The sequence below is a fragment of the Oncorhynchus keta genome, chromosome 17, assembly GCF_023373465.1.
Source record: "Oncorhynchus keta strain PuntledgeMale-10-30-2019 chromosome 17, Oket_V2, whole genome shotgun sequence".
In the NCBI taxonomy this organism is placed as follows: domain Eukaryota; kingdom Metazoa; phylum Chordata; class Actinopteri; order Salmoniformes; family Salmonidae; genus Oncorhynchus; species Oncorhynchus keta.
In genome coordinates, this window is record NC_068437.1 from 42,730,318 (window position 1) to 42,873,534 (window position 143,217).

Consider the following 143,217-nt stretch of genomic DNA (forward strand, 5'->3'; position numbering starts at 1 on the left):
TAAGAGCAGGACCAACCTCTACTTCCAGTTACCATGGCTCTGGAATTCCCTGGGCATTTTCAATTTCCTCCAGAGGACCTGGCCCAACAGAGTGAATTACACTGGGATCACTTTGGGACAATCAGGTTAATTGAGGTTGTGCGGGTAATTGTGAAATATCCTCGTCCATTTTAGGAAAGCACTGCCTCGACACAGGAGCCAAATTCAGAGCAGGCTGCGACACTGTCATCCCCCTCAGATGACAATGTAATCAGACATTGCAGACAAGCATGAAAACCGGACTCCCTGCTTTTAATGGATTCTGGGGAAATAAGCCCCTCTCAGGCAGAAGGCACTGACACTTATCTTACAAACAGGAGGGAGGGACCAAGCGAAATGTAGATGCCCTGATCTTTTCCTTCTCAGGGAGTGTGGGTGGATGTCAAGAAGTAAGCGTTTTACCTTCTGCAATTAATTATATTTCAATAATGATTGAATGGTGTTCGAAGGAATTTACTTACTCAACTGTATGGTAGAACTACAGCAGTCAGCTTCATACAAATCAGGGCTCTTCATTTCATTAGGTTCCTGACAGTTCACTTTACTTTCAACTGATTATTGCTTTGGCAAAGGCACAGTACAGTTTGACTGAAATTTAGTACTTTTCTAGAAAGGCTTGCAATTTTACAAAGTTAATCTGTCATCACTTTTGATAAGATTGGTTTTGCATTCAAAGAGACTTCATAAATGTTTTTTCAATCTGAAGTGCAGACACTGAAAATGACAAAGATTGTATTGTGATCAAAGTAATTGCTGCTCAGTAAATAATTATACTCTATATATTATCATGTAGCCCCAATGTTTCAATAGAGACATTTTATTTCAAAGACATAACTTGAGTTTGAAAGAGCTTATTTTGTGATTGGGCAATGAATGTTGTTGGGTGAGCTTCATGACCTCTGTGACAACTGGCCTGCATAATTAATACATACAGTAAATTGAATGATGGTTTCACAGTATACTGTATGTCCCCTTGCTTGAGTGCGAAGGTCATTGTAAGATCTGTCCTTGCCACTTGGCTCATCTCAAGATATACTTGAAGTGACTGAAATACAAAGGAGGAGGCTAAACACATTTTCTATCCTTCAACACTGCAGGTCAGAGCACTTCTGAAGGGTAAAGAAACAATTACTTATTTCCTCATGAAATAGCCTAATTTCAAGTTGCATGCCTAACATTGCATGAGGCAATCTCATGCTCAAGAGTCAAATGGTTTCTGTGTACATTTGGGGCACCTTTTTCCCTGGATACTCCAGTGTTAAAGGTAGCATAGCTATGATGATTTCCTGACGTCAACAGCAGCCCATTTCAGCAGTTTCAATTAATTTTCTGATGATAGGAGTGTCATTGCATCGAGGGAGCCTTTTGCTTGACTCATCCCTGACCAGTGGCCTTCTATAGTCTGTCTACATCATCAATGCTTGTTGATTATGTGATTAGATTCCTGAGCAGTGCCAGGCTGATGCTTCGCTCTGAGTAAACACGTACCAAGACAGAGGGATTTTCAATTGATTCACTCAGGGCTTGATTTAAGGAAGGCAGAGCATGACCCAACATAGTCATCTGATATTGTCTGACAGCGGGTAAGCCCCTGCAGGTTGGAGATATTAAATCCATTTGAGTGAAATGAGTCAACCTTGTTTCCCCAGAGATTATTTTCAATTTTGGAGCTTTGTTGATTCCACAATCGTTTACACCTAATTCATAACATAGTGATGATACAGGGTGATGACAGACACAGTGATAGAGAAGGTAAAGCTATTGCTATTCTGGCTGCTATCAAGTTTAAAAAACATGTATTTAACTAGGCAAGTCAGTTATGAACAAATTCTTATTTACAATGACAGCCTACCCCAGCCAAACCCGGACAATTGTGCACTGCCCTATGGGACTCCCAATCATGGTCAGATATGATGCAGCCTGGATTTGAACCGGGGACCAGGGAGCCCAATTATGGAGCAGAGCAAGGTACCTCAGACAGGTGTAACTCTAGCCAGTTACTTACTCCACACTAGAACTGAATTAGATAGCTCAGATACTGTACAGGCACATAATATTAGTAAATCACATCAAGTTTATGTTCCTTCAATGATGCTGTCTTGTGGCTTGTTGTTTTAGTTAAATCTATTCTGTTCTGCCAAGAGACAAACCCTTGACTTTGTATTGCATTTAGACATCAACTGGCATAATCTTGCCTCCTTAAAATATATTAAAATGTCCCTCCTTTCTCAAAATAGATGACAGCCCACTATCTCTTCCCTCAGAGGAGAAGTTTAGCATAGATCCCATGGGCCTGTAGCAGCTTAGCCAACTGCTCGTTTTTACACTTTATTATCACGAGGGATTTTTTTTTAAGCCTTGAAATAAAATAAAAAACGTAATTTGCAGTATCCATGCGGTTTCAAGACATGCTGTTCCAATGCTAACTATATTTCATACTTCCGACCCATGAGAAAGTCATGACAAAGTTTTTCAATTGGTTTCATGGGCCCAGTGTTCTAAGCAGAGCCCACTACCAGCGCTTAATATTTCAGTGCTCATGCATTTTTCATCCATCAACTGCATCCTTCCAGGCGCTCCTCTTGGAGAATGAGGTTTATGGTGGAGACGTAAAGGGGAAGAAGTAATTTAGTGAATCGGGTGCATGAAAGACAACAATCAAAGCTGTTGCCTAAAGGCACTATCTGTGCAATCCATCTGTTTGTGCAGTTGCTCAGATTTGATTTTAGAGCTCAAGCTCTGATGGGGAGACTCCTGGTACTTCTGTCTGTCTCATCAGCTGTCATAAAAATGACTTGGACCTTGAACCTGCCTCTGCTGTTGGCTAAAGTTCTCAGCTCACTGTATGGTGGTGGTAGGCTATTCTGTATAGTGATTAGAGGTCGACCGATTATGATTTTTCAACGCCGATACCGATTATTGGAGGACCAAAAAAAAGCCCATACCGATTTAATCGGACGATTTCTTTTATTTATTTGTAATAATGACAATTGCAACAATACTGAATTAATACTTTTAACTTAATATATATATAATACATCAATAAAAATCAATTTAGCCTCAAATAAACAATGAAACATGTTCAATTTGGTTTAAATAATGCAAAAAGAAAGTGTTGGAGAAGAAAGTAAAAGTGCAATATGTGCCATGTAAAAAAGCTAACGTTTTAGTTCCTTGCTCAGAACATGAGAACCTATGAAAGCTGGTGGTTCCTTTTAACATGAGACTTCAATATTCCATGGTAAGAGGTTTTAGGTTGTAGTTAATATAGTATTTATAGGACTATTTCTCTCTCTACCATTTGTATTCCATATACCTTTTGACTATTGGATGTTCTTATAGGCACTTTAGTATTGCCAGTGTAACAGTATAGCTTCCGTCCCTCTCCTCGCTCCTACCTGGGCTCGAACGAGGAACACATCGACAACAGCCACCCTCGAAGCAGCATTACCCATGCAGAGCAAGGGGAACAACCACGCCAAGTCTCAGAGCGAGTGACGTTTGAAACGCTATTAGCGCTCACCCCGCTAACTAGCTAGCCATTTCACATCGGTCACACCAGCCTAATCTCGGGAGTTGATAGGCTTGAAGTCATAAACAGCTGCTGGCAAACGCACGAACACAGTGCTGTTTGAATGAATGCTTATGAGCCTGCTGGTGCCTACCATCGCTCAGTGAGACTGCTCTATCAAATCATAGACTCAATTATAACATAACACACAGAAATACGAGCCTTTGGTCATTCATATGGTATAATCCGGAAACTATCATTTAGAAAACAAAATGTTTATTATTATCGCAAATACCCTGACTCTGTGTGCAATGAACGCAAGAGAAGTGACACAATTTCACCTGGTTAATATTTCCTACTAACCTGGATTTCTTTTAGCTAAATATGCAGGTTTAAAAATATATAATTCTGTGTATTGATTTTAAGAAAGGCATTGATGTTTATGGTTAGGTACACGTTGGAGAAACTATGGTCCTTTTTTGCGAATGTGCACTGCATCGATTATATGCAACGCAGGACACGCTAGATAAACTAGTAATATCATCAACCATGTGTAGTTAACTAGTGATTATGATTGATTGTTTTTTATAAGATAAGTTTAATGCCAGCTAGCAACTTACCTTGGCTTCTTACTGCATTCGCGTAAAAGGTAGGCTCCTCATTGAGTGCAATGAGAGGCAGGTGGTTAGAGCATTGGACTAGTTAAGTGTAAGGTTGCAAGATTGAATCCCTGAGCTGACAAGGTAAAAATCTGTCGTTCTGCCCCTGAACAAGGCAGGTAACCCACCGTTTTTAGGCAGTCATTGTAAATAAGAACATGTTCTTAACTGATTTGCCTAGTTAAATAAAGGTGTAAAAAAATATATATATTAAATAAAAAAATTGTCCAAATCGGTGTCCGAAAATATCGATTTCTGATTGTTATGAAAACTTGAAATTGCCCTAATTAATCGACCATTCCGATTAATTGGTCGACCTCTAATAGTGATGGTAGGCTATTCTGCATAGTGGTGGTAGGCTATTCTGCATAGTGGTGGTAGGCTATTCTGTATAGTGGTGGTAGGCTATTCACTATAGTGGTGGTGTCACGCCCTGATCTCTTTCACCTGTCCTTGTGCTTGTCTCCACCCCCTCCAGGTGTCACTTATTTTCCCCAGTGTATTTATCCCTGTGTTTCCTGTCTCTCTATGCCAGTTCGTCTTGTTTGTCAAGTCAACCAGTGTTTGTGTCTCAGCTCCTGCTTTTCCCAGTCTCTCTTTTGCTGCCCTCCTGGTTTTGAACCTTGCCTGTCCTGATTCTGAGCCCGCCTGCCTGACCACTCTGCGTGTGTGTAACTGATAGATGCGCACACACACTACATGTTAATGTTTTTAAATGTATGTATGTCCTTGTTTTTAAAGAAAAGCAACATTTTTGGTCCATTTAAAATGACATCAAATTGATCAGAAATACAGTGTAGACATTGTTAATGTTGTAGATGACTATTGTAGCTGGAAACGGCAGATTTTTACTGGAATATCTACATAGGCGTACAGAGGCCCATTATCAGCAACCATCACTCATGTGTTCCAATGGCACATTGTGTTAGCTAATCCAAGTTTATAATTTTAAAGGCTAATTGTTCATTAGAAATCCCTTTTGCAATTATGTTAGCACTGCTGAAAACTGATTAAAAGAAGCAATACAACTGGCCTTCCTTAGACTCGTTGAGTATCTGGGACATCAGCATTTATATGTTCCATTACAAGCTCAAAATGGCCAGAAACAGAACTTTCTTCTGAAACTCATCAGTCTATTTTTGTTCTGAGAAATAAAGACTCCATGCAAGAAATTGCCAAGAAACTGAAGATCTCGTACAGCGCTGTGTACTACTCTGTAACGATGTGCGCTGAGAGTCGGGAAGCAAGTTCAGGGAGTGAGTGCTTTAAATCAAATCAAATCAAATCCAAATTTATTTGTCACATACACATGGTTAGCAGATGTTAATGCGAGTGTAGCGACATGCTTGTGTTTCTAGTTCCGACAATGCAGTAATAACCAACAAGTAATCAACAAGTAATCTAACTAACAATTCCAAAACTATTCCAAAACTTATACACAGTGTAAGGGGATAAAGAATATGTACATAAAGATATATGAATGAGTGATGGTACAGAGCAGCATAGGCAAGATACAGTAGATGGTATCGAGTACAGTATATACATATGAGATGAACATGTAAACAAAGTGGCATAGTTAAAGTGGCTTAATTTAATAAATTAATGCAACATAATACAAAACAAGAACCACGAACACACAGACCAGAAACAATAATGCCTGGGGAAGGAACCAAAGGGAGTCAAAGGTAATCAGGGAAGTGATGGAGACCAGGTGAGTCTGATGATGCGCAGGTGCACGTAATTATGGTAACAGGTGTGCGCCATAATGAGAAGCCTGGTGACCTAGAGGCTGGAGAGGGATCACATGTGACATACTCCTTTCATAGAACAGCACAAACTGGCGCTAACCAGAATAGAAAGAGGAGTGGGAGGCCCCGGTGTACAACTGAGCAAGGGGACAAGTACATTAGTGTCTAGTTTGAGAAAGAGGCACCACACAAGTCCTCAACTGGCAGCTTCATTAAATACTACCCGCTAAACACCAGTCTCAACGTCAACAGTGAAAATGCGACTCCGTCACGCTGGCCTTCTAGGTAGAGTTGCAAAGAAAAAGCCATATGTCAGACTGGCCAATAAAAAGAAAATATTAAGATGGGAAAAAGAACACAGACACTGTACAAAGGAACTCTGCCTAGAAGGCCAGCATCCCGGAGTTGCCTCTTCACTGTTGACGTTGAGACTGGTGTTTTGCGGGTACTATTTAATGAAGCTGCCAGTTGAGGACTTTTGAGGCGTCTGTTTCTCAAACTAGAAACTCTAATGTACTTGTCCTCTTGCTCATTTGTGCACCGGTGCCTCCCACTCCTCTTTCTATTCTGGTTAGAGGCAGTTTGCGCTGTTCTGTGAAGGTAGTACACAGATCTTCAGTTTCTTGGCAATTTCTCGCATGAAATAGCTTTCATTTCTCACAACAAGAATAGGACTGATGAGTTTCATTAGAAAGTACTTTTTCTGGACATTTTGAGCCTGTAATCGAACACAAAAATGCTGATGCTGCAGATACTCAACTCGTCTAAAGAAGGCAAGTTTAATTGCTTCTTTAATCAGGACAACAGTTTTCAGCTGTACTAACATAGTTGCAAAGGGGTTTTCTAATGATCAATTAGCCTTTTAAAATGATACACTTGGATTAGCTAACACAACGTGCCATTGGAACACAGGAATGATGGTTGCTGATAATGGGCCTCTCTCTGTATGCCTATGTAGATATTCCATAACAAACATGCTGTTTCCAGCTACAATACTCATGTACCATATTAACAATGTCTACACTGTATTTCTGATCAATTTGATGTTATTTTAATGGACAATTCATTTTTTTTCTTTTAAAAACAAGGACATTTCTATGTGACCCCAAACTTTTGAACAGTAGTGTAAATTGTAAAGAATTTTGTCCATAATGTATTTTTCGTTATGTGTCGAACCCCAGTAAGACTAGCTGTCGCCATTGGTGTCGGCTAATGGGGATCCGAATTAATCAAATAAAAAATTGTGACAGTCTTAATACTCTGAAGGTCTATACAGTATGCTTACTGGATGTGAAGGTCTATAGTCTTAATACTCTGTGACGGTCTATACAGTATGCTTAATGGATGTGAAGGGGGGACTGATGTTAGATGACTAATTACTTGGGTACCAATAAAGTCTTTAAAATGAGGCCTCGTGTGGCCTCAAAGTAATACATCATAATGTACCATATTATTGATGAGGATAAAGACAAGAACCTTTACAAAAATCGCAGTCAATTATTGATGAAATTGTATTATTACGGTATTGAGATATTATCTTTACCCACACACCAGACAGACACGCGCGCACACACACCTGTTCCACACTTCAATAGAATTACAACGGGTCGATGTGCTTGACTCAGGTGATCTATAAAGCTCACGGCACCTTCCCTATTTGAAGGACGAGAGAATTGTGGAGAACACGCGTCCCACGCTCCAATTGGATTGTGTAATGATCGGATATGCAGTATACATTTCCAGAGGATTTCATTGGCCGCCTGCGCTGTGCCTCAGATTAATTTGTAGCAGCGGCTTTCAGGTGGTGCCCAGTATATGCAGTACTGAACATTGCATCTACTAATTTACGTTTATGTGTTAGCGTTGCTGTCAGTCTCAGCAGCTGGAAGGCTTTAGCCCTTTGCTGCAATGTTATAATCCTGCACTGAAGCTACCGTTTTGTCATTGAGTTTTGTAAGCATTTTCTATTGTGGTTGTATGCGCACTGGACCGTATGGAGGGATGTCGCGATGATGGTCTGCTCTAGGAGAACCAAAACTTTGGTGTCGACATGCGTTATTTTGAGTGGCATGACCAATATTGTCTGTCTTCTTTACGTCGGCTGGATCACTAATTATGTGAACACCAAAGTCCCAGAGCCCGAACTGGAGAGGAAGTTTGAAGATGACAAGGGAGAAACTCTGAAGATTATAGAGCGACTGGACCGACTGGAAAATGTGGTCAACCAACATATCCAAGGTTAGCCTATTCATAGACACGAACTTCATTTAGTGCATATGGACGATGGTATATTTTGGCAGGGGAGTTTTGTTAAAATCTCCGACGCTTGTTCTAGACTAAATGTTAACATGCATCGCTTGCGGGAAGGTTTTGGAAACACAAGGAAATTTCATTTCAGCGATAAATAATTTCCAAAAAAACAAAGGTTAAATTATAACACACAGGGCCATAACCAGGGTTTGCGTTTTAGTGAGATCCAAAGGGGTGGGGGTACTGCTACTAATAATATATATATATATTTTTTTAGTTGAAGCTCATTTACTGCAATTCTATAAAATATATATATTTAATGTTATTTGGACGAGCAAAAACAAGAGAAAATTACCCTAGCCATCATCACCTTGGCTGATGTAGGTTCATTCACCTCAGTCGTTCTACAAACACAGGACTAAATTGTCATACTTGAGTAAAAGTCACCCAGGAAAAAAAGTGTTTGAGAAAAAAACGAACTATTTGGTTTTAAATATACTTAAGTATCAAAAGTAAAAATGTAATTTCTACTTCCATATATTAAGCAAACCAGACAGCATAATTGTTTTACTTATGTTTGGATAGCCAGGAACACACTCCTGGCATCATTTACAAACTCAGCATTTGTGTCTAGTGAGTCTGCCAGGGATGTTCTCTTGATACGTGGTGAATTGGACCATTTTTCTGTCCTATGAAACATTCAAAATTAAATGAGTACTTTTGGGTGTCAGGGAAAATGTACGGAGTGAATAGTAGATGATTTCCTTTAGGAATGTAAGTGAAGTAAAAGTCAACAAAATATAAATGGTAAAGTACAGAAACCCCCCCAAAAAAAAAAATATTTAAGTAGTACTTTAACGTTTTTTTACTTAAGTTCTCCACCCCACTGGTTATAACACTGAAAGGGGGGAAATCTGAGAAATTATTCACATTTACACGTAGCATTGGTGATTTTTAGAACTGTATTGATTGCATTTTAATGTAGGCTTATAGGGAATATAGGCCATGTGGAGATGTTCATATTGAAACATGGCTGCTTTTTTAAAGGTCCTAGCTTGTTTGATAAGATTAGTACACATTTTCTCAGGGGATCCCACATGGTACACCGACTCCAAGTTTAGGAACCACTGTACTAACCTCTCTGTGCTTGCTTCCTCTCTCTGTTTACTCTGCTTCCTCCTGCATGCATTTCAGCCTGCCTCAGCCTCACCACTGAGCGCCTCATTACTGTCTGTCTCAGTAGCCTACTGTCTGTAAAGCAAAGTTATTATGAGAACTTGCTAGGCAATATTTTATTTGTTTGTAATTTTTACCCCCTTTTTCTCCCCAATTTCGTGACTACGATCTTGTCTCATTGCTGCACCTCCCCAACGGGCACGGGAGAGGCGACGGTCGAGTCATGCGTCCTCTGAAACATGACCCACAAAGCCCCACTTCTTAACACCCGCTCGCTTAACCTGGAAGCCAGACAGCTGCACCAATGTGTCGGAGGAAACCCCGTTCAACTGACGACCAAAATCAGCCTACAGGCGCCTGGCTCGCCACAAGGAGTCACTAGAGCATGATGAGCCAATTAAAGCCCCCCGTGGCCAAACCCTCCCCTAACCCGGACAGTTGTACAGTGTTTCCCCCAACACATACATGCGGCTGGCTTCCAGGTTAAGCGGGCAGTGTGTTAAGAAGCAGTGCGGCTTGGCAGGGTCGTGTTTTGTGCTACTGATAGTGTGCGAAGTAATGTGTGCACAAGAATAAACGTAAGTCGTTTGTCAGCGCCACATGGGGCAGCTTGACAAATTTCTCAAATGACAGAGGCACCTGAAAAGGAGGAATGTTTACAACCTGTACAACTTATTGTATGCATTTGTACTGTAAGGATGGCATGCATCTGATGGATGAGAGCAACGACGTCTTTCTTGAGAGTTTGAGAGCTGGTCTCTCTACCTTTCGCACTACTACACGTCACACTCCCTGTTTCTTGCCACTTGACAATGCCCAACAAACCCAAAGGTGTCACGCCTTGGTCTTAGTATTTTGTGTTTTCTTTATTTATTTGGTCAGGCCAGGGTGTGACATGGGTTATTGTGGTGTGTTTTTTGTCTTGGGGTCTTGTGGGGTGTCTAATTAGTCTATGGCTGCCTGAGGCGGTTCTCAATCAGAGTCAGGTGATTATCGTTGTCTCTGATTGGGAGCCATATTTAGGCAGCCATATTCTGTGAGTGTTTTCGTGGGTGATTGTTCCTGTCTTAGTGTTTGCACCAGATAGGGCTGTTTCGGTTTTCACTTTTCTTTATTTTGTAGTTTCCGCTTGTATTGTTTTTTCCTTCATTAAAATTATATCATGAATCATCATCACGCTGCATTTTGGTCCGATCCTTGTTCTGCCTCTTCATCAGAGGAGGAGATAGAAGAAAGCCGTTACAAAAGGCTCTTTTAAGAGTCACCTAATTTAATGAAAATAAAATGGTGCGCCTGTCTGTCGGGAAAGGGAGGGTGGTGTAAAATAAAAATACGAAAAAGAATGGTCGAAATATCCACTTCAGTAGGCGAACCCAGAGCAGTGACGCTAACCGTGACGCTACGACCCCTGTTATAGATACGTCAACTTGACACTACTTAAATGGACAGTCTGGTGATGACAGCATGTGTTTGTTGCAAAAAATGTTTTTGTTAATTAACTCAGTACTGGGGGAACGTTTTTATCTTGCTTGGTAAGAAATGTAAAGTCTAAAACAGTTGATGGGTTAAGTGGTTTAATTCATCACATAGCTAACCAAGTTAGCAAGCATGACATTTTCTTTTGACTGCGCACAGGTCTCGCAAGCAATGATCCTCATGTTGTTTTACCTGGATGCTTGTGTGCAATCCGCACCCCTGCTACTTTATTTATACTTGTGGATGAAAAATTCAGGTTTTCGGTAACACATTGAAAAGTAACTTGTGTTCTAATGACAAGAAGAAAATGTAATTGACAGAGGGAGCGAGCGTACTGAATTAATGCATAAGGTAAGGGCTAGAATTTGCGCTGGATCTTCTAACCACGATGTATCTGTTCTGGTGTGCGTGTATTATAAATTAGCAACGTGACCGTTTTTCCAAACCTCCCGAAATTTGGTGTATCTAACTGGCTATAATAGCAAACATGGACTTTTGCTATCTTATTTGTTTTAGCACCGATTTACAGCAGTTTACACAGCTGACTTCAGACCTATGAAAATACTTCCATGGCAAAATATACCTAGCTAGCTAGTTACCTACCTTTTGCTTCTAGTGTTGCACGGTATATCGAAGCTTCGTTACTTTTTCGAATACTAGTACATGAAGATGGTTTGGTACTAGAATGTGTTACTTTCGGCACTTCTGTCTAATGTGTCTCACGGATCAAGCCTGTCTATTAGCTCAGCCGACCCCTCCACTTACTCGTTGCCATCCTGCACTGGGAGTCTGGGATGCATCATGTTAGCTCCCCACTCACGATGCAGTGAAGTTAAAACACTTTAATGTGACACTGCATGTAGAAATGTTAAAACTGTTAATTGCTGTTTGCAAAACAATGTCCATAGACTTTACAGTGGATGAAAATACAGGTAGCTTCCAGCTTTGTAGGCAAACTTTCCTTGCTAGCTGACAGATAAAGCTAACATCAATTCACTACCCTAGTACTTTGTTTGTTATAAACCATAATGCAAAATGTGCTGATTTCAAAGCTGATTGCCTTCAAAAACTTTATTCATTCACTTATTTGGTCTCTCTCCCCCATTGCCTCCATTAACTGACTGCCTCGTGAATGAGAGCGCACATTTTTCTTTTGTTGATCAGTACAATAATATAAGTCCCAAATCGAAGGGAAATGGATTGCTTGACATTTGTAGCTCTGTGAAATTAGCTAAAACAAGCGAAATAATGCAATGCATGCGCACACCTATTGAATATGCATTCACCTGTATTGTGGTTAGGCCTATGTTACGTCTTGATTTATCCACTATATCAATAGAGATTTACCTTTTCAAATAAGTTATTACCATTATGTAGTTAACTTGGTAAAAACAAATTCAAATTGTTTGTATAATTGAGTCCTTAATGCATACATGGCTGTTGGAAAAATAAAAAAATATATAGAAATGTAATGATATTGAACTCAAAAGATGCCTAATAATTGAACAGAGCAGTAGCTTATCTGTCTGGATCAAATGGCATTCTGTGACTGGCCAATATGCCTTCTTATTTTGCCCTGGTATCATGTTGGTATCAAGTATTGCGATACTTAACCTGGTATCAAAGTCAAAATTCTGGTATCGTGAAAACTGTTCCACTGGATGTCATAAGGTGAATGCACCAATTTGTAAGTGGTCCTTCTGTAGCTCAGTTGGTAGAGCATGGCGCTTGTAACGCCAGGGTAGTGGGTTCGATTCCCGGGACCACCCAGACGTAGAATGTATGCACACATGACTGTAAGTCGCTTTGGATAAAAGCGTCTGCTAAATGGCTTATTATTATTATTATTAAGTCGCTCTGGATAAGAGCGTCTGCTAAATGACTTAAATGTAAATGTAAAACACTATTTGCTTCTCATCTAACTGGTGTAAGCTAGCTAGCTACAGCTGCTAGCCTTCTACTAGCTAGCTGCTACTGTTGCGCAGCACCCGAGTTGCACGTGGTGTTAGAACTCCGAGATTTGGCTGAAAAGATGTTAGCATTGTCAGAAATGCTACAAAAAGGTAGCACATGTTTAAAAAAAAATATTGGGCAGAAATGTGCATGTGAGACAGGTGAATTTTAATAAAAATCTGTTGTACCTACAAGCTTATTCAGTCCACATGGATCTAAGTCTAATGGTCACCTTATGGACACTGTAGCCTTGTTTAATCCGACGTCTAGATTTTGAGAGGTTTGGGCCAAAATCATTCTGACCACCCTAATGCTTATGACCCTGTCAAAAAATCTGGAATAGTGGTTCTTGTTAACGTTTAGACGGTTCATGACGAGGGGAGTGTGTTGTGTACCTCCACGTTGATTAGCACATTTTCATAGACATCTGTGTCATATTGGCTTACAGATGATGGCAGGGAGATTTAAATGTAACATTGAGCTCTAACCAATGCATACTATACCGGAGCAACTATAATTCAGGAAATAATGTACTCAGGGATTTCTGGATCAAATATGGGCTTAGGTGGTGGGCATGGCATGGAGTGCGGTCTGTGCGGCTAAATTTGAAAGAATTGTTTTGGACCTCATCTTGGCGGTGTAGAGAAATTGTTGCATTATTCAGCCAATTTCCTGCAATCCTTCTAATTTCTCCATGGAGCTGAGAGACATCTTTGCTGTTTTGATGCAAATTTCCTGCAATTCAATGCATTTTGGCATGGCTAGTGCCATGGTCATTTGCTCAAACATAATAACAAATTCATTGTTTTTTGGGAATTTTCAATTCTCCCTCACTGTCTAGCTTTTATTTTAGGTGATTTGTTAGTTCTCAAAGATTTTAAAATCTGTAGGTCCATTATCTTTTCTACATACTTTATCTGGTTTTAGTCGTTTTAAAGTTTACACTGAACGGTTTTCCATCCTGAAAATGTGTTTAAATTTAGGTGACCTACTATAAAATATAATCAAAACTATTCCATGTAACATGATTATCAATCTTAACCACATCGTGTTAAATTCAAAGTATTTGATATTGTCCTGTCCAAGTACAGTTAGAGTTAAGCAATGCTTTAAGCACCATGCTAAAAGAGGATTAATAGTTTTCACTAATACAACGTGATGGACATGTACAAATAGCTAGGAACTAGTGCACTTCACACTGGAGGTCAGAGTGCTGAGTGACTCAAATGATGGTGGTGAGCTGATGAGTAAATTTAGCACTTGGAGCATTTGGCAAGAACTCCCATAGATGCACCCCTGTAGCTGGTGCCATGTTATATTCTTGTGAATGGGTCTGTTTATGTTTTCAATGATATCTGTTAGCAGGGAGCTGAGGAGATCACTTGACAAACTGTGGGACCTTAAAAGACCTTTAATCCCCAAAATGTGTAGGTCTATGTCCAATTTTGCCCTTTATGATAAAACGAGAGATGCCATGGAGTTTCACATCTTTGCAGTAGACTATAGGGTGTGTTGGCTCTTGTGTGAGTGCCTGTTCATCAAACATTCAGTACATGACTGCAGTTGTGCTTTATGTGTACAGTAGAAGAAATGTCAGGTCTTGCATTAGAAGGTTAAGAATGTTTCCTATTAGATACCACCCAACCCTGTTCCCAAGGCAAGCTGACAGGGAACGTTGAGGCCCGCGCCAAATGATTAAAATGCAGAAGGGTCCTCTCAGCTTCTGGATTGGCCCTCACTAGACCTATAACGCTCATCTTTTTAATTAAAGATAAGAGGGACTGCCACTGCAGTTGATCCAGAACCCCCCCCTGGGAGGTTCATAATAGACTCACCCTCCATAGGAGACAGTCAGTAGCATTTTAGAGTTATGACCCACTCCACACCCACCTCCTCCAGAGTAGGGGGGAGGATTCCTCGTGCATAAAGTATGCATGTCTCACTCTTACCTAAGCAGTGTGTCACCAAGTTTGTAGAACAAATAGTATGTAAAAAAAAAAAAAACATCAACAATAACCTTCAGTCATTGCATTTTCATCTCTTATCAAAATGAGTAAATACATTTTCTCATTAATATTGTATTTTTCAAATTATCATTCTCAACTTTTGTATATTGTCCCATAAAATAATCTGTACTCTTAATTGTTTGTTTCCCCACGACCCCACTAGCAGTCACAACCTCAACTTTGAATACCACTGCTGTGGAACATACAGTGCCATGCGAAAGTATTCGGCCCCCTTGAACTTTGCGACCTTTTGCCACATTTCAGGCTTCAAACATAAAGATATAAAACTGTATTTTTTGGTGAAGAATCAACAACAAGTGGGACACAATCATGAAGTGGAACGACATTTATTGGATATTTCAAACTTTTTTAACAAATCAAAAACTGAAAAATTGGGCGTGCAAAATTATTCAGCCCCTTTACTTTCAGTGCAGCAAACTCTCTCCAGAAGTTCAGTGAGGATCTCTGAATGATCCAATGTTGACCTAAATGACTAATGATGATAAATACAATCCACCTGTGTGTAATCAAGTCTCCGTATAAATGCACCTGCACTGTGATAGTCTCAGAGGTCCGTTAAAAGCGCAGAGAGCATCATGAAGAACAAGGAACACACCAGGCAGGGCCGAGATACTGTTGTGAAGAAGTTTAAAGCCGGATTTGGATACAAAGTTTTCCCAAGTTTTAAACATCCCAAGGAGCACTGTGCAAGCGATAATATTAAAATGGAAGGAGTATCAGACCACTGCAAATCTACCAAGACCTGGCCGTCCCTCTAAACTTTCAGCTCATACAAGGAGAATACTGATCAGAAATGCAGCCAGGCCCATGATCACTCTGGATGAACTGCAGAGATCTAACAATCAGTCGTGTATTGCACAAATCTGGCCTTTATGGAAGAGTGGCAAGAAGAAAGACATTTCTTAAAGATATCCATAAAAAGTGTTGTTTAAAGTTTGCCACAAGCCACCTGGGAGACACACCAAACATGTGGAAGAAGGTGCTCTGGTCAGATGAAACCAAAATTGAACTTTTTGGCAACAATGCAAAACGTTATGTTTGGCGTAAAAGCAACACCCTGAACACACCATCCCCACTGTCAAACATGGTGGTGGCAGCATCATGGTTTGGGCCTGCTTTTCTTCAGCAGGGACAGGGAAGATGGTTAAAATTGATGGGAAGATGGATGGAGCCAAATACAGGACCATTCTGGAAGAACCTGATGGAGTCTGCAAAAGACCTGAGACTGGGACGGAGATTTGTCTTCCAACAAGACAATGATCCAAAACCATAAAGCAAAATCTACAATGGAATGGTTCGAAAATAAACATATCCAGGTGTTAGAATGGCCAACTCAAAGTCCAGACCTGAATCCAATCGAGAATCCGTGGAAAGAACTGAAAACTGCTGTTCACAAATGCTCTCCATCCAACCTCACTGAGCTCGAGCTGTTTTGCAAGGAAGAATGGGAAAAAATTTCAGTCTCTCGATGTGCAAAACTGATAGAGACATACCCCAAGCGACTTACAGCTGTAATCACAGCAAAAGGTGGCGCTACAAAGTATTAACTTAAGGGGACTGAATAATTTTGCACGCCCAATTTTTCAGTTTTTGATTTGTTAAAAAAGTTTGAAATATCCAATAAATGTCGTTCCACTTCATGATTGTGTCCCACTTGTTGTTGTTTCTTCACAAAAAAATACAGTTTTATATCTTTATGTTTGAAGCCTGAAATGTGGCAAAAGGTCGCAAAGTTCAAGGGGGCCGAATACTTTAGCAAGGCACTGTACATCAGAGCAGACTGCATATTTTTTTCATACGTGCTGTATCTAGGAACTATTTGTTTTTTTACCAGTGTAATAGTGCAAAGTAAAACATTTTGGTGCTATATATACAATTTTGGGGATACAGTTAATGTAACAGCTTTCATAAAGTAATCATAAACTTAACAAAGTACTCATTGCGTAAGGCGAAAGCACACTTTTTATGAAACCAGACCACACAGATCAGGGCATCTACATTTCGCTTGGTCCCTTCCTCCAGTTTGCAAGATAAGTGTCAGTGCCTTCTGCCTGAGAGGGGCTTATTTCCTCAGAATCCATTAAAAGCAGGGAGTCTGGTTTTCACGCTTGTCTGAAATGTCTGATTACATTGTCATTTGAGAAGAATGACATGGTGTGGCAGCCTGCTCCGAGTTTCTATCCTGTGACGAGGCAGTGCTTTACTTTATTTTATTCATTTTTTAAATATTTAACAAGGCAAGTCATTAAGAACAAATTCTTTATTTACAATGACGGCCTACCTCGACCAAACCCTCCCCTAACCAATTGTGCCAATTGTTTGCCGCCCTATGGGACTCCCGATCACATCCGGTTGTGATACAGCCAGGGATTGAACCAGGGTCTGTTGTGACACCTCTAACACTGAGATGCAGTGCCTTGGACCGCTGCACCACTCGGGCTTAAAGTGGATGAGGACATTTCAATAACCAGCACATCCTCCCTTATTGAGTCTGACATAAACTGATCTTAGTTCAATTCACTCTGTTGGTCCAGATTTAGCAGAGGTCGCCCTGGAAACGCTCTGGCCATAGTTACCACACTGATGACTCGCTCTTGCAGCACACATTATTCCTCAGGTTTCAAGTGCCACTTGCAAACATTCCATTCAATTGCTACCGCAATATGCCCAGAATTAACTATCTAGAATATGACCGTCTCTCACCAACATTTTAGTTGCCCATGGATTCATTACAACAGTAGTGAGAGCTTCAAAATGAAATGGGAGATTGAGTATTATAAACTGTAGGTAAAAGTGACTGAGGAAAAAGGGGGGAGCAACAGGAAAGTAGCTGATCGTTTGTTGTCTTCATGGAGAATAATGCTGCATCGAACAGAAATGACGTATTCTTTTTCATTCCATTTCCTCACTCCTACTCCTAGAAGGGATCAGCATGGTGTTGGAATACTATGACAATGTTATCAGGGATTTTTACATTCACCACTTTCAAGTGCGCTGCAGTGCCAGTAATTTATTTTGGGTCAGCTCATTATGTCTCTTTTGCTTGACTTGTGTAATTTGAATGTGCCTGAGGAAGATCTTTGCATTTGTATGGTTGCTTTAAGATGACACACAACACCCTTTCACATCATTTCATTCTCCTGGAGCCTTTTATTGGAAACTGAAAAGAAGTCATAATCACAAAGGAGATGGAATCTGTAGAATGTGAATGCTGTGGTACTTGAAATAGAAGGCCTATGTTTTGAAAGACAATGTCATTTTCTTCAATCAGCTGTTTGAAAAGGTCTTGATTTGGCTGTACAGAGAGCATTTTTCAAAAGAAAATAAGTACCATCTTTATATCGGTGCTGTGAAATTATTTTGTATTATTTATCGACCCTGCCAAAGTTCTATCAAAACCCTTTTCCAGCCACCACAGTCGTAGACTGTTCTCTCTGCTACCACACGACGAGCGGTACCAAAGCACCAAGTCTAGGTCCAAGAGGCTTCTAAAAAGGTCCTACCCCCAAGCCATGAGACTCCTGAGCATCTAATCAAATGGCTACCTAGACTATTTGCATTGCCCCCCTCCCCCTACGCTGCTGCTCTCTGTTTATCATCTATGCATAGTCACTTTAATAACTCTACCTACGTATACATTTTACCTGGACTAACCGCTGCCCCCGCACATTGACTCTGTACCGGTACCCTTGTATGTAGCCTCGCTACTGTTAGTTTACTGCTGCTCTTGAATTGTTTCTTTTATTTCTTATTTTTGTAGGTATTTTTACTGAACTGCATTGTTGGTTAAGGGCTTGTAAGTAAGAATTTCACTAAGGTCTATCTATACATGTCTACACTTGTTGTATTATGTGACAAAAAAATATTATTTGGTACTTTTAATGATATGACCAATTTTTATACATGTACATAGAAATCCTTTAGGATTGCACATTCAGCAAGTCACAAGCAGAGGATGCTCCTTTTGATTCCATTTTCCCTTTCACTGTGTTGGTGGTGCTCATAAAATGCATCATACCTTCAGAATTAGCAGATAGCCCATTTGATATCCATGTGGAGTTTATTGCATACTTATTCCATATTTTATAGCATACTAAGGAGTATAATGATATCAAGTTGTTTTCTGTATCATTTACGTTTCACAGATCATAGGTAGGTCACAAAAGCTATGTATAGGTCGTGATTTTCTCATAGTTTGATACAAATGTAAAAAAATATTTCAAACATTGTTCCTCCCTTTTTAAGTTTCGATGTGAGAATTGCCAGAACATTCTGAGATACCAGAAGGAGCAGAAAATATTTTTGGTGTGGTATTGCCCATGAATAGATAGATCTGTATTTCCTATTGAGCTGGGATTTAGATTACCTCATTCCCAGCTGTTAATGAGGAGAGGGGGTTTGTTAGATTGTGAGACCAGATGATACGATATGTTTTCCCACTTGTAGGCAACAGGAAAGACAAAGGAAGAGTGGGATATCAAGGCTGTTTCATCTCGCTTGATTGGTCTATGAATATATAGATTATGATGCGAGTGCATCCCTCCACATTAAGGTTGACGCCGACCCGACTGAATCCAGTGATTTACAAGCAGCTAGGAAAAATGTAAAGTTCAATCTTGTTTCTAGCAAAGTTATTCTCTCATTACAAATATGAAATGCCTTGTGATGGGATTTGAGAAGTAAAGGTTATAAGGGAACTGTTAATTTCCTCCATTGATGTGTACATTAAAATTCTGTTCTCCTTTAGAGGTCAGTGATCAAATTAGGCTCTCACAGCTGGATATACTGCTGAATATGCACAATCAAAAGGTCATAAAACACGTGTAATTTTTGACTAGATGGATTTCACAGTAGATTATGTTGGGGTAATCTGGCTGTGAGATGCAGATGTGCTCAGCAATGGAGGCTTTGCTATAGATGCCCCCAGCCTGTCAACTGTGAATGTTGCTTGATTTGAAAGAGAACTAGGTTGTGAACCATTTGATTCCATTGAAGCTGTTTTTAGTCGTTAGTGCTAGTAACTCCCCATGGTTTTATTAGATTCTAACCGTGAATGGCAAATAAACCAGGAGGAGGTTTTTAATGGTTGTTATGCTTCTGCTCTAAGCTCTCACATGCTCTGTAGCTGAAGCTAAGGCTTTTCTCTTTGCAGTGTACTGGATAAATCTGCCTGTCCACCCATCTATGCTGCACTGCACTGATTATTGACATTAATCCCCATAGTTAAAAAATACATTTTAAAAGCAACTTGATGTTTCACAGCCAGAGACAGTAGATGATTGTTTTGTCCAAATTTCTTTCTGCATCCTTTGACTCTCTATGTCCCCTATCTTCCAGGCCGGCTCGGTCCTCCCCTCCCGCTCCGTGGCTCGACGACTCATTGCGAGCTCACAGAACAGGGCTCCGGGCAGCCGAGCGGAAATGGAGGAAAACTCGCCTCCCTGCGGACCTGGCATCCTTTCGCTCCCTCCTCTCTACATTTTCCTCCTCTGTCTCTGCTGCTAAAGCCACTTTCTACCACTCTAAATTCCAAGCATCTGCCTCTAACCCTAGGAAGCTCTTTGCCACCTTCTCCTCCCTCCTGAATCCTCCTCCCCTCCCCCTCCTCCCTCTCTGCAGATGACTTCGTCAACCATTTTGAAAAGAAGGTCGACGACATCCGATCCTCGTTTGCTAAGTCAAACGACACCGCTGGTTCTGCTCACACTGCCCTACCCGGTGCTCTGACCTCTTTCTCCCCTCTCTCTCCAGATGAAATCTCGCGTCTTGTGACGGCCGGCCGCCCAACAACCTGCCCGCTCGACCCTATCCCCTACCTACAGACCCTATCCCCTCCTCTCTTCTCCAGACCATTTCCGGAGACCTTCTCCCTTACCTCACCTCGCTCATCAACTCATCCCTGACCGCTGGCTACGTCCCTTCCGTCTTCAAGAGAGCGAGAGTTGCACCCCTTCTGAAAAAACCTACACTCGATCCCTCCGATGTCAACAACTACAGACCAGTATCCCTTCTTTCTTTTCTCTCCAAAACTCTTGAACGTGCCGTCCTTGGCCAGCTCTCCCGCTATCTCTCTCAGAATGACCTTCTTGATCCAAATCAGTCAGGTTTCAAGACTAGTCATTCAACTGAGACTGCTCTTCTCTGTATCACGGAGGCGCTCCGCACCGCTAAAGCTAACTCTCTCTCCTCTGCTCTCATCCTTCTAGACCTATCGGCTGCCTTCGATACTGTGAACCATCAGATCCTCCTCTCCACCCTCTCCGAGTTGGGCATCTCCGGCGCGGCCCACGCTTGGTTGCGTCCTACCTGACAGGTCGCTCCTACCAGGTGGCGTGGCGAGAATCTGTCTCCTCACCACGCGCTCTCACCACTGGTGTCCCCAGGGCTCTGTTCTAGGCCCTCTCCTATTCTCGCTATACACCAAGTCACTTGGCTCTGTCATAACCTCACATGGTCTCTCCTATCATTGCTATGCAGACGACACACAATTAATCTTCTCCTTTCCTCCTTCTGATGACCAGGTGGTGAATCGCATCTCTGCATGTCTGGCAGACATATCAGTGTGGATGACGGATCACCACCTCAAGCTGAACCTCGGCAAGACGGAGCTGCTCTTCCTCCCGGGAAGGACTGCCCGTTCCATGATCTCGCCATCACGGTTGACAACTCCATTGTGTCCTCCTCCCAGAGCGCTAAGAACCTTGGCGTGATCCTGGACAACACCCTGTCGTTCTCAACTAACATCAAGGCGGTAGCCCGTTCCTGTAGGTTCATGCTCTACAACATCCGCAGAGTACGACCCTGCCTCACACAGGAAGCGGCGCAGGTCCTAATCCAGGCACTTGTCATCTCCCGTCTGGATTACTGCAACTCGCTGTTGGCTGGGCTCCCTGCCTGTGCCATTAAACCCCTACAACTCATCCAGAACGCCGCAGCCCGTCTGGTGTTCAACCTTCCCAAGTTCTCTCACGTCACCCCGCTCCTCCGCTCTCTCCACTGGCTTCCAGTTGAAGCTCGCATCCGCTACAAGACCATGGTGCTTGCCTACGGAGCTGTGAGGGGAACGGCACCTCAGTACCTCCAGGCTCTGATCAGTCCCTACACCCAAACAAGGGCACTGCGTTCATCCACCTCTGGCCTGCTCGCCTCCCTACCACTGAGGAAGTACAGTTCCCGCTCAGCCCAGTCAAAACTGTTCGCTGCTCTGGCTCCCCAATGGTGGAACACACTCCCTCACGACGCCAGGACAGCGGAGTCAATCACCACCTTCCGGAGACACCTGAAACCCCACCTCTTTAAGGAATACCTAGGATAGGATAAAGTAATCCCCCCCCCCTTAAAAGATTTAGATGCACTATTGTAAAGTGGCTGTTCCACTGGATGTCATAAGGTGAATGCACCAATTTGTAAGTCGCTCTGGATAAGAGCGTCTGCTAAATGACTTAAATGTAAATGTAAATATATGGAGCATTTTCTGAGAAGTCATTCTGTAAATCGTGAAGAATCCAAGTTCCCAGCTCAACAGACTATGTTAATAGAAGTCTCTCTCGCTGCTAAATGAAATAGTTTCTAATTTTCCATTGGCAATGAAGTATTTTTCTATGCCCACAAACTACCCAGGACCACCAGAGGAATGATTTGATAATTCACTGTGTAAGGCAGCATATAAAATACAAGGCACAATTCTATAAATTAGAATCTCTGACCTACAGTGGGGCAAACAAGTATTTAGTCAGCCACCAATTGTGCAAGTTCTCCCACTTAAAAAGATGAGGCCTGTAATTTATCATAGGTACATTTCAACTATGACAGACAAAATGAGGGGAAAAAATCCAGAAAATCACATTTTTAAATTAATTTATTTGCAAATTATGGTGGAAAATAAGTATTTGGTCACCTACAAACAAGCAAGATTTCTGGCTCTCACAGACCTTCTTTAAGAGGCTCCTCTGTCCTCCACTCGTTACCTGTATTAATGGCACCTGTTTGAACTTGTTATCAGTATAAAAGACACCTGCCCACAACCTCAAACAGTCACACTCCAAACTCCACTATGGCCAAGACCAAAGAGCTGTCAAAGGACACCAGAAACACAATTATAGACCTGCACCAGGCTGGGAAGACTGAATCTGCAATAGGTAAGCAGCTTGGTTTGTGTGTGGGAGCAATTATTAGGAAATGGAAGACATACAAGACCACTGATCATCTCCCTCGATCTGGGGCTCCACGCAAGATCTCACCCCGTGGGGTCAAAATTATCACAAGAACGGTGAGCAAAACTCCCAGAACCACACGGGGGGACCTAGTGAATGACCTGCAGAGAGCTAGGTACCAAAGTAACAAAGCCTACCATCAGCAAGGGCATTGAAGATGAAATGTGGCTGGGTCTTTCAGCATGACAATGATCCCAAACACACAACCCGAAGGAGTGGCTTCGTAAGAAGCATTTCAATGTCCGGGAGTGGCCTAGCCAGTTTCCAGATCTCAACCCCATAGAAAATCTTTGGAGGGAGTTGAAAGTCCGTGTTGTCCAGCAACAGCCCCGAAACATCACTCCTCTAGAGGAGATCTGCATGGAGGAATCGGCCAAAATACCAGCAACAGTGTGTGAAAACCTTGTGAAGACTTACAGAAAACGTTTGACCTCTGTCATTGCCAACAAAGGGTATACAACAAAGTATTGAGAAACTTTTGTTATTGACCAAATACTTATTCCACCATAATTTGCAAATAAATGCATTTAAAAATCATACAATGTGATTTTCTGGTTTTTTTTCTTCTATTTTTTTCTGTCATAGTTGAAGTGTATCTATGATGATACATTTACAGGCCTCTCATCTTTAAGTGGGAGAACTTTCACAATTGGTGGCTGACTAAATACATTTTTGCCCCACTGTATAGGGCAAGCAGAGGATTACTTATTTTTATACTGCCAGTATACCAAAATACTACATTTTAAAATGTTTCTATGAGAACATTTGTTCAACAGAAAAGTAATTGCAGAGAAGTGTTCACTGGCTGGAACTTGCATTCTAGGGAAGTTAATTGTGGTCAATGAGAGTCTGTCTAGAGGGAGAGTTCAAAGCCACATGCCCAGAGTGTGAATGAGTACCATGGGGACTGGATGGTCAGATTATCTATTGACCCATGGCAGCTCCTTGATGATGACAACCTTTCCTTGTTCTGAGCCTCTCCTTGGGGGTTGGGCTCCAATGTCCCTGCTGTGGTAGACTGTGCTGTGTGGAATTAGTAGATTATGATGTTAGATCTGCCACACAAACTGACATTGTGTATAGTTCATGGTTTCTTTGAATGGTATTGTTTAAGATGTAAATATCCATCTGTTAAGATTTAACTTAATTGATTAGTTAGTTCATTGATCTTAGGTGTTCAATTGTGCCTTCCATTTGTCATGAGCTATGTATGTATGTATGTATGTATGTATGTATGTATGTATGTATGTATGTATGTATGTATGTATGTAATGTAATGTAATGTAATGTAATGTCTCTTCTGAGCTCAGACAAACCAGCCTGTGACTGTCAAGCTGTCACAATAAGCACATTGACAATAGGAGGGGGAGAGGTCTGTTTTGGCTCACTCAGCATCCCACCATAAGTCAAGTTCAGCGTGGTTGAAAAAGAGTAATTTCTATGTATGAAAAGAAAAATCCACTTATTCTGAGAGAGCCAGATGAATCATCTGAGTCTCATGAACACACTGTCCTGCTCCTCCTGCTGTCATGACTTCTACCACAGATTGTGAGGGTGAAACTGCTATTATATATGGTTCACAGATGAAGCCCAAACAGCACAGAGCTATAATAATTACCATATTCTCTCCTGGATTATAGGATTAACCTTGTAATTGGAAGCAATGGGATGTAACTCCAGATTAATTAGGCAAACAGAGAGAGCCTGTGTGGAGTGCTAGATAAACCAGTGAGAAGTGCGAGAGTTCTCATCTCTAAGACTCATCAGGGATAAGTAGCAAGCGTACAGACCGGGATAAAGTCGAGAGGAACAAAGCAAACGACTAAACAAACACGCACACACCCACATGCCTACCTACTCTCGCCCACACCAGTCTTAACATCAACAGTGAAGAGGTGACTCCTGGATGCTGGCCTTCTCGGCAGTTGCAAAGAAAAAGCCATATCTCAGACTGGCCAATCAAAATAAAATATTAAGATTGGCAAAAGAATACACACTGGACAGAGGAACTCTGCCTAGAAGGCCAGAATCCCGGAGTCGCCTCTTCACTGTTGATGTTGAGAATGGTGTTTTGCGGGTACAATTTAATGAAGATGCCAGTTGAGGACTTGTGAGGCGTCTGTTTCTCAAACTAGACACACAAATGTACTTGTCCTCTTGGTCAGTTGTGCACCGGGGCCTCCCACTCCTCTTCTGGTTAGAGCCAGTTTGCACTGTTCTGTGAAGGTAGTACAGTCTTGTACAAGATCTTCAGTTTCTTGGCAATTTCTCGCATGGAATAGCTTTCATTTCTCAGAACAAGAATAGACTGAGTTTCATTAGAAAGTTCTTTGTCTCTAGCCATTTTGAGCCTGTAATCGAACCCGCAAATACTGATGCTCCAGATACTCAACTAGTCTAAAGAAAGCCAGTTTTATTGCTTTTTTTAATCAGTACAACAGTTTTCAGCTGTGCTAACGTAATTTCAAAAGGGTTTTCTATGATCAATTAGCCCTTTAAAATGATAAACTTGGATTAGCTAACACAACATGCCATTGGAACACTGGAGTGGTGGTTGCTGATAATGGGCCTCTGTATGCCTATGTAGATATTCCATTACAAATCAGCCATTTCCAGCTACAATAGTCTTTTACAACATTAACAATGTCTACACTGTATTTCTGACCAATTTGATGTTGTTTTTAATGGACAAAAATGTGTTTTTCTTCGTGTAAATTCTCCCCGTAATTCTCCTTTGTTGTAACGGCGCAACAAGCAACCTTGTTTCAGAGAAAGCTGTATAATACTATACATCCTCCATTATGTATAATCAGTTACATCACCCAATTAATATGCTATTGTACGACTGGGTTAGATGTATGACACTATGCATCCTATAATTCGTCTCATTTTGTACGACTGCTATTCCATTCATAATGTAACGTAATATGTCATACTAAATGTAGGGTCACAGATTTACATACAGAATAATACGAATGGCTCTGAGAACACATTGCAATATATTACGAGGTAGCTTTGACAGCTTATTTTCCTGTAACGGATGGAAATGGGACCAGGTTCGTAGAGCCGTCGGTGAATAGATGAGTTCGAGAGCTACTCTGTTCTACACTGGATATAGCACAGAGAGAATGAGATGTCCTTGGTCAAGTAGGAGTGCCTACTATAGGCTAATAGCCAAAGAAGGATTATTTTCCATTACATTTTCAGACATGTTTTTGTGGATTGTTTTGTTTTCCAGGAGCTTCTAATGAGACATGGCTCATAGCATCACAAGATTGTGCGGTTTGATTTCCTACCGAGAGAATCCCAAAGGCGCTATCATTATTCTATGTATACAGTAGTGATAGCGCGCCTTAAGAGCAACATCCAGAATATTGTATTATATGCTGTGTACTGCTCCCATGAATGCATAGTGTATTTGGACAAGATAATGAGTAAAAAAAATATATTGGACATTTATGCTAATCTAATTTGCCTTACTGGAATCAAAAACAACTCTGCCGATGCCTTCAAGAGACCCTTTTTGCCCTCCACAAATGAAGAAATAATTGCCTGTGACATGTTTTGAATTGCTGCAGAATTGTATTTGTCCCTGGAGTGGCTTGAGTCAGCCTTTACCCTGTTAAGGAAAATATTCCTCTAACCACAAGAAAATGCATAGAAAGTACACACCCCCTTGAACTTTTTTCACATTTTGCTGCCTTGAAGAAACGGGAAGTGTGCAGCGATCCCTACAGATCTACACAACCTACTCCATATTTTCAAAGTGAAAGAAAGTTACAGAACATTGGTGAAATTAAGAGAAACGGAAGACAAGTCTCTACCACCCTGAGCTTAATACTTTGGTGGAAGCACCATTTGGCAGCCATTACAGCTGTGAATCATTTTTATTATGATTCTACCAACTTTGCACAACATACACTGAGTACACTGAGTACACAGTACACTGAGTGTACAAAACATTAGGAACAGCTTCCTAATATTGAGTTGCACCTAATTTTGTCCTCAGAACAGCTTGAATTTGTTGGGGCATGGACTCTACAAGGTGTCGAATGTGGGAAGCATGTTCACACCACTCTTAATACACACAGGAAACTGTTGAGCATGAAAAACACAGCAGCTTTGCAGTTCTTCAATCAATCACATTTATTTTTAAGTCCCTTTTACATTAGCAGATGTCACTAAGTGCTTATATAGACATCCAGCCTAAAACCCCAAACAGCAAGCAATGCAGATGTAGAAGCACTTTCTTGACACACTCAAACTGGTGTACCCTGCCACCTACTACCATACACAGTTCAAAGGCACATAAATATGTTGTCTTCACCCTCTGAATGGCACACATGTCTCAAGGCTTTAAAAAAACTTTTTTAGCCTGTCTCCTCCACTTCATCTACACTGATTTTGAAGTGGATTTAACAGGTGACATCAATAAGGGATCATAGACTGACCAGGTGAACCCAAGTGAAAGCTACGTAATGGAAAGAGCAGTTCCTAATGTTTTGTACACACACTGTATATGCCTATTTTTTGTCAAAATTGATAAGGCTCAGTACATTTGGTTGGGAGTCATTGATGGACAGCAATATTCAAACCTTGTCTCCGATTTTCAAGCAAATTTCAGTTAAGACAGACTAGTGTACTCAGGAACTTTTAACACCTCTTGGAAACCCATTCTGGTGAGTCTTTGGCATACATTGTTTTTGCAATTGTCTTGCTGAAAAATACAACTTTATTCCAGGGTTAGGTTTTCAGAAGACTTGAGCTTTGCTCTTTTCATATTTATTTGGATCCTGACAAGCTCACGAGTCCCTGCCGACAACAAGCATACCCGTAACATGATGCTTGCACCACAATACTTGAAAATACAAAGTATCCCTATCCATCAATGATCCCCAACCCAATTCACTGAGCCTGAGCAATTTTGACAACAATGATGGATATATGTTGCCCTAAGAGGTGCAAAGTCAGTAGAATCTTAACAAAAATTATTCACAGCTATAATGGGTGCCAAAGGTGCTTCCACCAAGTATTAACTTGAGGTTGGACACTTATCCAATTATGATATTTCAGCATACATTTTTTTTTTTTGGAAAATGTTCTATAACATATAAGGGGTACAAATATATTGTTCAAAACAAGCTGTTCACGTACTACACTGCCCCTCAGTGACTGCTACAGCGGGTGTATAGGCCGTGTGAACAATGCTTGGATTGTTTTGCCAGCTATTTGCTATGAGGGAGAACTGCCCCAATGAAATTTATGCAATAAAATCCTGTGAATAAAACAGCAAAAAGTAAATGGACCGTCCTGCAGCATTCAAATGTGCTTTCAGAACTTCTCTCGCACCAGGCAGCTTACTTCTGCACATGAGACTAGATCTGTTCTATCAGGTACAGATGGAGCTAAAGCAAATTGTAATTGAATAATCACAACAGTCATGGGAGCATGGGAGCATGGGACATGATAAATCGGATATCTACATCCAACAAGAGTCGAAAGACAGAGGGATACGCGAGCTAGACCCTTCTCATTGCGGCTCTGGTAGGACAAAAAAAATGACGGTGGCTGGCCAATTGGATTGTTTCCCCCCATGTTGTTCATCGGTTTTTACTGTAGGTGGTGGGGTTCTGTGGACTAACACCTGGTTTTATGCTGTTTATCATAAAGCATGATACAATTAATTAGCCAGCTACAGTAATTTTGATAAATAGTTTTGTAGATTTTTTTGGGGGGGTGGGGGTTCAAATTAACAAGTTATCTACCTTTTTGATAGCTATAGCTAGCTGTTAGTTTGCTAGCTAATTAGCTCCCATGTCAATTTTAAGTCTTTCTAAACTAATATCTGACTAACTTAGAAATATGAAGCAATTTCAGAATGAAAGTTAACTGGTTAGCGCATCATGCTTTGTGACATTATGTTAGCTAGCTAGCCCAGTTAGATCATGTGTGTTCACTTGTTTCAGCATGCTTGTTGCATTGTCCCTGGTGCGTTCTTTCATGAGCTGGCTGCTCGATCTAAATAGCAGTGGTTGAAAAAGTACCCAATTGTCATACTTAAGTAAAAGTAAAGATACCCTTTTTAATAGAAAATGACTCAAGTAAAAGTGAGTCACCTAGTAAAATACTACATGAGTAGAAATCTAAAAGTATTTGGTTTTAAATATAGAACCACCCGAGCCACTGCCTGTTCACCGCCCCTATCATCTAGAAGGCGAGGTCAGTTCAGGTGCATCAAAGCTGGGACCGAGAGACAGAAGCTGTTTTTATCTCAAGGCCATCAGACTGTTAAATAGCCATCACTAACATTGAGTGGCTGCTGCCAACATACTGACTCATCTCTAGCCACTTTAATAATAAAAAATTGGATGTAATAAATGTATCACTAACCACTTTAAACAATGCCACTTTATATAATGTTTACATATCCTACATTACTCATCTCATATGTATATTCTGTACTCTATATCATCTACTGCATCTTGCCTATGCCGTTCGGCCATCGCTCATCCATATATTTTTATGTACATATTCTTATTCATTCCTTTACGTGTAAGGTAGCTGTTGTGAAATTGTTAGATTACTTGTTAGATATTACTGCACGGTCGGAACTAGAAGCACAAGCATTTCGCTACACTCACATTAACATCTGCTAACCATGTATATGTGACCAATAACATTTGATTTGATGATTTGATTAATCTGTTCAAAACAGTGGCAGCATGTGTAGCAGTGGTCATTTTGGTTTTTGACATGCAAATGTGAAATAGGTGTATTTATGCTGTTGTTCAAAATGCACAGATTGCTATATACACACACACACACACACACACACACACACACACACACACAAGCATGTGGACACCCCTTCAAATCAGTGACTTTGGTTATTTTAGCCACACCCGTTGCTGATGGAAACGTCTAGGAGCAACAACAGCTCAGGCGCGAAGTGGTAGACCACACAAGCTCACAGAATGAGACCGCCTCGTGCTGAAGTGCATAGCGTGTAAAAATTGTCTGTCCTCGGTTGCAACACTCACTACAGAGTTTCAAACTGTCTCAGGACAAGACCTATTCGTTGGGAGCTTTAGGAAATGGGTATCCATGGCCGAGCAGCGGCACACAAGCCTAAGATCACCATACGCAATGCAAAGCGTTGGCTGAAGTAGTGTAAAGCTCCCCACCTGTGGACTCTGGAGCTGTGGAAATGCGTTCTCTGAAGTGATGAATCACGTTTCACCATCTGGCAGTCCGCCAGCGAATCTGGGTTTGGCCGATTCCCGGAGAATGCTACCTGCCCAAATGTATAGATCACACTGTAAAGTTTTGTGGATGAGGAACAATGGTTTGGGGCTGTTTTCCATGGTGTGCTAGGCCCCTTAGTTCCAGTGAAGGGAAATCTTAACGCTACAGCATGCAATAACATTCTAGACAATTCTGTGCTTCCAACTTCGTGGCATCAGGTTGGGGATTATTATTATTTATTTTTTGCTTAACCTTTATTTAACAATTCCCCATGCATAAAGCGAGGTCCATACAGAAATTGTTTGTCGATCGGTGTAGAAGAACTTGCCTGGCCGGTACAGAGCCCTGACCTCAACCCCATCTAACACTGTTGGGATGAATTGGAACTCCGACTGCCTAATCGCCCAACATCAGTGCCCAACCTCACTAATGCTCTTGTGGCTGAATGGAAGCAAGTCCCCACAGCAATGTTCCAATATCAAATGAAGATCCTTTCCAGAAGAGTGGAGGCTGTTATAGCAGCAAACGGGGGACCAACTCCATATTAATGCCCATGATTTTGGAATGAGATGTTTGACAAGCAGGTGTCCACATACTTTTGGTCATGTAGTGTATATTCTCAAAGAAACTAGTTCAAAAAATTGGCATCATATTTCTGTCATGCTGCTTTGTTGACAACTCCAACCACCTCGTGCCTCGAGTATTCAGCCAATCAGTGGCCGCCACTGCCACAGACATCCGCCTAAGTAAACCACCAGGGTTGTGATTGATTATATTCCAGTAACCTACTGATGCAACCATATGCACTAATTTGATTAATCACCCTAAGCCCCACATTGATCCACTGATCCACCGATATACTGTCCTCGTTGTCCCAACTGTCCTGGGGCATGACTGGGAAATGGGCATAGAAGAAGCGGTGGGCATCTGAGTATGTCTCTGAGAGTTGGAGTGCCCATGAGTTTTGCCAGATACCTCATGTTGTGGGCTAGGTGGAGTTAGCTCATGGTTGAGAGTTGGTGAGTGACACTATATATTTGAAATTTTGCAGATGATTGAGGGAATGGGAGCTTTTGGGGATTTTTAACCTTTATTTAACTTCAAGTTAATTAAGAACAAATGTATTATTTACGATGACGGCCTACCCTGGCCAAACCCGGACGATGCTGGGGAAATTGTGCGCAGCCCTATGGGACTCCCAATCATGGCCAGATGTGATAAAGCCTGGATTACAACCAGGGACTGTAGTGATACCTCTTGCACTGAGATGCAGTGCCTTAGACCGGTGCGCCACTCTGACGCCTCTTGTTATTTTTCTGTTTGTCACATAGAGGAGTGGAGCACGCTCACTAGTGTGAAGTTCAGAAGTGTTTCCGTTTCTTTTTGGTGTGTGGGGGTTTTACATTTTGATAACAGTGGCATCTGCACATACGATCTCCCTGGGTTACAGGAACCTCCTGAATATTCCACTGTAGTTTATGGTTTATCAAACAGCTTGCAAACATTCGGAGGACTATGGAGGTCAAGAACTCAAGGGACGATGTGATCAACTGCTCTGGCATTCAAATTTTATATATATTCTATATATACACTGCTCAAAAAAATAAAGGGAACACTTAAACAACACAATGTAACTCCAAGTCAATCACACTTCTGTGAAATCAAACTGTCCACTTAGGAAGCAACACTGATTGACAATAAATTTCACATGCTATTGTGCAAATGGAATAGACAACAGGTGAAAATTCTAGGCATTTAGCAAGACACCCCCAATAAAGGAGTGGTTCTGCAGGTGGGGACCACAGACCACTTCTCAGTTCCTATGCTTCCTGGCTGATGTTTTGGTCACTTTTGAATGCTGGCGGTGCTTTCACGCTAGTGGTAGCATGAGACTGAGTCTACAACCCACACAAGTGGCTCAGGTAGTGCAGCTCATCCAGGATGGCACATCAATGTGAGATGTGGCAAGAAGGTTTGCTGTGTCTGTCAGCGTAGTGTCCAGAGCATGGAGGCGCTACCAGGAGACAGGCCGGTACATCAGGAGACGTGGAGGAGGCCGTAGGATGGCAACAACCCAGTAGCAGGACCGCTACCTCCGCCTTTGAAAGGAGGAGCACTGCCAGAGCCCTGCAAAATTACCTCCAGCAGGCCACAAATGTGCATGTGTCTGCTCAAACGGTCAGAAACAGACTCCATGAGGGTGGTATGAGGGTCCGACGTCCACAGGTGGGGGTTGTGCTTACAGCCCAACACCGTGCAGGACGTTTGGCATTTGCCAGAGAACACCAAGATTGGCAAATTGGCCACTGGCGCCCTGTGCTCTTCACAGATGAAACCAGGTTCACACTGAGCACATGTGACAGACGTGACAGTCTGGAGACGCCGTGGAGAACGTTCTGCTGCCTGCAACATCCTCTAGCATGACCGCTTTGGCGGTGGGTCAGTCATGGTGTGGGGTGGCATTTCTTTGGGGGGCCGCACAGCCCTCCATGTGCTCGCCAGAGGTAGCCTGACTACCATTAGGTACCGAGATGAGATCCTCAGACCCCTTGTGAGACCATATGCTGGTATGGTTGGCCCTGGGTTCCTCCTACTGCAAGACAATGCTAGAACTCATGTGGCTGGAGTGTGTCAGCAGTTCCTGCAAGAGGAAGGCATTGATGCTATGGACTGGCCCGCCCGTTCCCCAGACCTGAATCCAATTGAGCACATCTGGGACATCATGTCTCGCTCCATCCACCAACGCCACGTTGCACCACAGACTGTCCAGGAGTTGGCGGATGCTTTAGTCCAGGTCTGGGAGGAGATCCCTCAGGAGACCATCCGCCACCTCATCAGGAGCATTCCCAGGCGTTGTAGGGAGGTCATACAGGCACGTGGAGGCCACACACACTACTGAGCCTCATTTTGACTTGTTTTAAGGACATTACATCAAAGTTGGATCAGCCAGTAGTGTGGTTTTCCACTTTAATTTTGAGTGTGACTCCAAATCCAGACTTCCATGGGTTGATAAATTTGATTTCTATTGATAATTTTTGTGATTTTGTTGTCAGCACATTCAACTATGTAAAGAAAAAAGTATTTAATAAGAATATTTAATTCATTCAGATCTAGGATGTGTTATTTTAGTGTTCCCTTTATTTTTTTGAGCAGTGCATATAGAGAGAGAAACCCTTACACTACACACCTGCATTATTTCTATGCTTTTTTATTGTGTCGGGGATTTGGGAAAGGTTCAAAATAAAACCTTGTTTTCCTCCGAACACTTAAAGTTAAAGCTGTCCCCAACAGTAAGTAATGGTGCAAGGCAGATTTCCACCAGTCTGTCAGCTGTCCCCGATTGTCTCTTTAAACGAGGTTACTGAAAGTGATGGCTGGGACGTGTTCCCGCCCACTCCTGTGGGTGGCACCACCCGGAGGTCAGGGACAGCAGGCAGACACTTGCATAACGCCTGGTGACTGAGCTGATTGGCTCTCTCTCCTCACTGTCAGATTAGAATCCTACACATCTAACCAGACTGGTACTGAGGGATGTGCAGAGCAGACACTCCAGGGTGACACGCATCTGTGACCGGGATGAGGAGGACACTCTCTGGGAGTATTAGCACTTAAAGTTCTTAAAGGTAAAGGACTCAACGAGATGACATAGAATGTGCAAAGTCAACAGCAGTAGTAGGTCAACATCTGCAACAACCACCTTTTTTAAAGAGATTGTTTTAAAGTAGCTAATAACCTCTTGTGGTACATTTTGAATTCCTGGTCTCCATTTATGTAAATGCTTCCATACATGTATGGTATACAGATTGGTAATTGTAGGGCTTAGAGGGCACAGAGAATTACAATTGCCCTCCCGTCCCAGAGAGGTGGCACTCTGCCACACCTCCCCTGGCTGGTCAGGCACATGGTCAGCCAGAACTGGGCACGTCTCATTCAGCCCTAGGTCTAAATCTCCTGTGCATAGTCCTCCAGCCCAGCATATGACAGCACATCCCAGCCCATCTCAGCCTCTCAGTGAAGGGCCCTCTTCCCCTGTGAGGGCTTCAGTAAATGTGCGTATGCAAGAAATTAATAAAATATATTTCCCAGGATATGTGAGTGGGCTGTCTGTTCCCATAAGCCTCTCTGGCAGGGAGGTGGTAGGGCGAATATGTGCAAATGTTGTATTTAGTCTGTCAGGGCACGTTCTCCGTTTCCGTCGACTGGCTTCCCTCAGGTTGTCATATTATTTAATATCATTGCAGTGTTTTTGACCTTAGTGTCATTACATTACAAAGGTAAACATAACATCCATACTGTGCTGCATGCCCATAAACTCAACATGGAGCTTGTGTAGCCCTGGTATTCATGATGTATTCACTAACAAAAGTTCTTAGCGCTCTTACTATTCCCCCAGTCAACCTTTGTCCCAGGTGTGACGGATGGGACTTGAGCGAGGCCGTTTTCTTCTTTCAATCGGTTTACCTTCAAGCCCATGGTGCCTTGAGAGACACTGTCTGTTTCAGTGGGAGGAAGCACATTTAGGATTATGATTCATTTCATTCACACTGTCTGAGATATGGGGAACTGGACCTGTAAAGGGGGGAAATTATACAAACTCTACAACACACGATAACACTTAAATAATAATGTTGCTCATTTGTCCTATTTCAGGACGATGTATTATACATCGTGCATTATATACATTTGTGATTTGAAATGGTTTTTTTTTGTTTTTTTGCATATCCCAACTCCCCCTGAGACCCTCAGAGAGTGGGGTCACAGCCATGGTCTGCCATTTATTAATGGCGAGCCTGGAGCATTTAGGGTTAAGTGCCTTGTTCAAGGGCACATCGACATATTTTTCACCTTGTCGGCTCGGGGCTTAAAACTAGCATCTAGATACTGGCCCAACACTTTAACCATAAGGCTACCTATCTTGAGGTCTAAAGAAAAAACATCTTAATTCATGTATACTGGCTGGTTGTGTTACGTAATGAATGTTTATTTCATTTGAAATAAAATTCAGACCCGACCTTGCTTTCAAACCAAGCCAAACTAAGTGCTTGATATTTTAATAGTAAATATTTAAATGATTGTTTCTAGCTCACTTGGCTGTGTTAAATGCAGTGGTTGTAATTGTACAGTAGGAGATGCGAGCAGGTGCAACTTTGACTGGGAGTGGTTTGAACAAAGGCATCAGCGAAGCACTTTACTCACATTGCTCGCCAGCTGTGGGGTAATTGGTCTTGTGAGGGGGCCATATGTTTCCTAAACTTGTGCCCTGTTTTCCTGATTAGTAGCAGAAGTCAAGCATATTGTGAGCAGAAGTTTGACTGCAAATGTCTTGTTCTCAGGAAAACATTTCAATCTGTTTCACTGAGTATTCAATCTCCAACACACAGATTAATATTTAATTGAAAGGATATAGGTTTGCATAGACTCAGACAATCAGAATGACCGTAATGAAAGGTCATGTGATGACATGCATTAATTAGTCCTAGTGTTTTATAAGACCTCTCAACTTGATTGTCTCTTGATATATCACAGCAGATTCATCTGTGCAGTCAGGTCTATATCATCAAGATCATTTGGAATCATTTTCATGTTTTAAAGGACGTTTGTACAGAACTAGTAACAATTCTTAATTATGACCCAGAACACCTTAGACCATGTGTCAAACCATGTACGGCCCATTCAATCCGGCCCGCAGGTGGTTTGAGTACAAAAAATATGTACTTTGAAATTACTTAACCCAAATCGAAACTGTGGAGAAATGATAATGGAACTACATTTCTAGTCTTTTCGCTGTATCCATCTAGCTAACAGTCATTTCTAGTCTCCTCACTACATCCAGCTTGCTAACAGTCATTTTAGCGAGGAAATATAATCAATTTTGAGTGCAGTACTCCGAACCAGTGAAGACCGGCTGCGGCCTGTGGGGAAAAATAAGTTTGACACTCCTGCCTTAGACATATGTACCCCCTTATCCAGGTAACACCCAAGGTCCAGATTATATACAATAATGCTTCAAATTAAACAAAATGACCAGAATTGGACAATGAAGATAATTCATAATAAGGGGGAAATTGTTACAATGAACTTAAAAGTTCAAAGTCCTGACTGTGAGAGAATGTATTATGTGTCAGATAATTGCAGCAAAGTAGTACTGTCTCGCTCTACCACAGCTTTCCAGGAAGTCACTCTCTGAGCAATTACATTTTCCTGATCTCTTTTAGAAGAGAAATTAAATCGTATCAGCAATGCTGTAACTTGATTAGCTCATAAATCGTATCTTGTGTTTCAATCAAGCAGTATGAACTTGCAGGAAGAAATATCTATTTGAAGTGCATAATATTGATTTCAGGATGTAGCTAGTATACTCAAGGCTTTAGTTAGAGATAAATTCTGACTCACTAGCCAGTCATGTTTCCTGCTTGTCAAATTACGTGTGTGTGTGTGTGTGTGTGTGTGTGTGTGTGTGTGTGTGTGTGTGTGTGTGTGTGTGTGTGTGTGAGCCTCCTGACAGGCCTTGTGGGTAATCCTCAGACATGATGGATAATGATGGTGTCCTGACTGCAGAGGGAGGTGATCCATACCCCACAGAGGGGGATTTAGTACAGATGAACAGAGTGAAATACGATGACCATTTGGAAAGATGCAGTAGGCTGTCACACCATGTGAGCACATCAGGATGAGCTACAAATGGTGTCTAATAGTTGAAAATAACAGTTTGTTAAAGCTTTAGTTGTTTTCCAGTCTCTGAATGGCTTAACACTTGAATGAGTTTCACTTGCTTTCCTAGGTGAGAACCTTATACTTTTCGAGGTGCACTGCAAATGGTTCATCATTATTCACACTTGAGAAAATAGGTGGGAAGACCATCTGTTCCAATTATGATGAAATTAATAATTTCAGAGCTGAGGCACAAGACTGCAAGCACAGCAGTACTTCAACAACACTGGTCCACAATAATTATTGTACAAGAGGGAACGTTCTCTGATTTTTGAAGTTCTGTACACAAACAGATAAAACAAAGGCTTTGGCGAGAGCATTTTCAGAGCTCTGAGAACTTTCCTTTAAATCCTCTCATTTGAGTGGGAGTGTTTGCTTTAAAGTGCAAAGCCTGCTGGGATACACTCTACGAAGCCTTAAAGGACCCATCCAGAGGAATTTGCTGCCACTATTTCGACGTAATTGCTGGCCAAATGCGGAAATGCTTGTTTAGTTTCCAAACTCAGAAAACCAATGTTTTTCTCCTTATTAATCTGCCGTGGACATCGCAATCTTCCACCGTGTGCACAGCCCATATGGTCTCTGGCAGCCTACACTCCATGATTTGTAAACAAACCAAAAAGCCAGGGATGTATCCATTACGTCTTGCAATGGATAACATTTATCTTTTAAGAACCAAACGAGAGAAACGAACGGGGAGGGACCTACCTGAATTTGTCCAATAAACTCTGTTTTAATTGCAAAACGGTTTCTGTTTGGAGTAAACGCTTTCTGTTGCAAAATGTTTTGCAACTCACAACGTTTTGTAATAATCGTGTAATGAATACACCCCTGGATCAGGGTAGCTTCGCAAATCGCTATGGGGCACAGCTAACGACTAGGCAGAGGACCATCCAATCTCTTTCTCCCTCTTCTGCAACATAATTACATGATCAAGGATGAATACAGAGTTTAGCATTAATACTAGTTAAACTAGCTGCTGTACTTGAAATGTAGCTTGTTAGCCATCCTACAGCAGCTAGCTAACGAAACAACAGCTAGAACGACCTAGCTGTAATGTTTACAAGTATCCCCACTAGCTGGCTACTAGACAACCAATGTAACAGTTGGCCCTAAAGCTTTTTGTAAGTTGCCAAGAAATGCAACTATTGCCTGAATCAGCGATGGACACTATCTGGAATGTGGACAAATATTTTTATAGCTAGATAAATAAATGTTTTTTTTAACTAGGCAAGTCAGTTAAGAACAAATTCTTATTTTCAATGACGTCCTAGGAACAGTGGGTTAACTGCCTATTCAGGGGCAGAACGACAGATTTGAACCTTGTCAGCTCGGGGATTTGAATTTGCAACCTTCTGGTTACTAGTCCAACGCTCTAACCACTAGGCTACCCTGCCGCCAACTTCTTACACATTTGTCTTTGATGAGCCGGTTGGGATAAGGCTGTTACTTGGTCAAATCATGAATCAGACTCTGTACCAGAGGCATTGCCTATCAATAAACATGTTACAAGGTATGTTCCTTATTGTCACGTTCGTTATAAGGACTGAACAAACTAACAAAACGAAACTTGAAGCTATACAAACGAGTGCTGACCGGCAACTACACATAGACAAACACTCTACACATAGAGTCCACAAACACCAAAGGGAAAATGGCTACCTAAATATGATCCCCAATCAGAGACAACGATAAACAGTTGTCTCTGATTGGGAACCATATCAGGCCAACAGAATTACAAAAAACCCTAGACCTACAAAACCCCTAGACAATACAAAAACTAACGTACCCACCCTAGTCACACCCTGACCTAACCAAAATATAAAGAAAACTGAGATATCTCAGGTCAGGGCGTGATACTTATTATTTACTTCATCCAGATATTACACTATTGATGTTTATGGAGTACAAAATGACTAGTTAGCTTGTATTCTCCAAATAATAACACAAGTGTTCCTGTAACAACAGAATGTGTATACTGTAATATAGGTTATATCTAAAAACACATTTACTTGCAAACTTTGTCTAAATTGTTCATCTGCACTTTTCTTCAAGTAAATTTGTTTTTAACATTTTCTGTAGAAATTAAGTAGTCCTAGTGCATACAGTTGTATGGTTTGTTTTACTTTGCAATCGTTGGTTTTGATTTGACATTTTAAAGTGAAAAATCTGAGTCTCAGCATTACGCTCTTACTGTGGAATTGCCTGTATCTATCTGGCCGTGGTTTAACTTCTGTGGTCCACAGAGTTTCCTCTTGGATCACTGAGATTAGCATTTGTATTTATCTATTTTATCATGTTTTTTAAATCAGCTATTATGTATTTTACCACAATTTCTACAAAATTCTCATTACTGCAACAGTCCATAAAAGTTGTTTTATGTTTTAACATTGCTCCCCTAATGAAAATGTCTGAGTTAAACATGACACTGAAAATACAAATATAAAATAGGAAATTATTAAAACATTTAAATGTTTAGCAGTTAGCACCGAATATTTTTAGAAACGCCAAGTTTTTAAAGGTCCAAAGAGTTTTGACTGCTTTGTGTTTTCCTTTTTGACATGGAAAAAATATTGCGATACTTGTATGGTCCTGGCCCTATAGATGACCACATCCTTCCACACTGTTGTATCCTACACACTATTCTGTCACTGCGCATGTCCTCTCCTCTCTGAACAGACACACACACGCACACGCACACAGAGGAGTCTGGAGAGCATGTCAGCCAGTGTTGCGTTCTAATGGGAGAGTGACTTCTTAAAATGACCAACCAAGAACTCACAACCTCTGCAGCTTTCTGGCCACTAAACTGCATGTGACCATCTGCATGATGTAGTTTTCTTGTGCTGGCTACTGGATCAAGATATTACCATGCGTCAGGGTAAAAAGATTCAACCATGCTTGCTAATTGTGCACAGAATTTAACCATCTGATGATAATCTAAGTTCTTGTGCTGTGTTCTCATGAATGGATAACAAAACATTTTTGTTTATGTTTTTTGAGGTTCATGATGATGTAGCTATAAATTCTACCAATGCTGATAATATTCCTGTTCATCATTGCCGCTCTCTTTGTGATGAAGCTCTATAGACTGTGAGGGTATCTATATTGTCCTACTACAGCTGAGCAGACATTGAAAACAAGCCAGCATGTTCTCAGCAAGGTCACTTCAGCCTGCTGTTTGCCATGATGACATCAGTGTTTGGTGGCAGTTGCTCTCAGGGGTGACAGTGACATGCTTTTTTGGTCTGTACCTTGGCGCTCACAAGACCCAACCACCTCCCCTACCCTATCAAGCACACTAGGCTCTCAGGGATCTAAGGGGGTAGGGGTACTGTACAGGTTGAGGGAAAATACATACCCCCCCAAGGCATGCCTGTAATCAGACACATGCGTAGAAGGCCTCAGACAACCTATACCCTCATAAATGTAATGGCACAGGAAGGGATGGCTGCTGTTTTTATGGGCTCTTAACCAAACGTGCTGTTTTTGTTTTTTTGCATTGTTGGTAACTTATTTTCTACAGAATGTTGCTGCTACCATCTCTTATGACCGAAAAGAGCTTCTGGGCATCAGAACAGCGATTACCCACAAAACAATGGCAAGAAATTTTAGTCGAACGAGAGGGATTTACTCTAGCCACACGACGAGGCCATCATCCCCGTCATTCGCAGGAGAAAAAGACTGCGATATCGCAGAAGGAGATCGGGGTGCCTTGTAAGGATCTGGCGACAAGTGGCTAATCAGCCTTTGCCATCGTTACTATTGGCCAATGTACAATTGCTGGATAATAAAGTGGGCAATCTACAAGCACTTATATCCTACCAACGGGACATTAAAAACTGTAATATCTTTTGTTTCACTGAGTCGTGGCTGAACAACGACATGAATAACATACAGCTGGTGGGTTACACACTGTATCGGCAGGATGAAACAGCAGCCTCTGGTAAGTTTATGTATATTTGTAAACAGCAGCTGGTGCCTATTATCTAGGAAAGTCTTGCGGTTTTGCTCGCCTGAGGTAGTGTGGTCTACAGCTTGTCATGAGCCTGGTTTGCTAACTACCTTTCTCAAGGAGTGCAGTGTATAAAGTCCGAAAATCTGTCTCAGCCACTCCCTGTCACCAAGGGAGTACACCAAGGCTCAATCCTAGGCCCCACGCTCTTCTCAATTTACATCAACAACATAGCTCAGGCAGTAGGACGCTCTCTCATCCATTTTTATGTGCAGATGATAGTCTTATACTCAGCTGGCCCCTCCCCGGATCTCGCGCTAAATGCTCTACAACAAACCTTTCTTAGTGTCCAACAAGCTTTCTCTACCCTTAACCTTGTTCTGATCACCTCCAAAACAAAGGTCATGTGGTTTGGTAAGAAGAATGCCCCTCTTCCCACAGATGTTATTACTACCTCTGAGGGTTTAGAGTATGGCTAGACGGTACACTCTCCTTCTCTCACCACATACCAAAGCTGCAGGCTAAAGTTACATCTAGACTTGGTTTCCTCTCGTAATCGCTCATCTTTCACCCTAGCTTCCAAACTAACCCTGATTCAGATGATCATGCCAGATGACGAAGACCAATGCTCCTTACAGGACATATCACTGCACTCTATACTCCGCTGTAAACTGGTCATCTCTGTATACCCGTCGCAAGACCCACTGGTTGATGCTTATTTATAAAAACTCTCTTAGGCCTCACTCCCCCCTATCTGAGAGATCTACTGCAGCCCTCATTCTCTACATACAACACCCATTCTGCCAGTCACATTTTGTTAAAGGTTCCCAAAGCACATACATCCCTGGGTCGCTCCTCCTTTCAGTTCACTGCAGCTAGTAACTGGAACGAGCTGCAACAAACACTCAAACTGGACAATTTTATCTCAATCTCTTCATTCAAAGACCCAATCATGGACACTCTTACTTAAAGTTGTGGCTGCTTTGCATGATGTATTGTTGTCTCTACCTTCACCTTTGCGCTGTTGACTTTGCCCAATAATGTTTGTAACATGTTTTTGTGCTGCTACCATGCTGTGTTGCTGCCTTGTTATGTTGTTGTCTTAGGTCTCTCTTTATGTACTGTTGTGTGTTTTGTCATATATTTATATTGTATAATTAAAAAATAATAATTGAATCCCAGGCCCCTGTCCATGCAGGAGGGCTTTGGCCTTTTGGTAGGCCGTCATTGTAAATAGGAATTTGTTCTTAAGTTCTTAACTGACTTGCCTAGTTAAATAAAAGTAAAATTTAAAAAAATGAGATACTCTATCGACCAAGAGTTTTCATCTATATTCTTCGTAGCTGTCCATTTACCACCACCACCACTAAGACCGCATTCAGAGATATAGTTGTGTGTCCTGTCTGAAGTCACCAAATGAAACACACTAGTCATACCCATCCCTTAAGTGTCCACGGACAATTCCCACCTTCTCACAAGTGGACATTTTGGATCAAATACCCATTTTGGGGATTCAGGAGCTTGCCATGTGAAAGCCTTCGTTCTATCTATGTGTCTGTACAATTCTCAATTAAGGGGTTTGCGTCTAATTCTTGTATAAAATAAAAGAGTAAAGATTAAACTATTTGTGAAGTTATGTAACTTGATGTTAAACCTTTTTTAATGTGAGAGAATTGTATTTCCTTTCAAGATTAACTAAGTCATTGGCCCGCCCCCGTTAGCAGACATGATCTGGTGTCTTAGAACCTCCTTTTCTATTGTTACGAATAAAACCCCCTCCTTAGGAAATACTCTTCAGACCACACGTACCTCGATGGACACCGAGGGGGCACAGGTTTGAGTTTAGACTCACAGCGTGAGCTGTGATTGCGAATAGTTATTGAACTCCTAACCATACCACGTGGAACATTGGCTACATGGCTGGAAATTGTTAAACACTGAGACTATTGATCCCTACAGAATAAGAGCAAATCTTCGATACTAAATACTAGTCTGCAGCTAGAAATTATGTCAACCTGGGATGTGAAGACCGACAACCGCCGAAACATCTATTCTATGACAACATTTCTGAATACTTTGATCTTCAGGGAAGCAGAGGGAGAGGCGCTGCTGAACAGAAATCACGACGACACACTGGGTGTCAATATATATTGATTGCAATTATTCCCGAAGGAGTGAGCGTTCATGTGCAAAGGATTAGCATTTTAATTAATGTAATTATAAACTGTGTAGTGGTTAGAGAGTTGGACTAGTAACCGCAAGGTTGCAAGTTCAAACCCCTGAGCTGACAAGGTACAAATCTGCCGTTCTGCCCCTGAACAGGCAGTTAACCCACTGTTCCTAGGCCGTCATTGAAAATAAGAATGTATTCTTAACTTACTTGCCTAGTTAAATAAAGGTAAAACATATATTTTTTAATGTTCTCAGTCCACGCTCCACTTCCTTTTGTCCACCAAGCCATCATATCAGCTTAGCCCACTAGGGAACCTCCACTATCATTTCCTTGTAATCATATCTACTGTTTTTTTGGTTTATGCATTTCTGTGATTATTTAGTTAGTAAATAAGTGATTAAGCCAATTGGTGTATGGATGATTCATAGTAAAGGCTGGGTTCATGCAAATAACCAACAATTTGCGACGTTTGGAATCATTCATTAATAAGAAGACTAATTGATCAGATATTAAAATATCCGAAGAGTTGTATTAGGAAAATTATAACTTTAATCTCAAGATTTTTCTTGGTGCCCCGACTTCCTAGTTAATTACATTTACATGATTAGTTTGACTTGCACTCCACACTGCCCTTCCACACCTGGACAAAAGAAACACCTATGTGAGAATGCTATTCGTTGACTACAGCTCAGCATTCAACACCGTAGTGCCCTCAAAGCTCATCAATAAGCTAAGGACCCTGGGACTAAACACCTCCCTCTACAACTGGATCCTGGACGAGACAGGCTATGGGGAGGAGATCAGAGACCTGGCCGTGTGATACCAGGACAACAACCTCTCCCTCAACGTGATCAAGACAAAGGAGATGATTGTGGACTACAGAAAAAGGAGGACTGAGCACGCCCCCATTCTCATAGACAGGGCTGGAGTGGAGCAGGTGGAGAGTTTCAAGCTCCTTGGTGTCCACATCACCAATAAACTGTTATGGTCCAAGCACACCAAGACAGTCGTAAAGAGGGCACGACAAAACCTATTCCCCCTCAGGTGACTGTAAAGATTTGGCATGGGTCCTCAGATCCTCAAAAGGTTCTACAGCTGCACCATCGAGAGCATGACTGGTTGCATCCCTTCCTGGTATGGCAACTGCTCGGCCTCCGACCGTAAGGCACTACAGTGGGCAGTGCGTACGGCCCAGTACATCACTGGGGCAAAGCTTCCTGCAATCCAGGACCTCTATACTAGGCGGTGTCAGAGGAAGGCCCTAAAATTGTCCAGGACTCTAGCCACCCTAGTCATAGACTGTTCTCTCTGCTACCGCACGGCAAGATTTACCGGAGCGCCAAGTCTAGGTCCAAGAGGCTTCTGAACAGCTTCTACCCCCAAGCCATAAGACTCCTAAACATATAATAAAATGGCTACTCAGACTATTTGCATTGTCCCCCCCTCCCTTTACACCGCTGCTATTCTCTGTTTATTATCTATGCATAGTCACTTTAATAACTCTACCTACATGTACATATTACCTCGACTCACCAGTGCCCCCACAAACTGACTCTGTACCTGTACCCCCTGTATATAGCCTCAATATTATTATTTTACTGTTGCTTTTTAATGATTTGTTACTTTTATTTCTTATTTTTCTTAACTGCATTGCTGGTTAAGGGCTTGTAAGTAAGCATTTCACTAAGGTTGTATAAAGTGCATGTGACAAATAACATTTGATTTGACTATGTTAACTTCATGACTGAAGTCATTTACAAACTCATGCACTACTTGTGTAATTGGTAGCTTTTGGCATCAAGACAACAGCAAAGTGTTCCATTCCCATGTGGCTACTTTTTCCAGTCCAAAACACTACTGTCCATTGAAGCCTTCATAAATGCCTGCACGGCTCACCTCTTTTCCACATGATTAGCCACAGAGGTCCACTATGGCTCAGATGTGTGTTGGGGGCCTGGGCCAGGCCAAATATGTTACATACAGAACTATACAGCCTGCCTAGAGCACATGGTAAACATTTACCCGGCTCTTACGGCTGCTCATGAATTTGAGGTGGGAAAAAGACACAACAATTTTTTTATTTTTTATTTTGTATATTTTTTTCCAACTACACTATGAATGCCATTACCAAGCTGAAAATTACAAGCCATACATCAGAGCCAGTGTGCGGAAGAAGCAATTACCTGCTCTCAGCGTTACATATTTACAATAATTTACTGGAAATAGGATTGTGTAGAATTATTTCATCTCATAGATTTTGCAGATTGTATGAAATATAATGTAATAGTTACTCAACAGACGGAATGCACACATCTCCTTCATTGAGCTTGGAAAACTATGTAATATTGTCCATTTCCTATAGGGATACTGTATTGTTGACAGTTTGGAGAAAAATACTTCAGATAGCTAGCATCAACGACACGAAACTGCCATGTGGGGAATCGTAAGTGCCTCGTTTCATCTAATTTCATCTTGTTCTTGATACCATGTCTTATTTTGACTGATTTCATGTGGGAAGTTTACATACACTTAGGTTGGAGTCATTAAAACTTTACATACACTTAGGTTGGAGTCATTAAAACTAGTTTACATACACTTAGGTTGGAGTCATTAAAACTTGTTTTAACCACTCCACAAATTTCTTGTTAACAAACTATAGTTTTGGCAAGTCGGTTAGGACATCTACTTTGTGCATGACACAAGTCATTTTTCCAACAATTGTTAATAGACAGATTATTTCACTTATAATTCACTGTATTATTATTATTATTATTATTATATTATTATTATTATTATTATTATTATACTGTATCACAATTCCAGTGGGTTAGAAGTTTACACGAACTGAGTTGACTGTGCCTTTTAATCAGCTTGGAAATTCTTAATGCTACAGCATACAATGACATTCTAGACGATTCTGTGCTTCCAACTTTGTGGCAAAAGTTTGGGGAGGCTCTTTCCTGTTTCAGCATGACAATTCTCCCGTGCACAAAGCGAGGTCCATACAGAAATGTTTTTTTTTCGAGATTGGTGTGCGAGAACTTCACTTGCCTGCATAGAGCCATAACCTCAACCCTATCAAACACCTTTTGGGATTAATTGGAATGCTGACTGTGAGCCAGGCCTATTCGCCCAACATCAGTAGCCAACCTCACTAATGCTATTGTGGCTGAATGAAGGCAAGTCCCCGCAGCAATGTTCCAACATCAATTGGAAAGCCTTCCCAGAAGAGTGGAGGCTGTTATAGAAGCAAAGGGGGGACCAAATCCATATTAATTCCCATGATTTTGGAACGAGGTGTTTGACACGCAGATGTCCCTATTCTTTTGGTCATGTAGTGTATATTTAATCAGAGTATTATTGTGCTATCAGGAGACCCTGCGTACTGAACCCTTCATGTCAACATCCTCCTCAGATATAGTTGTGCCCTTAGTAGCAAATGTGGCAGAGATGGATGACTTAGTACTGAAAGAGAGTGCAATGTAGTGGCTATAATTAAATAACCTCGGACGATAATTAGCATTCAGTAATTACCTGCGCCAAGCCCTTCATCACTCGCTGTGCTTTGTGAAGTCATTTCATCACTCGCTGTAAATACCTCTAACTTTCCACTGGGTTGCGTTCTTTTAGCTCACAATACTGGTGTTGAGTGACAGAGATTATCGTATTGTCCAGACAATGTGATATAGTAGGACTAACCTGTTTGGTATTGCTGCTTCAGTAGACGACCAGAAAAGTTGAAATATGCAGGTGTATTATCATTAGTCCGAGGCCTCAGTAACACATAGCAACGTTTCACATGATGGATCAATTCAAATGCTAATGTTTTCCAGGAAGTGTGCCTGTTATCATGCTGAATACAATGACTTTTCACCACCTGGTATACATCTCTTTAATGTAAGCTATGTAGTAGTATGTGTATGTGGCAACGTCATGAATGTAAACAATGTTCGTTCTACTGCCCAGCCACACATTTTATCTCTCCTCTTCCTCTCTCCTACAGAGGTGCCCCAAAAGGATAAGGACAGTGAAGAAAAAGCAGGGGAGTCCCTCTCAGACTCCTCCCTGTTCGTCCGCTGGGGTCATGACCTTGGTCCTGAGAGTCGCCGGGTGGCGCTGAAGAAGTTCCAGTACTACGGCTACAATGGCTACCTCAGTGACCGCCTCTCTCTGACCAGACCCATCCCAGACCTCAGGCCTGATGGGTCAGTGACCTTTGACCCTTATGTTGGTTCCTTTTTATCATCCATTTAAAACAAATATTTATACAAGTTATTTTTTCATATCTTGTCTGTTTGCGGTTTCTCCTCAGGTGCAGAAACATGTCGTACCCCTCCAATCTCCCCCAAGTCAGTATCATCTTTATCTTTGTGAACGAGGCCCTGTCGGTCATCCTGCGCTCCATCCACACAGCCATGAACAGAACTCCCTCCCACCTCCTCAAGGAGATCATCCTGGTTGATGACAACAGCAACAATGGTACCTCCTATATTCCAAATGTAGCCTACAAAATATACAAACTGCATTGCAAACAGGAAGCCATTCAGGCTGCTTACTAGCAAGCATAAATGCATGCCTACACACTATGTATTTACATCATCATACATAGATCAATTCACACTTGACATGCTTGAGGACGGAGAGTACATCAGAATTTTCTCTTTAATGTTCTTTAAAAAATGTATCTACCCCTATAAACATTTACAATATCAAAAACAAAATTGCTGGTGTTGCTTGCCAATTTAATGGATTACTTTCACACAGCTCCTAATTAACTTATTTGTTATCCTAGTTATTTCAGCAGGACAGGCCTGCATACTGATCAGCTATAGAGCCAGAGGGAAGTGAGAAGATTTAAAGGCTCTGTTTTACCTAGACTGATCAAGGTGTTTGAGCTGCATACTTGACTGAACATGTATCATATTATGGTGACAAATGAGGGTCAAACGAGTCCAGCAGAGGGATAAAAAAGAAACAGGCTGCTTCTTTTGAATTAATCTTTTTATTAAGGCCTCCTATTTCAGGATATGAACATTGAATCATTGGATTAAATAGAGAGGAGCATCCGTAATGCAAATGAATTGGAAAACGGAACTGTAGCCCAGAGGCAGAGTATTACTGAGAGTGGAAATGAAGCTATAAAATGTTCCTTTGTGGCCGTTGATATTCTAATTAATTCCTTGGCAGTTGGCTCACTTTGAACAATGAGACACTTCCCGTTCTGTACAGTTTCAGTCTGGCTAACAGCTCGCCATCCTTAGTGGGGTTCCTCATAGAGTCAGCTGGGGTTAATTCCCATGACAATCCCATTAATCTAATTGACCTTAGTCCTCTTATTTGTACTCTTAATTTCTAAATGAGTTAAATTACTGTATATTCACCACTAACTATCGCTGTATATTACTTGGTTAATCCTAATCAGTTCATGCTTGTATGATGAATACTGTCATACATAACATGTCTGAAGGATATTGTCCCCTAAAGTGTATCAGCTTACTCCCAAACACTGCTGGAATGAAAACGGACAGTGATGTCTGATCCTTGCCCATAATGACCCAATCACTCCCTCTCGTTGCCATGGTAAGCCACTGCCATGACCACCTAACAAATTAAACAAGCAGGTGGCAGATGGTGCTTGTGGGAAAGCAGAATGGACTTGCCTCAACCAGACGATGCTGAGGGCTGCTCAATAATAGGATATTTCCAGGACTTTTCACAACCCCAATATTATTCCTTTGAAATACCCTTTACACCATGGAATGTGGAATAGATGGCACTTCGGGCTGTAAAGCACATTTCAAAAGTGTGTTTAGTTGATGGACCCAGGTAGTCTACAATGTACATACCTTCAGCAGATTTCACAGGTGTAGGCTTTTATAAGACATAATGAGAAATACCTACACACTGTTTCAAAGCTTCCCAGTGTTTCATGCAGCAATGTCACTTCTTTGTAAAGGTCAGACAGACTCTGTGTTGCTTATACAAATCCATATAGCTGAGCTGAAGGAGAACCTTCAACACTTTGTGAAGGAGACCAACTCCCAGCGGCCAGACTTCATCAAACTGGTCCGTCACGACAAGCAGGAGGGACTGATCCGCTCCCGGGTCAGTGGGTGGAGGGCCGCCAGCGCACCCATCGTGGCCCTGTTCGATGCCCACGTGGAGTTCAACATTGGATGGTAAGGGACTGGGATGCCATATGTGTATGTGCCCATCTGTCCAACAGCTAAAAACATTGTCTGCCCATTTATGATATTTGATGCAAGTGCGGTAGAATTGATATGTGCTGCATTTTCTCAGTCATTACCTAAGAGATTTTACCTAAAAGAGCTAGTTTGGTAGATGAGGTAGAGGGTTTTCAGTCAGAATAATATGTGACTGCCCTCAGCTCTTAAAGGCATTAGGGCTCAAAGGGTTGACATGCTGCTGACTGGAGTTGAGATATGAGATGTGTTGTCCATGGCAACCGAGTGTATCAGGGCTTCCTGTTGTCTGACAGAGTTGATGTGCCTGTTAATCATTCTCTCCACAGCTTGACAGGCCGACCGACGCACATATCTCTGAAGAGCCTGGGCTCAATTCAAAATAACCCCACTTATTCCTGAAGTGCTTTGGCACAGATCTCAGAACACACAGGTCTCCTCACTTCTCAGAGCTACCAGATTTAATGTCTTCGACCAATAAAGTAATTTGCCTCAATGCGATGACAGTACTTGAAAAGCAGAGTACATGAGGCTCTCGGCTTGTCTTTTATGCACAGAAACATGTTGATATAATTACAGGTTGGCTGTTCATATTAACATTGATCTGAGGCCTTTTGTACAAAAAACAACTTTGATGCTATTTGTGTGTCTGCCGAGGATCCTTTTCCAAATGTAATTACACACATATGCAAGCCTTGTGGAGATCTAACATGGTTATTTTTAATGATTGATTGAATAATGTCTGTCATTTTAAATGATAGAGGGCGACTGACTGCTATATTTAGCACCTCTGCTACTGTACATTACAATCATCAGGAGCTGTGGACATGTTGTCTAGTGCCAGTCGACAACAGATTTTCTGTCTATCTTGACGTGTTTTATCTAGTCTAAAATTGAAAACTTAAACTCCCACGAACAAGACTTCAAGTTACCTTTTAGTGAGGAGGACTACATTGAGTGTCCAAAACATTAAGGACACCTTCCTAATATTGAGTTGCATCCCCCTCTTTTGCCCTTAGAACAGCCTCAGTTCGTCAAGGCATGGAATCTACAAGGTGTCGAAAGCGTTCCACAGGGATGTCCTTTGGGTGGAGGACCATTCTTGATACACACGGGAAACTGCTGTATAAATGTGTTAAGATGTGTATTTCCTTGACTGTGGCTTTGACTCTGAGCTCCAGAGTTCCTCTGTGGAGATGGGAGAACCTTCCAGAAGGCCAACCATCTCTGCAGCACTCTACCAGTCAGGCCTTTATGGTAGAGTGGCCAGACAGAAGCCACTCCTCAGTAAAAGGCACATGACAGCCCACTTGGAGTTTGCCAAAAGGCACCCAAAGGACTTTCAGACCATGAGAAACAAGATTCTCTGGTTTGATGAAAACAAGATTGAACACTTTGGCCTGAATGCCAAGTGTCACATCTAGAGGAAACCTGGCACCATCACAACAGTGAAACATGGTGGTGGTAGCTGTGGTGATGTTTTTTAGCGGCAGGGACTGGGAGATTTGTCAGGATCTTGGGAAAGATGAACGGAGCAAAGTACAGAGATCCTTATTTTTTATTTTTTTACTCACTTTTTCACCCCAATTTCTTGGTATCCAATTGGTAGTTAGTCTTTTCCCATCGCTGCAACTCCCTTACGGACTCGAGAGGCTAAGGTCAAGAGCCGTGCCTCCTCTGAAACACAACACAGCCAAGCCACACTGCTTCTTGACACAATGCCCGCGTAACCCGGAAGCCAGCCGCAACAATGTGTCGGAGGAAACGCCGTACACCTGGCGACCTTGTCAGCGTGCATTGCGCACGGCCTGCAACAGGAGTTGCTAGTGCGCGATGGGACAAGAACATCCCTGCTGCCAAACCCTCCCCTATCCCGGATGACGCTGGGCCAATTGTGTGCCACTCCATGGTTCTCCCGGTCGCGGCTGGCTGCGATAGAGCTTGGACTCGAACCAGGATCTGTAGTGGCACAGCTAGCACTGCGATGCAGTTCCTTAGACCACTGTGCCACTCAGGAGGCCCACAGAGAGATCCTTGACGAAATCTTACTCCAGATTTAAACGTGTTAACCCTCGCAAGGCTGCAGGCCCAGACGGCATCCCCAGCCGCGCCCTCAGAGCATGCGCAGACCAGCTGGCCGGTGTGTTTACGGACATATTCAATCAATCCCTATACCAATCAGCTGTTCCCACATGCTTCAAGAGGGCCACCATTGTTCCGGTTCCCAAGAAAGCTAAGGTAACTGAGCTAAACGACTACCGCCCCGTAGCACTCACTTCCGTCATCATGAAGTGCTTTGAGAGACTAGTCAAGGACCATATCACCTCCACCCTACCTGACACCCTAGACCCACTCCAATTTGCTTACCGCCCAAATAGGTCCACAGACGATGCAATCTCAACCACACTGCACACTGCCCTAATCCATCTGGACAAGAGGAATACCTACGTGAGAATGCTGTTCATCAACTACAGCTCGGCATTCAACACCATAGTACCCTCCAAGCTCGTCATCAAGCTCGAGACCCTGGGTCTCGACCCCGCCTTGTGCAACTGGGTACTGGACTTCCTGACGGGCCGCCCCCAGGTGGTGAGGGTAGGCAACAACATCACCACCCTGCTGATCCTCAACACTGGGGCCCCACAAGGGTGCGTTCTGAGCCCTCTCCTGTACTCCCTGTTCACCCACGACTGCGTGGCCACGCACGCCTCCAACTCAATCATCAAGTTTGCGGACGACACAACAGCGGTAGGCTTGATTACCAACAACGACGAGACGGCCTACAGGGAGGAGGTGAGGGCCCTCGGAGTGTGGTGTCAGGAAAATAACCTCACACTCAACGTCAACAAAACTAAGGAGATGATTGTGGACTTCAGGAAACAGCAGAGGGAACACCCCCTATCCACATCGATGGAACAGTAGTGGAGAGGGTAGCAAGTTTTAAGTTCTTCGGCATACACATCACAGACAAACTGAATTGTTCCACTCACACAGACAGCATCGTGAAGAAGGCGCAGCAGCGCCTCTTCAACCTCAGGAGGCTGAAGAAATTTGGCTTGTCACCAAAAGCACTCACAAACTTCTACAGATGCACAATCGAGAGCATCCTGGCGGGCTGTATCACCGCCTGGTATGGCAACTGCTCCGCCCACAACCGTAAGGCTCTCCAGAGGGTAGTGAGGTCTGCACAACGCATCACCGGGGGCAAACTACCTGCCCTCCAGGACACCTACACCACCCGATTTACAGGAAGGCCGTAAAGATCATCGAGGAAAACAACCACCCGAGCCACTGCCTGTTCACCCCGCTATCATCCAGAAGGAGAGGTCAGTACAGGTGCATTAAAGCTGGGACCGAGAGACTGAAAAACAGCTTCTATCTCAAGGCCATCAGACTGTTAAACAGCCACCAACATTGAGTGGCTGCTGCCAACACACTGACACTGACACTGACTCAACTCCAGCCACTTAAATAATGGGAATTGATGGAAAATGTAAAATATATCACTAGCCACTTTAAACAATGCTACCTAATATAATGTTACATACCCTACATTATTCATCTCATATGCATACGTATATACTGTACTCGATACCATCTACTGTATCTTGCCTATGCTGCTCTGTACCATCACTCATTCATATATCTTTATGTACATATTCTTTATCCCCTTACACTGTGTATAAGACAGTAGTTTTGGAATTGTTAATTAGATTACTTGTTGGTTATTACTGCATTGTCAGAACTAGAAGCACAAGCATTTCGCTACACTCACATTAACATCTGCTAACCATGTGTATGTGACAAATAACATTTGATTTGATGTTCGGGAAGTGATGAAAAATGTATGGTGAAAGGTGTTGTCCCTCATATCGGTTTCATTGGAAAAAGACACAATGTATCTCAAAGCTTCAGAACGTCCCACCATGCCTTGTCTTCCCAACAGGGCCGAGCCCATCCTGCTCAGGATCAAGGAGGACAGAACGCGCATCATCTCACCGTCGTTTGACAACATCAAGTATGACACGTTTGAGATCGAGGAGTATCCACTGTCTGCTCAGGGCTTTGACTGGGAGCTGTGGTGTCGCTACCTGAATCCGCCCAAAACCTGGTGGACCCAGCACAACACCACCGCCCCTATCAGGTTGCTGTCAGCTAAGACTTTAACACTCAACTGTTGTCTTCTGCTATTTCACTGGCACTGTTTCTGTTGGCATTGAGAAACCCACATGTTGTTTAGTATTTGATTTTGATAACAGAACAATGTCAGAACTATGTGTGTGAACCTGTTGCATCAGTTTGATGTAGATGAAAGCTCTTTGTTTCTGGACAGCCATTACAGAAAATCATGCTTATTCTTTACAGAAAAAAGGAATAGGCAAACAACCTTGTAGGGTTATTATTGAAAACAAATGTTTATCATGAAATCAAATGTGCATAATCTTCAGCTGAGCACTTAGTGTTACAAATAAATGAGCAAGTACTAGGAAGTAGTTCACAGAACTAAAGCGCATAAATTACTGTTTCTCTCTCTTTTGCCATCTTTGTACCAGGAGCCCAGCTCTAATTGGCTGTTTTGTGGTGGACAGGAAGTACTTTGAGAAGATTGGTCTATTGGATGAGGGAATGGAGGTCTATGGTGGAGAGAATGTGGAACTTGGCATCAGGGTGAGTGGAGTCCAAATTATAATCAGCTCAATAATATGTTTAAATAGAGCCAAATCCTAACTTGAGATCGGTCCCCCATTGACATCGATGAGTAATTTACACAAGTCCATTACGTACATGCCCAGATTTCAAGTTAGGATTTGAGGACTCTTAAACTCATTAGTGTGTGTAATAATCCACTGCTGCACTACTGTATGTTGCTGGCAGACACAACCAGTCAGCTCAGCACTCCTCCAGATGGACCTTCCCCCATGGTGTGCTGAAACTCGACCAGCTCAGCGACCTGCACACTTACATATAGCCATTGATCTGAAAGTATATAAAAAATACACTTCGACGAACCCTAATTACTATGGGACATGCATGCACACTGCACATAGAATAGATACGGGCTTGCAAGCTCAAACCTGGCAATTTGATTGGTTCTCATGCGGACACTCGCAATGGCTGCCTGGTAGTGTGATACAACAATTTCCATTGTTATTTAGAATGTTCTATTACTGATTCTGGATTGCCATGGTAATGTAGAATGTTTATTCCAGTGGAGGCTGGTGGGAGGAGATGTAGGAGGACGGGCTCATTGTACTGGCTGGAACGGTATCAAACACATCACATCTATGGAAACCCCGTTTGACTCTGTTCCATTCATTCCATTCCAGACATTACAATGAGCCTGTCCTCCTATAGCTCCTTCCACTGATTTGTTTAAATGATGCAAACTGAAGGGGCTCATGCAAAGGAATGTAGTTTTTCTAATGTCAGTTGAGTTGACTCAACAAATCACAGCACAGATTGAATGGTACACTTCCTGCTTTTACTTCCTGGCATGGGCACCCTCAATGGCTGCCAGTCCACCCATTATTCCATCATTGACTTGAATGGGGAATCCTGTTATATTCATTCTATTTCTATAGTGGGTCCTGTGGATGTTTGTGCATCCTTTCCCTTTGCAGCTTTGTGGTCCTGCAGTATCAGGAGAGAAGGGAACAGCCAACTTTTTGGTAGGCGTAAATCCCGTCCTTCACTCTGAAGACCGGGTGTTATAATAATTGATCAGAGCAGCTGTGTTTCCAGCTGTCACTCCCTAGACTGCATCTTACAGTAGCTTCTCTAAATGGCTAACTTCATCATTCTGAAGGGAGAAATGTGCTCTCTAGAAACTGTATTGCTTTATGTATTACATTATGGATCTGGCAAGTGGAGGTTGATGTTTATTGGGATGGGTCTGGTCCTGGAGGCAGAACTGAGCGATTTTAGATGGGCCAGTTCTAAATTCTAAATGGTCTGTATTGTAAAAATGTATGTAAACAAAAAATTGCTTTTTGGTCTTTAATTTAAGGCTAGGATTAGGCATTCGGTTTAACAGTGTGGTTAGGTTTAAAATCACATTTTATGACTTTGTGGTTGTGCCAGCTAGTGACCATTCTGCAGAGCTGCCTCCAGAACAAGATTCATGACAAAAAACTCTAACCTGCTGGCTAAATGGGAAATTCTTATTGTGTGGAAATATGGAAAAAGTGCCAGGACTGTCCATACACTACATGGTCAAAGGTATGTGGATATCCCTTCAAATTAGTGGATTAGGCTGACCGGCATATAAAATCGAGCACAGCCATGCAATCTCCAGACAAACATTGGCAGTAGAATGGCCCGTACTGAAGAGCTCAGTTACTTTCAACCTGGCACCGTCATAGGATGCCACCTTTCCAACAAGTTAGTTCATCATATATCTGCCCTGGTCAAATGTAAGTGCTGTTATTGTGACGTGGAAACGTCTAAGAGCAGCAATGTCTCAGCTGCGAAGTGGTAGACCGTTATGGTCTGATAGACGCTCACAGAATGGGACCACCGAGTGCTGAAAATCATCTGTCCTCGGTTATAACACACTAACATTAGGCTACATGTCATATAAAACAGCATATAAAAAGTCTAAATAGGTCAGGAGCCAGACAGGAAGCCTAATAAGGAACAAAAATGAAATATTTAGGTGATATTATTTGAAGACTATAGCCTAAAAAGAAATGCATTTGTGAGTGCGTCACAATAGGCTAGTAGGGACATAAAGCGCTCAGCATTTAAACAACATTTAGTTCTATTCAGTCTTTATAGTCTGTAAATTGCGCATGTAGGCTGTGACTTACTTAGAATTAAATGCACATTAAACAAAGAATTACTTAGTGCCTTTTTGAAATTATTTTTGGAATGCATTTTTAGAAACACGAGTCTGGCCAGTCTGTCTTCAAGTTCATGTGATGGTGCCTGGAGAACAGGCCAGAAGTGGAGAATATCCTCTCCACATTTGCAAAGCCACTGGGGATGATAAACACCCTTTTGGCCACTCTCTTGCCAGTTAAAAAAAAAAATGCTCTTTGAATGTAGGAATATGCCAGGCCTATATGGCCAAAATCAATTATGGCCCATTGTATAGATAATTGTACGAAAATGAACGAAACGTTTAAGAGATCAGATTTTTTGTTTATAATACTTTGCTACAATGACTACAGCATACAATGACTTTCTAGACAATTCTGTGCTTCGAACTTTGTGGCAACAGTTTGGGGAAGGCCCTTTCATGTTTCAGCATGACAATTCCCCCGTGTACAAAGTAAGGTCCATACAGAATTGGTTTGTTGAGATTGGTGTGGAAGAACTTGACTGGCCTGCACAGAGCCCTGACATCAACCCCATCGAGCACCTTTAGGATGAATTGGAACGCCGACTGCGAGCCTAATCGCCCGACATCAGTGGCCGACCTAACTAATGCTATTGTGGCTGAATGAAGGCAAGTCCCCGCAGCAATGTTCCAACATATTGTGGAAAGCCTTCCCAGAAGAGTGGAGGCTGTTTATAGTAGCAAAGGGGGACCAACTTCATATTAATGCCCATGATTACGGAATGAGATGTTCGACGAGCAGGTGTCCACATACTTTTAGCCATGTAGTGTATAACCCGATTGAGACCAGATGTTGGTATAAAGATCCATTGAATCTGTGGAGAATCACGATTACCAGGGTGCTGGAGTTTATTTTCAGTACAGTACAGGAAAAGCATAGCCTGTCTTAACAGGCTCTGTGTGCGAGTGCATACGTAATCCCCTCTATCTTTGCAGATAACAGAAACTCAAGTCATGGATAATCAGTGTTGTCAATGTAAATGAGGAATTTTGTTAACGGAATCCGGAATTACACTTCTTTCCACAGGGCATAACATCTCCCGTAGTGAATAGTTTGATTTAGGCCTGCCAAAACAAGGGGAATCATCAGTAATGTGATTTGTGTGTTTTTCTACCAATGCTTCCTCCCTGGTACCCCATAAACACATGTTATGCTTTAATAAAGACTTTATTTATAGGTCTTTATTATGTCTGTTTTCCCACTGTATATTTACTGCAGATTTTTTCCCAATTAGATTACTTTAGAATCTTATCTCAGCAGGCAGTCATTTTCTGATTAAATCGCGGTTAGCTAACTTTTCCTTTGAGTTCCTGACCAAGTTGTGTGTTTAATTTATGACCATGAACAGGTGGGTGAAACAATTCAGCACTCATAATAACTGATATTTCTAGTCCTGGACACTTCCTTATACCTTCCACACCCATGTACAGCCAGGTGTAATGTTGTCTGGCGATACAGTTGTCTCCAGTCCAAAACAGTAGGCACATGCTCCGTATAATCCCCATGAGAAGGATTTTCCTCTGAGAGAAAGTAAAGGAAGAGCTCTTGGGGCTCTACCCAGCAGGAGAATATTGGAGGATGAAAGAAGATTCTTGCACACACCATCTCTCACTCTCTTTGATTTTCTCTCTCTCATACACACAGGCTACATTATATGCGAAATAATAGCTCCTCATAACCCTTCACAGTAAGTTCCTTTACAAAATATGGTGATTCGTAAAAGATGTTTGGAGAAGTGGTAGCTCTACAGTAGTCAAAAAGTTTGTGTGAGATGTGGCAGACCGTCTTTATATGACAGATAATTTACTGACGCTGACTTCTTTACATCTAACCCTGTGTTCACTACTGAGCTCTGTACACTTCCAAGGCTATACTCAACTTCCTACCTCTTTTGAAATATGTTATTTGGACTCTGTATGTAACTCCAGGTATGGCAATGTGGGGGCAGTGTGGAGGTTTTGCCCTGTTCTCGGATAGCGCATATCGAGCGTGCTCACAAGCCCTACACTCAAGACCTGACTGCTCATGTGCGGCGGAATGCACTTAGGGTGGCCGAGGTGTGGATGGACGAATACAAGAACCATGTTTACATGGCCTGGAACGTTCCCCTACAGGTAAAGACCACAGCCTCCTTAGAGTGGGTCATTATCCAACCCTCCTGACCATGTGACCTGAGCAGAAAATAATCCAGGCCCTAGTCAATTCAGTCTAAACTTGGATTCCATAAATGTTTTATTTAATGATAGGTTATGACATGTGGGTATCCATCACAGGAGACTGGTGAGGGGAGGCTGGCTCATGATAATGGCTGGAATGGAGTGAATAGAACGCTATTAAACATTTACATTTACATTTAAGTCATTTAGCAGACGCTAAACACCTGTTTGATACCGTTCCATTTACTCTGTTCCAGTCCTTACTATGAACCACCCAATTAAGGTGCCACCAACCACCTGTGGTATCCATGTGTTGGTGTATCTATTTCTAGAACTCAGGGATTGACATAGGGGACCTCTCGGAGAGGAAGGCTTTGAGAAACAGACTGCTGTGTAAATCTTTCAGCTGGTTCTTGGCCAACATCTACTCTGAGATGAGAACCTACAGTGACACAGTTGCCTATGGAGTGGTGAGTATGTTATGATATCTGTACATCTCAGCCTTTGTTTCTTTTCCAAAATAGCACAAGATGGCTGTACCATACATGTGCAGTGTATCACCTCGTATGACAATGTCACTTATCATAGAAAGTCATGCTATATTGTGCTGATAATGTGAGGTAAGAATGTGCATGAGTCATTTCATGAAGAGTGCCTTTTGTGTCCCTTTGATATTTTAAGTAGACATTGTGGACCAATACTGAATTTTAAAGCCTGTTATATTAAGTGCCCTTTTTAATATAGACCACATGGAGAATTCAATCAATCAGATTTTTTATTTTTATGAAATGGCTTACTGAAGTGCCGAAATTCAGCAACCCTGTGTCACTTCTAGGAAGATTTCAACCCACTTAACCCCTAAATGTCTCCAAGTTTCACCATCATTGTAAAGCCCTAGTTATTTTGTTCCTTTGACAGTCATTTCTGGAGATTATTATTTATTTCATGTGATTAGTTCTTAATCTACGTCTGACCCTCATTTTAAGGTCAACCCTGTTACTAGAACTGAACTCTCTTTTTAATATGGTGCAACTTCCTTTTTAAATACCTTTTTCGAAAGAAACATTGAACATCGAATAGTCAAATCATATTGTAGAAGGAAGTAAACTGGTTATACTCTTGGCCATATTCAAGTGTGTTTTGCACTGGAAAACGGAGCGAGTCAAGCATATAACACGTAAACCCTGTATCCCATAGATAGACAGGCTAGAAATGTATTAGCAATTGAAAAAATATTGTTCACTTGCATTCAATTGCCACTCCCTGTTCCACAAAACAAGTTTTCATTCCCCCTGTCTCGAGGGGATTTGTAGCTGATTTAAGATGAAATTGTCAACCTTGTTACAGTCTACCCTGTTACTTTATTTGTCGCTTAATAGCCATGGGGAAACGTGTTTTTTTCATGAAGTCGAACATGTCCTCTTCATGACAGAATGTTAAAATGAGGTGAAATCGAACGTTTTTGGGACAAATCTACACTTCTTAAAAGGCACCGAATTGGTGGAACGACCCACATACTGTTCATGCTGAAACAGTCTTTTGAAATATCTTAGCAAGAACATTACTGTCATAGGAGTCCATTTCAAGCCACAGCTTGAGGACATACCTCCACTGAAGCAATGAAAGGTTGAAGGTCAGTTGTATTTAAACATGAGTAATAAAACGGTCCAAAAATAAATTGACGAACCCTCTAGTGCTTTGCTTGGTTGTTTGATGAGCACATCACAACTGTGTTAGAAATGTTTGATGTGTGATCATGACACTACTCAGCATGTGTGGGAGTCAAGCTGGGAATATGATTATGAAGGCATTGCTATCAAAACAACTTCTTGAAACACATTTGAAGAATACATATTTGACCAATGATAGTTATCTTAAAGCTGAACTGAATAATAGTGCATTGAGAGTGATATTATCATAACAATAACATTTATTACACAATATCATATTAAACAGTGTGATTATTTATTTTTGTAGATGTCGCTCTAAAATGTGACTCAATTTGTTGTCAAACAGATTCCGCAGGACTAATGGCATCCCATTTATTTAGTTGCAAAACATATTTCTTCCCTTGTTGATGTGAGGATAATGAAAAACAATTGTTTCAACTATTGTGTTCTCGGTATTTAGCCTAAAGTGCTTCCATTTGTCAAACTCTTCGTCACACAGACCAGTTGTGTGCTGTGTCATTCTATCATTAACAGACTAATTAACCGTTGTCGTTGGCCAGACAGAAGAAGGCACAGTTTAAGTGCTTTTACGAAACAGATTGTCTGTTATCGCATGGAGAGCGATAACTTCTGCATCCTTAATCCGTCTCCATCCCTGCCCCATGGTTATGTGGTTGGAACAGCCTTGATTTTCCTCCTCTGTCTCCTCCAGTTGAAGAATGCTCTGAGGAGCGACCTGTGTCTAGACCAGGGGCCTGACTCGGACAACATCCCCATCCTGTATGTCTGTCATGGGATGACGCCACAGGTGAGTGCTCTCTGACCCCTCCATCTGTAAGGTCACTACCAATTTTGTCCTGGTCCTAACGTATATGCCACAGCAATTACTGAATTACTAGGTCTTTCCCCCACTTAAAATAAGATCCTTGCTCTAACTATGACTCAGGATATTCATCCTTATTTCCTTGTCTTGTTCAATATAAAAGCTTTTGGAAAAGGTATTAATGTTTTTAAATGCCTAGTGCTTTTATACTACTTGTCCCTTTTTACTACTATGTAATGTGCTGGATTTTACAGCAAAAAATAACAATTTGGTTTGTCCGTCTACATATTCACATTGAATAATTTATAATTGCAACAAGACAGCCTAGTACTGCATCTCTGTTGTCAGAAGTCAATATAATCGATTGGTGCCTGAAATGTTAAACCTTTGGCTTCTCTCTGGGTCATACCCAGCTACTGGATCTCTCCGAACTGCTGCGTGAACACTTTTCTCTCTCACTGTCACAATAAATGTTCATTTTATCCCTGAGACATTTAGCTCATGTAAGAACATGTACTTATTATGCATAACTTTTTATATATTTTTGCTGAAACCCAAGATATGAGATTATCAATTGTTAAGCTGCTGGGTCCAAAATGCAGTTTAGTTCTAGACAGTAACCCTACAGGATTTACTGTAGAATACAAACTGAGAGAAGATAATGTATTACGTTGGGTATGCAGGCTGAAGCCAAGCCAAATAGCAGCACATGTCCTCTGCATCTGTACTACAATCAATCAAATTTTATTTATATAGCCCTTCGTACATCAGCTGATATCTCAAAGTGCTGTACAGAAACCCAGCCTAAAACCCCAAACAGCAAGCAATGCAGGTGTAGAAGCACGGTGGCTAGGAAAAACTCCCTAGAAAGGCCAAAACCTAGGAAGAAACCTAGAGAGGAACCAGGCTATGTGGGGTGGCCAGTCCTCTTCTGGCTGTGCCGGGTGGAGATTATAACAGAACATGGCCAAGATGTTCAAATGTTCATAAATGACCAGCATGGTCAAATAATAGTAAGGCAGAACAGTTGAAACTGGAGCAGCAGCATGGCCAGGTGGACTGGGGACAGCAAGGAGCCATCATGTCAGGTAGTCCTGGGGCATGGTCCTAGGGCTCAGGTCAGTTGAAACTGGAGCAGCAGCATGGCCAGGTGGACTGGGGACAGCAAGGAGCCATCATGTCAGGTAGTCCTGGGGCATGGTCCTAGGGCTCAGGTCCTCAGAGAGAGAGAAAGAAAGAAAGAAGGAGAGAATTAGAGAACGCACACTTAGATTCACACAGGACACCGAATAGGACAGGAGAATTACTCCAGATATAACAAACTGACCCTAGCCCCCCGACACAAATTACTGCAGCATAAATACTGGAGGCTGAGACAGGAGGGGTCAGGAGACACTGTGGCCCCATCCGAGGACACCCCCGGACAGGGCCAAACCGGAAGGATATAACCCCACCCACTTTGCCAAAGCACAGCCCCCACACCACTAGAGGGATATCTTCAACCACCAACTTACCATCCTGAGACAATTCTGAGTATAGCCCACAAAGATCTCCGCCACGGCACAACCCAAGGGGGGGCGCCAGCCCAGACAGGATGACCACAACAGTGAATCAACCCACTCAGGTGACGCACCCCCTGCAGGGACGGCATGAGAGAGCCCCAGTAAGCCAGTGACTCAGCCCCTGTAATAGGGTTAGAGGCAGAGAATCCCAGTGGAAAGAGGGGAACTGGCCAGGCAGAGACAGCAAGGGCGGTTCGTTGCTCCAGAGCCTTTCCGTTCACCTTCCCACTCCTGGGCCAGACTACACTCAATCATATGACCCACTGAAGAGATGAGTCTTCAGTAAAGACTTAAAGGTTGAGACCGAGTTTGCGTCTCTGACATGGGTAGGCAGACTGTTCCATAAAAATGGAGCTCTATAGGAGAAAGCCCTGCCTCCAGCTGTTTGCTTAGAAATTCTAGGGACAATTAGGAGGCCTGCGTCTTGTGACCGTAGCGTACGTGTAGGTATGTACGGCAGGACCACTAACTGAAGTTTATTTAGTGCTTTATCCGGGTAGCCGGAAAGTAGAGCATTGCAGTAGTCTAACCTAGAAGTGACAAAAGCATGGATTAATTTTTCTGCATCATTTTTGGACAGAAAGTTTCTGATTTTTGCAATATTACGTAGATGGAAAAAAGCTGTCCTCGAAATGGTCTTGATATGTTCTTCAAAAGAGAGATCAGGGTCCAGAGTAACGCTGAGGTCCTTCACAGTTTTATTTGAGACGACTGTACAACCATTAAGATTAATTGTCAGATTCAACAGAAGATCTCTTTGTTTCTTGGGACCTAGAACAAGCATCTCTGTTTTGTCCGAGTTTAATAGTAGAAATTTTGCAGCCATCCACTTCCCTATGTCTGAAACACATGCTTCTAGCGAGGGCAATTTTGGGGCTTCACCATGTTTCATTGAAATGTACAGCTGTGTGTCATCCGCATAGCAGTGAAAGTTAACATTATGTTTTCGAATAACATCCCCAAGAGGTAAAATGTATAGTGAAAACAATAGTGGTCCTAAAACAGAACCTTGAGGAACACCGAAATGTACAGTTGATTTGTCAGAGGACAAACCATTCACAGAGATAAACTGATATCTTTCCGACAGATAAGATCTAAACCAGGCCATAACATGTCCGTGTAGACCAATTTGGGTTTCCAATCTCTCCAAAAGAATGTGGTGATCGATGGTATCAAAAGCAGCACTAAGGTCTAGGAGCACGAGGACAGATGCAGAGCCTCGGTCCGATGCCATTAAAATGTCATTTACCACCTTCACAAGTGCCGTCTCAGTGCTATGATGGGGTCTAAAACCAGACTGAAGCATTTCGTATACATTGTTTGTCTTCAGGAAGGCAGTGAGTTGCTGCGCAACAGCCTTTTCTAAAATCTTTGAGAGGAATGGAAGATTCGATATAGGCCGATAGTTTTTTATATTTTCTGAGTCAAGGTTTGGCTTTTTCAAGAGAGGCTTTATTACTGCCACTTTTAGTGAGTTTGGTACACATCCAGTGGATAGAGAGCCGTTTATTATGTTCAACATAGGAGGGCCAAGCACAGCTCTTTCAGTAGTTTAGTTGGAATAGGGTCCAGTATGCAGCTTGAAGGTTTAGAGGCCATGATTATTTTCATCATTGTGTCAAGAGATATAGTACTAAAACACTTGAGCGTCTCTCTTGATCCTAGGTCTTGGCAGAGTTGTGCAGACTCAGGACAACTGAGGTTTGGAGGAATACGCAGGTTTAAAGAGGAGTCCGTAATTTGCTTTCTAATAATCATAATCTTTTCCTCAAAGAAGTTCATGAATTTATCACTGCTAAAGTGAAAGTCATCCTCTCTTGGGGAATGCTGCTTTTTAGTTAGATTTGCGACAGTATCAAATAGGAATTTCGGATTGTTCTTATTTTCCTCAATTAAGTTAGAAAAATAGGATGATCGAGCAGCAGTAAGGGCTCTTCGGTACTGCACGGTACCGTCTTTCCAAGCTAGTCGGAAGACTTCCAGTTTGGTGTGGCGCCATTTCCGTTCCAATTTTCTGGAAGCCTGCTTCAGAGCTCGGGTATTTTCTGTGTACCAGGGAGCTAGTTTCTTATGAGAAATGTTTTTAGTTTTTAGGGGTGCAACTGCATCTAGGGTATTGCACAAGGTTAAATCGAGATCCTCAGTTAGGTGGTTAACTGATTTTTGTCCTCGTCCTTGGGTAGGCAGAGGGAGTCTGGAAGGGCATCAAGGAATCTTTGTGTTGTCTGTGAATTTATAGCACGACTTTTGATGGTCCTTGGTTGGGGTCTGAGCAGATTATTTGTTGCAATTGCAAACGTAATAAAATGGTGGTCCGATAGTCCAGGATTATGAGGAAAAACATTAAGATCGACAACATTTATTCCATGGGACAAAACTAGGTCCAGCGTATGACTGTGACAGTGAGTGGGTCCAGAGACATGTTGGACAAAACCCACTGAGTCGATGATGGCTCCGAAAGCCTTTTGGAGTGGGTCTGTGGACTTTTCCATGTGAATATTAAAGTCACCAAAGATTAGAATATTATCTGCTATGACTACAAGGTCCGATAGGAATTCAGGGAACTCAGTGAGAAACGCTGTATATGGCCCAGGAGGCCTGTAAAGAGTAGCTATAAAAAGTGATTGAGTCGGCTGCATAGATTTCATGACTAGAAGCTCAAAAGACGAAAACGTCTTTTTTTTTTTTTTTTTTTTGTAAATTGAAATTTGCTATCGTAAATGTTAGCAACACCTCCGCCTTTGCGGGATGCACGGGGATATGGTCACTAGTGTAGCCAGGAGGTGAGGCCTCATTTAAAACAGTAAATTCATCAGGCTTAAGCCATGTTTCAGTCAGGCCAATCACATCAAGATTATGATCAGTGATTAGTTCATTGACTATAATTGCCTTTGAAGTAAGGGATCTAACATTAAGTAGCCCTATTTTGAGATGTGAGGTATCATGATCTCTTTCAGTAATGACAGGAATGGAGGTGGTCTTTATCCTAGTGAGATTGCTAAGGCGAACACCGCCATGTTTAGTTTTGCCCAACCTAGGTCGAGGCACAGACACGGTCTCAATGGTGATAGCTGAGCTGACTACACTGACTGTGCTAGTGGCAGACTCCACTATGCTGGCAGGCTGGCTAACAGCCTGCTGCCTGGCCTGCACCCTATTTCATTGTGGAGCTAGAGGAGTTAGAGCCCTGTCTATGTTGGTAGATAAGATGAGAGCACCCCTCCAGCTAGGATGGAATCCGTCACTCCTCAGCAGGTCAGGCTTGGTCCTGTTTGTGGGCGAGTCCCAGAAAGAGGGCCAGTTATCTACAAATTCTATCTTTTGGGAGGGGCAGAAAACAGTTTTCAACCAGCGATTGAGTTGTGAGACTCTGCTGTAGAGCTCATCACTCCCCCTAACTGGGACGGGGCCAGAGACAATTACTCGATGCCGACACATCTTTCTAGCTGATATGCACACTCTGACTGTTTCATCCTAACATTGTTGGTGCCGACGTGGATAACAATATCTCTATACTCTCTACACTCGCCATTTTTAGCTTTAGCCAGCACCATCTTCAGATTAGCCTTAACGTCGGTAGCCCTGCCCCCTGGTAAACAGTGTATGATCGCTGGATGATTCGTTTTAAGTCTAATACTGCGGGTAATGGAGTCGCCAATGACTAGAGTTTTCAATTTGTCAGAGCTAATGGTGGGAAGCTTCGGCGTCTCAGACCCCGTAACGGGAGGAACCAGAGAAGACTCGGCCTCTGACTCCGACCCGCTGCTTAATGGGGAAAACTGGTTGAAAGTTTCTGTCGGCTGAATGAGCGACACCGGTTGAGCTTTCCTACAGCATTTCCTTCCAGAAACCGTGAGAAAGTTGTCCGGCTGCGGGGACTGTGCCAGGGGATTTATACTACTATCTGTACTTACTGGTGGCACAGACGCTGTTTCATCCTTTCCTACACTGAAATTACCCTTGCCTAACGATTGCGTCTGAAGCTGGGCTTGTAGCACAGCTATCCTCGCCGTAAGGCGAGTACAGCGACTGCAATTAGAAGGCATCATGTTAATGTTACTACTTAGCTTCGGCTGTTGGAGGTCCTGACGAATCGTGTCCAGATAAAGCGTCCGGAGTGAAAAAGTTGAGGAAAAAATAAATAAATATATGAACGGTAATTAAAAAGTGAAAACCGTAAAGTTGTCAGGTAGCAAAATAGGTTAATGCCGCTTGTTTGGTGGCGCCCCTTGTTTAGTGGTGTTGTAGGCCACACAATGGCATGTGTAGGCCTATACAAACTCTATCAGAGCATTATCTGGATATGGAGGGGAATGGTGGTGAATGTCAGGGACCAGGAACTAATTAGATAGTGATGGCCTGTCTATTATTGAGGAGGTAGAAGGGTGTTTCTTGTGGGAACAGATGGGCTGCCAGGCCACCAGGAGATTCTCCCCTCTCAGCAGGGATCCTCATTTGTACATCTCCCAGTGTTTCTCATTAGAACTGGTGTTACCTAGGAGACCAGACCCTCTAGACTGTATGGAGATGAAGCTCCAATTGGCACTGAACGTGTGTTTGTGTGTATGTGGAGCAGTGGTGTAAAGTACTGACACCCAAAAGTACTTGTTACATTGGAATGCTCAGCAGGACAGGAAATGGTCCAATTCACGTACTTATCAAGAGAACACATGGTCATCCCTACTGCCTCTGATCTGGTGGACTCACTACACAAATGCATCATTTGTAAATTATGTCTGAGTGTTGGAGTCTGCCCCTGGCTATCTGTACATTTAAAAAACAAGAAAATGTACTCACTTTTACTTAAGTATCTATACTTTAACTAAAGTATGGCAATTGGGTACTTTTTCCATCACTGGTGAGGACACTTTAGGGATCCATATTGCTTATCAAAGGATCTTATCAAAGAGCACTCTACAGGTTACTGCAGAGAGCGGAAGGGATACCTTAGTACAGGAAACAAGTGTATTAAATTGGTTATTCTATCTTTACTGGTTTGCTCTATACTTTAGTACCAAAGGTGGTTGTTTTCAGTCGTCTCAGTCATACCTGTTGAAAGTTACTTTACATTTACATGATATCGTCGCTGTCTCATGAACATCTCTTATCACCTTAATAAACTTTTCAGGAAATATATAAAAACATAATTTCCCATTAATGATCATACAATTATAAATATGAAATGTAGAGTACATTGAGGGGAGTTAGTGGTTTTAATAAATGTAAAATAAATATTGAGTTACAAGTTTTTCATCAGACAGCAACAATATGGTATCTATTATTTGTGTGAAATGTGTGTTTATAATGAAGTATGTAGGAGTTGGTTCTGATTATAGTAGAGACCGCATCTCTTCCTTGCCTAGCAAATGAACAGAAACCGACTGCGTCAGCAGACGAAAGATAGAGGGTTTCAATTTGCTATGAAGCCCTTGCAGAGTTCATCGAAGAGGGATTAATAAATGTTGGCTATGTTATGTACAAATCCTCATCGGGATGAAGGCTCTTCTCGCAATGAGTATGTCGGTGGTTCAGACACACTCTCGTCGGTGGTTCAGACACACTCACACTCTGTTCCACACGACTCAGTTTAAAAACGTAGAAATAATTTTTTATTAATCTTTAAAGGGATACTTCAGGATTTAGCATTAGCACAATGACTGGAAGTCTATGGGTGTAGCATGCTAGGATATACCCGTAGACTTCCAGTCTTTGCGCTAAAGCTAGTTAGCATTGGCTCACAACTACCTCTAACTTCCTTCATACTGGACACAGATACATGAAAATGCTATTCACAAGTTAATTTGACTCTGGGGAAGTAGATTTGTATTTCTTAGTGAACCCCCTTTAGCTGTTGCAAAGGCAGCAGATACGCTTGCTGGGGTCCAATCACATTAAGGTACTTACATTACATACGAAACAAAAGTTAAACAGTACATCATAACATTATTACACCTCTACATATCTACAATACAAAATGTATAATACCACCATTCAACAATCTTGTGTGCGTATGCATGTGTCTGTACCTTTGTGTGTGTCTCACAGTCCCCGCTGTTCCATATGGTGTATTTTTGCCAGATATTTTTTTTGTGTGTACGGTTTTACTGCTTGCATCAGTTACCTGATGTGGAATAGAGTTCTATGTAGTACTGTGCTCCTCCCATAGTCTGTTCTGAACTTGGGGATTGTTAAGAGACCTTTGGTGGCATGTCTTGTGGGGTATGCAATGGGTGTCCACGCTGTGTGCTAGTCATTTAAACAGACAGCTCGGTGCATTCAGGTTGTCAACACTTCTTACAAAAACAAGTAGGGATGAAGTCAATCTCTCTTCCACTTTGAGCCATGAGAGATTGAAAGACTGTACCTAAAATTGTGTATAAACGATCATACGAGGTTTTGCAATGATTCCTATGTCGAATGTGTAAAAAAAATTGGTTGGTCAGATGTGTGTAATGAGGAACATCCTCATGCTGCACTTGAAGCATTTATGAAACTGCTTATTCTGTTGACTGATAGGCATACATGGATCAAAATTGACTGTTAGAACTTCCAAATCTCCATGGATAGATGATGAATTGAAAAACTGTATGGCTGAGAGGATGAGGCAAAGGGAATAGCAAATAGGTCTGACAACACAGCAGACTAGCAAACATACAGTCAATTAAATAAATCACATAACTAAACTAAATGAAGAAACTATACTATGGGACAAATAACTTATATAAAGAATGATAGTAAAAAAGCTCAGGAGTACTTTAAATGAAATTCTAGGCCTATCATGCAAATTCAGTTGTGTGCTGTACAGCAGGGCAGCCGGCTAAGGCCATTACTGTTTTCTGTTTTTACTAATGACCTTCCACCGACCTTGAATAAAGCCTGTGTGTCTATGTACGCTGATGACTCAGTGTACATGGACATAGAGCTCCAGTCAGTTTTAGAAAGGGTAGCTAGTAATGGGCTGAAAAATCTCAAAAACAAAAAGCATAATTTTTTTGACAAATCACTCGCTTAACGCTAAGACTAATTTAGATCTATAATTGAATAATGTGGTGATTGAGCAAGTTGAGGAGACTAAACTTCTGGGTGTAACCCTAGAAAGCAAGCTGTCATGGTCAAAACATATACCCTTAATAGTTGCTAAAATGGGAAAAGGTATTTTCGTGATAGGGCGTTGCTCTGCCTTCTTGACATCTCATTCGACCAGACAGGTCCTACAGACCCTAGTTTTGTTGCACCTGGACTACTGTTCAGCTGTGTGGTCATGTGCGAGAAAGAGGGACATAGGTAAATTGCAGTTGGTCCAGAACAAAGCAGCACATATCTCACGTATGTACATGGTGGGCAAGTGTCAGTAACATGCATGTCAATCTATCCTGGCTCAAAGTTGAGGAGAGTTTTTGTTTGAGGTATTGATGTGTTGAGGGTACCGAACTGTCTGTTCAAGCATTTGGCACACAGTTTGAACAGTCTTTGGTACAACACAAAACATGCAACCAGAGGTCTCTTCACAGTCCCCAGGTCCAGAACAGAAGCTGGGAAATGCACAGTATTAAATTGAGCCATGTTAGATATTGTTAGATACATGTTAGATATTGCTGCACTGTCAGAACTAGAAGCACAAGCATTTCACTACACTCACAATAACATCTGCTAACCATGTGCATGTGATCACTACAATTTGTTTTGATTTGGCTATATACCTGCCACCCCAGGTAATTCAAGCTAGCAATAAAATGTGGACCCTAGGAAGAGTAGCTGCGGCAGAGGCTATTGGGGATCCTAATAAATACCAAAGTGGAACAACTATTTGTATGGGAAAAATGTCAATTTAATGCATGTATTTTTGTTCTTATATTTGCTGTTTTGACAATGTTTTTTTAAGGTGTGTAAACACTTCAAGCTGTGTCTTTATTGCAATACACACAATTAGGACCTGTCAAAGGACCTGGCAGGTAATGAAGGACAGAGTCCTCTCTTCACAGGGATTGAGACTAATGAGATTCTGTCACCAGCTCTGAATGGAGAGGCAACACCATTAAGAGTTCAGTTGGAATGGAATGTCAATCTATAGATCATGTTTAATAACCACTTATCACTGTGTCCCCCGTCTGCTGAACTCTTTCAGGGTACAGGATCACAGCTTAAAGGCTCAATATTGCTTTACGTTGGGATAATTGATTTTCTAAGCTCATCAATAAGTTAAGGACTGAACGAGCTGAATTGCGAAGAATTTAGCTGAACAGTTTTTGTGTGCTTAATTCTGTAAACACACTGGATGATTTAGAATCTATTGAAGAGCTTGAACGATTCATTGACGAGAGATACTTACGAACTCAAAGAAACATGTTGCTGGTTTCGGGGGATTCAAGCATCGTCAAGGACAACCAACCAAATCTACAAAACAAAACAAAACCAGGTTGGCCAATAGGTATCAACGATGGAACCAAACCATCCGCAAGTAAGAGGGTGCATGTGGGGAGAGGTTTACTGATATGGATGTTGACTTGTTAAAATCCATTAATGAAAGGCTTGCCAAACTTGATATCTTGGATATATTACGAGAGGACATCAATGCATTATGTGCCAGTCTCGAATTCAGCCAATGTCAGATTGATGATCTAAGGAAAGAGAACACGGCGCTGGAAGGTTCTGTAGACTCTTCATAGCAAGGTGGAGGTGGTGCAAAGGGAGAACAAACAACTTAAAGAATCATTGCTTGATGTACAGTGTCGATCAATGCGGAACAATAATAATATTCTCAGGGATACCGGAGAATGACAACAGCAGAGGCTGTGAGGACACAGTCCGAGACTTTATGTCAACTCAACTAAAACTTCCCACCGATGTTGTGCGCAATACCACTTTCTCCAGAGTCCATAGAATAGGCAAGGCCTCTGGAAATAGGTCACGGGCTATTATTGCATGTTTTGATCAATTTAAGCAAAAGGAAATGACGAAGAACATGGGGAGAGAACTCAAACACTGATTTTGGAATGAATGATCACTTCCCCACCGAGATCAATGAAAGGAGAAAAAAACTATATCCCATCATGAAGGAAAAGCGTTGCCTGAATCAACGAGTCTCCATGGTGATGGATAAACTTTATATCAACGGGCAACTGTATCAGGACTCTAGAGTAACTCCCTGGTTATTTTAATTTAATGTTTAAAACTGAGTTTGTGTGTTGTAGTGTATCATGACAACTTCAACTATAAGAATTACATGCTATATTGATCTCCACTTGATAAGGAAAGGGCTGCATATAGCTCAGGTTAATGTATGTAGTCTTCCTAACAAACTACATGAGGTTTTTAACTTGGTCAACATAAATAATATTCATATTTTGGCTTTGACCGAAACACATTTAGATGCATCTGTAAATGATGGGCAAATGAACATTCAAGGATCTAGTCTACTGAGAAGGGACAGGAACAGGAATGGTGGGGGTGTTGCCCTGTATATTCAGAATCATATACCTTTTAAGCGGAGGGATGACCTTAATGTAGGTCAAACAGAGGCACTATGGGCTCAGCAGGCTCAAGTACATCTACCTCACCAGGCACCCATATTGGTAGGATGTGTGTATAGACCTCCTATCTTTAAGGTGTCCTATCTGGATGACTTATGTACTGGGTTTGACAACATTTACATTTACATTTAAGTCATTTAGCAGACGCTCTTATCCAGAGCGACTTACAAATTGGTGCATTCACCTTATGACATCCAGTAGAACAGTCACTTTACAATAGTGCATCTAAATCTTAAAGGGGGGGGGGGGTGAGAAGGATTAATAATCCTATCCTAGGTATTCCTTAAAGAGGTGGGGTTTCAGGTGTCTCCGGAAGGTGGTGAATGACTCCGCTGTCCTGGCGTCGTGAGGGAGTTTGTTCCACCATTGGGGGGCCAGAGCAGCGAACAGTTTTGACTGGGCTGAGCGGGAACTGTACTTCCTCAGTGGTAGGGAGGCGAGCAGGCCAGAGGTGGATGAACGCAGTGCCCTTGTTTGGGTGTAGGGCCTGATCAGAGCCTGGAGGTACTGAGGTGCCGTTCCCCTCACAGCTCCGTAGGCAAGCACCATGGTCTTGTAGCGGATGCGAGCTTCAACTGGAAGCCAGTGGAGAGAGCGGAGGAGCGGGGTGACGTGAGAGAACTTGGGAAGGTTGAACACCAGACGGGCTGCGGCGTTCTGGATGAGTTGTAGGGGTTTAATGGCACAGGCAGGGAGCCCAGCCAACAGCGAGTTGCAGTAATCCAGACGGGAGATGACAAGTGCCTGGATTAGGACCTGCGCCGCTTCCTGTGTGAGGCAGGGTCGTACTCTGCGGATGTTGTAGAGCATGAACCTACAGGAACGGGCCACCGCCTTGATGTTAGTTGAGAACGACAGGGTGTTGTCCAGGATCACGCCAAGGTTCTTAGCGCTCTGGGAGGAGGACACAATGGAGTTGTCAACCGTGATGGCGAGATCATGGAACGGGCAGTCCTTCCCTGGGAGGAAGAGCAGCTCCGTCTTGCCGAGGTTCAGCTTGAGGTGGTGATCCGTCATCCACACTGATATGTCTGCCAGACATGCAGAGATGCGATTCGCCACCTGGTCATCAGAAGGGGGAAAGGAGAAGATTAATTGTGTGTCGTCTGCATAGCAATGATAGGAGAGACCATGTGAGGTTATGACAAAGCCAAGTGACTTGGTGTATAGCGAGAATAGGAGAGGGCCTAGAACAGAGCCCTGGGGGACACCAGTGGTGAGAGCGCATGGTGAGGAGACAGATTCTCGCCACGCCACCTGGTAGGAGCGACCTGTCAGGTAGGACGCAATCCAAGCTTGGGCCGCGCCGGAGATGCCCAACTCGGAGAGGGTGGAGAGGAGGATCTGATGGTTCACAGTATCGAAGGCAGCCGATAGGTCTAGAAGGATGAGAGCAGAGGCGAGAGAGTTAGCTTTAGCGGTGCGGAGCGCCTCCGTGATACAGAGAAGATCAGTCTCAGTTGAATGACTAGTCTTGAAACCTGACTGATTAGGATCAAGAAGGTCATTCAGAAAGAGATAGCGGGAGAGCTGGCCAAGGACGGCACGTTCAAGAGTTTTGGAGAGAAAAGAAAGAAGGGATACTGGTCTGTAGTTGTTGACATCGGAGGGATCGAGTGTAGGTTTTTTCAGAAGGGGTGCAACTCTCGCTCTCTTGAAGACGGAAGGGACGTAGCCAGCGGTCAGGGATGAGTTGATGAGCGAGGTGAGGTAAGGGAGAAGGTCTCCGGAAATGGTCTGGAGAAGAGAGGAGGGGATAGGGTCAAGCGGGCAGGTTGTTGGGCGGCCGGCCGTCACAAGACGCGAGATTTCATCTGGAGAGAGAGGGGAGAAAGAGGTCAGAGCACAGGGTAGGGCAGTGTGAGCAGAACCAGCGGTGCCGTTTGACTTAGCAAACGAGGATCGGATGTCGTCGACCTTCTTTTCAAAATGGTTGACGAAGTCATCTGCAGAGAGGGAGGAGGGGGGAGGGGGAGGAGGATTCAGGAGGGAGGAGAAGGTGGCAAAGAGCTTCCTAGGGTTAGAGGCAGATGCTTGGAATTTAGAGTGGTAGAAAATTGCTTTTTTTTTTTTTCACCTTTATTTAACCAGGTAGGCTAGTTGAGAACAAGTTCTCATTTGCAACTGCGACCTGGCCAAGATAAAGCATAGCAGTGTGAACAGACAACACAGAGTTACACATGGAGTAAACAATTAGCAAGTCAATAACACAGTAGAAAAAAATGGGCAGTCTATATACAATGTGTGCAAAAGGCATGAGGAGGTAGGCGAATAATACAATTTTGCAGATTAACACTGGAGTGATAAATGATCAGATGGGCATGTACAGGTAGAGATATTGGTGTGCAAAAGAGCAGAAAAGTAAATAAATAAAAACAGTATAGAAACAGTATGGGAATGAGGTAGGTGAAAAAGGGTGAGCTATTTACCTATAGACTATGTACAGCTGCAGCGATCGGTTAGCTGCTCGGATAGCTGATGTTTGAAGTTGGTGAGGGAGATAAAAGTCTCCAACTTCAGCGATTTTTGCAATTCGTTCCAGTCACAGGCAGCAGAGTACTGGAACGAAAGGCGGCCAAATGAGGTGTTGGCTTTAGGGATGATCAGTGAGATACACCTGCTGGAGCGCGTGCTACGGATGGGTGTTGCCATCGTGACCAGTGAACTGAGATAAGGCGGAGCTTTACCTAGCATGGACTTGTAGATGACCTGGAGCCAGTGGGTCTGGCGACGAATATGTAGTGAGGGCCAGCCGACTAGAGCATACAAGTCGCAGTGGTGGGTGGTATAAGGTGCTTTAGTGACAAAACGGATGGCACTGTGATAGACTGCATCCAGTTTGCTGAGTAGAGTGTTGGAAGCCATTTTGTAGATGACATCGCCGAAGTCGAGGATCGGTAGGATAGTCAGTTTTACTAGGGTAAGCTTGGCAGCGTGAGTGAAGGAGGCTTTGTTGCGGAATAAAAGCAGACTCTGGATTTGATTTTTGATTGGAGATGTTTGATGTGAGTCTGGAAGGAGAGTTTGCAGTCTAGCCAGACACCTAGGTACTTATAGATGTCCACATATTCAAGGTTGGAACCATCCAGGGTGGTGATGCTAGTCGGGCATGCGGGTGCAGGCAGCGATCGGTTGAAAAGCATTCATTTGGTTTTACTCGCGTTTAAGAGCAGTTGGAGGCCACGGAAGGAGTGCTGTATGGCATTGAAGCTCGTTTGGAGGTTTGATAGCACAGTGTCCAATGACGGGCCGAAAGTATATAGAATGGTGTCGTCTGCGTAGAGGTGGATCAGGGAATCGCCCGCAGCAAGAGCAACATCATTGATATATACAGAGAAAAGAGTCGGCCCGAGAATTGAACCCTGTGGCACCCCCATAGAGACTGCCAGAGGACCGGACAGCATGCCCTCTGATTTGACACACTGAACTCTGTCTGCAAAGTAATTGGTGAACCAGGCAAGGCAGTCATCCGAAAAACCGAGGCTGTTGAGTCTGCCGATAAGAATTTGGTGATTGACAGAGTCGAAAGCCTTGGCGAGGTCGATGAAGACGGCTGCACAGTACTGTCTTTTATCGATGGCGGTTATGATATCATTTAGTACCTTGAGTGTGGCTGAGGTGCACCCGTGACCGGCTCGGAAACCAGATTGCACAGCGGAGAAGGTACGGTGGGATTCGAGATGGTCAGTGACCTGTTTGTTGACTTGGCTTTCGAAGACCTTAGATAGGCAGGGCAGGATGGATATAGGTCTATAGCAGTTTGGGTCCAGGGTGTCTCCCCTTTGAAGAGGGGATGACTGCGGCAGCTTTCCAATCCTTGGGGATCTCAGACGATATGAAAGAGAGGTTGAACAGGCTGGTAATAGGGGTTGCGACAATGGCGGCAGATAGTTTCAGAAATAGCGGGTCCAGATTGTCAAGCCCAGCTGATTTGTACGGGTCCAGGTTTTGCAGCTCTTTCAGAACATCTGCTATCTGGATTTGGGTAAAGGAGAACCTGGAGAGGCTTGGGTGAGGAACTACGGGGGGCGGAGCTGTTGGCCGAGGTTGGAGTAGCCAGGCGGAAGGCATGGCCAGCCGTTGAGAAGTGCTTATTGAAGTTTTCGATAATCATGGATTTATCGGTGGAGACCGTGTTTCCTAGCCTCAGTGCAGTGGGCAGCTGGGAGGAGGTGCTCTTGTTCTCCATGGACTTCACAGTGTCCCAGAACTTTTTGGAGTTGGAGCTACAGGATGCAAACTTCTGCCTGAAGAAGCTGGCCTTAGCTTTCCTGACTGACTGTGTATTGTGTATTGGTTCCTGACTTCCCTGAACAGTTGCATATCACGGGGGCTATTCGATGCTATTGCAGTCCGCCACAGGACGTTTTTGTGCTGGTCGAGGGCAGTCAGGTCTGGAGTGAACCAAGGGCTGTATCTGTTCTTGGTTCTGCATTTTTTGAACGGAGCATGCTTATCCAAAATGGTGAGGAAGTTACTTTTAAAGAATGACCAGGCATCCTCAACTGACGGGATGAGGTCAATGTCCTTCCAGGATACACGGGCCAGGTCGATTAGAAAGGCCTGCTCACAGAAGTGTTTTAGGGAGCGTTTGACAGTGATGAGGGGTGGTCGTTTGACTGCGGCTCCGTGGCGGATACAGGCGATGAGGCAGTGATCGCTGAGATCCTGGTTGAAGACAGCGGAGGTATATTTGGAGGGCCAGTTGGTCAGGATGACGTCTATGAGGGTGCCCTTGTTTACAGAGTTAGGGTTGTACCTGGTGGGTTCCTTGATGATTTGCGTGAGATTGAGGGCATCTAGCTTAGATTGTAGGACTGCCGGGGTGTTAAGCATATCCCAGTTTAGGTCACCTAACAGAACAAACTCTGAAGCTAGATGGGGGCGATCAATTCACAAATGGTGTCCAGGGCACAGCTGGGAGCTGACGGGGTCGGTAGCAGGCGGCAACAGTGAGAGACTTGTTTCTGGAGAGAGTAATTTTCAAAATTAGTAGTTCAAACTGTTTGGGTATGGACCTGGAAAGTATGACATTACTTTGCAGGCTATCTCTGCAGTAGACTGCGACTCCGCCCCCTTTGGCAGTTCTGTCTTGACGGAAGATGTTATAGTTGGGTATGGAAATCTCTGAATTTTTGGTGGCCTTCCTGAGCCAGGATTCAGACACGGCAAGGACATCAGGGTTAGCAGAGTGTGCTAAAGCAGTGAGTAAAACCAACTTAGGGAGGAGGCTTCTGATGTTGACATGCATAAAACCAAGACTTTTTCGATCACAGAAGTCAACAAATGAGGGTACCTGGGGACATGCAGGGCCTGGGTTTACCTCCACATCACCCGCGGAACAGAGAAGGAGTAGTATGAGGGTGCGGCTAAAGGCTATCAAAACTGGTCGCCTAGAGCGTTGGGGGCAGAGGATAAGAGGAGCAGGTTTCTGGGCATGGTAGAATATATTCAGGGCATAATGCGCAGACAGGGGTATGGTGGGGTGCGGGTACAGCGGAGGTAAGCCCAGGCACTGGGTGATGATGAGAGAGGTTGTATCTCTGGACATGCTGGTTGTAATGGGTGAGGTCACCGCATGTGTGGGGGTGGGACAAAGGAGGTAACAGGGGTATGCAGAGTGGATCTAGGGGCTCCATTGTGAACTAAAACAATGATAACTAACCTGAACAACAGTATACAAGGCATATTGACATTTGGGAGAGACATACAGCGAGGCATACAGTAATCACAGGTGTTGAATTGGGAAAGCTAGCTAAAAACAGCAGGCGAGGCTAATCAGCTAGCACAACAAACAGCAGGTAAAATGGCGTTGACTAGGCAACTGGGCCGACAGATAAAACAAACAAGCAGAATGGAGTACCGTGATTAATGGACAGTCCAGCGTGCGTCAGCTATGTAGCCAAGAGATCAGTGTCCAGGGGGCAGCGGTGGATGGGCAGGGAAGCTGGGCTGGCGAGTGTTATCCAGGTATTTTTTTTTTTTTTTTTTTTTTTAACTAACAATGACTAAATAGCTTGTAGCTAGTTAGCTGGTTAGCGTCTGGAGGTTCTTGAGTGTGTCATAAAAATAAAATTAAAATTAAAAGTGATAGCGATTCCGTATCACAGTGGGTGAGGCAGGTTTCCGGAAGGTATAAACAAAATAAAAATCAAAGAGAGATAGAAAGTAAATGGGTTCAGAGTGTTTGGGATGTAGTGAGTCAGATGGTTAGCAGGCCTGTGCTAACAAGCTAACAGTTCGTAGGCCCGGGCTAGACAAGCTAGCCGTTAGCAGGCCGAATTAGCAAGCAGGGAGATAGCGAGGGCTAGAGAGCTAACCTTTGGGGGACGTCGCGATGGGGTGAGTCTGTTTATTAGTCTTCTTGCGGTGATATCGACAGACCGGTCGTGGGCCCGGGTAATTGTAGCCCAGGAGTATGCTACAGGAGCTCTAGTACGCTGGGTGAGCTGGAGACACAGCGTTTCAGAAAGCTTGCGGGCCTTGGCCAGCAGATGGATCTTTGGCGATGTCGCAACGAAAAAGCCTGTTGAGACCACCTCGGACGATTATGTCGGCGGACCAGTCGTGATGGATCGGCGGGGCTCCGTGTCGGCAGTAAAGGGTCCAGGCCAATTGGCAAAAGAGGTATTGTAGTTGGGCCTCTTCGGCTAGTCGGGAGATGGGCTTAGCTCAAGGCTAACTGTAGCTTGTTTTGGGACAGAGACGTTAGCCAGGAGTAGCCACTCGGATTGCAGCTAGCTAGTTGCGATGATCCGGTGTAAAGGTTCAGAGCTTGCGGTAGGAATCCGGAGATGTGGTAGAGAAAGAGCAGTCTGATATGCTCTGGGTTGATGTCGCGCTGGTGTCCTAGTTAGCTTAGAAGACCGCTAGCAATGGCTAACTGAGTACGAGCTAGTAGCTAGTTAGTTGGCTAGCTTCTGATGGTGGTTCCGGTTCTAAAGTAAAGTATAGAAAAAGCAGATCCGTACCACATTGGGTGATGCGGGTTGCAGGAGAGTATATTCAGCTCTAGTTTGAAAGTGAGATTAAAATATGTACGAAATATATACAGAAAAAAAAAACGAAGAAAACTATATTTACACTAGACAGGACGGGACAAGACAAAACACGCCCGACTACTACGCCATCTTGGAATTTTAGCAGCAGAGACAGAGGAGGAAAATGTAGAGAGGAGGGAGTGAAAGGATGCCAGGTCCGCAGGGAGGCGAGTTTTCCTCCATTTCCGCTCGGCTGCCCGGAGCCCTGTTCTGTGAGCTCGCAATGAGTCGTCGAGCCACGGGGCGGGAGGGGAGGACCGAGCCGGCCTGGAGGATAGGGGACATAGAGAGTCAAAGGATGCAGAAAGGGAGGAGAGGAGGGTTGAGGAGGCAGAATCAGGAGATAGGTTGGAGAAGGTTGGAGCAGAGGGAAGAGATGATAGGATGGAAGAGGAGAGAGTAGCGGGGGAGAGAGAGCGAAGGTTGGGACGGCGCGATACCATCCGAGTAGGGGCAGTGTGGGAGGTGTTAGATGAGAGCGAGAGGGAAAAGGATACAAGGTAGGCCACAGATACCAACAGAGATGTATTTATCTTGGGGGATTTTAATATAAATTGGAAGGATCACAATCATTTGAATAGAACAAAATTGATGAGATATGCTAAGAACTGTGGTTTTAAACAAATGGTTAATGATACTACTAGATCTTCAATTAAGTTGGATCATCGTTCAGACAAATGCATTGATCTGATTTTCTGTAATATACCATTGCAATGCTTAAAAGCCAGATCAATGCCAGTGGGCTGGACAGACCATAATATTGTGACCATAACCATGAACACCAAGGTTCCAAAGAAACCCCCTAGGATTGTGGTCAAAATACATTTTAAAACATTTAATCATGAGTTATGTCTAAATGATTTGGCTGCTGTACCCTGGGAGCTGATTTATCTAGAGGATGATTTAAATCACGCTACAGGATGTTTTATTGATTTGCTCACTGAGGTAATGGATCATCATGCCCGTATAACATTTACATTTACATTTAAGTCATTTAGCAGACGCTCTTATCCAGAGCGACTTACAAATTGGTGCATACACCTTATGGCATCCAGTGGAACAGCCACTTGCATCTAAGTCTTTTTTTTGGGGGGTGAGAAGGATTACTTACCCTAACTTACCCTATCCTAGGTATTCCTTGAAGAGGTGGGGTTTCAGGTGTCTCCGGAAGGTGGTGATTGACTCCGCTGTCCTGGCGGAGTCAAGAAAGAGAACAGTTGGTGCCCGTCCATCTCCATGGATTGATAATGAACTGGGTGAAGCTTTTTCTCAAAGAAATATGGAAAAAGTCTAAGCGTCCAAGTCAAAATTAGAAATTGATGAACAGAATTATAGAACATTACGTAATTATGCAGTTAAATTGAATCGAAGGGAAAAAAAGTTATTTTACAACAATGCTTTTACTGATTGTAAAAATGATTCTAAAAAGGTATGGAACACAGTTAAGGGCTTACTTGGTACATCTATCTCATCACGCCCATCTAGTGTGGAGGTTGACGGGAGAATAATAACAAAACCAGTTGATATTGACAATCATTTTGCAGATTTGTTTTACACAGAAAATTAAATTACTCAGCAACAATGTATACATAAATTCTTCCAAACAAGCTATTGTCCAATGGATTGATGGTCATATTATGAGCAATAAGATCTGCTCTTTTAGTCTGCAAACGGTGTCAGTGGAGGAGGTGTTAAACCTATTGAAATCATTACCTGATGGTAAATCTACAGGTTATGGTCTTATGGACAATTTTTTGCATCACTGTGCTGCTCCCCAGATTGCAGTTCCACTGAGATACATATTTAATTGGTCACTGGAAAAGGGGTTGTTTGCAAATGTATGGAAGCATGCGAAACTGTGTCCTATTCCGAAAGACTGCAAAGAACCCATTACTCCGGCCAATAGTCAACCAATTAGTCTACTCCCTACACTCAGTAAGATATTGGAGGGTATTGTGAGTAGACAAATGTGGGAGTATATGGAAAAGAATTATCTGATTACAGCCAATCAGCATGCTTATCGCAAAAAACATTCCACTACCACTACATTGGTTGACATGACTGACCAGTGGCTCAATGCTATGGATAATGGCAGGTTTGTAGGTGTACTATTTTTAGATTTCAGTGCAGCATTTGATTTAGTGGATGATGAAATTATTTTGACCAAATTAATGCATTATGGTTTTAAGGAGGTAGCATTGAATTGGGTACAGTCATATCTAACTGACAGGAAACAGTCCACCTATATCAATGGTTAATTTTCTTCCCCTAATGTGTTAAACTGTGGAATACCGCAGGGCAGCTGCCTTGGGCCACTTCTCTACTTAATATACACCAACGACCTTCCCTATGCCTTGGTTGAAACTCAAGCTACTATATTTGCAGATGATACTACAATTTATGCAGCAAGACAATCGGTTCAACAGGTACAGCAAGCGTTGCAAGGAGATTTGGAGATTATCAGGAAATGGGTTTGCCAAAACATACTTGCTTTAAACACCAAGAAAACCAAAGTTATGTTGGTCTGTTCAACTAGGAAAAGGCCAAAACAGCATGGGATACAATTGAGTACAAATTGAAGAAGTGGCAGAAACCAAACTACTGGGAGTGCAGCTAGACAACTGTTTATCATGGTCGTCTCAAATAACTAATCTATGTCAAAAAAATATTAAAACAGCCTGCATAATCAGAAGGATAGCTAAATATTTACCAGGGAAAATCCTTCAGCAAATAACACAGGCATTGGTTGAGAGTCAAGTGAACTATTGTTCGGTGGTCTGGGGAAATGCATCAACTAGTGAAGTTAGGAGGCTGCAGAATGCACAGAATAAAGCAGCAAGGATTGTTTTAAGGCGGAGATATGGTTCTTCTGTTGCAGTCATGGGTTGTTTTAAGGCGGAGATGTGGTTCTTCTGTTGCAGTCATGGGTTGTTTTAAGGTGGAGATATGGTTCTTCTGTTGCAGTCATGGGTTGTTTTAAGGCGGAGATGTGGTTCTTCTGTTGCAGTCATGAGTTGTTTTAAGGTGGAGATATGGTTCTTCTGTTGCAGTCATGCGCAGTGTTGTTGGTTGGTCATCAATCGACAAGATAATTGAAAAAAACATACTTATTTTATAATATACATAATTTAAAATGGCCAAGTTCTATTCACAATGGTATTCAGTTGGTAAGCGACAGACATTCCGTAAATACTAGGAATAGATTGTCCACCATCTATGCGTTATCCAGACAGAAAAAAGAAATGGGCAAAATAACATTTCGATTTAGAGCAATAAAGAAATGGAATAAATTAACTGAGCAAACTAGAAACCTTTCAATATATAAGTTTAAACATGATTTAAAAACAATTTAAATATAGTATATAGAAATGTTGTGGGACTATAGTAGATGAAGAGATTGAGATTAGATTGAGTATTTATTGGGTTATTATGCTAGTGTATTATGTATGTTTGTAATAGTGTGTTATATGTGAAAGTGTGTTTGTATTATAAATTGTATTTTAATGTTAAGGACTCTTGGAAGATTAGTCCAAATGGGGACTAAAAGAGATCCTAATAAAATCAAATAAAATGTCTTGTTTGCGAAAGACAAACATCATTCCACCCAATTATCTCCCTGATGCTTGCATTCAGTCCCTCCAGTCAGACGCATAGCATTTCTGTTCCTTGTTACTAATCGTTCTTTTTGCTTGACACTCATCTGGTACTTCTCTAGAATGTGTACTACACAAACACGCAGCAGCTACACCTGGGGGTCCTGAGCCCCACCATCGACGACGACGACAACAAGTGCCTGGTGGATGTGAACAGTCGGCCGCGGCTCCTGGAGTGCAGCTATGCCACAGCCAAGCGCATGAAACTCGCCTGGCAGTTTACTCAGGTAAAGGCTACTCCTGTCTTCTCTCATGAGAATGTAGATTCACTGTACAGTTCAGATGGGTATTGAGTTAGTCACAAACAAAGTTACAAATGTGGTAGATGAACCAGGCTAATAAGGCACTGCACTGGACTGTTGAGCATTTGAAGGAGAGGAGCAGATGTGAAGAGTGGTTCTGTTAGTGGGTTGAGAGTGTGGTTCACCAGCCCGCACTCAAGTGGCCTTGTTTCACATTACGGAGTGTCACAAAAAAAGCATTCGCACCATATGAAAAGCCAAAGTGGAACATTGGACCCTGTCTCATTAAACACAATAGATCCTCTCTGTGGAGAACAATGAACATCGCCTAATGACTTTGCATCTTCTCCACTGCAGACGATGGCATTAAATCTCACCCTAATGTCAACCTGCTGTCAAAAAATCACATGCGAAATGTACTACTTTGTCCTTTTTATATTTTTGAGAGCATCACCAATAGGTGTTCAAATAAGGGCTCCTTCATTTTTAATAGTTGAAAGGAAAGTTTAGTCAAAGACTCTGAAATGAAGAACTAGTAATGGTGGAAGTAAAATCTGGATAAATGGGTGTGTCATTAAACTTCATATTTAGAAATCTTTAGTAGTTACTGAAGAATGGAAAGTGGTTGGTTAGTATTCAACCTGTCATTCCATGAAATACCTATGTCACCGTAATGGACTACCATTCTAAAGTAATTTGTCGGTGGCTGTTTGATCATAAGCTGTAGGGCTGCCTCTTGGGAGGGCACAAGGACTCCTGCTTTAAAATCCAGCAGAAACTTTAGCTGTGTTTGAAGCCAGAGGTCCTTTCTGCCTCCATGTGAAGAGAGATAGGGGGGGGTCTCTGAAGCGGCCAATCAGGGGCTTTGAATTATTGATAAGTGAACTTTTGAAATATTGAACTGTGTTTGACCCTGAGGGAAGAGTTTAAGAGGGACAATGCAGTATAAATCTGAGATCCCACATCGATTTTTATAAGCTTCTTATTTTATTGGTAAATTTTTATTTGCCCCTTCACAGACATCACTTGGAATCCCCAATAAAAAGTGAATTACAGAAATGTTAAACACAATCACCTCTCGCAAATACTCATCACAGCGTATAACCAAGCCATGAAAAGCGCTTGCTGTAAACGCATGCTTAATTCAGGAGAGAGGGTGGAGTGAATATTACCGGGGAGGTGGGACAGGCAGCAGGGAATATGTGAGCTGTTTTGTCAGGGTAGACCTAAACCAGATCTCACATGCTAAATCAAACAAATCAAATTGTATTGGTCGCTTATGTTATTGCGGGTGTTGTGAAATGCTTGTGTTCCTAGCTCCAACAGTGCAGTAATACACAACTATAAAAACATCTAAAAGTAAAAGAATGGAATTAAGATATATAGAAACATTAGGACGAGCAATGTCGGGGTATGTATGTATGTATGTATGTATGTATGTATGTATGTATGTATGTATGTATGTATGTATGTATGTATGTATGTATGTATGTATACATACATACATACATACATACATACATACATACATACATACATACATACATACATACATACATACATACATACATACATACATACATACATACATACCCCGACATTGCTCGTCCTAATGTTTCACTTCACTTCACAAATTTCTTGTTAACAACTATAGTTTTGGCAAGTCGGTTAGGACATCTACTTTGCGCAAGACACAAGTAATTTTTTCAACAATTGTTAACAGACAGATTATTTAATTTATAATTCACTGTATCACAATTCCAGTCGGTCAGAAGTTTACATACACTACGTTGACTGTGCCTTTAACCTTTCTGGTGCAGGTCTTCCGCTAGACAACATCCGTGGTGTAATTGCAGAGCGCCAAATTCAAAATGGTCATAATAAACATTCCTAAAAAATACAAGTGTTATACATCGGTTTAAAGATGAACTTCTTGTTAATCCAGCCGCTTTGTCAGATTTCAGATTTTACGGCGAAAGCATACCATGCAATTATCGGAGGACAGTGCCACGCTTACAAAAGCATACGAACATTTTACAACCAAGTAAGGGAACACCCCCCTGAAATGGACAAAAATGAATGGGAAGTCATTGGCACTGGACAAACCATATACACGGTGTCCAATACCACTCAATTCGGCGTCGTTTCGTTCAAAGTTGATTGCAAATGCCATATGGCTTATGCCAGGTGTAACACTTCACGCTCCACCGTGGTTTTTCATATTGCAAATGCAACACAAGTCAACATCCAAAAGCAACATTTTGAAAAATTGGGGAAAAAAATCATAAACCTAGCAACCTCTTAAAGTGCTTTCTGGACCATTTTACGAAATTCTTAAAAATGTTATTTTTTATTTTTATTTTTTGTCAATTACACATGTGTAAGAACTCTGAATATACTTTTGTCCAATTTTATTATCATAATTTTTATTTTATTTTTACTTTTGTTTTGTCCATTTGCAATATGATTTCATAGGAAGTCAAAAGTCATAGTCACTTTTTTTGGGGCCAAATGACGTGCTCAAAAATCCTGCAGAAATGCTAAATTGACTGGCCTGATGAACACAGGATGGACGGGCAGTGATAGTTGTTCCTCTCCATCACTCGTTGTGTTGATTTCATCATGTCCATTTGGTGATGTTTTTTCACTGTTGAATCATATTACAAATGCACGTGCATTTGTAATATGTTTCAATGGGCATGTACCATCACAAATTTGTCATGCTCAAAAATCCTGCAGAAATGCAAAATTGACTGGCCCGATGAACTCGGGATGGCTGGGCAGTGATTCTGGTTCCTCTCCATTGCTCGTTAGGATTGATTTCAGAATGTCACTTTGGTGATGGTACCTCACTGTTTAAACATATTCCAAATGGACAAGAGTCACCAGCAAGTCACCGTCCATCAGTCAATTAGATATCATTCTGACACCAAACTGATACAAACTGACACCAAACCCACTTTTTCCAACTATCACATACTTCAGAGCTGGCCCAAAATTCACAACGCCTTCTGTTCAAACCATAATAAAAACGTAAAAAACGTAGTTACGTTCTAGCTGCGGGTCCAGTTCTGATGTTATGTGTAGGCCTAGCTGAGGCAACCCCAAATCCCAAGTTTCAGTTCGATAGGTCATTTGGTGCCCGAGCAAGACCCTAAATGGTGCTTAAAATCCACTTTTTTCCATGCCTTGCTACGGGGTCCTTGAATGAGCTATCGGACAGAAACGTTGGGGGTCCGTCTATATGGGCCGAGGCGGTCGCAATGCACCTAGTCTTGCGACTCTGGGACATTTTTAAATGTCGTCATTTTCGTGATGCAAAAATGAATTGAAGTTATTGCAAATGTACGAGGCTGTTTCTCGGTCCGAGAACATTCTAGAGCCACGTAACTCACCATGCACTATCGACCTGAGGTCTAGAACAGGTTTCTAAAGTTTCGGAACTCTAGATCTGATGGTTCTTTAATAGTTCCAACAAGGTTAACTAATGCAGGCAGTGTATGTCTCTACGCACCCCAATGTGTCCCTCCTTCCAAGCTGTGTGTGTGTGTGTGTGTGTGTGTGTGTGTGTGTGTGTGTGTGTGTGTGTGTGTGTGTGTGTGTGTGTGTGTGTGTGTGTGTGTGTGTGTGTGTGTGTGTGTGTGTGTGTGTGTGTGTGTGATTTAGTTTTTCTTTGAAATTTTATGGGAGAATTTACTGATTTACAGTTCATGGGGGTTACCTAATCACACCGGGCTATGCACACACACCGGGGACACCGTGCGCTCCACTGCATAACACGGTGTCTGCATGGTCCCTCTCGCTCTCCGGTAAGCATGGGGAGTTGGCTCAGGTCTCCTACCTGACTTAGCCACACTCCCCGTGCGCCTCTCCCCCAATACATTTTTGGGGCTGCCTCTCGGGCTTCCAGCCGCGCTGCCATGCTGCCTCCTTATCAGAATAATACATAATTTACTACCACAGCTACTCCAGCCTCCTTCTACCCTACACAGACGGTTCAACAAACAATGTTTTCAGAAGAATGTGTTGTTTTTATCTTCATATCAAATGCTGTCTGCTGAGCGCTCATACTGATTTATAATACTGCCATCTAAAGATGCATTAAGTTTCCTATATTTTCCATTTGTGAACATTGGCTACCTACTGTGACAGACCCAGTGCAAGGAATTACGAATGATACATTGAAGAAAAACAAATCCCACCTTCTATTGTACCTTAAAATAAATAGCTATTTCATGATAACAATGTGTAGACAGTATTGGTGCCTGTAACTTATGATTCTACTTTCAGACTAGCAGTAGATGGTACACAGTGTGACACTTCCAAGTTCATAAGCTCCCTGATTACCGAATCGGAGCGCAGGACACATACGCCTCACAACCTTCAAAGCCAGATGAATTTCAGCTTCTACTTAGGATAGCAAATCAATATTTGGGTTTGGCCCACTCAGGATATTGAATGAGTGTTGTATGGAGAGGAGAGCAGAGTTGGTTCGTTGCCAGAGGTAAAGTCCATCTCAGACCCTCTCCCCTGGGACCAAGGAAAGAGCACACTCCTGAGCACACTGTGGAGGAGCAAACACAAATTTTATGCACACAGAAAACAAATACCCACTAATGTGGAGGAGTTGACATGTGCAAAAAGACGAGTGCAGGATAAATAGGCTCTGCAATAATTCATTCATATCGGAGTGAAGAGATTAATTAGGAATTAAATTAATTGTCTAAGGAATTTAGATTTAGGGCCTTCCGGTATTGGAGTTCAATAGTTAGTCTGGGCACAGCAGTCTGTACCAGCATAAATTACTAGCTGCACTGCTGAGATGAAAATCAAATGTAATTTGTTTCAGACATAACAGCAATATGCAATCATTGAACTGTTTTGCATTTGTGAACCTGCCATATGTTTTGCAGATGACAGCGTTATAATCAATGTAATATTTATAGAAACCCTTCTAATATCTAACACATTGAAAAAAGACTGTTAAAACATACAGTATACAGAATACATACAGTATACTATTAAAATACTATTTAAAATGATCACAACAAAGCAATCTACTTTCAATGCTAAAATCTCCTTTATTTGGTATGCCAGTAAGGAACTTCAGCGGATTAGTCTTTTCTCATTCAAGTTGAAAGATAAAAATGAAACGCAACAGCCACAACATGGTGGGAACTCTGCTGTAATGCACCCCTCTGCCCACACCAGATCCAGAGGCTTTTTTTAGCCAGGATCGTGGAAGGTGATGAGCTGCCTGGTCTACCTCTACGTGTAGTGGAGTAATATTTATCATATAGGCTAAGCATATATTATACTGTAAAAACCTCACATGTAACACATCATAAGAGTATGTAATTTGTATGTTAACAAAGTCTATTGAACGGAATATCAGACTCCATATGATACTATAGTTAAACCATGTGCAATTATTATGCATTTAGCTGTGTAAGATCTGGGAATGGTCATGAGAAGCGAATATAAAAATAGGCATTATTTAATATCTTTGTCAAATGAATGGATTCCCATACAAGGCATAAAGCTTCAAGACAATACTGACATTAACATAGGATCTGTATGCTGAGATAGTATTCACAATGGCTAACTTACAAGACAAAGCATGAACTAATCAGACCTACTCAGGCCATGGGCCTTACAACCTTATTCCATGGGCAGGATACAGGAGAAGAGAGAGAACAGACTTTCATTCCATTTATATCAAATATGACATGTTTGTATTCAAAATCAATTGTTGACCAATCCACAGACCAAATCAAAGGTAGCAAAAATAAGCACTGATGCACATCAATCTCCTTGATGAGCTAATATTGTCCCCCTCTTCATTTCCAATGTCAATCTTCTTTGATTTTTAGCTTTTTGCCTTATGGCACTTGAAGAGCCCACAGAAGCCCATGTTGACTGTTTGACTATTAAATCAACACTGAGCTCAGAAAGAGCAAGTTTAAAGTTTTGTCCAGTTCTGTGACATCATCGATGTCATTATGTGAAATATGGTGTAATAGTAAGGACTACCAACCAAGATGATGTGGTACAGATGGTGCAACCAACCTAGGACCAAAATTCAAAATCATGGACCAAGTAACAAACAAGCTAGATTTGCAATATTAGATTAAAGACAACAGTAATAATGAAAAGTATCTTAAACATGATCCCTGATTTTAAAATGTAATTCCAATTTGTGTTTTATGGTGTGTAAAAAGCAGTTTGACAGTGGCCTTATTTGATTCGATGTGATTCACCATTATGTACGGTGCCTTCAGAAAGTATTCATACCCCTTGAAGTATTCCACATTTTGTTGTTACAGCCTGAATTCAAAATGGGTCAAAAAAAAATATCTTATTTTTATTTATTGATAATGAAATGCATAAATATCTTATTTACATGTTAGAATCACTTTGGCAGCAATTACAGCTGAGTCTTTTGGGGTAAGTCTCTAGGAGCTTTGCACAACCGGAATGTACAATATTTGCACATTATTCTTTTAAAAATGATTCAAGCTCTGTCAGGTTCATTGTTGATCATAGCAAGACAAGTCTTTCCATACATTTTGAACACGAGTTAATGCAAAACTGTTACTAACTGTAATTAATAACTTCACCATGCTCAAAGGGATAGTCAATGTCTTTTTTTTCTCTCCTATCTACCAATTGGTGTCCTTTGTGAGGTATTGGAAAACGTCCTTAATCGTTGTGATTGAATCTCTGTTTGACATTCACTGCTCGATTGAGGGACCTTAAAATTATCTGTATGTGTGGGTTACAGAGATAAGGTAGCCAGTCAAAAATCATGTTACACACTATTTATTATACAGACGTAGCTAGCTAGTTATGTTAACTTTAGCTAGCTTGCTAACCAAATAAGAATGTTTAGAATGCCATGGCTGAATGTCTCTAGATTCAACTCGAAATTCCCACAATTACTTTAATCAGAATACGATGTCCATTCCACTTAGCTACTGTTTTTGTTGTAGTTCTCAGGTAAAAATACTTAAGCAAATAATCCCAATTCTAGTAGCAGTTTGTGACTAGTTCGTAATGAAGAATATGGGATAAGAAGTAGCCTATAAGTTTACTCCACACCTAGCTTGAAATGTTGCCGATGGAGCTATTGAATGAGATTTTTCATATCTCAAACGGTTTGTACTGTACATTGTCAAGGAGGATGGTTCCATTTGTCTGCGAGCACAGGATCACTCATTCGAGCCCATTATGGGGACAGGGACAGTGGAGGAATCTATACTGTTAGCAACACACTGACGTCCGTTTCATTACTATACATCATGGTTAGGCTCGCTCCCATTTGTAACTCTCATGACCTGCTTTTGCACTAGCCCCATCTTTCTCTCAGACATTTACCTTAGAACCTGGTCCTGCCCCCTCCAAGGTTTTAAAGTTAATGTATTAAAAGGTTTGTCTTTGTGATTTGAATGTATTCATGTAGATCTGAATGACATCTATATTGACAGCATTGCTTTTTAAAGTGAAACTCAAGGCAACAAAAAACTGCAGCGGTATTACACATATAGTACCATGGGAAAGTATTTGACCCCTTTCAGATTTTCTCTATTTTTGCATATTTTTGACATTGAATGTTATCAGATTTTCAACCCGATACCTAATAATTGAGGGAACCTGAGTGAAACAACAACACAAAATTGTGATGCATAACTTTCTTAAATGAATCAAATAAGTAACACTCAATGCCCCTGTGTGGAAAAAGGGATTTCCCCCTTACGCTCTAACTGGTTGAGCCACCTTTAGCTGCAATGACTGCAACCAAATGCTTCCTGTACTTGTTGATCAGTCTCACATCGCTGTGGAGGAATTTTGGCCCACTCTTCCATGCAGATATGCTTTAACATTTGTGGGTTTTCGAGCATCAACTACTCGTTTCAGGTTCTGCCACATCTCAATCGGGTTTAGGTTTGACTAGGCCATTCCAAAACGTAACATTTTTTGCTTTTCAACCATTCTATGTAGACTTGCTTGTGTTTTTGATCATTGTCTTGCTGCATGACCAAGGTACGCTTCAACTTCAGCTCACAGACAGTTGGCCTGAGATTCTCCTTTTAGAATTCACCACCATGCTTAACCATTCTTTCTGCAGAATGCTGTGTTTGGTTTGTTTTTTGCCAACTCCTATTCCCCAAATTGGAGGATTAAACAATATTTATATTTTTGAGAATGTGGGAATGGTCTGTGGGTATTTAAAGAACAAACCTGTCGAAGTTGAACAATGGTAGTTTTGGAAGTGTACATTTATGTTATTAGTTTTCTACCTGAATGTTGTGTAAAATATATTGTTGAATATGAAACTAGTTGTGAGAAGATGTAATGAATGTCATGTTGGCCTTCTAAATGAGATACTTGTTTAGTTATAATATTTTAACTAGTCAGTGGCCACACCCCCATGAGCCCAGACATTACATCAGGGGTCATAGAACCGCCCTTTTCCATAGTGTTAAAACCCACTTCCTACAAAATATACATTAAGTCTGAGAATGCCGGGAGGAAGTCCCCAAATTGGAATGGCTACAATTCTTTAGGCCATGGAGAACAGACAGCTGTAGTTTTGGCTACATGGCTAGAAATGGTTCAACTCCGAGACTATCGATTCACTTCTGAAGGAGCAAATTCTAGACGACACAAATTACTGGTCTGCAACTAGAAATGACGTAAACCTAGAACGAGAATAGCGACAACCGCCGAAGCATCTATCTATGAGAACATTTCCGAATGGTACTCTGAAGTAGCTATTCTAACAACCTACAATCACAAAATACATTGTGACTTCTTAGTCCTGTATTCACTCTTTGCCTGTTTGATGGTTTGTTGTAGGTCGTATCGGGAGTTATTATAAGCATCCGGATTAGCTCCTGGAAAGCGGCCAGCCTTTAGCTCAGTGTGGGTGCTGCCTGTAATCCATGGCTTCTGGTTGGGGTATGTATGTACGGTCACTGTGGGGACGACGTCGTCAATGCACTTCTTAAAGATTCACTATGCAGAAATTGCTCCCCCATTTCTTGGTGGCTAAAATTCTAATAGTTTGCCCAATTTCAGTTTGTGACAAAACAAGCAAGTATAGTGTTTTTTTTATTGATCCTTTATCCTTTATTTATTAAGCAAGTCCGTTTAGAACAAATTCTTATTTACAATGACGACCTACCCCAGCCAAACCCTCCCCTAACCCTAGAGAATCTTTGTACCATGTAAACTACTGTGAAATATATTTTCCACAACCAACTATTGTATTTTTAGTTGTTTAAAGCGTATGTACCAAACCGAAAGTAAAACCAATCTTAAGCACAGAATGCATAGAAATAGCGTACATAGAACAGATCTAGCGCTTCTCAGACTTGCTTTCAATGAGAATGACAGATCTATAACTCACATTTCTGTGATTTTTATCTGGTGTCCAAAAAAGTGATATGTTGCAGCTTTAATGAATCCAGTAACTGATGCAGTAAACTCCTCAACATTATCGTATGAACCCCGCAACACATTTAAGTCTGTGCTAGTGAAACAGTCCTGTAGCTTAGCATCCCCTTGCGGTGGCAATATTTGAGGTGTGTTCTTAAAAACAATCGCAAAAGTAGAAAAGATCTTAACAGTAACGCAGTTGATAATGGCATGGATGTTTTGCTGTTGGATCCAGCCATGACGCACAGTGCTCATGAATTAAGAGATATCCCTTTTGTGCCAGAGAATCTCGTATTTAAAAACTAAATATTGGTTACCCCCCCATTTTGTTTAATTTGATTAAAAAAACTAAGCATAGCCTACCCTCCCCTTAATCAAGGTTTGCTGTTCTGCGAACCTAGTGGTTAGAGCGTTGGGCCATAAACCGGAAAGGTTGCTAGATGGAATCCCTGAGCTGACCAGGTAAAAATCTGTCGTTTTGCCCCTGAACGAGGCAGTTAACCCACTGTTCCTAGGCCGTCATTGAAAATACGAATTTGTTGTTAACTGACTTGCCTAATTAAATCAACTAAAATAAATTTGAACAATATGAGATGGGAGTTCCATGCAATTATGACATCTAATCAGGCCTGGGCAATTATTTTCCATGGGGTCACATTAGAATATATTTTTGCCATCGCGGGCCAGAATCATATTACAGGATTATACATCATATGTATGACTGTGTTGACAGATATATCTACTGTAAATCATGTGCTACTTATTTAACTTTTTTTAACATGCACAGAAATAAACCATTAAACATGCAATTAATTACACGGAGGAAAAAGTACACTGCATTCAGCACCACGGACAGAATTCTTGTTAACGGGTATGCACAAAAACATGAGAGAGTTCAACATTACATTGAAATTACTCAGTGTGAGGAGTGAAGTCTCTGATGGGCATTGACTAGAGCAGTGAAGTCAGGATTAGTTTCTGACGTCGCTATGCGCAGGATTGCTGGGAGGTGAGAGTCTGTAAGAGATGATCTGTGCCTTGACTTATCTTTCATCACTGAAAATGTCTGTTCACATACATAGGTAGACCCAAACAGTACAAACATCTTCTGAGCATGACTCCTAATCTTTGGAAAGATTTGTTCATCGAGAGATGCATAGAACCTCATCAGTGACATTGTTTTGAATAGTTCTCCAATCACTGCATCAGACTGAAGATCGATAAGCTCAAGATGCAGGTCAATGGGAGCGTTATCCATATTGAAGGTGAAAGGAGAGGAAACCAACAGCATGTCATTTTCCAACGCTTTGAAATCCTGAAAACGACGAGAACTCACCGTTCAAAGCACGCAGCAGCGATGTATACTTCTCCCGCTTGTCATCTGATAGGGAACAGACCAGTAGTGTTGGAAGGTGGGTGAGATTTTTGGCTTCTACTTGGCGGGTCAGGAGGAGTAATTTTCCCTTGAGGGCTTTGACAAGGCTGTACATCTGATGTGCAAAAATGTCCTTCCCTTGTAGTTTGAAATATAGTTCATTCATGAGGGCCATGATGTCCATGGTGAAGACAAAATCAGATTTAGCTCTTATTAAAGTTTACCACTTTAGTGACTGTATCCACAACATGGCTCATTTTCAGAACGCATTTACAGAGCACCTCCTGGTGAATAATGCAATACAGGAAAATAATTGTCTGATCTGGGTTCAGCTCAGCTACTTGATCTTGTATCCTTCTAAAAAGGCCATTGTCTTAGTGAGGTCTGCACAACGCATCACCGGGGGGCAAACTACCTGCCCTCCAGGACACCTACACCACCCGATGTTACAGGAAGGCCATAAAGATCATCAAGGACATCAACCACCCGAACCACTGCCTGTTCACCCCGCTATCATCCAGAAGGCGAGGTCAGTACAGGTGCATCAAAGCTGGGACCGAGAGACTGAAAAACAGCTTCTATCTCAAGGCCATCAGACTGTTAAACAGCCACCACTAACATTGAGTGGCTGCTGCCAACACACTGTCATTGACACTGACCCAACTCCAGCCACTTTAATAATGGGAATTGATGGGAAATTATGTAAATATATCACTAGCCACTTTAAACAATGCTACCTTATATAATGTTACTTACCCTACATTATTCATCTCATATGCATACGTATATACTGTACTCTACATCATCGACTGCATCCTTATGTAATACATGTATCACTAGCCACTTTAACTATGCCACTTTGTTTACTTTGTCTACATACTCATCTCATATGTATATACTGTACTCTATATCATCTACTGCATCCTTATGTAATACATGTATCACTAGCCACTTTAACTATGCCACTTTGTTTACTTTGTCTACATACTCATCTCATACGTATATACTGTACTCGATACCATCTACTGTATGCTGCTCTGTACCATCACTCATTCATATATCCTTATGTACATATTCCTTATCCCCTTACACTGTGTATAAGACAGTAGTTTTGGAATTGTTAGTTAGATTACTTGTTGGTTATCACTGCATTGTCAGAACTAGAAGCACAAGCATTTCGCTACACTCGCATTAACATCTGCTAACCATGTGTATGTGACAAATAAAATGTGATTTGATTTGATCTTTTCTTGTCAAGTTTAAGCACCTATCAGTGGTCACACTATATAACTTTTCAAAACTCAGTCCCAGCTTTGCCACACACTTATTAATCTCCAATAAATATTTCCCTGTGGTTGTGCTCGTCATTGACTGCACTGAAGCAAACTCCTCTGTAATTTCAAAGTCTGAGATTATGCCTCGTAAGAATATCAACAACTGCGCCGTGTCACGTGCATCGCTGCTCTCATCCAGGGCCAAGGAGAAATAGTTGAAATCCTTTACCTTGTCTTTCAACTGTTCCATATTCTCTGCGATGTCCTCAACACGCTGTGTCACTGTTGGTCTTGGCAGAAAAACATTTTCAAACCACTCTTTCTCGTCAGGGCAAAGTATTGCTTCAGAGTCTATTAAACATGATTTAATGAATTCGCCCTCCGCGAATGGCTTGCTATGTTTAGCAATTTTGTGGGATAATACATGGCTAGCTCTTGCAATTTCATTCTTTGCTGAATGCAATTGGGTTAAGGTTTTCTTTTATCTCCTCCTCTGAAGAGGAAGTGTAGCAAGGATCGGACCAAATTGCAGCATGGTAATTTTGATACATGTTTAATAACGAATAAACATTAACAATACAAAACAAGAAACGTAACGCGGAAACCGAAACAGCCCATTTTGTTTTTCGAAAAAATAATTTATTACATTCAATACCATTCATTCTTTACAACTCATAATTTTCATTCATACTCCAATAATGGTATTTTAATTTAACTAAACAAAAACCCCAAACAAAACCTCAGGGGAGCATCTTCCCTCCCCGTCATCCTACAAAATACCTTTCCCTATCTCCCTGTCCCTAATCTATCTCCTTACAAATCTATATGACACCCAGCCCTAAACCCCCCTTCCACCACTCCCGGGCAGCATGCTGCCCCCACTTCCTCTCCTCCCTCTTCATCCTCCCCCTCAAATCTCTTTCCACCCTCCTCACTATCCCTTCCACCCCCCCAATCTCTCCCTGTCTTCACCATGTTCTGCCTGGCTTCCCACAGCCCCCGTTTAAAGAGACTCATGAGAAGCCAGAGCAGAAACATGTCCCTATCCGTCCTTCTCGCTCTCCCTACACCTCTCTCTAACCTGGCCCACGTCAATACAAAATCCCCTCTTACCAAACCTAACAACACCCGTGCCCTAGCCCATACTACTCCGGCAAAGGCACAGTCCCAAAAGACATGGCGCACAGTCTCCTCCCTGCCACAAGAGGATCTTGGACAGGTGGGGGATTGCGCCAAACTATGCCGGTACATGATGGAACGTACCGGCAAGCACTTGTGGAGGCTCAACAAATTCAGGTCCTTGAGCATGTTGTCCAGGCCCCTCGCCTTCACTCCCTCCCAGACCACGGCCGAGATGCCCACTACAGGCGCCGGACTCCCTGCCTGTCTGACCTCCTCGTACAGGTGCCTGTGATCTAAACCTACTCGGGCAACTTCAACCTCAGGGTGCGCACGCAGCCACTTGGCCGCATGGCAGGACGGGAAGAACTGGGCCCAGCTACTTCCCCACCTAATGTTCTCGGTCTGAGAAGTGCCCCAGTCATCCACCGGGTTTTCCCCTCCTCTATGGGAGGAGGCCACGTGCCTACTAGACCTTGTCAAGGAGGTGTGGGAAGCCCAGCCGTCCCCCTTATGCAACATGGAAGAACACGTGGAGACGATGAGGTTGCGGACAGCCATATGGCCAGTGGTAAGGGAACACATGGAGAAGGCCCGACACGCCCATGTCTACAATCAGGGTACCCCGAGATTTCCAGGTGAGAGACAAAGTGTTGGTCTTAATCCCCACGGCAGAAAGTAAGTTCCTGGCAACATGGTAAGGGCCGTACGAGGTGATAGAGAAGCTGGGACCGGTCAATTACCGCGTACGACAGCCGGGGGGGAGAAGGAAACCCCAACAGATTTACCAGATGCCAACGGTACCAGTGGTGGTCCTGAGCAGTGATGACCTCGCCCCGGCCCAGAAGCAAGTGCTCCGGGAGCTTGTCGATCAGAACATGGCAGTGTTCTCAGAAAAAACGGGCTGCACAACCCTCATTGAACACCACGTCTGCACCCGACCCGGGGAAACTGTACAAAAGAGGCCATATTGGATCCATGAGGCCCGAGGGAAGGCCATGAAACAGGAAGTGGAGGCTATGCTGAGGATGGGTGTCATTGAAGTGTCCCACAGCACATGGTGCAGCCCAAACGTGTTGGTGCCCAAACCGGACCGTAGCTCTTCTGTAATGATTTCTGGGGTGTGAATGACATCAGCTTTTTTGACGCCTACCCCAATTCGAGGGTGGTCGAGCTCATCGACCGATGGGGAAAGGCCCAGTATATCAGCACCCTCGACCTGACCAGGATATTGGCAGGTACCGTTGGCAGCCTCCTCCCAGGAGAAGAATGTGTTTTCGATGACTGATGGCTTATATCAGAATCGGGTCCTCTCATTGTCTCCACGGAGCCCCACCCACGTTCTAGTGCCTGATGGACCGAGTCCTCCGACCCCATCAACAGAATGCAGCGGCCCATTTTTGGATGGTGACATCATCCACAGCCAACATTGGGAAGAGCACATGACGTGCCTCCAGGCGGTGCTGGACACCCTCGGGCAAGCTGGGTTGACAGCGATCCCCAAGAAATGCAAGCTAGGGTTCAAGGAGGTGGAGTACCTAGTGTATTTGATTAGAACGTCAAGCCCCAGGAGAGGAAGGTCCACGCAGTACCTGACTGGCCCGTTCCACACACCAAGACACAGGTCAAGTCCTTCCTGGGACTGGCAGGATACTACAGCTGGTTTATTCCCAACTTTGGGGCTATAGCCTCCCCCTTACTGATCTAACCAGGGCCCGCCTCCCGAAAACAGGGAAATGGACGGGCGAGACCGAAACAGCGTTCAGACGCCTGAAGGAAGCACTGCTCTCATCTGATTCTTGTAACGTCAGATTTCCAGGTACCGATGTTGGTCCAGATGGACGCATGGGACTAGGGGCCGTCCTGTCCCAGGACACGATGCACCCCATCATGTACATAAGCAGAAAGCTGATACCTAGAGAAAAAAAGTCCTCTATTGTCGAGAAAGAGTGCCTAGCGGTGAAGTGGACGCTAGTCACTCAAGTATGATCTGTTGGGTACCCACTTCACCCTGGTCACAGACCATGCTCTCCTGGTCTTGATGGCCAGGGGAAAGGACAAACGATTGGGTCACCAGGTGTTTCTTGCTTATCTTTTTCTGTTGTGCACAGGTCAGGGGCGAAGCATGGGAACGTGGATGCCCTATCGAGAAGGGAGACATACGTCGCACTGACAACAGCGCTAAGAAGATGGAGGGGGTTTGTGGCAAACAGCAAGTTAGCCACCAGGGGGAGACCTGTCGAGGCCTGGTGACCGACAGTCTACATCACGCCGCGATGTCTCCCTCTGGACATGCCAGGTCTTGACAGGCTCTCTGGCTAGGACTAATTCGGGCTGATTGTGGTCCCATAAAGCTGCCAGAAGGGCAGCACACGGGGTTGGGGACTGGGGGGTAGAGAGATTACTCCCGTATAGTTGTGCTCAGTACCAGAAATAACGGAGGGAGCTCGGTTTTGTTACCCACAGGAAACAGCAAGACTCCAGAAGACGGTATCCCGGAAGAAGTCTCCTAGAGGAGACCCATTCTTTTCTCTTTGTTTGTGATTTAATAAACACCCTTGCAACTGAGCTAATACAATTGTCTGATCTGTGTAAATGTCTTGACCAAATCCCCTGGTCTGCCACAGCACACATAGATCCCATACCGGGAAGAAATTAAATCTACTTTCACCCCTGGGTGTGGCTAACGTTAGCCAGTTTTAATAACTCCAAAGTCATTAATAATCTAGTTAAAATAAATGTATAAGTTACTAAGTCTTTGACCAAAGCGTGTTGTTACTTTGGAGAGTTAACTCATTCTTCCTACCCTTTTTAAATTGTGCAGTATTTAGCAATCATGTCAGCATTTGTGACGTGTATGTCTGTGTGGGTCTGTATGGGTGTGTGCGTGAGTGCTAAGGTGCGGCGAATCAATGTAACAATGTATTTGAGAGACAAGTGCTCAATGTGCAAATGTATTTGTTTTCAATAAACATTGGAGACTAATTGTAGTTTACATGTTAAGTCCAAGGCAACCCTGTCTGTTTTGCCCCGTAGTTGCGCACTAGTCAGTTTTGTTGCTAAACAACCAACCTGTCTATAGATTGACATTATTAAAAGATCCATCATCTGCATTCATTTTACTGATATGTGATTACAGATGTACAACTAACTATCCTATGGATTTTAAATGGCCTGCCATTACGGTGGAAGTCGGAGCTCCCTGATGGACACAATGCATTTCAGCACAGTGAAATGACTGCATGATTCAACGTTGTAATATGCTTTGTGTCCTATAGGGAGGTTCCATAGAGAACAGGAAGTCCAAGCATTGTCTGGAGCTTGTCGCGAGCAGTGAAATGGAGTTTGGCTACCAGCTGGCCATACAGAAGTGTTCTGGTCAGAAATGGACAATCACCAACCTACTGTCAACCTACACTCGCCAATGAGGGGATCCTGAGTCCTGCAGGGGAAAGAGTTGCCCATGGTGAACACTGGACCTGTGACTGACAGACATAGAAGCTTTGCTTCTTAAAACTATATATTTATTGAGGACGGCAAGAATTGAATTATAAGTATGCAATCTCTTAGACTCAGACATGATTTGATCAATATTAAACAATTCCTGGATTCATAGTGTATGTGGGATTTAAGTGTCAGATTGTCTTTTGTTATGCTGAATTTAGGCTGGCATTGGCTCTAATATACATCATGTAATTTCTGCTACTGTGTAGCATGTGTTTGAAAAACCTTTCTTATTCTGGTTTCTTTTGTGTCTCAGGTTTGTTTGTAGACAGCTTTTATTATAAGATAAAGTGGTCGGGTTCGAGGAACTGTCGCGAATATACACACTTTTTTTACAAGTGTATATGCTGGATATTTATAAAAACCTTCAGTAAAAATGCTGATGAGAAAAAAATATTCTGTGGCTGATTATCCATCCTGAGTAATTCCTTATGCTCTTGTGAAAGTCAATCAAGATGGTCCATCTCAGTTTTGTTTTTGTGAAGACACCTTAATAGTCTATTTGATACAATAATTATTTTTCACAACGCATAAAAATGTAGGCTTTTGCAAAGAATGCAATCATTATTTTCCCCATATCCTGAGAAATACAGGACTTGTTGACAGCAGCGGCTGGGTAATAATGGAGCATGAGTGAAACGTCCAGTAATAATATCCTCTGTATGATGAAACAAATGTCCTTATGTTATCACTGTTATTACCAATATAAGGACACTGATTTAATTTACTTAATGTCCTGTATATTTCAAATGGGAAATGAATGCTTTCATGTTGGTTTTCATATGTTGCTAATTAAAAGTACTTTGTAGAACTAACTCCCGTTTCACTACACTGCTTGCGTGTCCTACAGAGAAATATATTCTTAAATTATGACTTGGTTCCTGAAGAGGAGTGCAGGAGAGATGTTTTCATCGATTTAACATGTCAGTCCTCATTAGCTTCTAGAAATTGAGTTAAAAGTCATGAAAGATGCACGTGATGGCACTCAAAACGCATCACTCCGTTCATGTTCATGCTTGTATCTGTCACAGGGAATTTACACTAATTGTTGAAGCAGTGGAGGAGGCACAGCATCCACATACACCACTGGAATTTCTGATAACAAATGTGCTTCTATGGGACAGCACAGCCCTTTACACTCATACTTGTATACAGGTTGAAAATGGCAGATTTAGGAACTGATAAACGCCTTAATTGGAACACACTGGCTGACAAGTAGCATGCTATACATGAAGTTCGAGCTCTGGCTCTGCGCTTCACGGCACTGTATGGGTTTTGACTGACAGCCGTTCTGAACTTGAGCTAATGGGGCAACTTCTGCACATTTTTTGTTTGAGTGTGGGAAATGGTGTAAAATAAGAGGACTTTTTGTATTTTGAAAAATCCCTGGGAACACACTGGTTAAATCAAAGTTTCAATAAAATTACATTGAACCAACGTTGAATTGATGTCTGCCCAGTGGGATGAGACATTGAGGATTATAATAAATACCGCTTTGATGTCATCCAAACACCCGTGATCCCAAATGTGCACTTCACATTTCCATAGCATAAAACTCATGTCATATACTGTGTTTATGATCAGTATATTTGATTTACAGTTACAAGATGACAAGGCGTCACGCTGCATTGTTCTGAACAGAATGAGTCTTGTCTATTGTAAGGAAAATTTGTCGTGGCACACGCACCTGAATGTTTCAAGTTTTAATGTCATATGTACAAGTACAGTGAAATGCACTCATGATACCTTTCTATGCGCATCAAAAATATGATCGGTTTTGCTGAATTGCATTGTGAAAGCCTAACACTAATATTGTATTTTATAACTTAGCTAGTCATGTTTGCAATAAAACAATCTTTCAAATGATGCCCTCCTGACCCCGATTGGATTTATAATGGACCGTTTTTGGATTGCATAAACAGTAGTTGTGTGATGGGGTGGATGCAGGGTTGTTTTTCCAACCATAACAATAAGTGTGCTTGCTCTCGTTCCTCAATGGCACAGCCAGGAAAGCTACAAAAAAGCACCTTATAGTTGAATCTTCTTTGAGTCATAAAAGTGCATTGAAATTACTTAGGAAGTGTGCACACTTTGCAGAGGTGTATGCCTGGCCATTTGGAGACACCAGTTAGTCATCTCACACAAACCCTTGCAATTTCTGTTGGTCTTATGTTGCACCTACCCAACATTATCCAGAAATATTCTTAAGTTAGTGAATGTATCCAGAGTATTTTCAGATTTCATTATCAACAAATGTTGTGAAAAGTACAGTAAATGTAAAATGCACATACAATCAACAGTGTAATGTTTGGATTCCGTCTTGTCAGGTGAACTGTTGTGGCCTCACCCTTTGGAATAATAATTTTTCCATAATCTAACTATTTATTTTCTATTGCTGGCATGGTTATGCATATGCTTTTCATATTTCTTCTGTAAGAAACATTTCAATTTGTCCTATCCATATATAGGCCATTTTCCATGAGTGTAAAGGGTTAATGGAATGTAAACATCCAAAAAGTAATATTTTATTTCAGTCTTGTCAAACCACTTACGTCACTCATAGAGATGCACTAACAACACGGAGCATTTTTTGAATTTCAGTTATTGCTGAAGTAATGATGATGTGTTTGAATTGCCCTGGCAAAATAAGCAGCTGTCACAGAAGATGGAGCTGAGTAACATACTTTTTGAGGGTGTAAATGGTGGGAGGACACATTGGAAAGTGACAGCTCATTACTACTTGAAGCTCCAAAAGCTGGCACAAGTTGAATGTTTGGAATGGGAGAGAAGTTTTTTTTTTTCAGTTTAGAAATGTATCTCCAACTATAACAACTAGTACTATTGAGTATAAGACTTTCGACAATTGAACAACTATCACTGTACTCACAAGACCCCTTATCCTTGACAGTAACTATTGAATAGTAATCCTTACTCCTTAGTCTGAACATCACTGGTGATCTGACTGTTACACAGCTCAGACCCTTTGAGCATGGCCCATTTTACAGTGTTACTGTACTGTGGTAATTGATGAACAAAAACTATTTATTTACTTGTGATGATTAAAAGACTTAAAGGAAACAAGAGTCCTTGACTATGAAAACCTCACATGATGTAGTCTATCAGATTATTTCACTTCACACACCCTGCACTGGGTCCCGAGCAGAAACCATTTTGGGTTCTACATGTTCCTGTTACTATGACTGCAACATTTAAGATTTTATAAGCTTGGCAACCACACTCCATCTCCTTGGTCCCTTTTAAGATGGGTTGCACATCACTACAATGACTGAGCCACTGCAAACCATCCATAAAACATGTTCTTTGAAACTACAGTAACTCTTGTATTTCAGTGATCCAGGTAAGCCTCTGAATGAAGTTAACAGAGAGGAGAGGAGCTGAGGACAGATTGAATTAGTACAATTCACTTGACCCCTGAAATAAAGGAATTCATTAATGTATATAAATACATCTATTTCCCACTACTAAATAATTAATTGCACAAACATGATTCTCCCCATATCGACCCCAACTATAATTCCTCTCACTGACTCACTTTACACCACTGACTTTAGAGCTGTGGCTGAAGACCTGTCAGCAACAAGAATGTAGGGTGAAAAGGAACCCCTCCCTCCTTGCTGACCCTGGAGAGAGGTGGAAATGATATGCCTTTTAAGTCATGTAAGAGGATTTCAGGACATTAAAGCCATAATGCATAAAAACATATTCGGAGGAGAGATCTATCTAAGGGTAGACTAATCTAGCTGCTCTGGGTTGGTGCCTCAGTAGGCTATAGTCCACTTTACCAGCTGAGGACGTAACCCTGTACTCCTGACCTTCATTCTCTGCATCACTCAAGGTCCGTAGACTGAGACTTCAGCACATAGGTCACAATGTTACCAGTTACCACACAGCCAGATGATAATTAAATGACAGATCCTTCAGTACAATACAGGCAACCTAAGCCAAATATAAACTATTCACGATCCGTTTTTTATGGACTGAAGCCTCTAAATGGCTGATCCAGTGGTGACCCATCATTCAGGGCAGGTGTTTTGAACCCCACGTTTTTAGCAACAACAAAAAAAATCAAAAATCAAATGTTTTAGTTGCCTGTTTAGCACGTTATTTTGGCATTAATACGTGTCACATATCAGTTTGGAAACAATGTAAAAAAATACATAAAAATTCATCGAGTTAATAAAGCCGCATACAAACATGGTCTCTTTTTTGCTTTTTGGAGAAAGGAAACTCCAGAATGCAGGTGTTTCAGTCTAGCTCAGGGGTTTCTGTGGTGGGGTAACCAGCGGAAAATACGGAGCATAGCGGTTGGTAATGTTCTCTAGTTGCGCCGTGTTTGGCTTCTGTCACTCATGGGGACACTAAGTCACCGCCAAATCTATGGGTAGAGCTCGAAAATGCAAGCCCTTTGGGTGCTGCCACAGAGTTACATTAGAAGTGCCCATCCAAGAAGGCTCAAGGTCATTGGCCACAGATAAAATGACGTCAAATCACATTACATAAACAGTAGCTTTGATAAGACTGATCATGTCAACATCATACTTTCAAAATCTTAGCTAGCAGTCATAATCATGAATCAAGTCGACAATCTACTGGCAAATCCTTTTTAATTCTTGTCATATGAAGAGAAATTATGGATAAAACGTATCGGTGCTCATCGGCCATTGAACATAAACATTACACAAGTTGGCAATCGCAAATTCAACAATGAGTGGTTTGGAAAGAATCAGTGGCTAACTGCAAGCATTGCAAAGCAATCCTTAGCCTGCTATTCAGTGGAGTGGCTGTGTGGTCCCACGTCTGGGTTTAATTAACCTCTTCGGGCTAGGGGGCACTATTTTCACGTACGGATGAAAAGCATGCCCAAAGTAAACTGCCTGCTACTCAGGTCCAGAAGCTAGGATATGCATATAATTGGTAGAGTTGGATAGAAAACACTCTAAAGTTTCTAAAACTGTTGAAATTATGTCTGTGAGTATAACAAAACTTATTTGGCAGGCGAAACCCCGAGGACAATCCATCCAGGAAAGTTTGTTTTTGAGGTTCTTTTTTTCCCCTTTTATCTTTTTTTTTCTCCCCAATTTCGTGGTATCCAATTGTTAATAGTTACTATCTTGTCTCATCGCTACAACTCCCGTAGGGGCTCGGGAGAGACGAAGGTCGAAAGCCATGCGTCCTCCAAAACACAACCCAAACAAGCCGCACTGCTTCTTAACACAGCGTGCATCCAACCCGGAAGCCAGCCGCACCAATGTGTTGGAGGAAACACTGTGCACCTGATGACCTGGTTAGCGTGCACTGTGCCCGGCCTGCCACAGGAGTCGCTAGTGCGCGATGAGACAAGGATATTCCTACCGGCCAAACCCTCCCTAACCCGGCCAATTTTGCATCGCCCCATGGACCTCCCGGTCACGGCCGGCTGCAACAGAGCTTGGGCTCAAACCCAGAGTCTCTGGTGGCACAGCTGCGATGCAGTGCCCTGGACCACTGTGCCACCCGGTAGGCCTTCAATTGGTTTTCTATGGGAATCTAGATTTCTGAGGCATCTGATTGCAGTTCCTATGGCTTCCACTAGATGTCAACAGTCTTTAGTAATTGGTCGATGTTTTTCTTTTGAGTAATGAAGAAGTAGCCCTTTCCTTCCTGGGTGTCGAGCCTAGTGGACTGTTTTGTTTGCGGCGTGCGACCTGGGGCTGGCTCCACTTTAATTTTATCCGCTATTGAACACAGTACATTCCGTCTTAAATTTGATAGATTATTTACGTTTTAAAATACCTAAAGTTGGATTTGGAAAGTTGTTTGAAATGTTTGGACCAAGTTTACAGGTAACTTTTTAGATAATTTGTAGTCATGTTGGACGAGTTGGAACCGGTGTTTTTCTAAATCAAACGCGCCAAATAAAGGGACATTTTGGGGATATAACGACGGAATTTATCGAAAAAAGGACCATTTGTGATGTTTGTTGGAGTGCCAACAGAAGAAGATCTTCAAAGGTAAGGCATGATTTATATTGTTATTTCTGAGTTTTGTGTCACACTTGGAAGGCTGAAATATGATTGTCATGTGTTTGTATGATGGGGTGCTGTCCTCAGATAATCGCATGGTTTGCTGGATTAAGAAGAAGTTAAGCTTTAATTTGGTGTATTGCACTTGGGATTTTATGAAAGTTAAATATTTCTAATAATTTAATTTGAATTTCACGTTCTGCAATTTCACCAGATGTTGTCACCGGATGTTGTCATTTTAAGCTTAGAAAAGAGACCCGTAAAACCTGTTAGGTTCCAGAATGTCTAGCAGGTTTTAAGGGTCTCTTTTCCAAGCTTAAAATTATAAACATTCAACATTGGCCATGCTGTCAATCTAGCTAGATTTGTGCCCTGCTCTAAACAACTGTTGAGTCAGAACTGGGAAATCTGACTTCAGAGAGTTCAAGACAACTGGGAACTCGGGGGAAAAACAAGTTCCAACTAAGTCGAGAACTCAGGCCTCTTTCTAGAGCTACGACCTGAATATCACTGTCATCATTATTCGACCTTGTTTTTTTATGAGTTCCCAGTTGTCGTGAAAGCACCATAAATCCAGAGAATGGCAGACTTTGATGACAAAGTTGGATGACAAAATTTTCCCACGAAGGACCGCCGCACCACCTTCCTTTTCAAATGAGCACAGAAAACAAGGTGAGTCCAAAAATGTATTGTACGTGTAACGGATGTGAAACGGCTAGCTTAGTTAGCGGTGTGCGCTAAATAGCGTTTCAATCGGTTACGTCACTTGCTCTGAGACCTTGAAGTAGTAGTTCCCCTTGCTCTGCAAGGGCCGCGGCTTTTGTGGAGCGATGGGTAACGATGCTTCGTGGGTGACTGTTGTTGATGTGTGCAGAAGGTCCCTGGTTCGCGCCCGGGTATGGGCGAGGGGACGGTTTAAAAATTATACTGTTACATTGATGCTGTTGACCCGGATTACTGGTTGCTGCGGAAAAAGGAGGAAGGTCAAAAGGGGGGTGAGTGTAACGGATGTGAAACGGCTAGCTTAGTTAGCGGTGTGCGCTAAATAGCGTTTCAATAGGTTACGTCACTTGCTCTGAGACCTTGAAGTAGTAGTTCCCCTTGCTCTGCAAGGGCCACGGCTTTTGTGGAGCGATGGGTAACGATGCTTCGAGGGTGACTGTTGTCGTTGTGTGCAGAAGGTCCCTGGTTCGCGCCCGGGTATGGGCGAGAGGACGGTTTAAAATTATACTGTTACATACGCTGCTGCATAAATGATGTAATAAGCCAGGGAGATATGTATTCTGTAGCTAAGAAAGTAATACTAAGTGTATTTTGTGTAGTAAGCCGTTTTCCCCTCTTAAATTCACCAACTGTTCTGACTTCATGGTGCGCATGTAGTCTATAACCTGTTTTAGAGAAATGTAATAATTTCTGACTTGGTGTACACTCTAAGAAAGGGAAGATACCTAGTCAGTTGTACAACTGAATGCCTTCAACTGAAATGTGTCTTCTGCATATTTGGCGCCCGAAGAACAGTGGGTTAACTGCCTAGAATGAACTGTTCCTCTGCCAGACAAGGCTCCGTTGATAGCCAGGTGTAGCAGTGGTAAGGTGTTAGGACTGCTGTTGGAACTCTGCTGTTGAGACAGCTTTATGTAGGCCCTAACAGTTTGTGGGCACCGTTTATCACCGTTATTGTGCAATTAATGTATTGTTTAGTGTTGTGTTGTATTATGTAGTGGCTTTGCTGACATGCACCCCCAAAAAAAAAAATGTGTTTGCCCCACCAAGATTTGACATACTAAAATCACCACTGGGCTGATCAAAGACAAGAAACCTCAAACAAGTGTTTATAACCATAGCATCTCCTCCCATTAACACTGCTGCATTACAGCTCATCCAATTAACACTCAAAATGAATAAACACAACACAGTCACTGCTAAATACAGCCCAGTGATTTACATGGGCAATGAAGCACTTGGGGACCTTGAAGGAACAGTAATGATGCAGAATGTGGGCCATCTCACGCCTTGCTGCGTTTCGACTGCTGACTAACCATGAGATTTAATTTCAGGGTAAGCTTTGTTACTTCTGGGCATGGTCGTATATCAGGGGTATTAAGGCACTGCTGCAGTTCTCGTTTTAATGTCTCATTGATGGGGAAGCTCAGGTGTTGGGGAGAGAAGAGGCCCATAGGGAGCTGATTATCAGACACAGAGTGTGCTGGGTTGGCAATACTTAAATAACGTGGAATTGGAAATGAAAACCCTGCTTGCAGAGAAAGACTCCTGTTTGAATCATCTGAACCCTATGCAAGGAATCACAATTGTGGCAACATTGTACCTAGGAACTAAATCTGTCTGAGAGTTGATGAGCTTGTTCTCGAGCGTTTCAAACAATAATGAGACTGTAATGCTGTCTAAATGAGAGCCCCTACATTTAATTAAATGCTAAGAAAGTGAACCTCTTAATCCCATTTACTCTTGGTCATGCTCAGGAGCTGTGATCAGGTCATAAAGAGCTAATCTTTGATTTTTTAAATAATCACAATGACGATATCACTTTGGAAGTGTCTCATTCTCATTCTGTTTTTTTATGTAAAACAATTTGGTAAACACTACCGGTAAAAAGTTTTAGAACACCTACTCATTCAAGGGCTTTTCTTTATTTGTACTATTTTCTACATTCTAGAATAATAGTGAAGACATCAAAACTATGAAGTAACACATATGGAATCATGTAGTAACCAAAAAGGTATTAAACAAATCATATTCTATATTTGAGATTCTTCAAATAGCCACACTTTGCATTGATGACAGCTTTGCACACTGTTACGGATACAGTTATCCTGTGTGTGTGAGTATCCTGTGTGTGTTTCTTTTCTCTCCTTCTCCCCTCACAGGTGAAAATCATCACTCCCCAATCAGTCAACAATCAATCATCAATCAGAAGACACACCTCCTCCTATTTCCTGACCTATCACAGTTCCTTCCCCATGGTTTAAAAACCCCATCATTTGTTTGTTCTAAATCAGCTCAGCTCAGCTCAGCTCAATCTCTTTGTAAATGCCATGTCTGTAGGTCTCTGTGTTTTACGCTCGCTTTGTGTCTTAAACCTCTCTTTTGTTTAAAGCACTTCATAGCACTTTGTCACCTGTGAGTATTATTTTTGGTTATGGTATTTGTTTGTTGCTGGTGGGAAAAGGGGGAAACCAAGACAAGTCGCCCATGGGCATACACTACCCGTAGGTGAACTTTGTTAAATACACTAGTTAGAACTGGGCGGACCACCCACTGTATTTTTGGTTAGTTAGTTAGCTGTTGTTAAAGTAGGCTAGTCTAGCTTAGGGTGTTTTTGTATACTTATTGTTTCTTTCCTTGGGTCCAGCTCAGCCCCTTTTCCTGCTCCCCCATTACCGTGTGTTTATAAATAAACCTAGAGTTTGACGGTAGATTTCTGTTGTCGTGGTTATTTCGTTCACACTTGTACTTTGTCACAATAATAATTTGCATGAGTTATGTTACGGGTCTCATTACCATCCCCCCTAGACCGTCGGGCCAAAAGGGATTCGTAACACACACTCTTTGCATTCTCTCAACCAGCTTCATGAGGAATGGTTTTCCAACAATCTTGAAGGAGTTCCCTCATGTGCTGAGCACTTGTTGGCTGTTTTACGAACAAGTAATCTAACAATACCCCAACAACTACCTAATACACACAAATCTAAAGTGGCGATTGAGAATATGTACAAGTATATGGATGAGCGATGGCCGAGCGGCATAGGCAAGGTACAATAGATGGTATAAAATACAGTATATACATGTGATATGAGTAATGAGTAATGTAAGATATGTAAACATTATTAAAGTGGCATTATTTAGAGTGGCATTGTATAAAGTGACTAGTGATCCATTTATTAACGTGGTCAGTGATTGGGTCTCAATGTAGGCAGCAGAGTTAGTGATCGCTGTTTAGCAGTCTGATGGTCTTGAGATAAAAGCTGTTTTTCAGTCTCTCAGTCCCAGCTTTGATGCACCTGTACTTACTTTACCTTCTGGATGGTAGCGGTGTGAACAGGCAGTTCGACCGCAGTGGCTCGGGTGGTTGATGTCCTTGATGATCTTTTTGGCCTTCCTGTGACATCGGGTGCTGTAGGTGTCATGAAGGGCAGGTAGTTTTCCCCCAGTGATGCGTTGTGCAGCCCACACCACCCTCTGGAGAGCCTTGCAGTTGAGGGTGGTGAAGTTGCTGTATCAGGCTGGGGGGGGGGGGGTGCTCCCTCTGCTGTTTTCTGAAGTCCACGGTCATCTCCTTTTTTTGTTGACGTTGAGTGAGAGGTTGTTTTCCTGACACCACACTCCGAGTGCCCTCACTTCCTCCCTGTAGGCTGTCTCATTGTTGTTGGTAATCAAGCCCACTACTGTTGTGTCGTCTGCAAACTTGATGATTGAGTTGGAGGCGTGCATGCCCATGCAGTCATGGGTGAACAGGGACTACAGGAGGGGGCTGAGCACGCACCCTTGTGGGGCGCCTGTGTTGAGGGTCAGCGAAGTGGAGATGTTGTTTCCTACCTTCACCACCTGGGGGTGCCATCAGAAAGTCCAGGACCCAATTGCACAAGGAAAGGTTGAGACAGAGGGCCTCCAGCTCGATGATGAGCTTGGAGGGTACTATGGTGTTGAATGCTGAGCTGTAGAAAATGAACAGCATTCTTACATAGGTATTCCTTTTGTCCAGATGGGATAGGGCAGTGTGCAGTATGATGACGATTGCGTCGTCTGTGGACCTGTTGGAGTGGTATGCAAATTGAAGTGTGTCGAGGCTGGCTGGTAAGGTGGAGGTGATATGATCCTTGACTAGTCTCTCAAAGCACTTCATGATGACAGAAGTGAGTGTTACGGGACGGAAGTCATTTAGTTCAGATATCTTTGCCTTCTTCGGTACAGGATCAATGGTAGCCATCTTGAAGCATGTGGGCACAACAGACTGGGATAGGGAGCAATTGAATATGTCCATAAACACAGCAGCCAGCTGGTCTGCGCATGCTCTGAGGATGCGGCTAGGGATGCCGTCTGGGCCAGCAGCCTTGTGAGGGTTAACAAGTTTCAATGTTTTACTCTGGTCAGCCATGGAGAAAGAGAGGACGGGGGCACAGTCCTTGTTAGCGGGCTGTGACTGTGCCACTCTAATATCCTCAAAGCGGGCAAAGAAGGTGTTTAGTTTGTCTGGAAGTGTTATGTCGGTGTCCATGACGTGGCTGGTTGTCTTTTTGTAGTCTGTGATTTCCTGTAGACCCTGTCACATACGTCTCGTGTCTGAGCCGTTGAATTGCGACTCCACCTTGTCCCTGTACTGGCATTTCGTTTGTTTGATTGCCTTGCGGAGGGAATAACTACACTGTTTATATTCAGTCATATTCCCAGACCTCTTTCCATGGCTAAATGCAGTGGATCGCGCTTTCAGTTTGGCGCGAATGCCGTCATCCATCCACAGTTTCTGGTTAGGATAGGTTTTAATAGTCACAGTGGGTACAATATCTCTAATGCACTTCATTATGAACGCACTCATCGAGTCAGCGTATTGGTCGATGTTGTTCTCTGAGGCTGACCAGAACATATTCCAGTCTGCGTGATCAAAACAATCTTGAAGCATGGCTTCCGATTGGTCGGACCAGCGTTGAATGGTTCTCGTCACTGGTACATCCTGTTTGAGTTTCTGTCTATTACACGGTAGGAAATTTGCTTTGTTAAAATCCCCAGCTACAATAAATGCAGCCTCAGGATATAAGGTTTCCACTTTGCATATAGTCCAGTGAAGTTCCTTGATGTCCGTCTTGGAGTCTACTTGAGGGGAAATGTACACAGCTGTGAATGTAACTGACGAGAATGATCTTGGTAGGCAAAATGGCCAGCATTTGATTATATGGAATTTTAGGTCGAGTGAGCAGAAGGACTTGAGTTCCTGTATGTTGTTATGAATTCACCATGAGTCGATAATCATGAAGCATACATCTCCACCCTTCCTCTTCCCAGAAAAGTGTTTAGCTCTGTCGGTGAGATGCGTGGAGAAGCCCGGTGGCTGAACCGATTACGACAACATATCCCAAGAGAACCATGTTTCCGTGAAACAGAGAATGTTACAATCTCTGATGTCTCTCTGGAAGGCAACCCTTGCTCGAATTTCACAAATGGACTTTTAACAAGACACACCTGTTAATAGAAAGGCTCCAGGCTGTGTAAGGGCTATTTGACCAAGAAGGAGAGTGATGGAGTGCTGCATCTGATGACCTGGCATCTACAATCACCCAACAATCACCAAATTGAGATGCAGCCAACAAGTGCTCAGCATATGTGGGAACTCTGTCAAGACTGTTGGAAAAGCATTCCTCATGAAGCTGGGTGTGTCCAAACTTTTGACTGGTACTGTATATTTATAATTTCCTCCTCTACCCTTTGAGGCATGTACTTCTCAGTACAGCTGAATGAATCATGTCACATATGAACTTTAAGGGTCACATGAAGAGACAGTGGTTGTGTTTCTCTACCCAGATGTTCCATCCATCAACCTATGGTTGCATGTCACATCATGTCATTGGCAGATTGCTATAGTATATGATGTGGTTAGCTGATACGTAAAACACCTATCCAGGCATTGTAAGAGCTGGCAGGTGTAACAGTATAACTTTAGACCGTCCCCTCACCCATACCTGGGCGCGAACCATGGACCCTCTGCACACATCAACAACTGACACCCACGAAGCATCGTTACCCATCGCTCCACAAAAGCCTTGGCCCTTGCAGAGCAAAGGGAACTACTACTTCAAGGTCAGAGCAAGTGACGTCACCGATTGAAACGCTATTTAGCGCGCACCGCTAACTAAGCTAGCCGTTTCACATGCGTTACACAGGCATCAGCAAAGCCTGGGCAGGAGAAACATGCATGGATGAAAGAATGTCAGTTAGAAAGATAGAAGTGAGAGGCAAAGTGAACTTTATTGGAAAAAACAATTGCAGTATCTGTTGTTTTTTTGTGAACATGCTTTTAAAGAGACATTACCTTGAAGTTTGTGATAGATATCAAATCATTCTGAGATATGGATTATTTTCTTCAGTATCTGCACACAGTGAACTGTAGTCTATGGTATGAATCAGAAATAGGTTATCAGATTTCACTGGGTAGCAAAGTTTGATATTTCTTTATGGAATGTAATCAGAGAGGAGCCTCAGCCTCATCAAGTTATGTGTTCCTGCTTGAAGCAGAAGCTTGTCCTCAGGGTCTGTAATGATGGTAACGGTGAACTGGATACTCACAGGCTTCAATCTAATTACACTGCTGCAGTTTGGAGCCTGAAGACATTATATTATGTTAGCAGTGCGCTCACAGAACCTAAAACACTTGGATGCCTTCACTAAAAACTCTCAGAGCAATATCCGCAACTCGATCATAATACATTACTTTCTTCTTGCAATTTTTTTCAACCATCTCAATGTAATATTTGGCCTTTACCTTTTCTGTAGGCCTATGTGACTTTCATTAAAGATGCATTTGAACAATAAAGGCTGTAATGACTTTATATGCATAAAACATCATCTCTACTCGACTAATTTCCATATCATGTGTAAGGATATATCATGTGATAAATGCACTAACTGTAAGTCACTCTGGATAAGAGCGTCTGCTAATGACTAAAATGTAAATCAGGGTTGTCTGAAAAGAAAATCTAGCACAATGACCACTCAAAACCCGGCCACAAGGCTTAAAAAATAGCAACAAGAGGAGTTGGCACTTTAGGGAGAGAAGTATGTAGCCATCTCGTGCTGTTAGTTTGTTGATCTCACATCAATTGCCATGCCCCCAGTTGTCCGGGAAAAAAATGGCTACTTTGAAAACGATGTCGTGGTTGAATATGTATTGGTCGCGGATTGCGGGTTTTTGGGCAGCTTCTAAATTCGACCAAGCCGCCATGACATTTCTCTGAGAAAAAAAAATCGATTATTTTCACCGTTACCTGCTGCTGCTGACTATCAGGCAGTGGGGCAGGCTGTTACTGAGTGAACGAGCAAGTGGTGGGGAGGGCTGGAGGTGTGTGTGTTGAGAGAGCGCTGCAGGCAGCAGGGATCTTAGTGAGTGAGAGGACAGCACCGCTGCCCTGCTCTCTATCACTCAGCTGTCAACACACACACGCGCGCTCAGTACTCCCACTCCCTCCCCACTACTCACGCGGCCGCGGTGCAATTTAAAAGTAGGACAAAAACCCGTTATCCGCGACAAATAACACTGTAATAAAACAGCAGGGAACAGGCCTCGAACTTCTTGTCCGAAGTCCAGCGCGCTATCGACTGTGCGGCTAAAACATGCTCATGCGACATCGATGTCCGCGCGTATAAACCCAGGGTCGTTACAATACATTTTCACCCCCGACATCGTTTTCAAAGTAGACTAATTTTCGGAAAACTGGGGACATGGCAGCGCTGATGTAAATAACCACAGACTTTCGACATTGCCGCCTATCGTGCAGGCGATTTACCAATGACCACATTAAGGTTTTGATCCTCTTGAACACGGCCATTATTTTTGAGTAAAATACCTGTGAGTTTGTGCTACCATCTTGTGGTCAGGCATGTATAATACTTGTCAAATCTGCACACTGATTTTTTATATTAGCCTGTATCAGTCGTATGTAATATTCATATAGCTGACAATTTAACACCGGCTCTGATTTTTTAAGTGATTTTTAATATTTTCACTATTTGCTGTTGAAAATCTGAAATGTGCAGTTGAATTTCTAGAGCACGGAACTAGTTAATCAGATACTGGGGACTACATTTGTGATGCACTAGTACAATTTCGTGTTCTTCCAGTTTAGCTTGAGCTGTTGTTCATTGCAGAAACAACAACACTCTAAAAGGCACATCTGCTGGCTACTTCGGTCATGTTTCAGAATTCTTTAAGATGAGTCAATGAAACTCGGGAGTATTCAAAGGTTTGTCAAATATGTGATTGTTTTACGGGGCGTAGGACCTCTGCCTGTTTCTGTAAGGCATTTGACAGTCGTGAAGAACTTCGACACATCCTTGCTCGAATTTGTTGTTTGTCCACTATCCAATTGAGGTGAGTCATGTTATACATTACCAGATTTATACTAGTTTACCTAATCCAACGACGATCTTGTTTTGCTATGGCATAGCTGAGACAGAAACACCACTTTTTGTCTCAGCTGTATATGTAGCATCAGCTAACAGTTAGCCTAATTGTTGTACTCTCGTCTTATCACGCAGGTACGAGGTAAATACCAATGAACTCATCAACGAGGAGCTTGGCATCGCATACCCGATATTTAATGGGATTCCCAACATGATTCCCAATATGCAAGATTGATTAAAAAAGAACCTGAAACACCAGTGAAACCAGCACAGCAGGCATAAAACACAAACAGTGAAGACTCAAGAAGATCTTGACCCTGAACAGTGTTTATATTAGTTGTTAGCTAGAAGTCAATATGTTATCTCTCTCTACCCTCACAGTACTGGTTCCTATAGTCTCCCTATTTGGACTTTTCTATTCTGCAACTGTGGATGATAATTTCCCTCAGGGATGTACAAGCACTAGCAGTGTGTGTTTCTACAGTCTTCTGTTACCAGTCACCATCCCAGTCTATGTGTTTTTTCATCTATGGAAGTGGATTGGAATCAAGCTATTCAGACACAATTAGTGTACGCTTGCTTTACATGAATAGTGTTTCAGTTGAATGTCACTAATAATAAAGGTTATCAATTAGTGATGTGTACTGTGGTGATGGCATTGCACATGAAGCTGCTATTGCTACCACAGCTAATGATCCACTAAATGACTGTAAGAAGAAAATTACAAATTAAGAAACTTCATTTGATGAGTGACATACAATTTCTTCCATAAAATGTGCATTAATACATGTTTTTATTGAATGTGTTTTTAATTAAACTTAGAAAACATATAAAACTATAAAATTAACCTATTTTGGAAACCTAGGACAAAGAACGCCACAAAGCAAATGTATCCTTGTGAATGACTATCACTAATAAAATTGTATTGTTTTTGACTTTTTTTTAGTTCTTGAGGGGAAGTTTGGGTTTAAACTTCACTTGTTACTTTTTTGTTTTCTTCCTACCACAGGCCTGTGTAAGTTTCATCAAGGGAGATTGTGGTCTTGGGGACTGTCCCTCGCCCTTCATCTTAAAGAAGAAAGATTCATTCAGTCTCATCTGAACTGCCTTAACTTGACTCTTGCACCGCCAGAATGGGTCATTCTCCTCACTTGACGTTGTTTCTGACTTCTGGCCAAGTGGGGGGCTGGTTTCCTCTTCATTGGCTTTTCTTTGAGATGGGGGATGTATGCCCATCTCTGCCCTCGTCCTGTTAGGGAGAGACAGGTCAGTAGGTTGCTCTGAGCACTCGGCAGCTCCACACGACTGGTGAAACCTGAGGAATGTGGAGATCTCTGAGGTAAAGAAGTTCTCTGTTTGAGTGGCTGTCTCAGATGTTGACTTCCAGAGCAGTGGCTCCTCTTTTGGCTCTATGAGTGACTTGGTATGCCTGGCCAATTTTGTGGTGTTGGTTTCACCAGTGCCTCCACTGCTGGAGTGATCTGAAGATGTTAGTACTCTGAATTTCTTCTGAGTTATGAACAGGTCCTCACTGTTAGCATCTTCAGCAGTACTTTGAGAGTTGGTTTGTCCCTTTCCATACTCTGTTCCCTGTTCTTGCCCCTCTCCCCACTGATAAGTCCCAGAAAAGTTGCTTTCATTGTCACTCTTGGGGCTTTCCCAGGGGAAAGTATCTTTGGTTGTTGAGGTGCAACACTTAACTACTTCTGGCTGTTTTGCTTGTATGTAATCAGGGATTAAATCAAATGCAACTTTCTTTTTTCTCTGGGCCTTCTTCTTGCGTACCTTCACTAAGTCACTAACCACTGGCACAGGTTCCTGTTTCTTAATGTAATGTTTTACAGCGAATTTTACAGTGGACTTCCCCCTAGACTTAATTGGCTTTATTGGAGAGTTTGGTGCACTGTTTCCCTCAAAAAGAAAATAGCTATCTTGTAATCCCAGGGCTACTTTTCCTTTCTTTTTCTTCTTCCTATTACCTTTGGCCTTTTTGGTTTTCTTTTTGTCTTCAATACCAGTGTCTTTCAACTCTGTCCTGTGGGTTTTGTTCTTTTTTAGACATTTGTCTTTCTTTGATTTTTTGATTTTTCCTCTCCTGGGTGAATCACAAAATGTGTCTGATTCTGTGTACTCTGTCTCTGCTCTTTCAGCCATCTCCATCTAGAAAAGGGAATTTGTGGAAATAATGATATATAATTATTCATAATCGGGTCTCTTGACATCAAAATATAAATAATTTACATTACATAGGCCTTATTTACATGTATGCAGTCTAGGGGCTGCCCCTCACAATGGATTTTTAAAATATGCTTTAAAGCTGTTTAATCAAATTAGAATTCTCTCTGACCTATAGCAATACTGTAATGTCTTACCAGTTATTCAAGACGCCTTCTGTTCCTCCAATGTTGGGAACTGTTAACGTTACTTGTATCCTCTCTTAACCATGTAACCCAACACCTGCATTAAACACATAGAAGAGCCTCCTCATACGGTACATCTTGATACATTGCACATAAATAATCTCGACATGTAACATCTTGTATTAATGATGGAACGTGTTACAGTAGCCTGACTAGGCAACATTTTGAAAGCAGGCTGTGGTCTTCCAATACAAAGTAAGACACATAAATGACAACGACATTAAATTGAGCTAACTACAGGCCTTGGTCGTTAGCATACCAACCGCAAAAAAAAGTTAGCATACACCAAATAGTCTGGAATTATGTCAGATGTGGAACACTGAAATAAACAAATAAAATCTAAATTGTTACCAAATAACGTTTTCAGAAACTATATTAATCATATAGCAATGAATTACCTTCTCAAGTCATTCTCCGGCCCTGACACTTGACAGACTCCCGCCACCCACCACTTCAACTTCAGAGAGAGCGCATCTTTCTAGCGCGCATGCCCTTTCATTTGACAAGGCTGATCTCGTGACACACCTACTGTATGCGAATCTTGCCATCACTCACCTGCATCTACAAATAATGTTGGTCTACCAGGTAATTAACCTAAATGAGAATATTAAGATGCAAAAATAATATAGCCTAATGCAAAGTGTCAAACTGTTTCATTTTAAGGGGGTTTGTCTATAAATGTGTTTGGGACTGTTAGGACTACCATCAGCAATCTCAATTGGACCTTGCAAGAGGATGACATGGTATGAAGGTAAAGATAATATTCTTTGTCCAAATATTAATATAGATCTCAATTCCAATTTCAGAATAAGTGAATACAATATCAAAATCCTAAATCACCAAAAAATTGACATGGTCAGTATTTACTGTATAGGCAATCAACAGACTTTCCAGTTTTCCTTCACAGCGTTCTTCAGGGTGGTGAGTACAGAAGTAACCTTTTTACACACCCATTCAGCCCTTTATGAGTCACCACCCATTGGGCACAGATGTAATTTCAAGGTAGATTTGATGTACATTTGTCAACTAACTTGAATTCAAAGTGAAATCAACAAAACATTTCACCATGTCAAATCAAAGTTTATTTTGCAACTGAGCTCCTAGAGTGTGCGGCTCTCTTTTATTTTCAAGTTTTCTACTCCGCTAGCCAGCACCTCGCCTAAATAGGTGTGCGTTTCTTTTTTCTTCTAGATTACTCCGGTACCGCTTGCCATGCGGTAGTAGAGAGAACAGTCTATGACTGGGGTGGCTGTAGTCTTTGCCGAGCTATTGCCTTACCAGGCAGTGATGCAACCAGTCAGGTTGCTCTCAATATTGCAGCTGTAGAACCTTTTTAGGATCTCAGGACCCATGCCAAATCTTTTTAGTTTCCTGTGGGGGAATAGGCTTTGTCGTGCCCTCTTCATGACTGTCTTGGTGTGTTTGGACCAATCTAGTTTGTTGTTGATGTGGACACCAAGGAATTTGAAGCTCTCAACCTGCTCCACTACAGCCCCGTCGATGAGAATGGGGACATGCTCGGTGCTCCTTTTCCTGTAGTCCACAATCATCTCCTTAGTCTTGGTTACGTTGAGGGATAGGTTGTTATTCTGGCACCACCCAGCCAGGTCTCGGTCCTCCTCCCTATAGGCTGTCTCATCGTTGTCGGTGATCAGGCCTACCACTGTTGTGTCGTCAGCAAACTTAATGATGGTGTTGGAGTCGTGCCTGGCCATGCAGTCGTGGGTGAACAGGGAGTACAGGAGGGGATTGAGCTCGCACCCCTGGGGAGCTCCAGTGTTGAGGATCAGTGTGGCAGATGTGTTGCTACCTACCCTCACCACCTGGGGGCGGCCTGTCAGGAAGTCCAGGATCCAGTTGAAGAGGGAGGTGTTTAGTCCCAAGCTCCTTAGCTTGGTGATGCGCTTTGAGGGTTCTATGGTGTTGAACGCTGAGCTGGAGTCAATGAACAGCATTGTCACATAGGTGTTCCTTTTGTCCAGGTGGGAAAGGGCAATGTGGAGTGCAATAGAGATTGCATCATCTGTGGATCTGTTTGGGCGGTATGCAAATTGGAGTGGGTCTAGGGTTTCTGGGATAATGGTGTTGATATGAGGCATTACCAGCCTTTCAAAGCACTTCATGGCTACGGACGTGAGTGCTACGGGTCTGAGGTCATTTAGGCAGGTTGCCTTTGTGTTCTTGGGCACAGGGACTATGATGGTCTGCTTGAAGCATGTTGGTATTACAGACTCAATCAGGGACATGTTGAAAATGTCAGTGAAGACACCTGCAAGTTGGTTAGCACATGCCCGGAGCACACGTCCTGGTAATCTGTCTGGCCCCGCAGCCTTGTGTATGTTGACCTATTTAAAAGTCTTACTTACGTCGGCTATGGAGAGCGTGATCACACAGTCGTCCGGAACAGCTGATGCTCTCATACATGCCTCAGTGTTGCTTGCCTCGAAAGCGAGCATAGGAGTGATTTAGCTCGTCTGTCACTGGGCAGCTCGCGGCTGTGCTTCCCTTTGTAGTCTGTAATAGTTTGCAAGCTTTGCCACATTCGACGAGCGTCGGAGTCGGTGTAGTATGATTCAATCTTAGCCCTGTATTGACGCTTTGCCTGTTTGATGGTTCGTCGCAGGACATAGCAGGATTTTTTGTAAGCTTCCGGGTCAGAGTCCCGCACCTTGAAAGCGGCAGCTCTACCCTTTAGCTCAGTGCGAATGTTGCCTGTAATCCATGGCTTCTGCTTGGGGTGTGTACGTACAGTCACTGTGGGGACGATGTCCTCAATGCACTTATTGATAAAGCCAGTGACTGATGTGGTGTATTCCTCAATGTCATAGGAAGAATCCCGGAACATGCTCCAGTCTGTGAAAGAAAAGCAGTCCTGTAGTTTAGCATCTGCTTCATCTGACCATTTTTTCATAGACTGAGTCACTGGTGCTTCCTGCTTTAATTTTTGTTTGTAAGCAAGAATCAGTAGGATAGAGTTGTGGTCGGATTTGTACGCGTCTCTGTTTTGTACGTGTCTCTGCCATGTACGCGTCTCTGTGTGTTGAGTACAGGTGATCTAGAAAAAAAAGTCCTCTGGTTGCACATTTAACATGTTGATAAATATTTGGTAGAACTGATTTAAGTTTCCCTGCATTAAAGTCTCCGGACACTAGGAGCGCCGCCTCTGGGTGAGTGGTTTCCTGTTTGCTTATTTCCTTATACAGCTGACTGAGTGCGGTCTTAGTGCCAGCATCTGTCTGTGGTGGTAAATAAACAGCCACAACAATTATAGCTGAGAACTCTCTAGGCAAGTAGTGTGGCCTGCAGTTTATCACAATATACTCAACTTCAGGCGAGCAAAATCTAGAGACTTCCTTAGATTTCGTGCATCAGCTGTTGATTACAAATATGCCCCCCCCATGTCTTACCGGAGTGTGCTGTTCTATCCCGCCGGTCGGTGCATGTCGTCATTCAGCCACGGTTCCGTGAAGCATAGGATATTACAGTTTTTGATGTCCCGTTAGTAGGATATTCGTGATCTTACCTCGTCTAGTTTATTGTCCAATGATTAAACATTGGCGAGTAATATTGACGGTAACGGCAGCTTTCCTTGTTGTCTTCTGCGGGTCCGGAGGAGGCATCCGGCTCTTCGTCCTCAGCATCGCTTCCTTTTGCGAATAATTGGAATGTCTGCCCTGTGGGGTGTTGGAGAATATCGTGTGAGTCCTGCTTGCTGCTGCTGTTGTTGTTGAAGAAATCTTTGTCTAATCCGAGGTGAGTGATCGCTGTCCTGATATCCAGAAGCTCTTCATCTAATCCGAGGTGAGTGATCGCTGTCCTGATATCCAGAAGCTCTTTTCTTCCGTAAGATACGGTTGCAGAAACATTATATACAAAATCATTTTCAAATATCAAGAAAAACCCCCACATAATAGCACAATTGGTTAGGAGACCGTAAAACGGCGGCCATCTCCTCCGGCGCAATTTTGTCATTGGATTTATGTTTTAAAAAATCCATTCATTTCCCCACGTTGATTCAACATCATCACATTGATTTATTGTTGTTGAAATGATGTGGAAACAACATTGATTCAACCAGTTTTTGCAGTCTAGCTCCCATCACGTCTCATAGCATAGCATCAGCGACCTTCAGGTCCTACTGTGCTTACTGTTTTCACAGGCTAAGGGGAAAGCGGTGCTCATAATAATGGGGGGACTCCTTTCTCTTTTTATTGTGGGAAAAAGTTTCTCTCAACTATCATCTGCCTTGATGATGTCAGTCAACTATAGCCATGATCAGGGCTGACTGAGAATGTTGTCTGTGAAAATAGACTGTGCCCTTTGTACAATAAGGTTGATACAGTAATAGCCTAGTGTACAACTGCAAAGCTTAGTCATTGATTACTGCTTTCGTTTTTTTTTCAGCAATGCCCCCTTTCCGGTGACAACTTGGTGTGTGTGTGTGTGTAACATATATTTGAATTACAATATTTTGTTTAGCATCATAAATCTATTGTTTTATTAAACCATACATTTAAAATACATGTTCTATTACAATACAAAGTTCAGCAGACATTTAAGGTTCTTGAGTTTGCGCCACATTTTTGTTTAAAAGAATATCCAAGAGATCTTTTGCAAGTTCAGTGGAGCAGAAATTCTTAAACTTTTGCCTAATATCCTGCTTTCCCATTTCTGTGATAGGACACTAGCCACCTATATGGTATACCAAATTAGAACACTGAAAATACTTTAGCCTACGCTGTGACTTTCTACCAGCCGGTCACAATGGTCACACGTAGGAACATCCCCATAATATAACATGGAAGGAAAGTATTTATATCTGAAACTAATGTAGTCGTTGAAGTGTTTATTGGAGTGTGTAGATTAGGTAATAGACAGCGAAGGCTCCAGTTTTACGCTAGCGTGGGTGGCTGACACTATGAGGTACTGTTTGGATAAAAGTGTCTGCTAAATGACATGTATTATTTTAGTCAACAGCATTCATTTTCTGACATTGAGGCCATTACAACTTTGTTATTCACATTTACAGTGGCTGGTGAACCGGATGTATTGAACTTGCAGTATTTAGACACTGCACATATGATTGGATGACTAATGAATGGATGACTTCCAGATCGAGACTCTCATCTGTTTTCCACTCTTGATGCTCCATTTGCCAAGCGCTACATTACTTCTGCCTGTAAATGTTCTACACACCCAAGGGATTCACTTTATCTGTGGAGGTATACTGAAGAATGTGTCAAAACCATGGGCTTTGCTTATTTTTGGAAGCAAACATCACCCCTTAAGTGTTAAAATACACAGCACATAGCTACAGACCTTTCGCTACCTCAGCAAAGGTTGCGGATATGGAAAGACATAATTGAATACATAGGTGACTCCAAACAAGCGAGCACCTTCTATTAAAATAAAGTGTTCATCTGCTTGTTAATCTGCTTGTTAATGCTATAGCACATGATAATGTGAGTATACTGTTTGTTTTACTTGTAGTAGTAACCAGTCAATTTATTGTGGTGGTCATGAGCCATTTCCGAGGTGGCATTGAAATATGCAGCGGAAGCTACAGCTTTACCTAGATCCCTGAATTACAGGGAAGGTCAGGGGTGCATTATTGTCAGATGCCTTCCATCATTTCAGTTGTTCCATCCGCCCACGCTGTCTGGGTCTATGGGTCAGTCGACTTTCTGATGATCACTAAGGTATTACATACATAATTATCCATGGTATACAGTAAGCCTTCCTGATGCTTCATGTGTCTCTGGGTAAAAATAAATCGAACCCGCACTGCAACAGGCTCACACTGTGGAAAGACAAGCTTGATGAAACACACAAGAAATGTTTGAGATCATTCATTGAGTCTAATGAATTAAAATAAAATAGTAACTTTCTATTATGCGATTCATGTGCTCATGTTTTTAGTTTTTATCTAGACTGCCTTGGCTTATTCTGCGAACACATCTGGGGAGACTGTTGTGTTGACATGGTAAGCCTGTGGGTACAAAGGAAGCCCATCGTGAACTTTTTGGAGTTTATAACAGGTGTGAAGGTACTGACTGCTGAGGAGGTGCTTGTAATGATGCGGCCACTACCTTATCTCTTTGTAACATTTTACATGGAAGCCCTCAGCCGATGACTGGATGCCAACGGAACCATGAACCGCACATGCTTCCCTGGGATAGCCTTTCAAAAGGCACACACTTCTGTTGTCGTACAAGTATCAATCATTTAGACATGTGAGAATAAAGATGGTGGCGAACAGCTTCACAGTTGTGATTAATCGGGATGAAGCCATTGATAAATGGTATCAGAGGCTGAGACATTCTCGATAGTTCCAGTATACAATAGTGTATATCATACCATAATGCCATCATTCCCTCCTAGATGTGCGGATCAGCCCAGACGATTTCTTCAGGGTTATACACTGACGTTCTAAATGAGCAAATTCTGGCTTCCACTCAGTTGTTGAACCAAAATCCCAGTCTGAGTCAAAGGAAGTGGAAATGTTCAATATCTAATGTTATGCTTAGAATAACATTTTTCCTTCTCAGTCACACGTGAATCCTACTGAAACAGCAAGTCTCTGCCGTTATTCAGATATCTACACAGCATGCTGCTGTTTTCATTTTGGATGGCTTTTGCAGATAAGGTCTTGGATATTAACGTTTTTCTTTCTAGTATGATTGGTTTATTGGTCACTTCCAATCGACACAGTGTCGATGAGTCAGGCATACAAGATTAGTTTGGTGGCTCTGAAATAACTTGGACACTTGTTATCTCATCTTGCTTTATTATTGTAATCAAGTTGCATCAACATAGCTGGTGGAAAACGTCTGGTCAAAAGAGCTTTGATGAGAGAACACGTGCCTGAGAATTCTCCTTACAGTGAAAATCCAGATGTACATCATAAGCCATCATTCACATGTCTGTGTGTGATATGACACCTTTCCCCCCACCAGAAGCTAATGCCATGAAGATGAGATACCTCAAGCATATTCCAATCTGTAAGGTAATCGACATGCTTCTGTACACAACAAAATACCCATGGGGCTGTTTTACATGATTCAAAGTGTGTGCCGACTAGAAAGCACTGGATCCGAGATGGTGAGGAAATGCAGACCATCAACCAAAGTCAAAGCTGGCTTGCCATGAGTTAGAGTCCAGCCCATCATGGTGCTTTGCTCCAGGAGGATTAGAAAGTAAATGGGACACTTCTGGGGGGAAAAAGTGCAGCCTTAAGTAGAGCAAAATTAATTTGGTGTCTGTAGTGTCAGATACAGTGCCTTGCGAAAGTATTTGGCCCCCTTGAACTTTGCGACCTTTTGCCACATTTCAGGCTTCAAACATAAAGATATAAAACTGTATTTTTTTGTGAAGAATCAACAACAAGTGGGACACAATCATGAAGTGGAACGACATTTATTGGATATTTCAAACTTTTTTAACAAATCAAAAACTGAAAAATTGGGCGTGCAAAATTAATCAGCCCCCTTAAGTTAATACTTTGTAGCGCCACCTGCGATTACAGCTGTAAGTCGCTTGGGGTATGTCTCTATCAGTTTTGCACATCGAGAGACTGACATTTTTTCCCATTCCTCCTTGCAAAACAGCTCGAGCTCAGTGAGGTTGGATGGAGAGCATTTGTGAACAGCAGTTTTCAGTTCTTTCCACAGATTCTCGATTGGATTCAGGTCTGGACTTTGACTTGGCCATTCTAACACCTGGATATGTTTATTTTCGAACCATTCCATTGTAGATTTTGCTTTATGGTTTTGGATCATTGTCTTGTTGGAAGACAAATCTCCGTCCCAGTCTCAGGTCTTTTGCAGACTCCATCAGGTTTTCTTCCAGAATGGTCCTGTATTTGGCTCCATCCATCTTCCCATCAATTTGAACCATCTTCCCTGTCCCTGCTGAAGAAAAGCAGGCCCAAACCATGATGCTGCCACCACCATGTTTGACAGTGGGGATGGTGTGTTCAGCGGGATGAGCTGTGTTGCTTTTACGCCAAACATAACGTTTTGCATTGTTGCCAAAAAGTTCAATTTTGGTTTCATCTGACCAGAGCACCTTCTTCCACATGTTTGGTGTGTCTCCCAGGTGGCTTGTGGCAAACTTTAAACAACACTTTTTATGGATATCTTTAAGAAATGTCTTTCTTCTTGCCACTCTTCCATAAAGGCCAGATTTGTGCAATATACGACTGATTGTTGTCCTATGGACAGAGTCTCCCACCTCAGCTGTAGATCTCTGCAGCTCATCCGGAGTGATCATGGGCCTCTTGGCTGCATCTCTGATCAGTCTTCTCCTTGTATGAGCTGAAAGTTTAGAGGGACGGCCAGGTCTTGGTAGATTTGCAGTGGTCTGATACTCCTTCCATTTCAATATTATCGCTTGCACAGTGCTCCTTGGGATGTTTAAAGCTTGGGAAATCTTTTTGTATCCAAATCCGGCATTAAACTTCTTCACAACAGTATCTCGGACCTGCCTGGTGTGTTCCTTGTTCTTCATGATGCTCTCTGCGCTTTTAACGGACCTCTGAGACTATCACAGTGCAGGTGCATTTATACAGAGACTTGATTACACACAGGTGGATTGTATTTATCATCATTAGTCATTTAGGTCAACATTGGATCATTCAGAGATCCTCACTGATCTTCTGGAAAGTGTTTGCTGCACTGAAAGTAAAGGGTCTGAATAATTTTGCACGCCCAATTTTTCAGTTTTTGATTTGTTAAAAAAGTTTGAAATGTCCAATAAATGTTGTTCCACTTCATGATTGTGTCCCACTTGTTGTTGATTCTTCACAAAAAAAAGACAGTTTTTTATTTTTATATTTGAAGCCTGAAATGTGGCAAAAGGTCGCAAAGTTCAAGGGGGCCGAATACTTTCGCAAGGCACTGTATAAGTGACTGTGCTTACGTCGAAAGGTTCTACTTGTTATACTTTTGCCTTGCACTGCAAATCTTGAAGGTAGGTTATACTAATAAACATACAAGACATGAATTAACATTTTGCTTTTTGAGTCATACAAATTCTTTCCATGTATACATTCTCCTATAGTTACTAGGGAGTAACTGCTTTTGGTTGTTTTTCAGGAATTTCCTCTTTCTGGTGACAACTTGGTGTGCCTGTGACGGAGTTAGAGAGAAAATCAGGTGCAATAACACGTACTTACATTACACTTATTTTGTTTATAATCATAAATCTAATGATGTTTTATTAAACCATATATTTAAAATACAGTTTATATTATAATACAACAAAATTCTACAGACATTTAAGGTTCTTGAGTTTGCTCCACATTTTTGTTTTAAAAAAGAACCAGAAGATATTAGAACACTGACAATACTCTAACCTACACTGTGACTTTCTACCACCTAGTCACACATAGGAACATCCCCCGATATGTGGCAATACATGTTATTGTGTGATCCATTGTGATTCATAAACCCCTATTTGATTTACAGTACCAGTCAAAAGTTTGGACACACCTATTCATTCAAGTTTTTATTTTAATTTTTTTTTAACTATTTTCTACATTCTAGAATAATAGTGAAGACATCAAAACTATGAAATAATACATATGGAGTCATGTAGTAACCAAAAAAGTGTTAAACAAATCCAAATATATTAGCCTTGATGACAGCTTTGCACACTCTTGGCATTTAATCAACCAGCTTCACCTGGAATGCTTTTCCAACCGTCTTGAAGGAGTTCACACATATGCTGAGCACTTGTTGGCTGCTTGTCCTTCACTCTGCAGTCCAACTCATCCCAAACAATCTCAATTGGGTTGAGGTTGGGTGATTGTAGAGGCCAGGTCATCTGATGCAGCACTCCATCACTCTCCTTCATGGTAAATAGCCCTTACACAGCCTGGATGTGTGTTGGGTTATTGTCCTGTTGAAAACAAATGATAGTCCCACTAAGTGCAAACCAGATGGAATGGCGTATCACTGCAGAATACTGTGGTATTCTACAATGCAGAAATAGTAACAATAAAGAAAAACCCTTGAATGAGGAGGTGTGTCCAAACTTTTGACTGGTACTGTAGGTATTGCAATCCCAAATTAATCTGACTTTTGTCATTAGTTAGGATGTCAATACATACGGTTAAGTACTGTATGATTGGGTTGGACTCATATGATGGAGAAATTTCAAAACATACAACTATAGATCCTTTAAAATCTAAACTATCTAAATAATGTAGTGCATTTTAAACTAATCCATAATGTACTATTTTGCTGAATTATGAGGAGTATTTATGCTATGTTATGCATTAAGTCTTGCTCCAGCTTTTTTTTATAGTCTATAAAACCAAAAAGAAACCCAAGAATAGTACAGTTATGCTACTTATTGTTATTATTCACTGTATTGACTGAATTATTATAGTACGGGTCTATAATTATTAGTAAGGGTCTGCTAGATTTTTGCGCACCTGATTGTCATTGTTGTAAGGGTAGATGTCGTTAGCAATACCTTCTCTTTAATCCAGCGAGAATTCCCATCCACCCCAATACTGTCACATTGGACTACCACCGGTGACATGGCTTACATTGAGCCAGCATGAGGTAATGAGAACTACATGGTTTAGGATCTCATGCTAAGTTCAAATGTCATTATGTTTGGTGGGTGTCATCTAAACAGGACATGCCCACTGTGGTCCATAATAGTATCACACGAAACCAGTAAAAGGGCAAACATCTTTAACATGCAGGTCAGCTTGGCCATAAATCCTGTTAAACTGGTATGTAAACAACTTTAATTGCCCACCACCTGTGAAGTTTGTTTTACAGGATGATAGTAAATCAAAAACAGGTGCAATGTGCAAATTCAGTTTCAGTCTCGGAGCATCATTATCAATATAAGCAGTTCAGGACATTGATTTGGTGATAGTTACTTCATCCAAACAATAAGTCACTCACTAAAATGGATATGCCAAGCTAATACAATGATTTACATTTTCTTCATAGAAAAGTGCTTTGAAATTGCTTGAAACATGTGCAACTATGCACAAAAAAACATATTCCAGAACTTTCCAATACCCAAAGTTGCTTTGTTTCTCCACCATAGTGAATAGGAAATCTTATGTTCTTTGCCCAGAAGCACCTGAAAGTTGCCTATGTCCTCACATAACATCATGGACTGCCTATTCTCTGTCGTCATGTTCTTTTTGGAGGCATGCATGCCTGCTGCCCTGACAGAAACCCTAACCAGTCCACGAGGGAAGATCTATAGGTCGGACCTGTTTGGTTCCTCTCTGGGATGTATTCTCTGTGTCATGACATAGCCATTCCTCTTCCACATTTAGAAAGATTCCCGCACAGTTACCTAATGTGTCATTGCACGCCCTGCACCCATAAAAGTAGGACAGGGTAGCTCACTTCCCATGGGTCATCCTACACACCTGTGGCCACAGCAGGAGATCTCCACTCGGGGGCATCAGGAAGAAAGAGATTTGACTTTTGGCTATAATGACTTATAGCTATTATATGGCATAGCATGTGTCAATAGAGCTGATGTGTGGCACATCAGTTGGATAGATGAAGACCAATGGGGTTTCTTATGTCCATATATCTGGAAGGAGGGGGCCTATAGTTGATACTAGTTAGGGAGTTGACAGTGCACATCAATTATGGGGTAGAGAGGGTGGGTGTGGGGGTTCTTCTTAAAAGGTTTCTGTGGGTTTGTAATTCATATGATAGACTAGCCTTTGAAGGTTATTTTTCGATCACTTTTATGCATTTCTAGTACCCTATTATTTTATCATGGCTTACAGAAAATGTGACATACAAGGCAATGCTTTTGAATCAATGAGGTGTGTGAGCCTAAATTTGAGTGAACTTGCATTACAAGATAGGGAATTAATATATAACATTAGGCTAATCAATGTATTAGGCATTATGGTTTATTTTTTCATCTGAGCAATATTTGAATCCATAACAGTGCAACTACATCTCTGAGTTAGTCATGAATTACCCGATGTTCCACAATTATTTTTCCTGCTTACAGACAGCAACTGCACATTTGAAACTTGACAAAACATTAGGCCTACACTATGTGGATGATCAAACAAGTGCGTCTGTATTTTCCCGGCACACTTTACTTATTACGGTTGAGCCCACTGGACGTTACTGTGACGTCATTGTGAGTGGATGGTTGTTGGTATCCCAGGGAAACTTGATAATACCCTAAAGCCTAAGCTGTGGTCATAAATGTGTCTAAAGGCCTATTGCTAATTTCTCATTTGAATCTTGATAGAAAAAAAACACGAAATTCCCCCAAATCATCCATCTATTTAGACTCAAAAGGACTGGGAAAATCATTTAGGCCTACAATAAATATACAATATATTTACAATATAAATATATACTTTATACACTATTACTATACACAATTTGACAAAGCCTACCAAACAAATGTAATATAAAAAGGTACTCTATAAAAGGCTTCCACCCCAAAGTTGCGATATGTCAGTAATGTAAACATTCACTGAAAGGCTGATCCAAGTAGTCGATTATAAATATTTGCTATTGAAAATAGCACAGTATCAGAAGCAGGGCAATTAGTTATCACCGGGCAAAGGTGCTGAAAGCTCGAAGTTGCGGAGGTGTTTTCATGCGAATGTCTATCCCCGTCAAGGCAAGTGACATCAACACCAATAATGAAGGCGGTTCATCAATGGGCAGAGGGGTATAAAAGGAACTTTGGGAGACGTACCCTAATCATAACAGATAGGCTGATCTACAATTCGGGTTTAAACCCCTGCACGCCACGTCACACCTTTCCTGAGAAGCCTGTCACACGAGGCAAGCTGAACTTTAGCAACTTTGTCATTATTTTGTCTGCATGACATGCCATGTCTTTTCTAAGTAAAATTGTATAGCCTATTAAACTTTATTTGTAGTACAAATGGTTGCTTATCAAACATAGAAATGAAATCTTATTTTACTTTATTTGGAATGAAAAATTGTGGTTTAGGAAACACAGAAATATATTCCAGATATAAGTTTATGATATAATCCTTTGTTTATTTTTCTTTGACAGGTTATCAAAATGTTACCCATCAGAGGTTTGGACATAAAAGTGGTACTTGTATCACTCTGCATTTTATACTATTCAATGTTATCAGAAGGACGACCATTGAGGTAGGTTTGAACTCTATATGAAGTGTTTAGAAATAACCTAATGGAATACCTTTATATTATGGCCTATATTATGTTGTATTGTAACATGATTGGATATGACAGGATACAAGTAGGCCTATAGCTTTGTTGTAAATGATAAAGTCTTGTTTTAAATCAGACACATCTAACTTACTATGTATTGTTTCCTACAGAAAGAGATCTGTTAGTGAAGTACAACTAATGCACAACCTAAGAGAACACAAGCACGTGCAGTTGAGGCAAGATTGGCTTCAGATGAAACTGAGGGACATCCATACAGCCTCGCTCCGAAATGCAGAGAGTGGAGAAAGTGAGAACTAGAAACATTCTTCCTGATGATCTTCCGGATTTGGAGGAGTTAACGCCAAACGAAGTTAAATATATTTTGGAGAAACTCCTCAACGCTCATTGAAATTGGATTGCTGCAGTTTGAGTGTCCTGCGTTGCGGACTGTAGGTCACCACGTTTGACATTTCATTCTATTTCATTATTTTTATAGTTTTTATTTTATATTTTAAAAACTCGTGTTTATTTATAGGGCATGTGATTTAGAACATTTATTGGAGAAATAAAGTTGTGAGGAGGCTAAGCTTCCATGATTTTAGCTTAAAGTCCATTATTTTTTATTAAGTAGTTCAAGCTATTTCTTTATCCTAACCACATCAAATTAATGGCAAAAAACTGTTTAGGACCAACACATTGTTTTTATTATTTGAAAAAGTGTTATACAATTGTTGATTTAACTGTATTATTAAGTTTATTATATGTGCTGTCTATAAAGAAAATGTATATCTATATTTTTGTGTTCTTAATTAAAGTGCCATGCTATTTTTTATATGTGGTGTTCTGTGTTTGTATGTAGCAATTACTAGTAAAAAGACAAATTACTGCAAGATATGCAGTAAATGGGATTAGGGATCGTTACAGTTGAGCAATAACCGAGGAAAAATGTGTGCACTTTAACTGTAGAATGTAACCACTCCTGGCGCTTGCTGGACTTTCTTGGGCGCCCTGAAGCCTTCTTGTCCATGTCCCAGGACTACCTGACATGATGACTCCTTGCTGTCCCCAGTCCACCTGGCCATGCTGCTGCTCCAGTTTCAACTGTTCTGCCTTACTATTATTCGACCATGCTTGTCATTTATGAACATTTGAACATCTTGGCCATGTTCTGTTATGATCTCCACCCGGCACAGCCAGAAGAGGACTGGCCACCCCACATATGCTCTCTCTAATTCTCTTTCTTTCTCTCTCTCGGAGGACCTGAGCCCTAGGACCGTGCCCGATGACTCCTTGCTGTCCCCAGTCCACCTGACTGTGCTGCTGCTCCAGTTTCAACTGTTCTGCCTTATTATTATTCGACCATGCTGGTCATTTATGAACATTTGAACATCTTGGCCATGTTCTGTTATAATCTCCACCCGGCACAGCCAGAAGAGGACTGGCCACCCCACATAGCCAGGTTCCTCTCTAGGTTTCTTCCTAGGTTTTGGCCTTTCTAGGGAGTTTTTCCTAGCCACCGTGCTTCTACACCTGCATTGCTTGCTGTTTGGGGTTTTAGGCTGGGTTTCTGTACAGCACTTTGAGATATCAGCTGATGTAAGAAGGGCTATATAAATTAATTTGATTTTATTTGATTCACAACAATTGAACCGCTCTCCTTGAAGTTCTTGATGATCCGACAAATGGTTGATTTAGGTGCAATCTTACTGGCAGCAATATCCTTGCCTGTGGAGCCCTTTTTGTGCAAAGTAATGATGACGGCACGTGTTTCCTTACAGGTAACCATGCTTGACAGAGGAAGAACAATGATTCCAAGCACCACCTTCCTTTTGAAGCTTCCAGTGTGTTATTCGAACTCAATGACAGAGTGATCTCCAGCCTTGTCCTCGTCAACACTCACACCTGTGTTAACGAGAGAATCACTGACATGTCAGCTGGTCCTTTTGCGGCAGGGCTGAAATTCAGTGGAAATGTTTTTGGGGGCTCAGTTCATTTGCATGGCAAAGAGGGACTTTGCAATCAATTGCAATTAATCTGATCACTCTTCATAACATTCTGGAGTATATACAAATTGCCATCATACAAACTGAGGCAGCTTTGTGAAAATGAATATTTGTGTCACTCTCAAAACTTTTGGCCACGACTGTATTGTAGTTATACTGCACTCTGACTGCAATCTTTTTTTGCATGGGAAAGTCTGTTCCAGAATGTTTTGGGAAAACGTATAAACGATTCCGCAACATAGCAAATGTTCAACTGAACTGAATGCATCCCAGTATCTTTATGCCTCAGATGGGAGGTGATTGGTTGCTGAGGTTAGCTCCTCATACTGCACTCTGACTGCAATCTTTTTTTGCATGGGAACGTCTGTTCCAGAAGGTTTTGGGAAAACGTATAAACGATTCCGCAACATAGAAAATGTTCAAGTGAACTGAACGCATGTCAGTATTTTTATGCCTCAGATGGAAGGTGATTGGTTGCTGAGGTTAGCTCCTCAGGGGTTGTCAATGTAGGCTACACACTGGCTGCATAATCTCTAATCATATTGAGTAGCCTAGCGCCTATATGAAAATAGAACTTGATATAGCTAGCAGCATACCACCCTGCATCCCACTGCTGGCTTGACTCTTAAGCTAACCAGGGTTGGTCCTGGTCAGTCCCTGGATGGGAGACCAGATGTTTCTAGAAGTGGTGATGTAGGGCCAGTAGGAGGCATTTTTTCCTCTGGCCAAAAAAAAGATCTCCCAGGACAGTGACCGGGGACATTGCCCTGTGTAGGGTGCCGTCTTTCAGATGGGATGTTAAATGGGTGGTCACTAAAGATCCCATAGCATTTATTATAAGAGTAGGGGAGTTAACCCTGGTGTCCTGGCTAAATTCCCAATCTGGCCCTCGTACCGTCATGGCCACCTAATCATCCCCAGCTTCCAATTGGCTCATTCATCCCCCCTATCCCCTGTAACTATTCTCCAGGTTGTTGCTGTAAATGAGAATGTGTTGTCAGTCAACTTACCTTGTAAAATAAGGGTTGATAAAAAATCAATAAAACTTTTATATACACATATATCAATTAATTCAAATATTTAATTTCCTAAATTTTTGGGTGCTTGCTTGATGTGGTTTTAAGACTGCAGATTGCGCAGCCAGCAGCATCTCTAACCTTCGTGCACAAGCCGGTTATATAGTCTCGTGATATGTCCTGTTGCTCAACAGCATTTAAAACTGTCTAAACAAAGGATTACAGTTGCTTCCTTTTAACTATCTGGAAGAAATGTCTCTCACTATTATTGTAATCAGTTGATCACCAATCTAGCAATATTTATTAGGATTTTGTTTACATTAACCTTTGGATAAAACTCAGCCAACAATGAATCCAAAGAGGAGCATCATTGTATAGCTAACGTTAACGAGATTTAACATTAGCTAAAATTAGCTTTGACAGACAAAATGGGTTAAACGTTAGACGTTTTATTTAATGGTTAGAACTTTGTTTGATGGCTAGCTTTGTCTGTTTTTTATTTTGGCTAAACCCTCTCACCACAGTCTTCATGGATTGCTAGCATGAGTCATAATGTTGATTGCTAGCATGAGTCATAACGTAATTATCTTGACCACTGATTGCTGGCGTCAGGTAACCTGTGGTTAGATTGTTGGGCCACCACCGAAAGGTTGTTAGATCGAATCCCCAAGTTACAAATCTGTCATTCTGCCCCTTAACAAGGCAGTTAAGCCACTGGTCCTAGGCTGTCATTGTAAATAAGAATTTGTTTTTAACTGACTTGCCTAGTTAAATAAAGGTAAAATAAACGTAAAACATTTTAGCCAGCTGCAGTGGTTAGCCTAGCAAACTTCTAGCGAACTAGCCTACTGCTAATGTTACCTAACAGTCTAACCAATGATACTTGGTTTCCACTAGACACTGCCACAATGTCAAAATATTGAAAAAATTATTGAAAACAATGTGCTTTTTGGTCTTAATTGAAGGTTATATTAGGCATACAGTTAGCTAACTAACCTCCATGGTGATGGAAGTTTTTGATAAAACCGGTTTAAAATCAGTTTTAGCTAGCTAATGTACATTGTAGAAATAGGCAGGGTTTATTACTGGCTGTGTTAACTAGTGTTTTCATGTTGTTGTAACGTTTATAGTTAACGTTAGCAAGTACTAGCTAACAGTTAGATAATACTAATAGTTGCCAACTTTAACACTTAGCTAGCTAGTTACAATGTATCTAGCTAGCTACCTATATGCTACAATCAAGTTGTCACATGTCTAGCTTGGTGGTAGCGTTCTTCTTCTTCTTCTTCTATGAGGTTTAACGGCGGTCGGCATACAATTTGTTGCATTACCGCCACCTACTAGACTGATCTAATAACAGTGTTGTGAACACACCACTAACCACAAACAAAGTAAAAATAAAAATATATATTTACACACTTTAGAATTACAGTATTTGGAAGACCCTCAGTCCTCTACACAATAGCGTGCTGATGATGCCAAGTCCCATAGCAGTCTCTCAGCTGTAAAGCAGAGGGTAACAGAACAAGTAGTGCAGGTGATGGGAGATGTATTGTGACACAGAGCACAACGACGCCTCCCTGCTGTGCCCTTTTGGCCCTGAGGCACATTCATGTCTGCAGTTATGAATTTGGGCATGTGAACACCACTGGTGGCAGGAGTAGAAGGAGTAGAATGGAACAGCACCAAACAGACCATGTGCTTGATACCATTTAACTCACCCCACCCCGGCCACTACTATGAGCCGTTCTCCCCTGACCAGCCTTAATTACCATTGGTAAACACACACTTCACCATAGTGATTGTATTCCCCCTAATCATTATATATATATATATATATATATTACAGCTAGCCAAGCAGCACCATGAAGAACAAGGAGCTCTCTAAACAGGTCAGGGACAAAGTTGTTGTAACGACGTTAGTCTGTTGTAAGAAGAGAGTCAGACCGAAATGCAGCGTGTAGGTTACTCATGACTTTAATGAAAGTATCGCGGTACATGAAATAACTGAAATAAGAAAACAACAAACGAAACGTGAAACTAATTACAGCCTATCTGGTGACTACAACACAGAGACAGGAACAAACACCCACAAAATACAACGCGAACTCAGGCTACCTAAATACGGTTCCCAATCCGAGACAACGAGAATCACCTGACTCTGATTGAGAATCGCTTCAGGCAGCCAAGCCTAACTAGACACACCCCTAATCATACACAATCCCAATTAATACAAACCCCAATACGAAACACAACATATAAACCCATGTCACACCCTGGCCTACCCAAACATATATCAAAAACACAAAATACAATGACCAAGGCGTGACAGTTGTGGAGAAGTACAGTTCAGGGTTGGGTTATAAAAAAATATCAGAAACTTTGAACATCCCACGAAGCACCATTAAATCCATTATTAAAAAATGGAAAGAATATGGCACCACAACAAACCTGGAGGGCATTAATCAGAGAGGCAACAAAGAGACCAAAGATAACCCAGAAGGAGCTGCAAAGCTCCACAGCGGAGATTGGAGTATCTGTCCATAGGACCACTTTAAGTCATACACTCCACAGAGCTGGGCTTTACGGAAGAGTGGCCAGAAAAAAAGCCATAGCTTTAAAGAAAGAAATAAGCAAATACATTTGGTGTTCATCAAAAGGCATGTGGGAGACTCCCCACACATATGGAAGAAGGTACTAAAAGCTTTTTGGCCATCAAGGAAAATGCTATGTCTGGCGCAAACCCAACACCTCTCATCACCCGAGAACACCATCCCCACAGTGAGGCATGGTGGTGGCAGCATCATATTGTAGGGATGTTTTTCATTGTCAGGGACTGGGAAACTGGTCAGAATTGATGAAATGATGGATTGCGCTAAATACAGGGAATTCTTTGAGGGAAACCTGTTTCAGTCTTCCAGAGATTTGAGACTGGGACAGAGGTTCACCTTCCAGCAGGACAATGACCTTAAGCATACTGCTAAAACAATACTCGGGTGGTTAAAGGGGAAACATTTAAATGTCTTGGAATCGTGTAGTCAAAGCCCAGACCTCAATCCAATTGAGAATCTGTGATACGTCTTATAGATTGCTGTACACCAGTGGAACCCATCCAACTTGAAGGAGCTGGAACAGTTCTGCCTTGAAGAATGGGCAAAAATCCCAGTGGCTAGATGTGCTAAGCTTATAGAGACATACCCCAAGAGACTTGCATCTGTAATTGCTGAGAAAAATGTCTCTAGCAAGTATTTATTTCAGGGTGGTGAATAGTTATAGTTATGTGAATAGCACGCTCAAGTTTTCAGATTGGTAATACTATGAAACTGGCGTGTGACATCGTGCATAAATGTATTTTGTCCCCCTACACCAAACGCGATCACGACACGCAGGTTCAAATATCAAAACAAACTCTAAACCAATGACATTCATTTGGAGACAGGTCGAAAAGCATTAAACATTTATGGCAATTTAGCTAGTTAGCTTGCACTTGCTAACTAATTTGTGCTATTTAACTAGCTTGGTGTTGCTAGCTAATTTGTCCTGGGATATAAACATTAGGTTGTTATTTTACCTGAAATGTGCAAGGTCTTCTACTCCGACAATTAATCCACACAAAAAAACGGTCAACCGAATCGTTTCTAGTCTTCTCTCCTCCTTCCAGTCTTTTTCCTCGTTGAACTTATATGGTGATTGGCATCTAAACTTTCATAGTATTACCACGACAACTGGCAACACAGTTTGTCTTTCAATCACCCACGTGGGTATAATCAATGAGGAGGTGGCACGTGGGTACCTGCTTCTATAAACCAAGGAGGAGATGGGAGAGGCAGGACTTGCAGCGCGATCTGCGTCAGAAATAGGAATGACTTCTATTTTAGCCCTTGGCAACGCAGACGCTCGTTGACACGCGCGAGCAGTGTGGGTGCAATAATTGAATAACATAGATTTCTGAATTTATTTTGCGATGCTTGTGCAAGCGGTGTGGTCAGGGTATTAGGGTGTCTTTGCAGCGTGTAGATGGTGCAGGTATCATTTCCAGAATGATCCAGCTCCATTGCAATGTTCGGCAAAAATACTCTGTTCCTGCTCCCCCCTGTCTCTCGTCCACATTGATGCAAATCATAAATTGATAAGGTACTAAGATGTATAATGTCTCCATCAAATCTAAGAAGTTATTTAAACTTTTTTATTCTTACTTATTCGTAGACAAATTTTCAATGATGTATGAAATTGGAGTCTTCATCAACTGGTAATACATCAATAATGAAGCAGGTTAATAGGTTAAACATTTCACTTTTAATTCCATTGCTTTTTTTCAAGATACAACAGGTGAGTATATTATTTTGTATGAATATTGCATATTTCCCATCACCTAATGAACAACCACAATACCAGTCTGGTGTTTTCTGTGCTGTATTGACGTATCCTGAAAATGACATCTGCTGCTTTAGATTGAACGGTCATATCTCAGTTATTGTTTCCATAGCTACAAAAAATCATCTATTTTCTTTACTTTCAGAGTGCGAGCTGATCAAGGGGTCGAAAAAGGAGATATTGCCAGATGTTCACTGTCTGAGGAACAGGCCGTGGAAGCTTTATTGCTGTCAAAAGTGTCCATAACCAGAGGTAATTAAACTGTTCTGTGTTATTTTTCTCTCTTCCTCTCTGCCTGTCTTGTTGTACATGGAACATGTCTCACATGCACAGTTTGGAGGAAGAAGGATACCTTGACCTGTCGAATTCTATCCATCTCTTCTGTGTGGGATATGTGTTCCTACCTCGTCTGCGGGGCAGATCTGCAGCATTTCACAGAGAGTTGGAATAATCGCCCTTTAAGTACAGAGGCGAACCTGACACCTCACCAACTGTGGCATATCGGAATGCTCTAAACACCTGTGCACATTTTTGTTTTTGCCTTAGCACTACACAGCTGATTCAAATGATCAAGTCATCATCAAGCTTCCAGTGGTATTTATGTCTAATAATGACATTATCTTCTATTTGTTGTCCTCATGTCTCTGTTTTTCAGCATAAAGTACTCTGTAGCCACTTAGTGTGGACACCAGGTGAGACCACATACACATAATAACAGGGTCTCTCCTTCACTTCATCCCTCTCCCCCTTCTCCCTAAATCCTCTAGGTTATATCAGCTGTGTTGGTGAACCCCTCCCGCATTTGAACTGGCTGACACAGGGGGCACAGCATGATCATAGGTGAGAGGTCACTTGGTCGGGTCAACAGGATGTATTATTAAAGAGATGCTTTACATTTAAATACAGATAGAGATATAGTAGTCACAGAGTTAATGATCCAAGATCAGTTAAGCATTTCACCTCCTGATTATGTTGACTGACCATGTTAGAATAAAAAAAACAAGGCTGAATCATGCTCTATCTCTATCCATCTGTCTCTCGTCTGCCGGTATGTTTTGATGTGAGAGAGGAAGCCAGTCCCGTCATCACCACCTCACCCGCTCTTAAGATAACCTTTGGGCCAACTGGGGGCCCAAGGCTAGTTAGGAGACATCGCTAGAGACACTGTAATTGTGATGAACTGAGAGAATATTAGGGTAGCACTGTAATTCTTTAATCATATGCTGTCTGCCTCTGTTCTTACCTCTTTCCCTTTCTTCTACAACTTCTCCCCCACCTTGTCTTTCTTCCTTGTTTTATAATTCACACCATTTGAAGTACCGATTGAACTTGTATTTATAATGTAATATTACAATTATCATAATTATAATGCATGTATTATGTATTTATAACACCTGTATAATGAACTTATTTTAATAAGGCCTTTCACATTCTCTGCTGGTTGAAATTAAGTATCTCATTGAAATACTATCCTGTGTCCACAGATTAATGCAGATGAAGGGAGTTAGATATGCATATTTTTTTTTCTGTATATATGAATTACAACTCAGCATTTCCTTAGATCATGTTTCTAGTTTATTGCATAGTTACAATTTATAATCATTGATGTCCCAGGAGCAGGAGTGGTAAACACTGTTGAAGTGTATAATTGTAATAAACTCAGCAAAAAAAGAAACGTCCTCTCACTGTCAACTGTGTTTATTTTCAGCAAACTTAATGTGTACATATTTGGATGAACATAACAAGATTCAACAACTGAGACATAAACTGAACAAGTTCCACAGACATGAGACTAACAGAAATTGAATAATGTGTCCCTGGAGAAAGGGGGGGTCAAAATCAAAAGTAACAGTCAGTATATTGTGGCCACCAGCTGCATTAAGTACTGCAGGGCATCTCCTCCTGATGGACTGTACCAGATTTGCCAATTCTTGCTGTGAGATGTTACCCCACTCTTCCACCAAGGCGCCTGCAAGTTCCCAGACATTTCTGGGGGGAATGTCCCTAGCCCTCACACTCCGACCCAACAGGTTCTAGACGTGCTCAATGGGATTGAGATCCGGGCTATTCGCTGGCCATGGCAGAACACTGACATTCTTGTCTTGCAGGAAATCACACACAGAACGAGCAGTATGGCTGGTGGCATTGTTATGTTGGAGGGTCATATCAGGATGACCCACATGAGGGAGGAGGATGTCTTCCCTGTAACACACAGTGTTTAGATTGCCTGCAATGACAACAAGCTCAGTCCGATGATGCTGTGACACACCGCCCCAGACCATGACGGACCCTCCACCTCCAAATCGATCCCGCTCCAGAGTACAGCCCTCGGTGTAACACTCATTCTTTCGACGATAAACGCAAATCCGACCATCACCCTTGGTGAGACAAAACCGCGACTCGTCAGTGAAGAGCACTTTTCTTTTTTTGCTGAGTTTACAAACATACAGACACAGCATCATTCAAAGAATGGTGTTTGATACACCTGGTATTGGATATGACTGAAAAAGAATGTCTCACAGAGATTCATACCTGAACCACACCTTTATTTGCCAAGGAAGAGTACATGATCGGTGAATATATTCAATGTACAGGCTACAATGTGGGGATCTCATGCGTGGTAATAACTACAGTACATGTATATAAGACTTTGATCCTTGACAGAATAAAGTTATTATATTCTACTCAATCCATAGGCTTCGTTAATGCCATTCAGACTTGAAGTTGATACAACAACTATGATAGCTGAGTTTCATAGATAGGTTCTGAACTAATATTCATACCAAACGTTTTAGGGTCCATACACAGATCGGCTACATACTGCTAGCTACACATCCATAGGCATAGTTATTTTTATCCTCCACTACACAATAAGCAAGTAAATAGTTGCTTTAGCTGCATTGCAAGGCAAGCTTACACAATTGTACATTCAATTTGCAGTAAATGTTTTAGCTAGCTAGATTCTTTACATCCACTATTTCCCAAGACAACTGCCTGGTTTGCTGGTTTTCTCAGGAGTCCCTAAACATTAAACAACACTAATAACAATGTTATACTCATGTCATTACACCAGCTAACGAGCTTGTTAAATAGTGATTTTCGTAAATTAACTTGATGACATTTTTTTTTAAACTCATTATGATGTTTCAACTACTTAAATGAGCTTCCCATGTAATGTTTTGTCAGCCATCTTTGCTGAAGAAAGTCACCAGGGACAGGTGGCTCGCGGCAAATTTGCCATTGGAACCACTCAAATTGGTCATATTAAAACATTGGGGCCCAAATGCATAATGAGTGTTCTAACTCCCCCTTGGTTTTTTAAAAATATTTTTTATTTTTTATTTTTTATTTTTTTAATTTTTATTAACAACAAATCAATACATAAAGCACATGAGGGAACACAAGCATACATAGATTACAAACAATGGACAATCGAGCTAGGGGGTACAATATCACATTACAATTACACAAGGACCTTAAGGGACATGCATATACTTACAATTCTAACAGCTTTTTTGTTAGTAGAGCATTTAACCGTCTTAAAATACAGTTCAATTTCTTTTTGTAGGATACGAAAATGTGGTTTTCTGTTTGTAAATTTACATTTGTGTATATGAAATTTGGCCAAAAGAATAATGAAATTAATTACATAAAAATGATTCTGCTTATTTCTATTGTATGTAAAGAATCCAAACAGTACATCTCTCCACAATAGTGTAAAATCTTCATAAATGTGTTCAATTATTTAAAAAAAGACAGTACTGTGCAGCCGTCTTCATCGACCTTGCCAAGGCTTTCGACTCTGTCAATCACCATATTCTTATCGGCAGACTCAGTAGCCTCGGTTTTTCGAATGACTGCCTTGCCTGGTTCACCAAATACTTTGCAGACAGAGTTCAGTGTGTCTGGCAGTCTCTATGGGGGAGCCACAGGGTTCAATTCTCGGGCCGACTCTTTTCTCTGTATATATCAATGATGTTGCTCTTGCTGCGGGCGATTCCCTGATCCACCTCTACGCAGACGACACCATTGTATACACTTTCGGCCCGTCATTGGACACTGTGCTATCTAACCTCCAATCGAGCTTCAATGCCATACAACACTCCTTCCGTGGCCTCCAACTGCTCTTAGTAAAACCAAATGCATGCTTTTCAACTGATCGCTGCCTGCACCCGCATGCCCGACTAGCATCACCACACTGGATGTTTCCGACCTTGAATATGTGGACACCTATAAGTACCTAGGTGTCTGGCTAGACTGCAAACTCTCCTTCCAGACCCATATCAAACATCTCCAATCGAAAATCAAATCAAGAATCGGCTTTCTATTCCGCAACAAAGCCTCCTTCACTCACGCTGCCAAGCTTACCCTAGTAAAACTGACTATCCTACCGATCCTCGACTTCGGCGACGTCATCTACAAAATTGCTTCCAACACTCTACTCAGCAAACTGGATGCAGTTTATCACAGTGCCATCCGTTTTGTCACTAAAGCACCTTATACTACCCACCACTGCGACTTGTATGCTCTAGTCGGCTGGCCCTCGCTACATATTCGTCGCCAGACCCACTGGCTTCAGGTCATCTACAAGGCCATGCTAGGCAAAGCTCCGCCTTATCTCAGCTCACTGGTCACGATGGCAACACCCATCCGTAGCACGCGCTCCAGCAGGTGTATCTCATTGATCATCCCTAAAGCCAACACCTCATTCGGCCGCCTCTCGTTCCAGTACTCTGCTGCCTGTGACTGGAACGAATTGCAAAAATCGCTGAAGTTGGAGACTTTTATCTCCCTCACCAACTTCAAACATCAGCTAGCTGAGCAGCTAACCGATCGCTGCAGCTGTACATAATCTATTGGTAAATAGCACACCCATTTTCACCTACCTCATCCCCACAGTTTTTATTTATTTACTTTTCTGCTCTTTTGCACACCAATATCTCTACCTGTACATGATCATCTGATCATTTATCACTCCAGTGTTAATCTGCAATATTGTAATTATTCGCCTACCTCCTCATGCCTTTTGCACACATTGTATATAGACTCCCCTTTTTTCTCTGTGTTATTGACTTGTTAATTGTTTACTCCATGTGTAACTCTGTGTTGTCTGTTCACACTGCTATGCTTTATCTTGGCCAGGTCGCAGTTGCAAATGAGAACCTGTTCTCAACTAGCCTACCTGGTTAAATAAAGGTGAAATAAAATTTAAAAAAATTAAAAATACCCCTACTGATGTCTTGCCACAGTTTTCTTACATGCATACAATGCCAAAAAAGATGCACAACTGTTTCTGGGTGGTCATTACAAAAGGAGCAATTTGAGTTGATGTTTTCCTTAAACTTCTTCATATAGTGGTTGGCAGGATAATATTTATGAATAATTTTAAAGGAAACTTCCTTAATTGTGTTAACAAGTAGGTATGTTTGTGGCAACATCCAAACTTTTTTCCAACAGATATTATCAATAAATCCATTCCAATAAGGCATGACATAAGGTATAGATACAACATCCTG

General features: G+C 42.0%; 3 protein-coding genes across 4 annotated transcripts; 2 read left to right on the forward strand and 1 right to left on the reverse strand.

Moving 5' to 3' along the window:
• The first annotated feature begins 7,624 nt into the window (after positions 1–7,624).
• Positions 7,625–102,329, forward strand: LOC118380114 (polypeptide N-acetylgalactosaminyltransferase 18-like). 2 transcript variants are annotated; one of them, XM_052466108.1, is made up of 11 exons: positions 7,625–8,195; positions 47,140–47,341; positions 47,449–47,615; positions 49,132–49,315; positions 53,286–53,483; positions 53,929–54,007; positions 58,110–58,295; positions 58,670–58,807; positions 60,720–60,815; positions 82,678–82,842; positions 99,345–102,329. In XM_052466108.1, exons 1-11 carry the CDS (start codon positions 7,967–7,969, stop codon positions 99,492–99,494), a joined length of 1,794 nt encoding a protein of 597 aa, XP_052322068.1. In that variant the 5' UTR covers positions 7,625–7,966; the 3' UTR covers positions 99,495–102,329. The 2 variants fall into 2 exon arrangements, with proteins under 2 accessions (XP_052322068.1, XP_052322067.1); XM_052466107.1 differs by having other exon boundaries at positions 53,893–54,007; positions 99,345–102,328.
• An 11,333-nt stretch (positions 102,330–113,662) lies between these two features.
• On the forward strand, positions 113,663–115,654 carry LOC118395871 (phosphatidylinositol N-acetylglucosaminyltransferase subunit Y). Its single transcript, XM_035789888.2, has 2 exons — positions 113,663–114,687; positions 114,855–115,654. The coding sequence occupies exon 2, from the start codon at positions 115,076–115,078 to the stop codon at positions 115,286–115,288; it is 213 nt and encodes a 70-aa protein (XP_035645781.1). The 5' UTR covers positions 113,663–114,687; positions 114,855–115,075; the 3' UTR covers positions 115,289–115,654.
• Positions 115,655–115,700: 46 nt separating this feature from the next.
• si:ch211-176l24.4 (uncharacterized) lies at positions 115,701–117,603 on the reverse strand. Its single transcript, XM_035789886.2, has 3 exons — positions 117,538–117,603; positions 117,092–117,176; positions 115,701–116,879 (listed from the first exon to the last, which is right to left on the reverse strand). The coding sequence occupies exon 3, from the start codon at positions 116,877–116,879 to the stop codon at positions 115,701–115,703; it is 1,179 nt and encodes a 392-aa protein (XP_035645779.1). The 5' UTR covers positions 117,092–117,176; positions 117,538–117,603.
• Positions 117,604–143,217: the final 25,614 nt, after the last annotated feature.

Coding starts and splice junctions, on each gene's coding strand:
- LOC118380114 (XM_052466107.1), top strand. CDS start 7,967: ATGATGGTCTGCTCTAGGAGAACCAAAACTTTGGTGTCGACATGCGTT. Junction 58,808..60,719: donor ACACAGTTGCCTATGGAGTG/GTGAGTATGTTA, acceptor TGTCTCCTCCAG/TTGAAGAATGCTCTGAGGAG. Junction 82,843..99,344: donor TCGCCTGGCAGTTTACTCAG/GTAAAGGCTACT, acceptor TGTGTCCTATAG/GGAGGTTCCATAGAGAACAG.
- si:ch211-176l24.4 (XM_035789886.2), bottom strand. CDS start 116,879: ATGGAGATGGCTGAAAGAGCAGAGACAGAGTACACAGAATCAGACACA.
- LOC118395871 (XM_035789888.2), top strand. CDS start 115,076: ATGTTATCTCTCTCTACCCTCACAGTACTGGTTCCTATAGTCTCCCTA.